Here is a 104,455-nt window from a genome sequence, read left to right as displayed (position 1 = left end):
ATTATATACTTTCGTCAATAAAATTACTTTTTCTTAAATATACTGCTTTGGATTCTTTAAAAGTGGCTAGCAATTTCTTCTTTCAATTTAGGATTTTTCTAAAAGGGTTACTAGTTAAAGAGGATACAAAAATGTTAAATTAGAGTAAAGGAGAGATAAAGTGTTGGTGGAGAAATACATGTATTCAATTCTATTGAGAAAAATTCTATAACTTATGATTTTTATTAAGTTCTAAAAACAACAAATTATGAAATACAAGAGTCATTTCCTTGTAAGATGCAAGCTTTGTTAAAGCAACAGATAATGAACAATGTTATTGAATATTGGCCATGGCGCTGTCATTGCGAAAATCGGTACCGGTTTTTGAGCCTGCTGCCACAACAAGGTAGAGACAAATCAGATTTTTTATGGTGACCGCTTTGTACATGGCGGGTTGCGATGGCAAAACGGTGGAGGCGAAAATATTGGACTGAAAAAAAAAAGGATGAGTGAAAGAGAAGAGAATAAAGGACTTGCAGTAACGAAGAGAAGAAACGACTTGCAGTAACGAAGAGAAGAAACGACTTGCAGTAGCGGCAATATGATTGTGAGGAAGAAAAGAAACATGTGGAAACCCTAAATGCGTGAGTGGGGAAAAAGTTTGACTATTTTAAACAATTGGACTTGACCCACACCCACTCAAATATTATTTAATCAAATCTACCTTACATTTTTCTTCAATCTTATTTTTTTACCCTAACTTCCTTCAGCCCTTCAACCACCAACAGCAAATCCTCTGCAATCTCCACAGTCAATTTTCATTAAATCTTTTATTCAAAATCAATCTAGTCAATTCTTTCTTTCCACGCTACATTATTTTCCGCTGCAGCATCACTGTAGCAACACCCAGCAGCCACCACCGCCTCTGGTCGCCATCGCCATCAGTCGTCGTTAAGTCTATTTTTATTTTTAATTTTTTTTCTACTCCTCTACTTTCACTATAATTATTTTGCAAAAAATATTTCACTATAATTATACATAATATCATTACTCTTTCATTAAAATTATATGTGGTGGTATTATATTTTTTTACCGCAATATTTCTGTCATAACTTGTTATGATTTCCGTTATAACTTTATAAAGGTTTTTGAGATCGCTAGTATTTTCCGTTATCCGATATTAATAACACTGATAATGAAAGATACAAGTGTTTCATCTAATAAATGATATAATGTTGTGTACTCTTGCTTCTCCATTTAATAAGCATTTACATGCTCATACAATATGCACATAGTTCTCAAGTAAACATCGTACTTCATGAATATCTATATGTCTATTCTATTCTATAGGAAATGTTTGTTCCTTATGTCCGACTAAAAAGATTCACGTTAAAGTTAAAGTTTTTATCACATCAACAATTTTTTAGAACTTGTACTAAAGTTGTCCTGCTTCACCAATTCTCTGTCATTTCTTTTGTCAACTCTAGGAAGAACTGTATGATTTGCATTTTTTTACATAAATTCAAGACTCATTGATTAAGGAATAATAAGTCTAACCAATTATTAGAAGTAAAATGCATTTAATGCATGTATGAGGCACATTTAATGTATCTTTTACGTCAAAGGTCATCAAATACAAAGAAAGCACTCAAATGAGTTTGAAGTTGACTCAATAGCTAGAAGATTTGCAATGACTATTTTTCTTCTATGCCTATATGAAGTCATCTTTCAAGAAGAAGAACTAGAATTGAAAAAAAAAGTGTTGAAATGTTGCGAACATTTATGGGGCCAAAATAAGCTTTTCAAATAAAAATGTTTGTGTTCATTTTAACAAACTAGTAGAAAGTATTTAGTCTTGTACACGCGAAAGATGCAACTGCTCTATAGTGAACAAAACTTGTAAGTTGTTAATCACAAAGACATGTGTTATGTCTTAATCCAAAAGTGGCTTGTTGTTTAAAGAATACTCAAGTTAAGTCAGAAATGTCTTGTTGTTCAATCAATACTTGGTGAGACCAGATCAGAAGGATTGCGATTTAAAATAATATTCATACGACACAAGTCAAAAGTGTCTAAGATTCAAAAGAACACTTGTTGTGTACTTTGCAGTAATAGTATGTCTAATGAAACTCAATTAGTTGGTCAATAACTAGATGCAGATTGTACTATAAGATGAATCTTAGATAAAATGTTGTAAATTTTAGAAAAACTAAGAGTCATTGCATTATACATTCCTTCAAATCACCTCATTAAGGGATATAGAATCTCACCCCTCTCTCCCCCAATCAAACTTTCGCTCAGAAAATAAAGAATAGGACCTTCGTTATTGTTTCATAGAGCATTTTATATTTCAACTTAGTTTTCGATCTTAGTGGCTGTTAAATCTCTTTCAATTTCGTTGAACTTCATCAATCTTGACTTTTTTTTTTTCATTTAGAAACTTCTCCTAAATATTTTGTTATCAGCATTGACGTTTTTTTTTTCTTCAAAATATACACTATACTCTAAAAACTATCTCGATCTTCACCCTTCAAACTTTTACAATACCATTATTCTTCTGAGTCAGTGATCACCAATAATGTGATGTTTTATTCTTGAGACACATGCATATCGATATTTGGGTTATCTCCGTTTTTATCGTATATCTTTATCATTAGGTTTTTGTCGCTGTGCTAGGCTAAGATTTTTATGGAATTACACTATATATATAGAATGAACTAAATAACTACAGAAATTTCATTTATCTCTACACTCCTGCTTTTGCAGTAGAACTGAACAGAAGAATAACAAAATACCCAAATGCTCATTGTTTTTCTGAGAATAACTTTCCAAGATCTCATCATTCTTTCATTCCATCGCTGTATTATTTGAAGAATGGCACTCCAAAAGCTACCAATCACACAGTGATCGTGCATTAACCAACCACAACCAAAGTTTCAAATTGTGGCCACCAATCATTGATGCAGCAAAGTGTTCAAAAACTTGACACTGCAAATAAATGCCACAGATATGGCTCCAATTTTGATATGTTTGAAAATTTCATATAGATTAGATAAAATTAATTTTTAATATAGAGTTAAATATGTTTTTTGTCCATTAACTTTCAGTGAATTTTGAAATTAGTCAATTTTGAAACTTTGAATCAATTTATTCATCTTTCGAAATACGTGAATTTAGTCCTTTTAATCAAATTTTATTAAGTTTATTTGATATTTCAAACGTGTTTCATAATAGTATTTGATTTAACAGTAAAGCAAAAATGTGTTAAACAATATAAACCGCTCAAATTCAATCCTGAAATGCGTACGAAACATCAAATAAACTCAAAAAAAAATTGATTAAAAATACTAAATTCACATATTTTGACAAATGAATGACTAAATTAGTTCAAAATTTTGAAATTAACTAATTTCAAAATTTATTAAGGGACAAAAATATATAAGTAGATATCAACTGATTTTGTGAGAACGAATTAATTTTAAATTCACTTTTGAATTTTTTAATACGGTATCAATTTCATACTTTGACGAATTGACATATGTTTTGTATTGATGTTGCTATCTCATCTTTTGAACCATGAATATGATACATTACCACATGATTAGACATTTCCTATACTCAGCATTAACCATGGAACTATTGGTAGTGCTATTTACGTTTGGATTTAGAGACAAGCATATGTTCATGTTATAGACATAACAAACTCATCCAAGCAATTTTTAATATTCCTTAGTTTGGAGGACCTACCAAAATATTTTGGAAGGCCCTACATGAAATTTTGTGACCCTGCATTGCATTCCATCTCTGAAATTGGAATCTTTTAATGAAATGAATAATTATCTGATCCGGTGATTGAAGTGGGACCCAAGACAGCACATGTCCCAGAGAAGGGACAAGTTGTGGTGGTGCCTTGAAGTCCTTATATGGGGTAGCCGTCTTATGAAAATATACACAAAAACTGTCCTTAATCAAACAACAACCTGATGTGCTTCTTCAATTATAACATTACTCATAATCACATCTACCCCACCAGGCTCCTCACTACTTCTCTCCTTTTATTTTTCTTTCTTAAACAAATCAACTGGTTATCCACCAAACTAGTAGCAGGATGCAGACACCTACACTAAATAGACCCCCACACTTAAAAATTCAAAATTGGAAACAAAATGAACTTTTGTAATTGCGTGTGTGGAAAGTATCGACTTCGATTTTTGATAAAGTCAATTTATAATATATAAGTAAAAATTTATAATATATAAGTGAATTTCTGATAAATTCAATTTATAATATATAAGTGAAAATTTATAATATATAAGTGGATGTAAATATCGTACGTATGAAATTGAATCGGACTTAAAATTATTTTTTAACAGATCATCAACAACTCCCATTGGTGGGTAAGGGGATTTTAGCGTAGTAATTGGGGCCATTATGTAGACTTTATGAGCAGCAATTGGCTTTTATTTAGAAGATGATGAGTAGATTATGTACAACTTCGGTTTTGGTGAAAGAAATCTTAGGAGTTTGGTTTTGACCTCTCTTCACACTGTTTTCTCAAGTTGCAAGGAAAAATAGTAGAAAATTGAAAGCCAGAAAACAAGGAAAAGAGTTCCACACTTTCACTGCTGAGACCCAGCCAGCCACATAAAAGATCTTCGCTCTTTTCTTTTCAATTTTTTCATCGGAAATTTAATTTTGGAAGAGTTTTTAATATTTGTTTTAGCTTGCAATTACGAAAAAAATGATGCAAAAGCTCCATTTTCTTCCATAATAACGGTGGTGGGAACTGGGGTAGTCTACAAGTTTCAACTCATGCTGCACAAACTACAATTAGGCATAAACTGATGAAAATGTAGCACACATTTGAATTAGACAAAGTAAAGAAAAGCAGTCAACAAGAGGTAAAGTTAATGGCTAATGTATAAATAAAGGAAAAAGGAGAAAAGATGGGGTCTGGTGTCAGTAATCGGATATAAATTTCCTTTAGCATATATACACAGTTTTCTATGACTTTGATGATTGGGGTTCTATAAAATTTATTGGGATCATTTCACAGACCCAATAGTAGAAAAATAAGATGTGGCTACACACAATGTTTATTTCTTCTTTTGCGTGTAAATTAAAAATTGGAAGAGTGCTGCATCCACTTCAATTATAGGGAATTAATTGAATCGAGAAGCGATTAGGACATAACGGCGGAGAGGAAATTCAGCATTTGGAATTGAAGAAAATGGCATGATGAATTTAGCAAAAGCTATTCAACCAACTTAAAGTGCCAAGACAATGATGATTTGCATTAACCTCCGTCTCTCATCATTGATTAAAGGATTGGAAAGGAAAAATTACACATATACACCTTTCATGACCCCCACCCCACACCACCATGCTGTAAAGTATTGGTTACCCACTATTCCCCACCTTCCTCACTTAGCCTACTCGCCTATTCTAAAAAAAGGTAAACCCACTTCTTATACCACAGAAAAAAAAAAAAAAAAAAACAGAAGAGAAGAGAAAAATCTGAAGAGGACTAGATCACCATTTTCATGATTGAAGAGCTAAGCAAGTAGTATACCAATAACCCAAAACTAAGTATAATAAACAGATCTAGCAAGGTTGCTAGACTCTAAGCAAGTAGACACTGAGCTCAGGAGCTCCATTGCTATCAGGATTCATCATGTAGAAGGCTTCAGAGTCTCTGGACCCAACAATTCTCTCAAACTTGGCTCTCATGTACATGATTTCACTCTCTGACCCTGCTTCAGCTCCATTGTTATTATTTCCTGGCAGAACACCTGCACCCATTGAAATTGGTTCCACTGCTTTGAGGATGTCCCAGTCCTTTGGCCCACACTCTCTTCTGGTAGCAAAACCACACTTCTTGCCGTTGCAGTAAGTTCTCCACACAGGCTCTTCCAGCAACTTCAAGGACTTCTTCTCTGCTCTTTTCTCCTTGTCACATTCCAGGGCAATTCTGACCAACCCAGATGCCATTTCACGAACTAAACCGCTGATTGGTGTTGCAAGCTCGATGAGGAAGGCTGGCTGGGAAGTGGGGTCCTTCTGAAATGCAAAATGTACATGGCCACGTCTATAGCCAAAGAGTGTGCCTACAACGCGAGAACCAAGGCCAAAGGATGAGTTCAAACGGTTCTTGTTGAAAACAGTGAGGACAGAGCGAATCCTGGAGACTGCCACTGCCTGCAGCTTCTTCCTTGTTACATGTGCTGTGGCTGCTGCAGGTGGTTGAGTCTCAGGAGCAACAAAAACCTTGTCATCCTCTTTTTTCTCCTCCTGGACTAGGGTTGAGAATGATTCTGAAGTGGGAGCTTCACCATCTTCTGTCCCTACCTTGTTTGTCCAGTGAAAGTGCCTCTTGGAGGACATTTCTTGAGAGCTTCTGGCCATGACTGTATTCATCTGAGAAAGAAAAACCAAAAGGGAGTGGCTGCTGCTGCTTAAAGAATAGATGGGAAAGACAGAGAGACAGAGAGAGAATCTAGCTGCTGCTTTTTTATTCCTGGCGATGGAAGTGTGAGGCTTTAAATTTAATTAATTGCTGTTTGTGATTCCAGGCCTCTCCTTTGGTATATAGTGGTGCAAGAGAATCCTGACAAAAGAAACATGGCAGTCCCCACCAGTTGATGTAGGAAATCGAACAGAGATGGGATAATGTGCATTACAAGTGGAAAAAGAAAGGAATCTAAGGAGACATAGTGTTCGTAATTTCACTTTCTTGTAGGGCAGGGAGAGGGGATTGTGCTTGACTAACTCTTTTGACTTGAGGACCCGAAACGGTAGAAAAGGATAAAAAATAAAGCCAAAACAAACAAACCCCAAAGCTATCACTGTTGAATCTAAACGTGCCACTCCCTTCTGAATCCATGTCTTCTAGTGCAACGGTTCACGGTGGTGCTGACATCATCACTCATCAGTTGAGAGTTACTGAATTCTCGTGCTTCATGTTGCCTCCCGACACTACATTACACCTACCTACGAACTGACACCTCCCCATTTGGCCCCACAAAAAGTCCTCCCTAGTCCATCCATCTTATTACTCCTAATTTGTTCAAAACAACTTTCTAATTCCACCCAAAATCATCATCCCAGTTCCTTATTATAGAAAGAGGCATCATGAATAAAAAGGATATAAACCTTCAACTCACATTGTTGAATTCGAGTCGGCCTTTAAATTTGAAACCGGTATCAGCATACCATCTTCTGTGAGAGTTCATGTCAGGGCTAGGCAAGGATATGCCTCCGATAATTATTTCAATATTCATCATATTGAGAACATTCTGTCTTCAATTCTCAATCCCACCATGTGTGAAAACTAATTCACCAACTGAAATCGCAGTATTTTGGCTTAGTTGACCGAATAAAACCAATCATAGAAGAAATATATTTCAGAAGTTGTTTTACTGACTTCCCGTACTGAAGTTGGTTTTAGCATTTAGATATTTGTCAATACATACATGACGTTCAGTTATTTGTGTTATTTGTGTATACATAAACTCGTTTAAATGAATCTAAGATTAGACTTGAATTAAATGGGCATATGAAAGTTAAGTGAACCTTAATTTCTATGGAAACTTTCATGGCCTTTCATATATTAACTAACTATAACAGATTATAATAGATTGTTACAATCTAATATAGCTACTATTGTCAAAATTAAGCCAGGAGCTTCTAGTTTAAGAGATACAACAGGTAAATGGAAATAATTTACATGTAATTCTAAATAAACGAAGGTTTAGACGAACTCCAATAATTACATTAACTTACAAATATTACTAAAAAGAACACAAATGTCGAGCACATTCACGTAGGCCATCAAACTAGTGAATGGGTATTTGTGCAAAATCGAGCTAATCAAGGCATAGGACAGAGTCGGGAGATGCTTGCCTATGCTTTAAGAAAATAAAGGTCCTAAGTTAGCTCTCTAAACTTTGGTCAGCGTCAGGCTGCTTGGGAGTAATGGCTCCTCCATTCATTCTAGCACGGGCCTCTGCAAACATCCTTTGCTGCTCAGCCAATGCTTCTTCCTCTGTCATCTCAGCCCTGTTGCTCCACTTGGCACCTTTCAAAGAGTCTTGCTGGAATGTTTAAAAAATCAATCAGAAAATACTTCTTTGCTCAAGCCAATCTATAAACAATAGTTTATTTCATGATGCAAAATCCACTTTTCTAATCAAATTGATCAATAGTGACCACTATGAGCTTGATACAAAAAATTCCAGGCCATTCATCAACTCAATAGCCAACATGGATCAGTCGTGCATCATGAATCTCAACAACAGAATACTTTCCCACAAGCATTGAATGAACCATATATATATACATAATTCAAGATTCATAAATCATAGGTAATTTAATTTCGCAAGCCAAAAAAGTTTAGTGGGTTCCTCTACAAGTCGCACAGGAGCCCAGATTAGGGCAAAACCACATAACAGATGATGCTCCCGAAGACCACACTATAAAGAGAATATAGGAGCAGGGGAGTAAACCCAAGGTATCAGGCCCATTATGATCTCTCAAACATTTAGATGGGTCACACTACCAGGCAATCAGCATGAGATAACAAGAGAACCATGATCAACTAGGTCTTCTTTAGAGGATCAAAAAGGGAGGCCAGCAGAGACCTGCGGATTCTCCCCTATGACAGACGACATTCAGACAGACTGGCAACTCCACTAGTGTTGTACGAGGATCATCAAATAAAAGCTAAGAAATGGTTTATAATATTGTTCACCCATAAACAATTGTGGAAAGATAGAAGACAAACAATTCTAATGTCAAATGCTAATATATCATGCACATGAGCCATTAAACATTAAACAATCACCATTGTCTCCAGCTTGTGTTGTTCATATGCTGCATAAACTTCCTCGATGTAGTCACCAAATCCAAGAACCTGTCAAAAACATGTGGAAATCAATAACCAACCCAGTCACTTAAAAGCGTACAAATTACTTGTATTGATAATATCTTTTTCAAGAATATTTAATGTAGTAACGACAGTGGAAATGATATAATACGTACTATGTTTGGAACACTTGGCCATTGAAAAGAAATCATTCGAAACAAAAATTTTATTTACAAGATTCTAAACGCAATCTTATACGACAAAGATAAAAGACTAAATATATATTTATAACAACGATACATATTGTTCCAATCAATTATCAGCAATGTTTACATAAAAACAATGCAATCAACAATTTTTACTACTAAATAAGAGTATCCATGAGTTGACACATTTCAATATCTGGAAAGCACGAAGCACATGACAACATTTAGGATGGACAAGAAAAATAACAAGCAACAAAAGAGAGGCTAAAGAGAAAGCACTGGGAGATATTCATTCTGTGATTTGAAAAGCAGTTGTCCAGTCTCACTGCGGATGGGATTGGAGGTGAATTCCTAGGGGTTTCATTTTAACTATCATATAAAAATACAAGAATAAAAAAGATGGCATTGTTATTACTAACTTTTTTTATCAAAAACATTCCAAAATACCAAGAATATTTATCCAATGCCATTACCAACCAATCGTATCACCACCCAAGAGAAAATTTTTGTTGTGCTACATTGTAAACTTACGTAGCAAATAAAAGAAATTGCATAATCCTGTTCGGCCTGTCTGCCTATAACTATCCACAATTCCATATACAATGAAAATCAATTATACTGCCCATATTCTGATTATCGTCAGACAGTACGACCAAGGAATCAACTCATCAGACTAATGTTACCTGCTACATTTGAGTATCATATCAAACTACAATACATCCCACACAGAAACGCACATGTTCAATTGTTCATGGAAAAAACAAATGAACGATGATAAAATACAGAATGCAGCACAGCAACAAGATATCAAATACACAACCAAATACAAATTGGAAAGCATTCGCATGAAAACTTTAGTAAGACAACAGTTCAATCAGTAGAAAAATACCCCTAATGCCTTCAACACGTGCTCCGGTGCAATCGTCCTTCTTTCCTCTTTGTTACAGACTTCATTGGACTCAGATGAGACAAGGTTTATAAACTCTATAATGATACAGATCAACATACAAAATCACATTCAGTAAGGAGCAAAATTTGGGCAAAAGATTAGAAACCCCAAACAGAATTAAATCCAACACAACACGTATTGCTGCCCATACATATCCCTAGTGATACACAAGCAAACACCGTAAAAAGCACAAGTCTAGACATAAAAACAAAAAAACTTAAGAAATGCATTTACCATCAAACATAAAATCCATCTTTCCATTTCACATTATTTACATGGCAAACAACACGGTCGAGTAAAGTCTTCCCTCCTTTTGCCACTTTTTAGCCAAGACCAGTGTGTCATTAAGAAATCGTTTTTTTTTTTAAAAAAAGACACCATTTAACCCTAATCTACCAAAAATAAATCAAAGTTGACAAAAACAACATAACAGTGTACCAAACAGACACCATTCAGCACAGAAAATAAAAATACACAAGAGACCACTAAACCTAAAAAAAAAGGCGAAACACAAAAAATGTTCAAAAACAAACACTGGAACTATCAAAATTTCACTCAACAACAAATTAAACGAAACTCGAAAAGTGTTTTCGTTTTCCAAGCCTCACCGACACAACATTCGATCAACAAATCCTGTGCATCTCTGGCAACACGCACGTCCGGGGGCAACATCTCCTTGATAATTTTCGTCATTGTTGCTGCGAGAAAGATGATCTTTCAAACACTATATAAAAAAACTTCTCTAAATTAAGAAAAAAAAATATTCCTTTACAATTAAGCATTCAAAATCACAAATCTGAGAAGAAAAAAAAAAGACCTAGCGAGATACCTTTAGGAAGCGAAGCGTCTTCCTTGGCTTTTCCAACTATGTCCATAGGCTCCATCCTGAGATCGAAAACGAGTGAACAAAAGGACAAAAAGAGAGAGAGAAAAAGCAGATCTGAAGAAAATAGAAGCGAAGAAAGAAGAACGCACCGAATGAACAGAGGTCGATGAGTCAGCTGATAGAAGAAGGGAAGAAGGTGGACATGGCTGAGGCTGAGGCTGAGAGTCCCATATTTATGAAAACAAGGTGTGGTGTGGTGTGGTGATGGTGCTGCTTTTCAATGCGATGGATAAGAACAAGAGAGAGAGAGAAACAGCAAGTTCTTCCGTCATGCCCTCCCTTGCGTTAGGGCAACCCAAAAGCACGTTGACGTCAACCTCCCCCACGCGCTCCCCCAGCGCGTCCCCCACTGCTTGCGGGACCCCACAACAAACTTTCTGTTGTCACGTAACCAATATCTTACTTCCTCCCCACGTCATTCTTTTGTTTCCATCTCCTCAATAATTCATTTTTTCTCTCTTCCTTAATTATAAAATTCTAAAATCTTTTTCTTTCTCCCTACTCCTTTCAAATTATTTTAGAATTACATCCTCATTTAATTTTTATTTTAAAACTAATTTATTTTTTCTAATTTATATCTTTTAATCTTTATCTATTATATTTTTTTTTTTTACTCTCTATAGCTTAAACTCATAACAACTAAAAAATGTAGCATATATATATATATATATATATATATAATAACTAAATGAATAATTTAACCAATATTTTAATTTTGGTTTTTAAAGTGATCTTAATCTTCGGTTTTATAATGACAGTATTGAAGATCGAACATAAAATTTATATATTGTCAAAACTTTTTCATTATATTCATATAGTTATGAAATATACTTCAAAGATTATAAATAAAATATTTTTAAATTAAATAAGTAAAAATAGGTTCAGTTTTGTTTGAAAAAATCTAACGGAATTTGATTTTTTTTATAAAAAATAACTATTTAAAAAAAATATATCATTGCTGAATTTCGTTGTCGGAGTTAGGTCATGTTCATTATTACTACGTTAGTTCTTCCTGAATACTTCTTTGAAATTTTTTTTGATATATAAAGCACCGATATTAGTTTTTTTACATAAATTATATGTTTTATACGGCCATCATGTAACACCCAATTTAATTAAGCACGTGAAAATTAAAGGAATGTTACGGGAAAGATAATATAAAAGCGGGATATGGGAGTTTTAAACTCAACTCCATACATCCCATGGCACACCACGATGCCCAAAAGAAATTAGAGGAAAAGTTTACCAAAGTACATAAATCTAAGGACGAACAGATACATGGGTCGCAACCCTAAATAAACTCATATGGAAATATAAACTGGTCCACGTGGTCTAGGCAGCGGAATCTCCACCCCCCTTTATCTACGGGTGTTCCTCGCATCTGCTCACACCAACAAGTTGATGATCATTGCAAAAGAGAGTACCACACAGAAGATCACGCAACAAAGAAAGTAGGGTAAGCTAGAGCCCAAAATCATTACATCAATGGAGTCAGTTATATAATCACAGTCCATCATACATACATCACACCAGCATATTACGACCTTCCAAACAATACACTACGACTCGACTCGACTCATTCGGATAGGTATAACTTGGTCGGATTTAGCGGACACTTGCACTTGTGGTGGATACCTCTGCTCATCCCCGAGCTATGTGTTACAAGTGTTATAATGGATCAATATTCCCTCACCACAAGGTTAGCCCTTACTGAATTTTGGGCCTCCTACTACTCTCACCACAGGAGTCAGTCCGTTCTAAGTGAGACTAACTGACCCCTTAGAGTGTCAAGATGCGACCTTACCTTGAATCCTTACCTAGTCATACAGATGGGGCACCACCATGGACACACACTACCAGGGGCCATGGGATTACGTCCCGACCACTGAAGCGCAACCCCGGAGGTTTCACCTAGAGGCCCCAAGGAATTACACGCTGACACAGACCAACATTCATAGATCAGCGAACAGATTCATCATGCATACACACAATTATATACATACACTTTCTCATGATTCATCACTTTCGTATCCTCAACCAAGCCATACAACTCTTTATTCTTGAATCCAGAAAATGGAACTCCATCTCATATCATTACTGTGCCACATTAATAACAACCCTTTCATGTCTCATGTTGAATTCATACCAACCCATCATTTTAATTTCATGAACCATCTCATACAATTCTCATGTTAAAATTGTACCAACCCATTACTCGCAAATCATGATTTACCTCACACATGCATACTCATTTATCTCATACTCTCATCATAATACTTAAAGTCAAGCCATACATTCACCAACAAAGTCAAGAAAATAATCACACAGCGCCCTGCCTCGCCCAGCACCTCGCTCAGGCTGCAGGATCTCGCTTAAGCGAGACATGCTCGCTCAGGCGAGTCCCCTTCGCCTAGGCGAGGGCTTGAAAAGGAATCAGGAAAACCACGCGGGATCTCGCTTAGGCGAGACCCCTCTCGCCTGGGCGAGATACTCGCTCGCTCAAAATTCATGAGCGGGCCGTCTGGGCGACGACTCGCGTAATAGGGTTTGGGCGAGTCCCTGTTCATCTCGCCTAGGCGAGATTGACCCGCTTGGGTGAGATTCACAGGTCTCGCCACTGTTTCCTGCAACAGATCCACACTCCAGTCCAAACAACATACTCATACAATAGTTTCAAGCGTTCAGAACCAAAATAGCAACACACCAACCACACAAACTCGAAATAACAGTTAAACAACAAAGGAAACGGAACATGGGAGTAAGGTCTTAGCTTCCCTACTTGGAAACAGGGTTAACCGAAGCCTTGACGGCACGACAACGAGTACTGCAGCTCTAAGAGTGAACTAACGAGCTGAAAAACAGGAGGTAAAGGAACAAGGGCGCATTATTACTAAACTTTAACTGTGGAAAAAGCGGAGGGAGATCGATGGAAGCCATTAAATCTGGAAAAGAACACTTACGTGGAGTAGGAACGGCTTGAGCGAACTTGGAACGGTGAGGAGGCAAAACCCTAGTAGAGGTGCGGCTACGGCTCTTAGGATCAATAACAGTTTCTGAAAATAGTGAGAAATGTTAGGTTTAGGGCAGACCTAGTGACCTTGTCTGTTGGGCCGGCCTTAGGCCCACTTACAAGGGCAGCCCACTAACTTTAGGGCAGAAAAAGGGTAAAAGATTTTTAATGGGCCTTACATTCCCTCCAACAACAAAAATTTTCGTCATCGAAAATAAAGACTCACCAGGTAAACAGATGTGGATGTGATTTTCTCATGTCCTCCTCTAACTCCCAAGTCGAGTCACCCGTCCTCCGATCCAAGATGACTTTAACAAGGCTGACAGCTTTTCCTCGGCGCTCCTCAACTTTGCTCTCCTCTAGAGCGATGGGTGGTACTTCCACTGTGAGATCCTCTCTGATCTGTATGTCCTCAGCTTCCAACACGTGGGCCGGATCGAATACATACTTCCTCAGTTGTGACACATGAAACACCGGATGGAGGTTCGCCAACTGCGGTGGTAAAGCTATCTCATAAGTCATTGGTCCAATCCTTCTCGTGATCTGATATGGGCCAAGGAATTTAGGAGAAAGTTTCTTTGAGGAGAGAGCCCTTCTCACACCAGTGGTTCGGGTCACCCTCAAGAACACATGATCGCCGGCTGCGAACTCCAAGGGCCTCCTCCTACGGTCTGTATAGGCCTTCTGCCTACTCTGAGAAGCCTGCATCCTATCTCTTACCATCCTCACCTTCTCGGTGGTCTGCTCTAACAATTCTGGTCCAACCAACACCACTTCTCCATCCTGATACTAGCAAAGAGGAGTCCTACACCTCCTGCCATAAAGGGCCTCGTATGGCGCCATGCCAATGCTCGTATGAAAACTGTTGTTGTAAGTGAACTCTATCAAAGGTAATACCTCATCTCAAGCACCCAGATGATCCAATATGCAAGTCCTCAACAAATCCTCTAATGACTGAGTCGTTCTCTCAGACTGTCCATCGGTCTGAGGGTGATAAGCTGAGCTCATAGTCAACTTGGTCCCCAAAGCCCCCTGCAAGGTTTGCCAGAATCGGGATGTAAACCGTGGGTCTCTGTCGGAAACTATGCTTGAAGGTACCCCGTGTAATCTCACGATCTCCTTAACGTACAGTTGGGACAACTTGACCATGGACATCCTCAAGTTCATCGCCAAGAAGTGGGCACTCTTGGTCAACCGTTCCACTATCACCCAGATGGTGTCATGTCCTTTAAAAGTCAGCGGCAGATGGGTCACAAAGTCCATAGAGATGTTGTCCCATTTCCACATTAGTATCTCCAAAGGCTGTAGAATTCCCCCGGGCCTCTGGTGCTCCACCTTCGCCTTCTGACAAGTTAGACAGGCTAATACAAATTGTGCCACATCCTTCTTCATTCCCTGCCACCAGAAGTTTTCCTTGAGATCCTGGTACATCTTAGTCATGCCAGGGTGCAGACTAAGACGACTCTTATGTCCTTCCTCAAGAATTAACTGTTTTACCTCCGCATCATCGGGTATACATACTCTGCCCTGAAACCTCAGTATGCCATCATCACTCAAAGTAAATTCTTTGGCTTCCTCTGATCCAAGCTGTTCTCTGACTCTGTTCAGACTCGCATCTAACAGCTGCCTCTCTTTGATCGAGTCCAAGAAGTCACTAGATATAGTAAGGATACTACACCTAATGGACTCGGACCCCAACTCCACCTGTATCCTCATGTCTCTGAACTTCTCTAGTAGTTCTACCTCTTTTATCATGAGGTGTGCCGTATGTACCGTCTTCCTACTCAAAGAATCTGCCACCACATTTGCCTTTCCCGGGTGATATAGGAGCTCGAAGTCATAATCTTTCAGAAATTCCATCCACCTCTTCTGCCTCATGTTCAACTCCTTCTGGTCAAACAAGTACCTGAGGCTCTTATGATCGTTGAACACTCGAAACTGAGCACCATAAAGATAGTGCCTCCAGATTTTCAAGGCAAAAACTATAGCCGCTAACTCCAGGTCATGAGTGGGATAGTTACGCTCATGCACCTTAAGCTGTCTCGAGGCATACACCACCGCCTTCTTTTCTTGCATCAAAACACAACCAAGCCCGAGATGAGACGCGTCGCAGTAGACTTCAAATAGTTTCCCCACGTCTGGAATTACCAATATAGGAGCACTCGTCAACCTTCTCTTTAGTTCTTGAAAGCTCTCCTCACACTTGTCCGTCCAAGTGAAAGGTTGGTCCTTCCGGGTAAGCAAAGTCAGAGGTGCCACTATCTTGGAGAATCCCTCTATGAACCTCCTATAGTAGCCCACTAACCCCACAAAGCTCCTGATCTCTGTGGCCGACTTAGGACTTTCCCACTTTACCACTGCATCAACCTTTGTTGGGTCCACAGTAATCCCCTGGGCAGATATCACATGCCCCAAAAACTGAACCTCATCCATCCAGAACTCACATTTAGACAACTTGGCATACAACTGCTTCTCTCTCAAAACACCAAGCACCAACCTCAAGTGTTCTGCATGTTCCTTCTGAGTTCGGGAATAGATAAGAATGTCGTCTATGAAGACTACGACAAACTTATCTAGGAAAGACCAGAAGATCCTGTTCATGTAGTCCATGAACACCGTCGGAGCGTTAGTCACACCAAGAGGCATAACTACATACTCGTAATGGTCGTATCTGGACCTGAAGGCCATCTTTTGTACATCATCCGCTTTTACCAGAATCTGATGGTATCCCGACCGTAGATCTATCTTCGAGAAAACCGATGATCCATGCAACTGATCCATCAAGTCGTCGATTCTCGGAAGTGGATACTTATTTTTTATCGTCATCTTGTTCAGTTGCCTGTAGTCCACACACAGGCGCGAACTCCCATCCTTCTTCTTCACCAATAACACTGGTGCTCCCCAAGGCGAAGTGCTGGGTCGGATGAACTGTTTCTCCATCAGCTCTTCTATCTGTTTCTTGAGTTCTACCAACTCTGTCAGAGCCATACGATACGGGGCCATCGAGACCGGGCCCGTTCCTGGGACTAGATCGATAAAGAACTCCACCTCTCTACTGGGAGGCAACCCTGGTACCTCATTCGGGAACACGTCTTCAAACTCATGTACCACAGGTATGACTGATGGTCTCTCTCTCCCACCTTCATACGGGCAAAGATTATGAAGCACTACGCGCCGCTCTGAATCTTCCTCACCACCCCTGAGGGGACACCAACTCGAGCTCCTCTGAATCGGGAAACAACAACCTCTTCTCCCGGCAATCTATAAGGATGCGGTTGGCAGAGAGCCAGTCCATCCCTAAGATCACTTCTAAGTCTTGCAGAGGCAGGCAGATTAGATTTACCTTGTACATGCGTCCCTCTACCTCCACTGAATACCTAGCACACAAAGACGACGTCGTGACCAATCTCGACGCCGGAGTAGACACCGCAAGCTCGCATTGTAGCTCGCATACTGGCAAACCCAGATGTTTCACACAACTATCTGACACAAAGGAATGTGTCGCTCCAGAATCATACAATACACAGCAAGACACATAGAGATGGCAAATAAACCCGTCCCCGTGGGTATTGCCCGAACCCGTCCCCGTTTTGACGGGGAATCCCCGCATTGACTGGGTATGGGTATGGGGAATCCCCGACTTTTTCAGTTGGGTATGGGGGTGTACATATACCCGCCATAATACATGTCCCCGCCATATCTCCATTCTCGTTTAAATTATTAAAATATTCATAATTAATCAAGTAACCCCTATATATATATATTTTTTTTTCTATTTTTTTTTTAATTATTTCATTTGTCATGAAACTCATTTTCATCTCCAATATATTTTTTATTTTATCATAACCTTTATGTAATTATGTTAAAATGATGTATGTTAATAAAAAAAAAATTATGCCTCACATTTGAATATTTATATTATTTTTTAATATTTTTATTTATTATAAATTTTCCTTTCACATGAGAATGTTTATACTCTCAATTTAAGGTAATATAAAAAAAATTCTTTACTTATTGTTATTATTATTATTATTAATTTTTGTTTAATTTGAAGAACTCTTTTGTTTCATTAAAATAATTTTCGTTATTTTTCAACCATTAAGTATATATGTTGATATTTGAAAAGTTTTCTTAGTTCTCTAAGATATTTTTCGTCTTATCATACCTTAGTTATACATTTGATTTCCTTTGTGTGATTTTTTTTGATAGTATCTCAAATTATTTCTAAAACACACATTTGTTAGTTTTTTAATATTTTTATTTATTGTTTTTATTTTCATCATGTAGAATAATATTTCGATATATTCTATCTAATTATTTTTTATTTTATAACTCATTATTAATCATAATGTAATTTTTTCACTTTAAATTCTGTTTGAAGTGGTTAAAATTATATATATATATATATATATATATATATATATATATATATATATATAATGATATTTAGGAATAGTATATGATAATTCACTACAAGAAAAACATGAAATGGTGACTGATTTAGTCAGTAACCCATATCACTCACTATTTTTCGTCATTGGTGGTAATAGTTTATTTATTGTCTGAATCAATGACTAAATTAGTGACTGATTCAATGATCGAATCGGTACTTGATTCAGTGACCAATTTAATTACTAATTTATTTGTAATTTAATGACAAATTTTTTGGTCACTAATGATATTTCTATTTATTTTTAACCACTTCAAACATAATTTAATAATTAGTTCTCTAAGGTTTTTTTCATTTTATCATACCTTAATTATACATTTGATTTCCTTTGTGCAATTTCTTTCGATAGTCTCTCAAATTATTTCTAAAACACACATTTGTTAGTTTTTTAATATTTTTATTTATTGTTTATTTTCATCATGTAGAATAATATTTCGATATATTCTATATAATTATTTGTTATTTTATAACTCACTATTAATCATACTGTAATTTTTTTCACTTTAATTGTATAAATAACTTTTATTTACTACAATATAAAAATTTAATGTAATTTCTATGAATATTTTTTTGTCACTATCCAACATATATTGAAGTTCAAAAGATACAAAATCTATGTCAAAATTTTATTATTATGTTTATTATTTGTTCTTTGTGTCATTTTGATCAAGTGATGTATTATAACTTTTATTAGTGTATAAAAAAGAGATTCATTATAATTTAAAAAATTGAAGTAAACAAACATTTAAAATATATTTTAATTTGAATATTTGTTTTCCTTTTATTATTTGTTTTTTGTGTCATTTTGATCAAGTGATATATTATAACTTTTATTAGTGTATAAAAAAGAGATTCATTAGAATTTAAAAAATTGAAGTAAACAAATATTTAAAATATATTTTAATTTGAATATTTGTTTTCCTTTTATATTTTTTTTGAAATATTTTTTAATTTTATCAACTAAGTTCATCAATGTTGTAGTTTGCAAATTTAATAAATGTTTTGGTTCACATGAAATTTTATTTGGTATTCTAATATAAAATGTAAACAATTATAATTTATTTTAAGATATTTGGCATCGAAGAAAATCCTCCTAATATTAAATATTTCATAATATTATGTTTTCTTTACCGTAATTTTTTTTCTTTTATAAGAATTAATATTGAAGTAGTTAGAACACGGGTACGGGTATGGGTACGAGATTATACCCGTTACCCGGTGGGGATGGGGATGGGAAAAAAGTTTGATACCCGTTGGGTTTGGGTATGGGGATGAATTTTTTATGCGGGGATGGGTATGGGATAGCGAAACCCGTCCCCGCACCGCCCCGTTGCCATCCCTAAAGACACACCAGCTATCAAGCAGCAACCCATAACCAAGTTACCTGAACCAGTCGCCTCTGCTCCTGTCATAGCATATACCCTGCCTGTCGCCTGAGGCCTGTTGCCTCTGTCCCTCCTCTGATGCTGATGGGGAGTCTGAACTGGAGGGCGTGCTGCTGCCCTGGCAAGGTTGGGACAGTCCTTCCCAAAGTGACCTTCCTTGCCACAGTTGTTGCACCGGCGATAACCCTCCATACGCGGGCAGACACTCCTCAGATGAGGGCCCCCACATATGTAGCACTGCACTCGACCCTGCTGGGGAGGAAGACCCCTAGACCCCTGAGGCTGATGAGGAGGTCTGTCATACGATCTCCTCCGCTCGTCATGTCTGGGCTTGGACCCAGATGGTCCACCACTCCTCTGAGGCTGCTGAGATCTCTGGCCCTCTACCTCATTCTTCATCTTCTCCATTACTCTGGCCTTTTCTACCAGAGCAGCAAAATCCTTGATGGACAAGGGTGCCACCATCAAGCGAATATCTCCCCTGAGGTCGTTCTCAAATTTCTGGCATCTCCACTCCTCATCAAGCGGCAGTGTATAGAAGCGACTGAGGTGTTTGAACCTCTCAGCATATTCCGTCACAGACTTCCCCCCTGAGTGAGTTGGAGGAACTCCACCTCCTTAGCATATCTGACACTATCTGGAAAGTACTCAGAGAGAAATCTCTCCCTGAAGGTCTCCCAAGTCACTGGTTCGCCTCGCTCCTCCATGATGGACTTCATGCTCATCCACTAGTGTTCAGCTTCCCCGGACAGCATGTAGACGGCAAAGGCCAACCTGTTATTTGCTGGGCACATCTTCGCATCGAAGATTCTCTCTAGATCCTTCAGCCACTGATCGGTTGCATCTGGACTGGTCTTCCCGTTGAACTTCACGGGATGGTGTTTCAGAAAGTCTTCCAGACTCCACTCCCTAACTGGTGGTCGTGGCTCAGAACCAAACACAGGGGCAGCCGCCCTGTTCTCCTCCAGCTGGCGGAGGGCCTCCATATGCTGCCGATGAGCATCCTCGACAGCCACCCTTGCAGCTTCATCTTTTGCATCACCAACTGTTGCTACTCGAGCCACGCTGCTTGTCGCTGCATAGATGCCTCGTGCTACTGCATCATGGCTGTGCTCTGCTACGTCATAGCAGCTACCATAATCTCTATCGCTCTGGCAATATCCGGTGCGTCCCCCTAGGATGATTGGGAAGTCCTACGAGGAGGTGCCATAGTTCACTGGCACACAGAAAATCACTTGGTTAGGCTTGACAAAGGCAAGAATTTTAACTAAGCACTCAGAGACACACAGAGAAAGCTAAGCGGACAACCAAGTCCACAGACCTAAGGAATGACCGCTCTGATACCATAAATGTAACACCCCATTTAATTAAGCACGTGAAAATTAAAGGAATGTTACGGGAAAGATAACATAAAAGCGCGGTCTAGGAGTTTTAAACTCAACTCCATACATCCCATGGCACACCACGATGCCCAAAAGAAACTAGAGGAAAAGTTTACCAAAGTACATAAATCTAAGGACGAACAGATACATGGGTCGCAACCCTAAATAAACTCATACAGAAATATAAACTGGTCCACGCGGACTAGGCAGTGGAATCTCCACCCCCTGTTGTCTACGGGTGTTCCTCGCATCTGCTCACACCAACAAGTTGATGATCATTACAAAAGAGAGTACCACACAACAGATCACACAACAAAGAAAGTAGGGTAAGCTAAAGCCCAAAATCATTACATCAATGGAGTCAGTTACATAATCACAATCCATCATACATACATCACACCAGCATGTTACGACTTTCTAAACAATACACCACGACTCGACTCGACTCATCCGGATACGTATAACTTGGTCGGATTTAGCGGACACTTGCACTTGTGGTGGATACCTTTGCTCACCCCCGAGCTATGTGTTACAAGTGTTATAATGGATCAATATTCCCTCACCACAAGGTTAGCCCTTACTGAATTTTGGGCCTCCTGCTACTCTCACCACAGGAGTCAGTCCGCTTTAAGTGAGACTAACTGACCCCTTAGAGTGTCAAGATGCGACCTTACCTTGAATCCTTACCTAGTCATACAGATGGGGCACCACCATGGACACACACTACCAAGGGCCATGGGATTACATCCCGACCACTGAAGCGCAACCCCGGAGGTCTCACCTAAAGGCCCCAAGGAATTACACGCTGACACAGACCAACATTCATAGATCAGCGAACAGATTCATCATGCATACACACAATTATATACATACACTTTCTCATGATTCATCACTTTCGTATCCTCAACCAAGCCAAACCAATCTTTATTCTCGAATCCAGAAAATGGAACTCCATCTCATATCATTACCGTGCCACATTAATAATAACCCTTTCATGTCTCATGTTGAATTCATACCAACCCATCATTTCAATTTCATGAACCATCTCATTCAATTCTCATGTTAAAATTGTACCAACCCATTACTCGTAAATCATGATTTACGTCACACATGCATACTCATTTATCTCATACTCTCATCATAATACTTAAAGTCAAGCCATACATTCACCAACCAAGTCAAGAAAATAATCACAGCGCCCTGCCTCACCCAGCACCTCGCTCAGGCTGAAGGATCTCGCTCAGGCGAGTCCCCTTCGCCTAGGCGAGGGCTCGAAAAGGCATCAGGAAAACCACGCGGGATCTCGCTTAGGCGAGACCCGTCTCGCCTGGGCGAGATACTCGCTCGCTCAAAATTCATGAGCGGGCCGCCTGGGCGACGACTCGCGTAATAGGGTTTGGGCGAGTTCTTGTTCATCTCGCCTAGGCGAGATTGACCCGCTTGGGCGAGATTCACAGGTCTCGCCACTATTTCCTGCAACAGATCCACACTTCAGTCCAAACAACATACTCATACAACAGTTTCAAGCGTTCAGAACCAAAATAGCAACACACCAACCACACAAACTCGAAATAACAGTTAAACAACGAAGGAAACGAAACATAGGAGTAAGGTCTTAGCTTCCCTACCTGGAAATAGGGTTAACCGAAGCCTTGACGGCACGACAACGAGTACTGCATCTTTAAGAGTGAACTAACGAGCTGAAAAACGGGAGGTAAAGGAACAAGGGCGCATTATTACTAAACTTTAACTGTGGAAAAAGCGGGGGGAGATCGATGGAAGCCATTAAATCTGGAAAAGAACACTTACGTGGAGTAGGAACGGCTTGAGCGAACTTGGAACGGTGAGGAGACAAAACCCTAGCAGAAGTGCGGCTGCGGCTCTTAGGATCAGTAACAGTTTCTGAAAATGGTGAGAAATGTTAGGTTTAGGGCAAGCCTAGTGACCTTGTCTGTTGGACCAGCCTTAGGCTCACTTATAAGGACAGCCCACTAACTTTAGGGCAGAAAAAGGATAAATGATTTTTAACGGACCATACAATTCATATTTATTAATTTTAAACCTCTCACATTTTCTAGCCAAACATTTTATGTTTGATTATATTACTTTAAGTCGAAAGATAAAAATTGTTAATTGCTTACTTAACCAATATGATAAATTATATATATATATTTATATCTATAACAAATATATCATAACAATATTAGTCTTACAAATTATTTTATTCTTTGTTGTAGTTTAAAATTAATAATATACTTACCTGAAAAAGTTAATATAGACAATAGAAATTATACATTTCGTATTTTTACTTTATCCTTACTTATATTTTCAAATTTATCAGTCGATTTAACTCTACAGACTTCAATTACTACACAGTTAGAATTTTTTATTATGCAAATTTATTTATTTTAAATTACTTTTATTCAACTTATAGATACTTATAAGAAATACAAAAGTAACGAAGTATCACATATTAAAAAAATGACATAATACAGGCGTTTCTCCTGGTATTAATAAGGATAACAATTTATTATTTAATCAATGTTATTGTTATAAGACTTAAATATTTGTAATTATTGTAATATTTTTCTGTAGTTTTTATACTTCTAAATCTTTGATACTTTGTTAGTATTATTTTTTTATACATAAAAATTATTTAAATAATTTTACTTATATTGTTTTTAAACTGTGTAACTACAAAAAGAAATTAATGATTATTAATTATCTTATGTTCAATTTTAATATATTATATTATAACTGATATTTATAAGAATATAAAATATTTATAGTTTTTATCTCTATAGATAAACTTTCATGATGATATATTAGAAAATAAATTATTTTAAAATATTTCAAAATTATAGTATCAAAATTGATATATAAAAGATAAAGTATAAATGTCCAAGTAAATTATATTAATTTTAATAAAAATACAATGCTTGATGTAAGGCCAACTTATTTTTTGCCTCAATGTTTAAGGGTCTACCCTAATCTGTTGGGCTTAAGGTTGGTCCATAGATTATCCAAAATCCCTAAGCCAGTCCTAACTAGGGATGTCAAAAATATTCGTACACGCGGATATCCGCGGATAAAATCCGCAATGGGTAGGAAATGAATATTAAAAGTGGATACCCGCGACCCGCTGGTACGAATACTTTTGATACCCGCATGTTAACGGGGCGGGTACGGGTATCATAGTATTCGTACCCGTGGATACCCGTACCCGTTAAACTTTATATATATATATATATATATATATATATATATATATATATATATATATATATACATTGTGTCCTAATTTTTTCTTAGGAATCGATCGAAGAATTTTAATTGTGTTGAATGTCATTTTATATTTATTTTTATGATTATTTGAACTTATATGGACTTGAATTTGTTTGAACTTTATTTAAAATTTATGACAATGATGCATTTTATTTTATTTTATTTGAATTTATGATTAAATATTTATTTTTAAATAATTTTGTAAATATCCGTGGGTACCCGTGGATACCTGCGGATATGAAAAAAATATATGGGTATTCGCATAACGGATACCCGACGGATATGGGTATGGGTACGGGGCAGATATTTATCCAGTGGGTAAGGTACAAGGGAGCTACTACCCGTACTCTACCCGCTCCGTTGACATCCCTAGCCCTAACCCTCCCATTCTGCTCACTTTTCAAAAGTTGTTCCTATTCCCTCTTAGAATAGCAGCAACGAGCTCTGCGCTAGGGTTTGGCTCCATTCCTTGTCAAGCTAGTTCAACTCCATTTGATCTCACGTAAGTTGGTTCCCAAACCATACCTTCTCTTTTCTAAGCTTTGTTTTCGTGATTCCAATTAGGGTTCACCTTAGTAACCTCGTATTCAATCTGTGCCAGTGTTTCCAGCTTACGAATCTGCTCCTAGAGCTATAATGCTTTTACTATATTTTGCCTATTCCAGCTTTATTTTGTGTTCATATGACTTGTGTGTTGTTGGGCTTGCCTCGAAAGCCTTAAAAGGTTGTTTGATATTTGATGTCTGGTGACTGTATGTTGGAACAGTGGTGAATACTGATATTTTAATTTATATATTCTGAAAATAAATATTAATCTTATTTATTTTCATCATTATTCTATATATTATATTTTATGTGATGTTTCATTTAATTAAGCTTATTTATTATAGGACGTTACACTTGAAATGCATAAAACTAACTTATTGATTAAAAAAGATAATAATACATAAAATTATTTTATTTATATTATAAAAAATATCACTTAATTAAATTATTAAGTTATGGATGTAAAAATAGTCCATTGTTTAATTTAAATTATTCTTTATTATATTAATTATTATTTATTTCGTTTTAGTGTTAACTTAAGGTAATTGCAAAAATTATTAAAATACACTTAGAAGAGGTAAAAATTTTAAAACTGAAAATATTAAGAAAATCTAAAATCAGATGGAATCATATCATATATAAATTTTCAGTAAATTATTATTTGTAAAAAATTAAATATTTCATAAAGGTATGTGTTTATGGTTTTTGAGTAAAATGGATAAAAACTGAAAACCCAACTAAGATGGACAAATATTCGTTAAGCTTAGATCACAGTTTCTACATACACTTCGGTTAACTTCTCCTGCACTCATTAAAAAAATTCATTTTTACTCTTTTTTTTTTAATCGTATAATTTAAAAGTTAAAAATACATAATATGAAAGGTAAAAATGATTTCCAATTTTATAAGTTATACTTGTTTAGAAAATGTAACGTCCCATTTAATTAATATGCGTAATTAAAGAAACGTCACACAATTATAATATAACAATGCAGTCTTAGAGTTTAAATATAACACCATATAGACCAAGGCATACCTCGATGCCACCAAAAATAGAGGAAACATATTAAACAGTTTACTGGGATCCTAGAAAAATATAAAGACAGACAAGTACATGGGCCGTAGCCCCAAAGATAGCCCAAGAAGAACAGAAAGTCCAGCCTAATGAGGCTAAGCAGCGAATTCTTCTCTCCCCTGTTGACCACGGTTACCTCTCAATAAAATTGATGATCATCGCAAAGATAGAAGAACAACATACAAAGCAACCAAAAAAAAGGGTAAGCTAGAGCCAACACATTTACCATGCAATCAAATGTACTTTCATAATTTAGTATACACACATACAATATACATCTATCACCCAAGCATGTTATGACCCTTCAATCAATACACTATAAGACTCGACTCATCCAGATACATATAGCCTGGTCGGATTCAGCAGATGCTTGCACTTGTGGTGGATACCTATGCTCACCCCCGAGCTAAGTGTTACAAGTGTTATAATGAATCAATTTCCCTCACACACAAGGTTAGCCCTTAATGAATTTCAGGCCTCCTGCTACTCTCACCACAGGAGTCAATCCGCTCTAAGTGAGACTAACTGACCCCTTAGAGTGTCAGGATGCAACCTTACATTGAATCCTTACCAAACCATATTGACAGGGCACCACCATGGACACCCACTAACAGGGGTCATGGAATTACGTCTCGACCACTGAAGCACGACCCTGAAAGTCTCATCTAGAGACCCCAAGGAATTATGCACTAACATGGATCAACATAATAAACAGCCAAGAATTTTCACATACATTACACATGATATTTCATCCAACATCTGTAACCAATCCTCATTTCTCACATGTCGAATCAATACCAACTCGTTATTCCCAACCATGAGTAAAGTGTTTCTCCTCATACCAAAACCATGCCACTGGTTTACCAACCATCAAGATCCATTGTCGCTCATGCCATATTTGTGACCACACGCACATATATATGTATCCAACTTCTCATGTACAACTCATATAGAAATCATGCCAAGCTCACAATCACCCACATATAATCCCTTCCCAATCATGCATACTCATTCCCATTAAGCCATCATACAATAACCCATATAAGCACAATTTAAACATCCAATCACAGAGAACACAACATCTCGGGACGCATCCTCGCCCAGCTCCTCACTCAGGCTGGAGGTTCTCGCTCAAGCGAGAATGACTCTCGCTCAGGCGAGTTCTCCTCCACCTAGGCGAGAGCTCGACAAAGAGTACAGTGGCCCCTGCGCAATCTCGCATAGGCGAGATCCCCTCCGCCTAAGCGAGACATCTGCTCGCTCAAAACACGTTATAGTCGCCTGGGCGACCCCTCGCGCAGAAAGCCCTGGGCGAGCCTCTGCACATCTCGCCTAGGCGAGGCAAGCTCGCTTGGGCGAGACTATCAGTGTCCGCCACTGTTCGCACCTGCACAACGCATACACACACACCCAACAGATATTCCAGCCAGTCCAGACACTCATAGCAGTACACAAACTCAAAGAATCAACAAACTACAACGATACAAGCCAAATCACACCATATGAAGAGGTTCTAGCTTCCCTTACCTGGAACGAGCTAGTTTTAAGTGCCTCGACACCGAACAGCGGAGTACCACAGCTCTAGGAGAAGATCGCAGAGCTGGAAAAATGAACAGGGGTGTTTACTATTGAAGCTCTAACTCTACACACAGAAAATAGGACCAGAGATTTTAGAAGCATGGATTGGAAACACTTACGTGGGTTAAGAACGGAGTCAAGTGGAATGTGAACTGAAGGTGTGCTCTGGAACCCTAGCAGAGGCGGCAGCAGCTCTAAAGGAAGGGAAATCTGTTTTTACGAAAATGAGCTCAAATTAGGGTTTGGGCACTTTAGGTCAGAAAATGAATTGGACCAGCTCCCCTTAGGCCCAAAGATTGGACAGTCTATAAAATAAAAAGGGGTGGAATTAATTGGCCCTTACAGAAAAACACGTTTAGATTCTATAATCTGAAATTTAAAAATAACTTTTGAATTGTATAATTAAACACCAAATAACTTATAATTGTAAAATTCAAAAAATATTATTTTTATTAAATTTTCTTTAAATTTTGAAAATCACTTTGAATTTTGAACTATACAAAAAAAAAGAAAAAAAAAAGAAAATTATTTTTATATAACAGGGAGATTTATGGAGGTGCAGAAAGAAGCTACAACTTAGAGATTTGAATAAGGGCCCAAATGAGAATTGAGTCCAACAGTAATTAAATGGGTTTTGAATTCAAAAAGAATAGAAACAAAATTGTATAAGAAACCATTACACTGTACCAAAATTGCCCTAACAAAATATGTTCAAAAGTGAGTAGGAGAAGTTGGTTTTTGAATGAGAATCAGTAAAACTGACAAAGAAAATCTTGTGTACGGTACTAAAATGTCATTCGACCAATCTATTTCTACCCATAATATTCAAGTACTTAAAAGTAAAATAAGTTCATTTCTTATACACCATATAAATAATTATTTATTGAATATTTATAATAATATATAAAGATGATTTTTTTTATAGTTTTTTTAATTATTATTTTAAAACTAATTATTTATAAATAATTTACTTTTAATTTTTATTTTAAAAAAAATTATTTTTAACCATTATTTTATTATTAATCTTAACTCAAATTTTTATAAAAAATAAAAGTGCAAACATATAGACGTTGTTGTGACTCTGTTATCGCTAATATTATTAATATTCATAAACTAAATGTAAAATTCTTGAAATAAACATAGTTTTTTTTCTCTTAAACAAATCTTAATATTTCAAAAAAAATTAGTCTTTTAACTCTTGTATCACAGTCCATGAAATTTTCTATATCATATAAATAAGATTTATTATGTCAGTTTCTTCAACTAACATAGATCAAATGTTGAAAATGTGCTATGCTATGTCAAAAGTGAAAGAACTACTACTAACCCATTTGGTTCTTCTCACAACCAACTCAAAAGGAACCATTTGAGATGAACTCACTTGTTTCCACAACTTTTTATACACCCTTAACTACTCTCAAACTTACCATTTACAGCAAAGTTGTGAAGACAATTTTTTTTTTTGAAATTAATATAAATTTTATTGTTATAAGTAATATCAATTATTATTTATTATTAATTATTATGTTGCAAAAGTCAAATAGGTCAAATCAATCCAATTGTGGTATTTAAAGTATAAACACACACAAGTGACATCATACTCCACACTTTGTATAGAGACAAAAAGCATTATTTTAGTTGAAATCAGTTGTTAAAGATTTAGAATGTTTCACACGTAAAAAAATAAAAATAAAATAGAAGGTTCATTCATCAAGAAACATTGGTACAAAACTATTTTTCTTTTGGTATTACCGTTTTCTTCTATCCCATTTCATTTTGGAGTTACCAATACGCTAATTTGAGTAACATAGTTTTGTTTACATATTTTCACAATATCTTTTTAAATTCATTTTCTCCACTTTTTCATCACATGGTATCATTTTCCCTTAGCGTTAACTTCTTGGGCATTCAAACTTTGTAAAAGGCAATGAAGTGTCGATGTAATTGGCATGGCACCGAACTAAGTGGGGAATGAAAGTGGGAGGAGAGTCTTGCTTCAAGTGTTCCTTTTTAAAAGCTATATGCGTAACCAAATGGTTTGTTTTTTCATCACTCTTTTGTATTCTCTGGTTCATGTCGTGAAAGTGATAAAAGTAATGATGATTCTATTCAAATACATTTATATGAATTAGATGGTATAATATGTTGAAGATGATGATTTATTATAAGGTTAAATATGTTTTTAGTCTATAAATTTGGATACAAAATTAAAATTCGTATTTTTTTTTAAATTTTGATACATTTTGATTCCTAAACTTTAAAAATAAACGAATATATTATTTTTAATTCAACGAAATTAATTTTTTGACTTGTTAAAAGACATTCCAAACTTACATTTGACCTAAAACGCGTCAAATAATATAAATAATGTAATGCAATTGCGTTAAAAAAATTATATTAATTTATTTTTAAAATTTAGAGACTAAAATGTGTCAAAGTTTGATAAATTAATAAATTTTAATTTCACTTCCAAATTTATGGACTAAAAACTTAATGTTTTACCTTAATAATTATATTTTACTATACTTGATATTACAATATTGATATAGTTTGATACTTAATAATCTTACATTATTTAGAGACATAAAATAATTTAAATACATATTTTTCTTTTAATTTTCTGAAATGTCTTTTAAAAAGTGTTCAACTCCAAACTAGATAATACATAAGATATAATAATTGACTTTAACAATATTATCACACAAAAATAATACTATTTGAAGAAAAAAAAAATTCAAAACCTTAAATACCAAAAAGTTTGTTGCAATGGTTAAAACTAGAAGCTTCATCCATTGATCCAAAAAGAGAAATTTTAATGACAAAGCCATTTAACGGCAAAGTGGATAATCTTATACGTGACAATTGGCTTTAAAAATATAATCTTCTTTAATTCTGGTTTTCAAAAATTGATTAGGTTTAATTCTACTTTTAAAATGTTATGGGCACGTTAAACCTATGTGTCATCCATTATTTTAACACTTTCTTATCATATAAGGCATCGAATGCAAGGCGAAAGTGTAAAATAGTGACATTTTTTTTTTCTTTAGACGATGTAAAGTTTTATGCAAAGACGTCCCATTTTGCCACAACTATACCAACCATGCAAAGTTTCACTATGATCATTAAAGTCTACCGTCACCACTTCAATGCACTTTAATACTTTTATCAATGTTTTTTTACTACCAACCAAATAGCAACGATTGTTATTAAGCATCTTATTAATCGTTGAGTTAAGTATATTTTTAGTTCATCAATTTTAATCCAACTGTGAAATTTGTCTTTGGAAACTTTGATTCATTATGATTCTTAAACTTTAAAAATAAATCAATATAGTCTTTTTAACTTAATTATATTAATTTTTCTTGACGTATCAAATTCATTTTTCAGCAGATATTGAATTAGGAATGTGTCAAACAGTGTAAACAATTCCAATACTAACATGAAATGTTTTCAACACGTAAAAAAAAAAATTAACGTATTGGGTTAAAAGGACTATATTCAGTCATTTTTAAAGTTTAGGGACAAAAATGTATCAAAGTTTTAGATAGGGAAGAATTTCAATTTTGGATCAAAGTTCATGAACTAAAAACATACTTAATCCTTAATTTTTTAAGAAATAAAGTGTTTTTTTATATTATACTTTCTTTGTTACGCTATATTATTTTTTTTAGTTTTTAATAAATATTATTAACATACTTACTAAGGAAATAGTGCTACTATTGTTTTTATGACATAATTTTAAAAGTAAGTAACAGGGTCAATATATACAAATTAATATAAGTTAAAAAATTTGTTACAAATTCCCAACTTTTTCGTAGGGGCAGATATGCAACCCCACGAGTTATAATTTCTAGACGAACCTCTGTTGACAATCGTATGATGTTATTGATGTTTAGTGAAATAATAAATAATCACATTAACTTTATATGAGTGAATATATAAGTGAACTTGATACATATATATGTGTATTAAGATATGATTAAAGTTATTTTCATGAGTAAAAAACAATTTTATATTTTCTTTACGCTTTCAATATTCTTGAGTCAAACAATGTAATTGTTTTTTTTTAATTATTTGTTTAGAACTAAAAATCATTTGATACATTCTTGAATATCGAATATTGTTGGAAATCCCACCTCGACTCAAGATAAGGTAATTTCATAATATATAAGTGTGATGCAAACCTCACCTTACAAGTCGGTTTTGTGGAGTTGAGTTAGGCTTAAAGCCCACTTCGAACATGGTATTAGAGCTATTGTTTAAAAAAAAAGTTATCCTAGCGAGATTTTTTGGACATTTTGTTCCATCCGCTATCGGACCACTAACGGACCACCCATTGATTTCTAGTTTCATGCACGATATATATAGACGTGAAGAAGTGTGTTGGAAGTTAGGCTTAAAGCCACTTCTAACAAATATAGAAAGAGTAATACTCGAGAATAATCAAAAGTATAGGTTTGGAGTGAAGTGGAGAACTCACAAATATAAGGAAAAAATTTAAGTTTTTGGTTTAAGTAAATGAATGTCAGAATGAAGAATGATTCGAAAATATCAGTTACTCAAAAGTTAAAGAAACTCCCATGGAAAAAAAATGTTTCATTTTGGATCATCACATGAAAGTTCTTAAGATTATCACATGTATATGTTATCATCTAATTGTTTGAGATGAATAAGAAAAATAAATTGAATGTGTGAAGGCATGGATCGAGAAAAACACTAGCCAAAAAAAGTATGGAGGAAATACAATTGGTGAAGAGAGTGAGCATACAAGAGTTCATTCTCTTATAATTGTAATGAGTAGTTCTTTTTCTTTCGATCTAATTGTAGACCTAATGTTTTTTTCACTGAATTATGTAGTTGTCTCAATGTTAAGAAAATATTTTTTGAATTAAATTCTTTTCAGAAGGTACCTAGTTTTCTATATTAGATTTTGAGTTTGTTATTTTTGTTTGAGGACAAACAACATTTTAAGTTTGGTGTGTTTTGATAAGTGCACTAGTACATTTTGATCTTAAATTCATAATGTATTTTCAATTTTCAATGAAGAACAACGAGAAGCATAAGGATGTTTTTAAAAGACCTTAAGTAAAAGATTAGGAAACAAAGAAAATTGTAAACTTTTAGAAAACTCTAAAATACTCTATACAGTGGCGAATTTTAGTGTGTGTTTAGGGGGCCATGGCCCCCAAAAATTTTAAAATTTTTAAAATGTATATTCTAAATTTTTTTATATTTTTTAAAATTATATTATTTTAAAATTTTAAAAAATATATATAATATATATTATATTGATGTGAAAATTAATAAATAATAAACATAAAATTAAATATAATAAAGAAGAAAAAAAATTATTGAGATATTTTGTATGTTCTTTCTCATTATTTTTTAAATCTCTCACATATTTTAGTCATTTTTCACTTTGTATGTTTTCTTTTGTTTTTTGGTTTTAGAAAAGAAGTCGGCCCTGATCTAAATACGACCGAGTTAGTTGGCCCTAACTGAAATTTGGTCAAATTTGGCTAAGTCGCCACTACTCAAATTCGATCGTATTCGACTGAGTCAGCCTTGCCAGAAATATGACCATATTCGGTCAAGTCTGCTATAGTCAAAATTTTGTTGAATTCGTCCGAGTCGACCTTGCCCAAAATTCGGTCGAGTCGATCCTGCGAAAATTATGCTAATTTCAGTTGAGTTGGTCCCTGCCAAAATTTGGCTAAGTCAGTCTCGACCAAAATCCAATCGTATTCGACTAAATCTACCCCGACTAAAATTGTCAGAATTTGGTCGAGTCGCTGCACGCCAAAATTCGACAAAATTCAGTCAAGTCCCCTCAACTAAAATTGGGCAAGTTGGTCCCTACAAAATTCGATCGAGTTAGCCTTGGTCAAAATTCGACTATATTCGGCTGAGTAAGCCCGTAACCAAAATTCGCCAAATTCGATCGAGTTTGCCCCAATGATATAACTTTTAGAAAATTCAATTTAAATTTCTTTTATAGAAAACGAATTTTGGATTTTGAGCTCGATGCAAATATTTAGATCTGGATTTATATTGTGATCCAAATATTTGGATCTAGATTGAAAAAAAAAATCTAAATCAGTTCTGCAGTAAAAATGGATTTAGATCCAAAATCTAATCCAATTATTTGGATATAAACTTTATCTAGATGGATCTTTAAAAATTCAATCCATGATCACCCCTAATTTGTTATCTATGAAATTTTATAATAATAAAAAAGGGTTAACTATTTTTGTTTTATCCCTAAAGTATAACACAATTTTAGAATTCGTTCATATTTAAAAGTTTGATCTTATTTAGTCTTCATACTTAAGAAATGCATGAACGTTGTTCTCCTCACCTAAGAATGTTATGTTTTCTTTTCTACTTGGCAAATGATATGGCCATGTTTGTCCTGTGTGTAGGTCCATGTGTACTAATAAGTGTCTAGAATATGTAAAATTTTCATATAAACTTGACACTTATCGTACTTCAATTGATCATATTTTGTAAGTAAACAACCCATTTTAGCTTACAATTACAAAATGAGGTACTAAAAAGAAGAAAAATAAGAAATGGATGATTTTTTGATGATTTTGCAGCAATTTCTCAAAGAATTACAAATGGTGCAAGTGAGCCCCAAAATTCACGGCTGAGCTCCAATAAGGCGGTCAAGGAAGGATCTAGAATATGACTTTTGGAGCTGAGCCACAACAAAATGGTGCTCAACACTTAAGGCGGTACATGACTGAACCACGAGAGAATGTGCTCAACATTTAAGGTGGTGCATAGCCGAGCCAAAAAAGAATGTGCTTAGCACTTAAGGCGGTGCATGACTGAGCCTCAAGAGAATGTGTTTAGCACTTAAGGCGGTGCATGACTGAGCCACAAGAGAATTTGTTTAGCACATTAAAGCAAGGATTCATTCTACCGGGAGTTAAGGAATCACATTGGGTTTGAAGTCTTTAGGTTCTAGTGATTCAAGGATGAACCTAGATCTACATAGAAAAAGTATTCACAAGACATTGAATGGTTTGCATGCTAAGTAAATAAGATGGTAATGGTGCAGAAGAAGATGAGATGAAATCAATTCATAACCCTTACTCCACTCTTTTACATGCACTCTTTATCACAAACCAAAAAAACCCAAAAACTAACTATCAATATACTTGCTAAATCCTTATGGATACGACACTTATTGATATTAGTGCACATCAATGCACTTGTTGCTTTCACCCTGTGTGTCCTACTCACCCTCCCCCATCCTCCTAGTCCCAACACCTTCCTTCTAATTCTTAACCTCCATCATGTCATTATCCCCAGCATCAAGCACAACCAATTTAGGTTTTCCAATTTCCCTAATTTAAAAATGCATCAGCTGGTCTTGATCTTTTCTCCTCTTTAACTCTAGCTCCACAAAAAATTGATGCCACTAATCATGAATTATTTGATCGTTCACAATAGAAATATGTATCAATGACCCCATTAGAGCTACTTGACTCAGAGAAACATTTGTGCCTCTGACTAGGATTGTGAATCCGACTAGGATTGTGAATCCCTTTTCAACAAACAAATAGTCTCAGTATAAGTTTGGTAGCATATTTTCACACCATAACATTGGTGTGTGAATTACTCTGCAGTGTTATTTTTTTAGTGCGCTCATGATCACACACTTGGATACATTTGAGAAGATCGTTTGTTTATTATGTGAAAAGAAAATTCAACATCAATATGTGACAAGAACATCATTTATGTATTTTTTAAGTATGAGGACAAAACATAATTAAACTTTAAAATAAGAACGAATTAAAAAATATATAACCCTTAAAAATATATTAATTTTAAAATTGTATTATACTTTCGAAAGAAAATTATAGTTGACCCTTAAAAAATCATTTTCATTCAAAAATAATAAATTTTTATACATTTAGTTTAATATTTATTCACTGTATTTATTACCTCTTTTAACAATTTTTTTTATTCTTTTCGGTCTTAATTGGTACATTTTTGTAACGATTATAAAATATTATTTTGTTTCATTTATTTTCTTATTTGATAATTAATGAAAAACAGTAACAATAACAAAATTTGCCTAAATTAACTAAAAATGACAATAGAATAAACACAACGCGTTATGAATTTTGAAATTTTTGGCATCTCTTTAAATTTCTTCCACTTGTTTAACTTTGGATTTCCTCCTAAAATAGATTGCTCGGAGGAATTTGGAAAGCAAAGCAAAAGATTACTTCTTGCAGTTGATTTCAAATTCAACTCAGTATTTTGGCATTCTTGTGAGATTTCGTTACAATATAATAATACTAAATATTTCATAATGATAAAGTATTTGTTTAATAAATTGTTTTTATTATTAATTAATTTAAAATCCTTTAATATAATTTTTGAAATAGTTATAATAAAAATTAATAAATTTGTATTGGTTCATAAAGTATTTTTTATAAAGTAATTTGCAGTTTTTGTAAAGTATAAAGAGGAAGGAGATGGGCCTTTGGCCATCCTCCACATAAAAGAACTCCTAATCGGTTTAATAGTTGTTTTCCCTCTTTTCTAATATCTTTTTATTATTTTAAATATTTTTTATTTTAAATCAATTTTTAATTATTTAATATACTTTTTTTCGAGTCAATTCTATAATAATCGTATTAAAGTGTGAAATTATTTATTTATATTAGTATTCTTCCGTTAATAAATTTGTCTATTTGATTATGTATTATTATAATATAATTTATCTATAATTATTATAATACCATTATTATTGATTTAATGATTTTTTAAAGTGAAATTAAATTGATAATCTTCAGTAGTAAAATAAAATTAAAAAAGTTATTACAGAAATAACATAAAAAGGTATTAAACCTGAATATATAATTTTAAAGGAAACCACTGTGTATACGTTATCTATGTAATGAATAACTTAGGGGTTAAATATGTTTTTGTCCCTCAAGTTTAAGTGAAATTTGGAATTAGTCTCTCTTTAGAAATTTATATCAATTTAGTCTTTCATATTTAAAAATGCATGAATTTAGTCCTGTTAACCAAATTTTGTGAAGTTTATTTGACGTTTCAAGTGTATTTCATGATATAGTATTTGAATTGTTGATATCATTTGACACATTTTCGCCTCAATATTAACTCAAATATTATCATAAAATGCGTTTAAAATGTCAAATAAACTTAACAAAAATTGGTAAGAGGGACTAAATCCACACATTTCTAAAGATGAAGGACTAAATTAGTATAAAATTTCGAAGAAGGACTAATTCCAAAATTCACTTAAATTTGAGGGACCAAAAACATATTTAACCCAATAAATTATTATTTAATTCGTTGAATTAGTACGGTGAGCATAACTAACATAGTAGAACAAATATTTTTCATATATCTTTCTCAAAAAATTATAATAATAAAATTTCTAAACAATTCAAAATAATCAATTTAAAGTATAATTTGTTCAAATATTATTTTACAATCATTTCAATTCAATCTGGTCCTTCAAACTCAAAGTATGTATATTTATATTTACATCAAACTTGTAGACTAACATAAGTAAAGTTATATATAGAGACAAACTCTATTTAACTAAGTCATATTCAAAACTTAGTTTGAGAGAACTCTGTATCTTAATGTGCATAATCTAGTTATTATATTAACTTCTCGACAAGAATATCCAAGTTAGAAGATTTTGAAGCAACCATTTATTAAACAAAGTTCAATAACACTAAAGTGCAAACATTTAAGTAGTTTTCAACCAAAATACAATCGCTCCATAGAAACCAAAGTCTAGTGACCAAGTCATATATCTTGTATATCAACATCATAAACAACTTGTTGAGTATTTCGAATCATCGGAGAGATACAACATCAATGAGACAGGAGTCTAATCCACACATAAGAGATTCACACCACCTCTAACTTAAAACCTTAAGATAATGAGTTTATGGGTCTTTCTCCTTATATGGTGCTCAACTTCCTCATTTTTTACTCAATGTGGAACTTAGACTCAGATTTGGGTTCTCAACAATCTTCCCCTTAAGTATGAGTCCTTTCACATTAGTACTTCCCCTTTAAGCAAAAGCATTTAAAGTCACGAGCTGTGATGCTCCAACACAGTGGTTGGACTGCGCTTCCCGCTCCCGAAGCGGACACGGACGCGGAGGCGTGACAGATACCTGCACGACACGGTGTCAGAAGCTTCTCCATGGATCAGACGCGGCCAGCTCTGAGACACGCGCCGACAGACACCTCTGGCTGCTCGGATGTGCGACTGATACGGGATTCTGATAATTTTTTCGCGTATGTGAGTGAAAATGGTTCACGTTTTGTTCTGTTCACTTTTTGCCCTTTTCTCTTAATGTCATTAGAATATTTTATTTGATTGCCCTTTTCTTTTAATGTTACTCAAATATTTTATTTGATTGGTATGATATTTTTCTTCTCTGTTTTCTAGAGAATAAAGGGAAATCCAAAAAATTTAAAATAAAAAATAAAAAATACTCTTTCATACCTTCTATTAAAATAAATCCAAAAAATTTAAAATAAAAAGGGAAATAAAAAAATAAAAAATAATCTTCCATACATTCTATTAAAATAAACCCAAAAAAATAAAATAAAAATGGAAATAAAAGGATAAAAAATAATCTTCCATACATTCTATTAAAATAAACCCAAAAAAATAAAAATAAAAATGGAAATAAAAGGATAAAAAAATAATCTTTAATACCTTCTATTAAAATAAATCCAAAAAAATTTAAATAAAAATGGAAATAAAAAGATAAAAAATAATCTTCCATACCTTCTATTAAAATAAAATAAAATCAAGATGATAAACAAAAATAAATTATTCTAGATTGGGAGCTCTTGAGTTGAGATAAATTATTCTATAAATTAGAGTAAAATGAGATGTTATAATCACAAGTAACAAAAACAAAAGAAAGAATCGAGATTGGGAGTTCTTGAGTTGAGAGGAAATACAATTGGAAAACTTGTTAGCAATTGCAGAACAAAGAAAAATTGTTGCTTTGCAGTTGTAGAACGAAGGAAAGTTATTGCTTTACGTTTGCAGAACCAAGGGAAGAAGAAAGAAAGTCTAGAAAATGTAACTTTATAAACTTTCTTTTTTATAATTTAAATAAATATCCTTCATAGTTTTTTTTATGTAAAAATAATTTATCGTAGTTTTTCTTATACCGTGTATATTTGTATATGTGAACAATTTTCTTGTTAACGTTGTTAGTATTTATTAAATAATGTTTTATTGTATTTTATAATTTATTTATTATATTAAATTTAAAATTATGTAATTTAATTGTATAATTGCACCTTAAATGGAACAATATATCTATTGTTGAAATTTTATAAGATCAAATTAACTAGAATAGAAGAAAAATAACATTTTTTATGTTTTGAAGTTTTTTATTGCTATATTTTTATTATTTAAAACACCTTTATATAATGTTAAGATATAAATTCAAATGAAAAAGACAAGTTTAAAGTAAAATGAAACAAATTTACGTAGAGCAAATAATTTGTTTTATATTTAAATTTTTATTTTTTATTTGAATTATATCTTTTTTGTTTTAATATTTGTCCCATTTAAATTAAAATATTAGTTTTTTATTGTTATAATTAATATTTGTCGCATTTAAATTATATAATTTCTTTTTAGTTTGTGATATTATTATTTTTTATACCCAAATAAATTAATTTAATAGAAAATTTATTTTATTATAGGAAATTAAGATGAGTATACCTAGTCATGCCATCGAAAAAGAAGATGAAAGAAAACCTTTGTGGAGATATGTTACAAAGTTAAGAAAAACTCCTGGTGGTGGAAATAATATGATTAAATGCAGTTTGTGTGATTTATCATTGAATGGATCTTACACTCGAGTAAGATCTCATTTGCTAAAAATTACGGGAGCAGGAGTTAGAATTTGTCCAAACGTGACTACATCAAAACTTGCTAAGTTTAGAAGATTAGACAATGAAGCAGCATTGAAAATAGAAAATTCAAAGAAGAAAAAGGTCTCTCTACCATCTGTATCTAATGAAGGAAAGCAGACGAATAACGATGTTAATTCAAAACACAAAGGTCCTTTAGAAGCTTCTTTCAATATCCAAGCTAGAGATACTCTTGATTATGAAATTGCAAGGATGTTTTATTCTTCAGGACTACCATTTCATCTAGCAAAAAATCCTCACTACAGGAGCGCATTTTCTTATGCTGCCAATACTTCTAATCTCAGTGGATATGTACCACCAACATATAATAAATTGAGAGGTCATTTACTTGCAAAAGAAAGAAGTCACGTAGAAAATCTTCTACAACCCATAAGAGATTCATGGAATGATAAAGGTGTGACAATTATTTGTAATGGGTGGACTGATCCTCAAAGAAGACCACTTATAAATTTTATGGCTGCCAATGAGAGTGGTCCAATGTTTTTGAGGTCAATATATGGATATGGTGAGATAAAGGACAAATATTTTATTGCTAAACACATGAGAGATGTAATTATGGAGGTTGGACCAAAAAATGTGGTACAAATTATAACTGATAATGTAGTTGTATGTAAGGCAACAGATATGCTTATAGAAGTAGAATTTCCTTCAATCTACTGGACTCCTTGTGTAGTGCATACATTGAATATTGCATTGAAAAATATTTGTGCAGCAAAAAATTGTGAAAGAAATAGTGATACTTATAAAGAATGTTTTTGGATCACACAAATTGCTGATGATGCTACATTTATCAAAAACTTTATTGTGGGGCACTATATGAGATTGTCAATGTTCAATACCTTCAACTCATTCAAGTTGCTTTCTGTTGCTTCTATAAGATTTGCTTCAACCATTATCATGCTCAAAAGGTTTCAACGTTTGAAGAAAGGACTTCAAGAGATGGTTATTAGTGATGATTGGTCTTATAAAGAGGACAATGTGGACAGTGCACAATTTATGAAAGAAACTTTATTGAATGATAATTGGTTAATGAAGGTTGACTACATACTTGCTTTTACTGCTCCTATTTATGATGTCCTCAGAAAAACAAATACAGATATGGCTACTCTTCACTTGGTATATGAAATGTGGGACTCAATGATTGAAAATGTTAGAAAGATCATATACCAACATGAAAGGAAGACAGAAGTTGAACATTCATCCTTTTTTGAGGTGGTAAATTCAATATTGATTGATCGTTGGACTAAAAGTAGCACATCTCTTCATTGTCTTGCTCATTCTTTAAGTCCAAGGTAATTATGTAGTTCAATTACTTTATGACTATATTTTATTAAAATTTATAATATTATGTTAATATATCTTTATGTCTTTTTTAAAATTGTAGATACTACAGTCCTGAATGGTTAAGTGAAGACCCACAAAGACGTGCCTCACATAAAGATTTTGAACTTACTCAAGAAAGGAAAAAATGTTTTAAGAGATACTTTGATGACGCTGATGTGAGGAGAGAAGTGAATATAGAGTTCGCAAACTTTTCAGGTAAATTGGGAGATTTTGCAGATGAGGACTCTTTAAGAGATAAAGGCAAAATGGATGCAAAGTCATGTGGATTATTCATGGATCTCATGCACCAATACTTCAAAATATAGCTCTTAAGCTACTTGGACAACCATGTTCTTCTTCTTGCTGTGAAAGAAATTGGAGCACCAACTCTTTTATACATTCTTTAAAAAGAAATAAGATGACACCTAAAAGGGCGGAAGATTTAGTATTTGTCCACAGTAATCTTCGTCTTCTTTCAAGAAACTCCTCAAAATACAAGGAAAAGGAAACTAGCCTGTGGGATATTGCTGGAGATGATTTTTCAATGGATGATAATGGAATTCTTGATATTGCTAGCCTATCTCTCGATGAACCAGAATTAGAAGTTGTATTTTTTGATGAAGATTAACATATATAAGACTCAAACATTTTGATATTTTAAATGTTTTTTTTTTATTATGAAATAAAATTATTAGATTTTAATATGTATATTGTCGTGTCCGTGTCTTATACTTTTTCAATTTTGTCGTATCTCCGTATCCATGTCCGTGTCGTGTCCGTATCCGGGCATCATAGGTCACGAGTACCCCTTACTTGTACCACTGTTCACAAAACCTTCGATACCACTGTTGATTCTTTCAAGAGAGATCACAGGGGAGATACAACACCAATGAGACATAAGCTTAATCCACACATAAGGGATTGACATCACCTTTAATCCAAAACCTTGAGACAATGTGTTTATAGGTCTTCATCCTTATATGGTGCTCAACTTCCTCATTTTTACTCAATGTGGAACTTAGACTCATACTTGAATTCCCAACACAACTTGCATTGTTTATCTTCAAAGAAAAAATTTCTAAATCCAAGCAGGAAAGTTACTTAAAGCCTAGATACCTTGAACAAAGTATCCAAACATAACAACATATAGAAACCAAAGTTGACTAACTAAATCATCTTCATCTTGATCATTTATCCTACAGTTCCATCAAAATAAAAAATAACTTTTCTTACCGTTTAACTTCAAAACAAAATTCTCAATTTAAGGAGTAAAGCTACTTAAACCTTAAAGACCAATTTTAGTTATCAAAAACATGTTTAGAGACCAATTTTCTGATTTAAGACTAATCTAAAAATCAATTCTTTTGGTAGTCAAAACCTTGGTAATTGATGTTAGTGACCAATTTAGATATTAATTCATAGTAGAAACTATTGAAGTTATCAATTTAGATACCAATTATAATATTTTGAAACTATTTTAGATATTAATAATCTTTAATTTATAAATTGGTCACTATAATGATTAATTATTTGTTGAGTTACTAAAATTGATCATTATTCAAGAATTTTCTTGGAGTAATTACTTTTCTTAACTGACCTCACAAATATTGATGACAAACTCATAAAGAAAATAAAAGAAAAAAGACATTACAAGAAAAAAAATTAATGACCAATTTTAATGACAAAAAATAATTGATCACTACACTGACCAATTTAGGTATAAATTTATAAACTAAAAATTATTAGTAACTAAAATATTTTATAAATTGGTCACTATAGTGAATTGGTCTTTAAATTAATCATTAATATTAGCTACCAAAATTTTAGCTATCAAAACAATTAGTCTCTAAATTTGTATATAAGTTAGTCACTAATGGAGCAAATTTAGTAATTAATTTTTTTAGTAGCTAAAACTAAAAACTTGGTAGTTAATGTTAGTAATCAATTTAAAGATCAATCTAGTGTATGATTAATTTAGACATTAATTTAAAAACTATTTTACTTATTAATAATTTTTAATTTATAAATTAGTATAAATTGATTATTATAATAATTAATTATTTTTATCTAAGATAATCTATAAACTAAATAAAAACTTATTTCATTTAAACATTTGTTCAAATAAAAGTGTTTCTTGTTCTCTCAACTGCTATGAAATACAATATTCTGAAGGAGATAAAGATTAAAAAGGTGAAATTAAAGAGAAGAGAAAATAATTTCTTTTTTCGTTTCTATAGAGAAAGAGGGGGACGGAGAGCTTTATATTCATTCATGTTCATTTAATATAATTAAGGAGAATTAATAGAATACTTTCAAAAAAAATTTAATACCCTATTAATTAGAAGTTAAAATTTATTCAAAAACTAAAAAAATTAATAAATCCCATTAAATAAGAAATTAAACATATCGAAATATGTGTATTTTTATTAGGCGGTTTGTCCAAAAGAATGTATTACTAACAATTTCCAGAGAAATTAATATAAATTTGAAATATTTGTACTTAATTAAATTTGGTTTGTCAAACTAAATTAAATGAAAATTGTATTTCTCAATATTTTAGTTAATGTTCGTTTAATTTTACATTTTTAAGGGATTTAATGGGTTTTATTGGATATGATATAATCCTACTTTTATGTAGCACTTTCATGCATGTTTTTCCTTGTAGGCAAGGGCATTTCTAGAAGCAATTGTTACATTTGGAATCAAAGGAATGTTTGGAGTTCTAACAAACTTTCTGGTTAGCATTTAATTATGTTTAGAAACTTTTGATAAGGGTTTCAGTTGTTATATCGGTTCTGTAATGAATATGTCAGCAAATATATTTCATAATTTAGACCATTTTTTTAAGCTTTTGACAACTTAGAAAATAATTAAACATATTATTTTCCAAAGTACAATGGATTAAAAACAATAAATGTACATTTAAAAAATTGATTTTTCTTTTCATTTTTTTCTTAATTAAAGTTCAGGTATTTAATAAATTGACTATTTCCATTTGAAATTTTATTAAAGATATTTGTTCTATTAAACATTTATAATATTTTTTTTATCTAAATATTTTGTCATTGAATTTTCTCGAAAGATGACGTAATAGGGTAGTTGTTAGTAATATTCAAATTTATAGGAAGTTAAAAATTTAATTAAATTATTTTTTAAATTTAAAAAATTTATTTGGATTGGAAAAAAATAGTAAAATAAGTAAACATCACTTATTTAAAGTAAGTGCTACATATTTAAAGTTAATAAACATATATATTATGGTTTGATGATATGTTAGTTATAATATATTCATATTTATTAAAAGAAAATAATGAATTTGTATGATAAACTTTAAGTATGATGAGACTATGCAATTAGTTTATAAATATCAAAGAAAATTGAAATTGTGTAGTAACAATAATTATATAAAAAATAATTCATATATTTAACATTTTTTATCATGAAATATTTAAATTTTAAAAAATAGTTTAAGCATTTTTGTGGAAAAAGTGTTATAAGTTTTTTTTAATGAAAATTATTTAAATTTTTTCCTTAAAAATATTTTAACAATTTTATGATAAAAAATTACAAAAATAAATCTAAACTAAATAATAAAATATTAGTTTTCATATTTTGTTTGATAATTATTTGACAAAAAAAAAATCAAATTTCAAATATCCCTACTAAAAAAATAATTTACAAAAGTTTTTGTAGGAAAAATATGCACTTATTTTTAGAAGGAAAGGAAATATAAATATAGATAAAATGGGAAGAGTGATTTATGTCCGGATGAAGAAACCTTCTCTCTAAATTACTATAAAAGTGAGGGAAAGGTTCTTAATCATTTTATTGGTATTTTCAATATAAATAAATTGGTTATAATAATTAAATATCTTATGAAAAAAGTAAAAAAAATAGTGTAATTTTTTGAGTTCTATTGGATTTTAATGAATATAAAAAATTTATATAGAATTTATTTAATTTCCAACTCAGCCAAATGAAGAGAAATTTATTTAATTTCACTTTTCTTATTTTTATCATGAAATTAAGATATTTTTAGTTCTATTTTTCATTTATTTATATTTTCTTCTTTTATTATTTTTTTTATAATAATATTTTGACAATTTTTTATTTAAATTTTTAGTGACATCTGTTAATTGATTTTGATTTTGAAATATGAAAAAAATGAATAAATAAAAAAATGAGAATATATTTAAAAAATTCACTCAAATTATAAGAAATAGTTGTCATTAGTTATTAAATAATCATTGTTTTCCTATTTTGAAACAGAGATACAAAAGAAAATTACAGAAGAAAATTACAGGATAAAACAAATAACCATAGGAAAAAATACTAGCTGATAAAGAAAATAAAAAATAGGAAAAATACTAAGCAGTGCATTTATTGTAAATTATAAAAAAAATTGATCTCATTAAAATTGCTATAAATACTTCACATTTACCTTTCTGGAATAATTTAGTGAAATAAATATAATTCTTTCTTTGCAGTTTGCAAGGCTCTGTGTATATTTATTGAAGTTGGTGAGTGTTTGAACTCATTAGCAGGGAAGGCCAATAGCAGCATGTGCACGTTTTAAGTTTTTTCTTCCTTCTGAGCTGCAAGTCAAACTGGGGCTATCACTCTCATTTCAGCTACTAACCTAACAAAAACAACATTTTCCATGCTGCTTCACTTACAGTTTCAGACCAAAGTTCTTCTTTTCAATTTCTGAAAACCGAACACAGACATGTTCTTTTTCTGGCCTCATCATATCATTACATGGATTTGAACTTGTCCTTGTCTGCTCCAATCATTGTTGGACAGGTGTATTTTTAGCTCAACATCTCAACATCTTATATCTCTCACCACTTCTTTTTGTAATAAAAAGTGCCCCTTTTCCTTGGATTTTATTGATTCAATAATGCCATGTTTCTTCCTTTCTTTTCCTGGACTGTGTTTAGGTCCTCCCATGGGACAACTGAATAAAACTAGTTGATCTTTGCAAATCTGGTCTTTTTTGGAGGATTTTTCAAGGCTGAAACTTGTTTAGGAGGTGAATTGTGCAAGGTTGTAATGTACTGTAATTTGTAGTACAAGTTGTAAGCTTTTGGGGTGGCAAAGTTGCTGCAATTATGGGTGGTAATGGGAGAAAGAAGCGCCATTTCAGCAGAATCCATGCATTCTCTTGTGGAAAAGCTTCATTCAAAGGGGAGCATTCACTTATAGGGGGTCCTGGATTCTCAAGGATAGTGTACTGCAACGAGGCAGAACGTGGCGAGGGGAGTTTTGTGAGTTATGGTGACAATTATGTGAGTACTACCAAGTATACAGTGGCTACTTTCCTACCCAAGTCCTTGTTTGAGCAATTCAGGAGAGTGGCAAATTTTTACTTCCTTGTCTGTGCAATTCTGTCTTTTTTCCCGGTTTCTCCTTACTCCGCTGTCAGCAATGTTGTTCCTCTTGTTGTTGTGGTTGCTGCTACAATGGGGAAAGAGGCTGTTGAGGATTGGAGGAGGAACAAGCAGGTAATGTTCTGATGACTGTGTCTGCTTTTGGTTCAGAATTGTGGTTAAGATACTGTTCTGTAATTGCTCTGTTCTCTGTGCAAATTGAATATAGTTGATTTTGCCGACAGATATTATTTATTATTTTTAAGAATTGGTTTTCGGATCTGGTGAGGTTTACTGTAGTGAGGGAATTGTGAGGGGCAAAGTGCCTTATCTGCTGAGTACATGCCCATTCTGATGAGAATTATTTTAGGAATATCTACATGTGACTGGATGAATGCAAAAATTTGGTACTTTTGATTCTTCAAGGTACATATATTCGCGACTCAGACACATTTTTTGCATCTCAGCAGATGCTGAAATTCTGGTATAAATGCTTCCGAGGAGCTTCTTTTTTTGGCTGAAATTTATTTGTACTAAATTAAATGATTACTTGAGTCCTAGTATATTTCGGTCAATATGTGGGTTAATATAACTTGAAAGAGTATTTTTCATTTTGTGAAAGAGAGAAGAGATAATGGTAATATTGTGTTGGTTTTTGTCAACTTTTACTTTGTGGACAATTCTTTTGATTTCTTTCTTTTCACGCTCCTATTAAATATTGTTAGGCCTGTAATGTAGTCTTGTGATTTCATCAGGATATAGATATGAATAACAGAAAGGTTAAAATGCACCATGGAGATGGTGTTTTTGACTATTCTAAATGGAAGGATTTGAAAGTTGGAGACATAGTAAAGGTTGAAAAGGATGAATTTTTCCCTGCTGATTTAATCTTACTTTCATCAAGCTATGATGATGCAATTTGCTATGTTGAGACCATGAATCTTGATGGGGAAACAAATCTAAAAGTTAAACAAGCACTTGAAGAAACATCAAAGCTGCAAGAAGACTCAAGCTATCAAAATTTCAAGGCTATCATAAAATGCGAAGATCCAAATGCAAATTTGTACTCCTTTGTAGGCAATTTGGAGCTTGAAGATCAATTGTATCCACTAGCACCTCAGCAGCTTCTGCTCAGGGACTCAAAGCTAAGGAACACTGAGTTTATCTATGGTGCGGTAATCTTCACAGGCCATGATACAAAGGTTATGCAGAATTCAACAGAACCTCCTTCCAAGAGAAGCACAGTTGAGAAACGGATGGATAAAATCATTTACTTTCTCTTCTTTGTCTTATTTTTAATATCTTTTGTTGGTTCAATTTTCTTCGGGATTGCAACTAGGGAAGACTTTGAAAATGGAGTTATGAAGCGATGGTACCTCAGACCAGATGATACCACAATATACTTTGATCCAAAGAAAGCACCAGTTGCAGCAATGCTGCATTTCTTGACTGCACTCATGTTGTACAGTTACTTGATTCCAATTTCTTTGTACGTTTCCATTGAAATTGTGAAAGTTCTTCAAAGCATTTTCATCAACCAGGATTTGCATATGTATTATGAGGAAACTGACAGGCCGGCTCATGCTCGTACCTCAAATTTGAATGAAGAACTTGGCCAAGTTGACACTATACTTTCTGATAAAACAGGAACTTTGACTTGCAACTCCATGGAATTCGTCAAGTGTTCTATTGCGGGCACTGCCTATGGCCAAGGAGTTACAGAAGTTGAGAGGGCTCTAGCCAAGCGAAAAGGATTACCTATAGATGAAGAGTTGGTAGAAGATGGCTGTGTTCCAAACACTTCTGAAGTAAAGTCTTCCATTAAAGGTTTTAACTTTATGGATGAAAGGATCACAAATGGAAATTGGATCAATGAACCTCATGCCGATGTAATCCACAGATTTCTGCAGTTGTTGGCTATATGCCATACTGCAATACCTGAAGTTGATGAAGAAAATGGTAGAGTTTCATATGAAGCTGAGTCACCTGATGAGGCAGCTTTTGTGGTTGCAGCCAGAGAACTTGGGTTTGAGTTTTATGAAAGGACACAGACAACCATCTCACTGCGTGAGTTCAATCCCAAATCAGGCAAAACAACTGAAAGGTGAGGCTTTTGTCCTTAAATGTGTGTGCTCGATTTCCTATATCTAACCTTTATCTGCAACATTAATCTTGGAGATTAGGTTGTTGATAAAAGAACACAATTTCACTTTTGCAGGTCCTACAAACTTTTGAATATACTAGAGTTTAGCAGTACAAGAAAACGGATGTCTGTAATTGTAAGAGATGAGGAGGGGAAATTGCTACTATTTAGCAAAGGAGCAGACAGGTTTGTGATCTTGTTCATTATTTTTAATTCCTTTTGTGATCTTGAGTTGGATAAGCTATTTGATGAGGCTATCCCATCTAATGGACTAGTCATTTCATTTTAGGTTACCCACTTTTTCAAACAAAGCATAACCTACTTTCTTTTGAAGTATGAATACAAATAGGGGATGGCTATCTTAAACTAGTTGAGTATCATTTGCATTGTCTTTCAGGACTTCAAAATCTTAAATTTATTTTGTTTGTGGCTTTTACATGCAGTGTCATGTTTGATCTGCTCGGAAGGAATGGAAGGGAGTTTGAAGAGAAGACTAAGCAGCACATTGGTGAATATGCTGATGCTGGTTTGAGGACCTTGATACTTGCATATCGGGAACTTGATGAAGAAGAGTACAATATATTCAATAAAGAATTTATGGAGGCCAACAACTTAGTAAGTGCAGATAGGGAGCAAATTGTGGAGGAAGTATCAGAAATGATCGAGAAGGATTTAATTCTTCTTGGTGCTACTGCGGTTGAAGACAAACTTCAAAATGGGGTATGTTAAGGAATGTTTCTCTTTCAGACATTAGACCGCAGCTATTGCCAAATTTCTTTTCTTTTAATTTGACACTGAAACTGCTTGAGTATTCAGCAGAGTTAGTGGCTTTCAATTTTTCTACTTAATATGCGTGCTTTAAAACTTGTAGTTACTTTTTGTGCTATGTCCTTATGAATCTGTTTGTGCCACAGGTTCCTGAATGCATTGACAAGCTAGCTCAGGCAGGAATTAAGCTATGGGTTCTGACTGGTGATAAAATGGAGACAGCAATCAATGTTGGGTAAGTTCAAATTATATCAATAGATTCTTACTTCCTTTGTGATAATGGGACCTCACTGATTGAATAACTTTATGTGGCTGCAGTTTTGCATGTAGTTTGCTCAGACAAGGGATGAAGCAAATTATAATCAGTTCAGACACTCCAGAAATCAAATCATTGGAGAAATTGGAGGACAAGTCTGCTGCAGCAGCGGTAAACCACAACTCTAATTTCTTCATGTTATATGATTGAAAGAAAGCAGAACGTATAACAGTTTTATCCCATGCACAAGACATTTATTTAATTCAAGGCACATGCATTAGAAAGTTCTTTATGTTCTGCTCCAAGTTTGTGGCCTATATTGTAAGCCATAACACTATACAGCAAACATTGAACATCAGGGTATTAGATGCATGATTTTGATGGAAGCTTTATGATTCTTTAGGCAATCAAGGCAATTGTTATTCTTCAACTAAAGAAAGGAAAGGAATTACTTGCTGAATATGATGAAAACTCTGAGGCATTAGCTCTTATCATTGATGGGAAGTCTCTTACTTATGCACTAGAAGATGATGTGAAGGACTTGTTTCTTGCACTTGCTGTTGGCTGTGCATCTGTCATATGCTGTCGTTCATCTCCCAAGCAGAAAGCACTTGTAAGTTTTTCATGCACTTCATAGTCTTTGCAGTTGCTCTTCCTGTTAAGGTCTTACTATTATGATACTACAGGTTACTAGACTGGTAAAGATTAAAACTTGTAGCACTACTCTAGCAATTGGTGATGGAGCAAATGATGTTGGAATGCTTCAGGAAGCTGACATTGGGATTGGTTTAAACGGTGTCGAAGGAATGCAGGTAAATCTGCAATATCCTACTTACAACAACAAATAAATTTCTTTCGATTTACCTTCCTATAAACACGACCCTTAATTTTTTTCTTCTTCCTCTTTTCTATAAATTTTTCAGGCAGTTATGTCAAGTGATGTTTCCATTGCCCAATTTCGGTTTCTTGAGCGTTTACTACTTGTGCATGGACATTGGTGTTACAGAAGAATCTCATCAATGGTATCAAACTTGTCTTTGACAAAGTATATATTCACGTAGACTCTGTTCAAATTCCAACACTTACAAGAAATCTAGTGTTCACATCAGTACTTAAAACATATATTCCTTGGTTGGAATGAATATTTTGTGAAGCATGTGTTGCATGGTAACATAAGTTCATAAACAACCCTGTCTGTTGTGTGTACTAGTCAAATGTTTTGCCATTTTTATTCTGTTACCCTCACCACACATTCCTTCGATTAACAAAACTGTCTTAACTTAACCCCTTTTTTTATTTGGCAGATCTGCTACTTCTTTTACAAGAACATTGCCTTTGGCTTCACCCTCTTCTTCTATGAGATCTTCGCCTCGTTCTCGGGGCAAGCTGCATACAACGATTGGTACCTCTCACTATATAACGTATTCTTCACTTCCCTTCCGGTAATTGCCTTAGGAGTATTTGACCAGGATGTCTCTGCCAGATTATGTCTCAAGGTACCAATTTACATGCAATTTGTTTCCTTTGATACATAAACCACACCGTTACATTCACCCCACAACATCTTTCTTAATGAATTCTACTTTCAGTTTCCATTACTATATCAAGAAGGTGTGCAAAATGTGCTCTTCAGCTGGAAACGGATCCTGGGTTGGGCATTTAACGGAGTATTGAGTGCCACCATAATATTCTTCTTCTGCATCAACGCAATGGAGAATCAAGCATTCCGCAAAGCAGGGGAAGTTGCTGATCTGGAAGTTCTTGGTGCAACCATGTACACCTGTGTGGTGTGGGTGGTGAATTCCCAAATGGCACTATCCATCAGCTACTTCACTTACATTCAGCATTTGTTCATATGGGGTGGCATTGTTTTCTGGTACGTGTTCCTCATAGTGTATGGAACAATGGACCCAACTCTATCAACCACTGCCTACAAGGTGTTGATTGAAGCTTGTGCACCAGCACCATCATACTGGCTCCTAACTTTACTTGTGCTTGTTGCTTCACTCCTTCCATACTTCGCCTACGCTTCCATCCAAATGAGGTTCTTCCCCATGTTCCATCAGATGATACAGTGGATTCGAAATGATGGCCAAACCACTGACCCAGAATACGTTCATGTCGTGAGACAGAGATCAATAAAACACACAACTGTTGGCTTCACGGCTCGTTTTGAAGCATCGCACAGTTCGGGGGCATCAAAGAGTATTCAAGTTTGAACACAGTTAGCAAGCAAAACAGTGTTCTGTTTCTTTGTTGCATGAAAATGTTCCTGAACGTAGATAGGCCTAGGTTTGGTATAGGTAATCGATCAATTACATACTCCGATTGTACATATTTAAGGTAGAGTTAATAAGAAATGTCAAGTGATGATGATGCTCCTTAATAAGGGAAACCTGTTGTGGCTGAAAAAACAAAATGCTCCAATAAAAGTAGTCACTCAAATTTTTAGATACATGTATTAATACATTAGATAAAAATAACTTTTAAATATATATTCTGATAATTTAACTTTTAAATCTGACTCAATTTAATGTTTGATTATGAATAGTTAGTACTTTAGTCTTTGCATTGGTTATAAAATACACTTCGTAATGCTGAAGGATCAAAATTCCTTTTTGTTTGGATAAAAGTTTAACGAGAATAATGTATATTTTAAGGGATTAGTATTTTTTTTTTTCAATTGAATGAATATTTATTTTATACAACTAAAATTTATATAAGTAAATGTTTCTAAATATACAATTATTTTTCATCTTTTATTTTTCTCTCTCCCTCCTTTATAAACTTTTTCTTCACTCCCTTCTTACAACTCCACTCTCATTCCTTCAAAGTTCATCTTTTTAACAATCTGATCATACTTTTTCCTTGTTAAAGGGTTAATGAACATTTAACATTTTCAATCTAGCTGTTTTTCAATCAAAGTAAGTTCCTCTATGGTATTGAGATTTTTTTATTTTTTCTTTTTCTTTTTTGGATTTATCATTAACATTGATGTGGCTAGTTGAGAAAAAGTGACATTCTCAACTCGTTTAAGTTTATGTTAATTTTCTTTTTATATTAAAATATTTTGCTTTAGGTTTCTAAATTTTGAGTAACTTTTTTCTTGAACTTAAACTTTTTTTAAAGCAAGAAATCATAGGTAAGGAGAGATTTTTATGTTTTCCATAAAAGCTTATGATTTAAATTTAAAGGAAACTTGGTCATAAGATCTTATTTATATGCAATTATGTTTTGGTTTGAAAATAATTGAATGTTTGAAATTGAGTAAGAATGTTATTTGAATGTTTGGTTAATGGAGGATTGTTTTAGAATGTTTTTAATTTGATATTCTTGTTGAGAGTTGATATAATGACTGTACTATGCATGTTAAATATAGAGTTTCTTAAACTACATTTTGAATGTGATTTAGACGAGTAAAATTAGTATTCTATATTTAGTTTATGCGTTTAATGTGAACGGAAATATATATTAAATTTGAATGAGCGAATTCTGGTTGTATTTATAATTTAGTTTTTTTGAAAGTTGTGTTAACGTTGTTTTGAATAAAACTTTTGAACATAAATTATTTAGTGATATTTTGCTCAAGAAAGATAAAGTTGAAAATCAACCCTTTTCAATTTTATTTTGTTTTTCTTTTTTCTTTTTTGTCTCTTTGATGATTGAATGTGAATGTTTAATATAAGTGTAAATATAATATTAACTTGTATATTTAATTTATTTGTGATCTTTTTACATGAGTCATGTAGTAGTAAAGTGTTTGTGATGAATGATAAAAATTATATGAATTTGAGGTCATAAATTTAGGACCCTTTCTATATCTAACAATTTATTTAAAAAATATTTTAAATTTTATATTTTAAAATACAACTTTAATATTTTAAATATTTTTGTTAAATTTATTTTACTCACAATTATATTTTAAATATTTTTAAATTAGTACTTATTATTATTACTCATAGTTATATTTTATATATTTTTAATAGCATTCATATATTAAGATTTAGGGGTGGCAAAACGGGTCAGCCTGTCCCGTTTTGGCTCGACCCGTATGTGGCCTGTCAAAAACGGGTTGGGCCGGGCTGGTCCGTCACAACCCGTCCCGTACAGGACGGGCTAACGGACCGGGTCGGGTTGGTCCGTCCAGTTTTTTTTCTTTTTTTTTAAATTTTTCAAAAGTTTTTTAATTTGTTTTCAAAATTTTCAATTTTTTTTTATTTTTTAAATTTGTTTATATATACGTATAAATTATTATTAAAGTCATATTTAATCAAATAAAATATTTTTTAAACTTTTAATTGATTAGTTAATATTTTTAATTATATAAGTTAAAATAATTATTAAATTTACATATTAAATTACTCAATTATAACTAATAATTCAAACCTAATTTGTATGTGTTAATGATTTAAATTATAATACTATTATATATTTATACATTTAAAATATATAAAATAAAAAATTAATCTTTTTAATTACTTTTATTTTATTTTATTTTTTTAAAACAGGCCAACAGGTCAGGACAGATTGCTCCGTACTTTGGCCCGTCAAATTTATGGACTGGACGGGACGGGCCAGAACGGGCTGACAGGTTGAAATTTTCAACTCAACCCGTTCCTTTTAACAAGGGCTGAGGGACTGGTCCGTTGGGCCAAACCCGTTTTGCCACCTCTATTAAGATTACATATTAATAATGATTGATCATAACCATTTAATTCTTATTACAAATACTATTTAATAATTATTAACTTTCAAAATAATTTTCTCAAATTAAATTAAATTTAAAAATTATTAATCAAATTTATCTAACATTTAAAAAAATAAAAATAATAAATTGGAATTAGAGTTCGACCTGCCAAATTGGAGAACCGTGACCAGAAATTGGATCTGAGGCCAATCTAAACGGGTATAATAAAGAAGTCTAATTGATTGGTATTTTGCTAATGTTCTATTATGGATTTCTTTCCTATTTAGGTTTATCGGAGACAAAAAAAAATTGATGGTTGAAATGAGATCCGAAGACGAAATCACCACCATGAAATTCGGAACAAGCCACCAAAAGCGCCTTCGCCACCGGCATTTGTTCTGAACCTCCAGTGCTATCTAAAATATAAATAAAATAATATTTAACTATAAAATAATTTGGATATACATTAATATTTAATTTTGTAAAATTAAATTATGATAATTATAAATATATTAAAATAACATAGGGGAAAAAATCTAGTTTGTAAAATCAATGCATGGTATTTAACTAATATGATTAGTTTTTAAGCATCATGTCTCCTTTGAAAGCATGTGTTTCTTTAGACTTAGGTACTCCTTCAAATAAAAAACCGAGAGAAATAAGTTACACTTAAAAACAAGTTTTGTTTTTCTTGTTGTTACATTTGGCATAAAGAATAAGTTAAACTTAAGCATGACAAAAATAGCATCAATACCCATAAATGACCACAATTAGTTTTATTGGAATACAACATGGAAATGAAACTTGCTAAGTAATACAATATAGGTAGGTTTATTGTGACGTAAAGCCAACTACGTGTTTTATATTCCTAGACTGTCTCCTCAAGAAATTAAAATGAAATGAATGTTACTCCTTAACAAATTAAACCAATGACAATTCATATCATACTAAAATAAGAACCTTCACCGTTTCTTCCTTCTTAACCTCTCCCCATTTTGTGAGGGTGGAACTCATGTGTTTATTGCATGGTTCCCCGTCTTGATATTGAATTCATGTTTTCTGATCAACGTCCAAAAGTATTGGATTGTTAACGTCAATCTAAACATTTTGTTTGGTTTTTTCAGCACTTTTGTTTGCAGAATATACATTCCACCCATGTATTGCACATCCCTCTTTCAATGTTGTTTTGTTGATTACATTGAGAACAACATGTCAAAACTTAAGGTTAATCAACTTCGCCAATTAAGGAACATTTTTGAAAAATTTGACACAGATTCCGATGGTAGCCTAACAAATCTAGAGCTAGCCGCGCTCCTTCGGTCATTAGGGCTAAAGCCTTCGAGTGACCAAATCCATGTGTTATTGACGAACCTGGATTCAAATGGAAATGGATTTGTGGAGTTTGATGAGTTGGTGGATGCAATATTGCGTAACATAAGTGCAGAGATATTATTGAACCAAGAAATGCTTCTTGGGGTATTTAAATATTTTGATCGTGACGGAAATGGTTTCATAACAGCCGCAGAGCTAGCAGGGGCAATGGCGAAATTAGGTCAACCCCTTACCTATAGAGAGCTCAGAGAGATGATCACAGAAGCAGATACAGATGGGGATGGTGTCATTAGCTTCAATGAATTTGTCACTGTCATGGGTAGATCAGCTTCTGACTTCTTAGACTTTGCACTGTTGTAACCAAAGGTTCCTCATTGTAAACACGATTTTGCGAATTGGAACATGTTTCTTATCCTTGATGTTGTGCTAAAATGAGGCTTCGTACAAAAAGGAAAGGAAAAGCTTCCTCATGTAAATGTTTTTCTTCAATTTTTCATATTTTGAGATTATGTAGCATTTTTTTAGTGACTTTCAGAACATATCATGTCAATCACAATTTGAGGAGAGTAATGTTGTGTTTAGTAAGGAATGATCCATTGTAATCAAATATTCATATTTGAATTTTTTTCCTTTCAATGTGACCATAAATTATGTTGGAAGATATTTTATTATTTTAACTAATTTTGAAAACAAGTAGAGCCATATATTGACATATGAGAATTAGGTATTCCCAGATGAAAATCGTACACATGTAGACATTTTTAAATAATAATTTAAGATTTGTTGTAATTAACATTTTAACAAAGTTTTTCTCTCATCCTCCTATTTTCTCCTCTCTTTGGCCTTCTCCTTTATTTGTTCCCATCTTGTCGTTGTCAATAGTGTTTATTGCTGAAGTTTGATGTTGTCGTCATTCACACTCTTTTTTATTTGGAATTTTTCAGAACACTAATTTCCTCAAAAATAGGTAAATTTTGTATTGTGGTTTTGTCATTATGGAAAGATATGTACAGAATTTATTTTTCTACAAAATTTGATGGTTGAAAAAAATGTTATGATATAGTATACCAAGTAGGTACCATGCGAATGAAATGTTTGAAATAAGCCATAGTTAACCATTATTAAAATTTGCATGTTGGTTAGGATATTTTATTGGTTAACAATGTTTGTTGTTCATTGGTAGTGAACATGTGTTGGTTAGGAGTTGTTGCAGGGCAGTAGAGTTAGATAGAAAGAAATGAATGAGATTGAGGCACTTGAGATAATGGCTAACATTGGTAAGCAATGTGCTAACATGTGACAAAAATGCTAGTAATAAATGGGATAGTTGGTAACTCGAAGAAGGCATGAGTTTTTATTGAAGACAATTGTACTAGGATTTCCTAAGATTCATTATTCTTTAACTAAATGTGTTCCTTTAATTCATTTATGAAATTGTTTTATTTGTATAATTTGTTGAAATTTCTTAAAATTATTCTTTTGAATATGAACATGTGAAATTGAGTTTATAACTAATAAATTATGAAAGAATTTTTGTGTTTATTCACATGGCAAGAAGGTTCATATATACACGGTACATGGTTCTATTTTGGTATCAGGTTTCCTAAACTTATGCCTGCAAATCCCTAAAAGATTGTGCCTATCATATTTTTCTGGACAACATGAATAAAATCCCCAAACATAAGCCTAATAATAATTATGCATTTAATACAAAAAATTGCTGCAACAGATATTTTATTGCTGCAACGGATATTTTATTTCCTATTATCCCCCCTCAAGGTGGTGCGTGTGGAGTCCAAATGCCCAGCTTGCCAAGTAAATCATGAAACTGAGTGCGTCCCAAAGCTTTTGTAAAAGTATCTGCGAGTTGGGTGCGAGTGGGAACATAAGATGGTTGCAAATTTTGACAGACAATCTCATCACGAATAAAATGACAATCGACGTCAATATGTTTGGTACGCTCATGAAAAACAGGATTCTTTGCAATGTGTGATGCAGCTTGATTGTCACAATAAAGTTGTATGGGCATGGAATGAGTGACCCCAAGATTGGAAAGAACACTTTTGATCCACTTCAGTTCACATGTGGTACTAGCCATGGAACGATACTCAGCCTCAGCAGACGAACGAGCCACTGTATTCTATTTTTTAGTTTTCCAAGAAATAGGAGAATGTCCAAGAAAAACAATCCACCCAGTGAGAGACTTACGAGTGAGTGGACAAGCGGCCCAATCAGAATCACACCAACCAGAAAGTTGGAGATCACAACGACTATCTAATAACACTCCTTGGCCAGGGTTACTTTTGAGATAGCGAACCACTCGTAAGGCAGCTTCCCAGTGCTCTGTTCGCGGTTGTTGCATGAACTGGGAAAGAACATGGACACAATACGATAATTCTGGTCTGGTGAAACATAAGTAAATGAGGCGTCCCACTAACCGGCGATAGCGATCAAGATTAGCAAGAAGTTCGCCATTGGCAAGACCAAGGTGATGATTTTGTTCGAGTGGGGTACTGGCTGGTTTCGCACCAAGTAGGCCAACCTCACTGATAATATCTAGAGCATATTTTCGTTGACAAAGAAAAATACCTGTATAGGATCGAGCAACTTCCACTCCTAAGAAGTATTTTAACTTGCCCAAATCTTTCATACGGAAACGTTGACTTAAGTAGTCTTTGAAACATTGTATGGAGTCATGATTATTTCCACATATAATCAAATCATCGACATACACTAGAACCACCAATTGTATATTTTTATCATGAAGTGTGAACAAAGAGTAATCTGAGTAAGACCGTTGAAAACCATACTCTTTAAGGGCCCGAGATAGTTTAGCAAACCAACAGCGTGGGGCTTGCTTTAACCCATACAATGATTTGTGAAGTTTACAAACCATATCTGAATGAGATGAGCGAAAGCCCGGTGGAAATTTCATGTAGATCTCTTCTTGCAAATCACCATGTAGGAACGCATTGTGTACATCCATTTGGTGAAGTTCCCAATGCTTTGCAGCAGCCACCGCAAAAACAATTCGTACAGTGACCATTTTTGCTACTGGAGCGAAAGTTTCGTTGTAATCTATGCCTTCAATTTGATGATTTCCAAGGATAACCAAACGAGCTTTAAACCTTTCTATGGTTCCATTAACATGATACTTGATTTTATAAACCCACTTGCATCCTAGTGCCCTTTTTTGTGGTGGAAGGGGGCACACGGTCCATGTATTATTATCTTCAAGTGCTTGTATTTCTTGTTGCATTGCCGAATGCCATCTCTTATCTTTTATTGCTTCTGAAAATGTCATGGGCTCTTTCTCCATTGTCATAGATGCAAGAAACCTACAATGCTTCACTGAAAATTTTTCACAATTAGCATAATGAGCAATAGGATAAAGCACCTTTGATTGTCGTTGCGGAATGGGTGAACAATTAGATAGGCTCCCAAAAGTTCGCACTGTATTGGTCACATAATCTCGAAGCTTTACAGAGGGAACTCGGACACGCTTGCCTCGCCCAAACTGCTCTTCAGTTTCTGGTTGTGAATCAATTGCAACATCAATTACAGTATCGTGTGCATCCTCAAGATTTGTACCTCCCCTGATGTCGACATGTGTGTCACAGCCTGCTAACTTAGTGGTCGTGAGCAGCTCATGATTCTCACTTTCAATGTTAAAATTGGCTTCTCCATTCTGCATTTCAAGTATTGGCTGATTGTTGGACCTGTCATTGTTCTCAAAAGGAAACTCTGCCTCAAAAAAATCAACATCTCTTGATACAAAATAAGTGTTGGTGTCCAAGTTAAACAATTTCCATCCTTTCTTTCCATGTGGGTAGCCCACAAAAACACACTTCTTACTTCTAGTGGCAAATTTATCTCCCTTCCATCCTTGGTTATGAGCGTAACATAGAGACCCAAAAACTCGAAGATGATCATAGGAAGGTGGTTTCCCATTTAGCACCTCATAAGGGGTTTTCCCATTCAACAAAGGTGTCGGTGTCCTATTTATCAAATATCCTGCAGTCATAATACATTCACCCCAAAAAGACAAAGGAAGATTACCTTGAAATCTCAATGCTCGAGCCACATTAAGTATGTGTCTATGTTTCCTTTCAACTCGTCCATTTTGTTGAGGTGTTCCGGTGCATGATGTTTGAAACATAATTTCACGTTCAAGAAACTTTGTTCTCAAACATGTAAATTCTGTTCCATTATCACTTCGAATCATCTTAACTTGCTTTTCATATTGTCTCTCTATTATGGCAATAAAATTCATCAAGGCACGAGAAGCTTCCTTTTTATCTAGTAACAAAAAAATCCAAATTGCTCGAGAATAATCATCCACTATAGTTAAAAAATAATAAGCACCACACGAAGAAGGAGTTTTGTAAGGTCCCCACAAGTCACAATGAACCAGATCAAATGCACTGGCAGCTTTATGATTACTTAAAGGGAAACTATCTCTAGTTTGCTTAGCCCTTTGGCACACATCACATGCCTTATTTCCATAGTTATTATTCTTGCTACTAGTATTTGAAACTAACTCAGTAATTTTCAAAGAGGGATGCCCCATTCGCTTATGCCAAAGATCAAGTGACATCATAACATCAACTTTGAAGGCTTTCTCATGGCGAATTCCTCTGAAATAGTAGAGCCCATCTATTCGTTCACCCAACCCAATCAACGTCCTCGAAGTGCGGTCCTGCATCACACACAAAGAATTAGTGAACTGCACTATACAGTTCGTCTCATCTATCAACTGAGTAACAGATATCAAGCTGCAGTTTAATTTAGGCACATATAACACATTATTTATTTTCAGCCCTCCTTCAAGAGTTGTTGTCCCCTCCTTAGTTGCAACAACTTTTTGTCCATCTGGAAGTCCAACGGGACATCCTTGTACATTCTTCAATTCTTGAAGTAATTTCAAGTTTCCTATCATGTGGTTTGAAGCTCCTGTATCAATGATCCAAGTTTCTTTACCTGTCATTCTTTCATTGGCATTTGCCTTCTGATTATTCAAGATCTCTACCAAAGTTTGCCATTGTTCCGTACTCAATCCCATGAGACCTCCCTTGTCTACCTCTGTTGCTGTCTCAGGTGCTCTTTGAACAGCAACTTGAGCAGCATTTGCTCGCACACCTCTGCCACGTCCAGAGTTGGTACCTCGTCCTTGTTGTTGCCCTTTCACGCGAGCAACTCCTTTCCCTTCATGACGTGGTCTATCACCCCACCAATCTGGATATCCAACAAGTTGGAAACAACTCATGGTGTCATGGCCTGTCCGATTGCAATTTGAACATACTATTCCTTTGTCTTTTGTATTTTCTCTTCCTCTCATCCCTCCACCGGTTTGTACAGCCAAACCAACAATCTCTGTTCTTTCTTCCTTGGTTCTAACAATGGCCTTCACGCGTTCTTCTTGTATCAAGATGGAATACACTCTATTCAATGATGGTAATGGATCGGTTGCAAGAAGATTTGAGCGAACCGTTCCATACAACACGTCATCTAATCCCATCAAGAATTGGTGTACCTTCTCTTCCTTCCTTCGTCTCTCTAACTGTGCCTTGATGTTGCATTTGCACCCTTCACATGTGCATGTTGGTATTTGTTGGTAGTTTCCCAACTCATCCCACAACGTCTTGAGCTTTCCATAGTAGTTTACCATGGCCATCCCTTTTTGTTTGCATTCAGCCAGTTCTGATTTCAATTGTTGGACCCTTGGCCCATTCACAACTGAAAAACGTTCTTTAATGTCGTCCCACAGTTCCTTTGCGTTCTCCCTATAAGAAATGGTAGAACGCAAAGAGGTTTCAATGGTGTTTAGAATCCAAGACACCACCATAGATTGCACGGTCCACCAATCCTCAATTTCTGGTGAGTCTTCATTTGGTTGTTGTACTGTGCTGTCAAGAAACCCCCATTTACGTCGTGCACGTAACGAGGTTCTCACAGCTTTTGCCCATTCTTCATAATTTTCACCCCGAAGTTGAACTTGGGTGATTATGCTCCCTGGATTGTCGTTCGAATTCAGATCATACGGTGATGGCTTCTTCCTTACCATCCCATGTATTTCTACAGATTTCTCTTTCTCAGAACCTGGTTGCTCTGATGCCATAATAAATTATGAAAGAATTTCTGTGTTTATTCACATGGCAAGAAGGTTCATATATACACGGTACATGGTTCTATTTTGGTATCAGGTTTCCAAAACTTATGCCTGCAAATCCCTAAAAGATTGTGCCTATCATATTTCCCTAGACAACATGAATAAAATCCCCAAACATAAGCCTAATAATAATTATGCATTTAATACAAAAAATTGTTGCAACAGATATTTTATTGCTGCAACAGATATTTTATTTCCTATTAATAACATAAGAAAAATGTCTCATATAAGATATTAATAAGACAAAAGAAAAGCGTAAGGATTAATGGTCAATTTTGGTCAATTTTGATTGTCAACAAAATTTTTCCATCCTTTATTTGGTTTTTATTTTTCATAAATGCATGACATGATAGTGCCCTATCGTAATCAAATAACCATTACAATTGCAATGACAAATTAAAACTTGGATGTACATATTTGTTAATACTTACAAATCGAATAATTCGAACTTGATTACATGATTTTGATATAATGTATGATCATGAGTATTGTGCAATAATAATGATGTATGTCTTAATGCAGAGTTATTGGACTAGTTGTATGAGGTCACCTTATGTGTTTCTTCTTAAAACACTTAAATACATTGAGTAGTGAAATTTTTGAATAAATAATTTTTTTTGAATGATTTTGTCATCATGTTTTGCTTAATTTAAATTCTTGTCATTAAGCCATGCACTCATAGTGATCTACTTCTTAGCTTCCTATTAAACTTGATTGTGCTCGAGAATGAAATGGTGAAGAAGGGAACTAGAGGCATCATTAATTGTTTTAAGATGTAAATTCTTTACCTACAAAACATTTAAACATTTATGTGACTTAGGGAAGAACACGAAAACACATGTGAGAAACCTTCATGACAGAACATCCTTGTCATCATTTGTAGCTCAAAGACATCTTTGTAATCCTTCTAGTATTCAAACTCATCACTTGTTGAAAGGTTCATCGGATGAATATCATAAAAGCATGGGGTAGAAAGAGATTTCTTTTTTCTTTATACTTGGAGCAAAGAGGTTTAGTGAGTGGTTCAACGCTACAATCTCATTAAGGTTGAGGGGTGTAGTAAAAGGAAGATCTTAGGAAGAGAGTCTCTTGAAACTGCCACATTTCAACCCCTTCTAGAAACACCTCTTGCTATAAAGGCGAAGGTAGCATGATGAGATTTGATTATGGTGCAGATGCAACTTTTCTTGGTGGATACATTAGAAATTTTGGATTTCTATCAACATAAACATCAAAGGTGTGATCAAAGAATAAGGTTCATCTTCATAGAGAATAATAATCACTTTAAATCCTTGGTGAGATATACAAGAGAGAAAGAACCAAGGTGTTAAAGAATAAAATCTAACAACCCATATTTTGATCAAGTGTTGTTAAAATTTAAGCTAACATTACATTTCATTAAAATTCTTTATGCTTATTTTATGTTGTAGAGAATGTTTTCTTCCATTATTTGCCAAAAAGATTCATAAAAACTTATGTTATATCAATTATCTCTTAGTAAATGAGTTAAAGTTGTTGTGCTTCAAACAACTCCCTAGCACACACCTTGTTAACTCTGGAAAACACTATCTACCTTGTACGATTTAGTGCTTTACACAATTTCAAGTAAAGGCAATCTAACCAAGGTCTTATGAGTTCTATTGACCATCAATATTATGCTTTAAGAGGAAAATCATATTTAATGATGCATGAAGCACATTATAATGCATCATTTACATTCAAGATGCTTAAAATCGCAAGGAAGATTGTCTTATGAACTAAAGTTGTTCAATGACCAAAAATTGATTTGTAACATCTCTTTTCTTCAACACTTATATCAAACCATCCTTAAAGAAGAATAGCAATGAGTTCAATTTACAAAAGGTGGTTAAATGCTGCTAAAATATTTATGTTCAAAAACAATACTCGGGCTTATAACCAAAAGTGACTAAGTGTTTAAAGAATACTTGACAAGTTAGTTAGGAGTGACTACGTTCAGAAACAATACTCAGCCATATGAGCCAAGAGTAAGTACAAGATGAAAACAATATTTGTGTTATAACTTGCAATATTAGTCTACATAATAAAACTCAATTTATTGAATGAGATTTAGAAACGTAATATGTGCTATTAGATGAATCACTATAAAAATCTTAATAATTTCTTCCTTTCCTATTGGTAGGAGATACCTAACCCTACAAAAAAAAAAAAAACAAGAATCGAACTATGAACAACAATTGTGGAAGCTTACCTCCTCTTAAATATATTGTACTTATAGTTTACTTGGACAATCATTATCAATTTTTGTAAATATTTTTAACTTCCAATCTTTTGTCGTAAAATAACAAAAATTAAGGTAAGAGAATTAAACATCGAGTGAATTTTCCCTTATTCCTAATATAGGTTGTATGGAAATTTACCAAAATCCTAATTTATATATATTAGAAAAATCATAACCATAATTAAAATTATAAAATAATAATTTTAATAACACTAAAATAACTAAAATAATAAATTACATAAAAATAACAACTAGGTCAATCTCTAAAGAAAAAAAAATGCTTAACCACTCATATTTTACACTTACATAAAAACTAAAATAATTTAATAATAAAGATTATATATAGTTAATAAATTAAAAGGAAACTTTACTCTATAAAAGAGGAGAACTAAGATTAGTAAAAGTACAACACCTTTCAATTTTTCTTATTTCTTACAAAACAAATCCATAATAAATAGTTTTCCAAAACACAAACGTTTTAAAATAAAGAGTAAATTAGTTCCTTTTTTTTAAGCTTAAAAAAAGAAGTCGAAGTGCAAAATTTTTAATATTGCAAAAGCGTTAATTAAAATGATATTTTAATTTAAAACGTAAACCCATAATTCCTGTTCCCTACAAAACCAAAAACAATGTACCCTTTTTGCCAAGCGTCTCTTCTCAATGCAGTCTTTGCCAGCACCATAGATAGAGAGATAAAACGACATCCGCCACATTGAAACGACGACTTCTCGTATTCCGAGTTCACTCACTCTCATCACACTATATTACAATATATTTTACCAATCCTCTTCACTTTCTCTAACGCTTCTTCTTTCATATTACCACAATGTTTTCTTCTTCACCATGATCTACCCTTTGCCCCTTTGGTTTACTCTCTGATTCATCTATATACACGTTTTCACGTTACACCGTTCAGATGTGTATGCACCGTAGATTAGTGAAATCACTGGAGGCAGCGGTTCATCGATCTCTTCCTGAACTTTGTTGTTTAACGTCACAACCATGAATCGATCGATAAACCTCTGCATCCGGTGTTCCCTGTCACATTTTCTTTATTTTTTGTCCACTGTTCTTAAATAATAATAAATCATTGGCTATTTCTCCCGTCCTAGAAACCATTTTTTTTTTCGAAACTCTTATTTTTCATTTTCAATCTCTGTTGCTGTTGTGTATTTATTCAGTGGGTTTAATATTTGGATTAATTGATGTAACTATACATGCTTATGCATGTACCAGGTGTTGTGGTGCTGATACATATTCCAATTCTGTGTGGGCTATTATACAGAAGTGGTTTTCTATTGCTGCAATCTTGTGAAGTTTGTTTCTGATATATTTCTGTGCTTGTCTTTCCTTTCTCGATTGATTCATACTTCCTTAGGTTTTATGGAAAACTGTTTGAAGATTGAGATCCACCCTGACTTCTTTACTTTTCTCTTCAGGTCATGTGTGCATTATTGCTTGGCCTAACTAATTTCAGAACTGTAAACTGGTATGAATTATTGCATATATTTATTATAGTAATTATAGTAATTATACTATAGTAATATAAATTCCCTGTATACGAATTGTCGTTACAGTGATCTCCTCTGTGTTTACATGAGTTATGAAGGTTGTTGATATTTGTCAGATTGCTTCCAGGTAAAATTGAGAGTTTTATGTTTATGGCAGTAATTAGGGTGATGCGGTGGGATTGAAGTTAGGAAAATATATTTTGACTATTAAATTTTAATAATTTTTTTTATAATTTTCGATGTTGTTTTTTCTAATGATTTTTAACTTTTTAATTTTTAATATTTTAAAATTATTTAAAAAATGTCACGTTAAATATAATTGCTATTAAATTATTATGGCACGGAAGAGTTTACTCTGCGTAGTTTTGAGTGAATTTCTGTATGTGGATGGGATACTTGACATAGTTCAAGGCTTCATGCAGCCTTCTTTCTATCTTTGAAAAGATGCCTGTTTGAGATGTTATGTTGAGAAGCATGTGAAATGATTCCATTCATATTTCATATTATATTGGAGTGAAGCTTCTTAAAGAAGTTCAAGCTTCAATTCAAGCCAATGAAAATTGCCTTAAATGTGTTATTTATTTTTTCTGTGAAGGTAAGGGTTTGTACCCAATTGCCACAGTACTGTGCACTGTTTTTATGTCCCAGCTGCTTAATGTTGTGGAAAAAATATACCCAATTAAAAGGAACATTCCAATTATAAAAATATTTAAACTTAAGATTCAAATCCACTAAGATAATTAAAATATGATGGATGTGGCACAATCGAAATTAAATTAAATTTCATTGATACAACTTTTACTATACTATCTCAAATTTTAAGAATATCAATCTCAAAAATATTTCATAACAGCGATATAAAATAACTTTTGAGTAAAATATTATTTTTAGGTATTTAATCCAGAAAGTAATTTAATCTATGACGAAAGACGAAATCATTTTCTACAGATATTTCACGTTTAAAGTTGTGATCACAATTTAAGAATTTTATAATTTGGTGAAATTTGTCTTTTTTTTTTTTACTTTTCTTGTTAACCATTTCTCCAAAAGTTATAAATATTAGTATTAGAATATTCAGTAATAAAAAACTCATTTTTTCTTTCTATAACATTCTATTTATATTCTCTTATTTGTATAGAGGAACACTCGTATACCACATATTTGTTGAGAAAATTAGGATTCTGTTGAGCGAAACCTCAAGTGATTTTTTTTTTTTTGCACTGGAAGGAAATTTGAAGTTTAAAATTAAAAGGGCGTTAAAGAGAAGAAATTTTCCTACTGGTTGAAAATAGGAGTCACACATTTCATGTTTGTTCATGCTTCTCATGCGTACTTGGTCGAGCTTAACTGCTCCTTGTAGACTCAAAATAGTTCAGAATTTCCCCATGTCACGTGGGCTTCAATTTTGGTTGTTTTCTCTTGCCTCCTTCATTTGGTCGAATTCAGTCTAGTCGAGCTTGACGTAAATTTGGTGGAGTCGCTTTTGGCCCAAATTTTGCAATATTCAGCCAAGTTGACCTTAGAAGAAATTTGACCGGTTCGGCGGAGCCAATTGTAGTCGAAATTTGGCAGTATTTAGCTGAGTCGGCCCCGACTGAAATTTAGTTGAATTCAGTCAAGTCGACCCAATTGAAATTTGATCGAAAAGGCCCTTGACAAAATTTAGGCATATTTAGCCGAGTTGGCCATGACCAAAATTTGGACGTATTTAGCAGCATTAGTCCGGGTTGAAATTCAGTCAAGTTGGCCCTTATCGAAATTTGATCAAGTTGGCCATAACCTAAATTTAGTGGTATTCGGCCAAGTCAGCCTCGAATGAAATTTGGTTGTGTTCAGCCGAGTCGATCGTGACCAAAATTTGGCCATATTCAGTTGAGTCGGCCCTGATCGACGAATTCAGTCGAGTCAACCCTGACCGAAATTTGGCCGAGTATGCCTTGATCCAAATTTGGCTATATTGGGCCGAGTTAGCTTTGGTCAAAATTTGGCAATATTAGGCTTAGTCAACCTTAATCGAAATTTGGCCAAATTCAGTCAGGTCGATCCTGATTGAAATTTTGCTAAGTCGATCCTAGCCCAAATTTGGTTGTATTCGGCCACATCGACCCTGACTAAAATTTGGTCATATGCGGCCAAATTTTACCGAGTTGGGCTTGACCAAAATTTGGACATATTTGACCGAATCGGCACCGACCAAAGTTCGTTCGTATTTGGCCGAGTCGACCCTAGCTAAAATTCGACCGAGTTGACCCCGACCAAAATTTAGTTGAGTCGACCATGACCGAAAGTCAATCGAGTTGGTCCCACGTTGAAATTTGACTGAGTTGGTCCTGACCAAATTTTGCCTAATTTGATTATGTTGGTCATAATAAGGACACAAATTTTAGAAAATTCAATCTAAATTTCTATTGTAAAATATGGATTTTGGATTTTGAACTTGATTCTAATATTTGGATCTAAATTTAAATCTTGATCCAAATTTTTGGATATCGATTTTAAAAAAAATCTAAACTAGTTCTGCTGAAAAATTGGATTTGGATAAGAAATCTTATCCAATCATTTGAATCTAAAATGGAGGTGAATTTTGAATAATTAAAAATTCAATCCATGATCTAGAAAATTTATAGAAGAAGTACCCATTGAGTTGCAAAAGAACAAGAGAATGATTAAAAACTATTCAAATCTCATTCAATTTAAATAGTGATTTATATATGAGAGCTTTAAATAGTGATTTATATATGAGAGCATGGGCTCTATGTACATATGACCTAATTTTCTTACAAGCATGACTAAATCTACGTGGGACTAAAAGCTACAAAGTGTGACATCCAAGAGTGTGAAACGATCGCCCCCAAAATAGCTTAAAATGACTATTTTATGTGATGTGGAACTTCTTACTACATACCTTTCTTTCATGCTTTCTAGAATTTTTCATTGATTTTCCGAAGCTTGATTTAAGGTTCAAAGCTAACTCAATCATACTTTTATAAACTCTTATTATTACATGGAAAAGAGTAAGCTTGTACAATTTATACCAGACTATTAAGAAAGAAGAAAATTCTACTGCTCTCATTTCCAAAATAGTAGAATTTTTTGGTTTAATTACTCAAATATTATCGACTTTGGTATATGTGTTAATCTGATAGCCGCTTTTAGAAAGGTATCAATTGTATTCAAACTTTTGAAGAAACGCTTTAATTAGGTCCATTTTAGAGATAAATTATTAACGTCGTGAATGACGTGTCACATGTTAGTATGTTGTGTTTATTAATTTTTTTAAATTTTTTAAATTTTTAAATTTTAATTTTTTTTTGCAGAAAAAAATTGTCACGTGTCAATGTCACTATCAAATATTATTGTGTTGATATCAATTCAGCTATCATATGTGTCTTCTTGATTCAATTTAATCTCTACTTATGTGTCTCTTATTCAATTTTGTCCTAATTTTTTTAATAATTAAAATAATTTTTAATTCATTTTTAAAAGATTAAAAACAATTAAGTATAAATATTTTTACAAAATTAAGTATTGATATTTATATTGTTTCTCTCCAATTTTAGACCAAATTTATTATTTGTATAAATGTTATACTAATATTTTTTTATTAAAAATGACTTTTAAAATATTACCTTATTGTATATTATTAATTTTAAACCGATTCTTTTATTTTCATGAATGTTATACTAATATTTATTAAAAATGACTTTTACTACTAAATTAGTACTGAATTATTGTAAAAATATTTATGCTTAATTAGTTTTAATCTAAAAAAAATGGATTAAAAAATGTTTTAATTATTAAAAAAATTTGGGTCAAAATTGAATCAGAGACACATGAGTAGGGACTAAATTCAATCAATGGTGGAGACTAAATTGAAATCAAGACAATGACGTTTGATGGTGACACTAACATGTGGGATTGTCAAGCATTGCCCTGTGGCACTGACAATGCCACGTGTCACATCAGGGACGTGAAACGTGGCAATTTTTATTTTTGCAAAGAAAAATTAAATTAAAAAAAATAGGTTGACATGTGGCACGTCATTAACGACATTAGTAATTTATGTGTGAAAGGAACCTAGTTGAAGCATTTTTTCAAAAGTTAAGATGCAATTGACACTTTTTTAAAAGGGAATACCAGATTGACACATCTCTACTAAAGTGGGTACCATATGAGAAATTAAACCAATTTTTTTTTCTTTAAGGCTTCATCTATCATCTTAGTCATGGACCTTGTTATGGGTCCAATATGTTGCTTCATAGATGGTCCAGGCAAAGTCTCATTTATACTTAGAATATATAAAGGTATAATTACTGATTTGATCCCCTGATTTTTTGGTTTAGTTCAATATGGTCCCCTTATTATTGGTTGGTTCAATTTAGTATCTCAATTATTTAAAAGGGTTCAATTTGATCATTTCCGTTAGATTGGAGTCAACATCGTGTCCGTATAGAACACATGTCAAGCCGTAGAATTTTTAATTTTTAATTTTTTTTTTAAATTCTTTTTCTAAAAATTTATAATCTTCCACGTGTTAGGTTACCGTCATGTCACATGACAGTTTACTGTCATGACATGTGCTAGTGATAATAATTGTTTACAATTTAGTTCTCTATTTAGATTTTTGGTTCAATTTAGTACTCCTATTTTTTAAAATCATTCAATTTTTTCCTCTCCAATTTAAGACCAAATTAGTAAATATACTTAATTACAACTTATATATGGATGTTACAATAATTTCTTTTAATATATACATCAAATCACTTCACCTAAATACTCAAATTATTTTATTTTTTACATTTTTACCTTTATAATTTTTTACACTTGAACTTTTTTACAATTATAAAAAATAAAATAATTGGGAACTAAAATAAAATGATTTTTTACACGACACGATAGTAACTTGACATGTGGAAGTTTATAAATTTTTAGAGAAAAAATTAAAAAAAAATAAAAATTCTATGGCTTGACATTGTCATGTAGGGACATAGTGTTAACTCTAATTTAACGGAGATGACCAAATTAAACCCTTTTAAATAATTGGGGACTAAATTAAACCGACAAATAATAAAAGGACCAAATTGAAATAAACCAAAAAATTAGGGGACCAAATCAATAATTATACCAATGTATAAATGATATCTCATTTAAGGGTAATCTTATGTTATGTTATTTAATAGAACAATGATATTATGACTCCCATTTTTTTGACTATCATCCTTTGCTTCCTGATGTGACTTCGTGGGAGTCATTGATTAATGTACCACTCTCTTTTTTCTTTGAAAGAATCAATGATCCATCCAATAAAACGCGTCAGGGAATAAATGATGAGAGTGAAAAAAAAAGGTGTCAAAGTATAATTTTCCAATTTAATATTATTCTTGTAATGTTGTATGTTGTATCAATATTTATGACGAAAAAGTTTGTTTATATTGGTGAAAATAAGATATTGGATCAAGTATAATAAAAATACGCATTCAGAGCAAGCAAGCAAGGAGAAAAACAAACTTTCTCTACAATAAAGATAACCAATTTTCTCTCTAGACAACACGTGAATTTATCATGCAAAGTGAAAGATAGTATATTAACTACAACAAGGTAAGAAGATTGCACTATTTTATTAAGGAAGACAATTGATGAAATGTGTCTTATGTTCTCGTTGACACTAAAAGATATCCCTTAAGGTAATATCCAACTTCTTGCCATAATTAATTTTAAATATTTCATATATATTTACAACAAGACTACCAAGATACGTTATTATTATCATTATCTATTTTTTAAATAAAGTATTATCTCACATATAAAAAACTTTAAAACTTCTATTTGAGTACTTTTAAAAGTTTGAAACATAACTTTCTTATTATATTGTTTAAAAGGTTAATATGGAAGACTCATTATTTTATCCAGTAAGTATTAAAGCCTAAAGTAATGGTTCGTTAAAAAATACTTGGAAAAATTAGATAAAAAACCATTGGATAGAAATTAAAAAACAATACTTAAGTTTGAAGCTAGAAGTTACTAGTAAAGATAATTATATTTGGTTGGAGATGCAAGGGACCTCATATTTATTCAAGTACTTAATATATTAATTTTTTTTGAAAATTTAAGTTTGAGTTTAAATTTTACATTGGATAGAAATGAGAAAGTTGAGTACTTAATAAGAATGAAAATTTATAAATTCATCACCTTATAGTTTTGATTGGAAATGATGTCAATTTCTTGTGTTGGTTGGCCTGAGGTCTTATTGTTGTTTGTCTCCCAAGTGAACTCTCACTCTAAACACCAAATAATGGTATCTAACAGTGGTAGACGTTTGTGGTAGAAGGGAGGGGCCATGGCCCCCCCAAAAATTTGATTTTTTTTTATTTAAATTTTAGGTATTTTAAATTTTTTTATATTATAGATCTTAGATAATATATTATAAATTAATGATGATTAAATTAAATATTTTATTTCTTTTATAAATATAATAATTAATGTTAATAAATAATAAAATATAAAATCAAACATAATAAAGAATAAAGAATACAAAGATTTATCAAGATGTTTTTATTATTATTTTTTATTATGGTTTGAGCTTATTATACATCGTTTTCATTTCTTATTCTTAAATTTTTTTCTTTTGTTTTTGAAGAGAAAAATATTTATTTTTTGCTCTTGTTTCTCTTTGTTCTCTTTCATTCACGAGGAGGAAAAGAATTAGGTAATTCTTTTATCTTACTTGATAGTGAAATATTGGTTTAATAAATTATTTAATAAGTCTCTTTTATATTAATTTTTATTTTATGAACATAGAAGTAAAAGTATCTTATTGTGTGTTTTTTTATAACCGGATACTGTGGTTCATTATATGACTTGAGTTTCTCACAGATCTTTCTCATCTCCCATTCTCACCTATTTTCTTTTGTTTCTTAAAGAGAAAAAGATCTATTATTTTTGCTCTCATATATAAGTTGTTGTCTTCCATTCTCGAAAAAATAAAGAAGAAAGTAATTCTCTCGTATCACATGATAGTGAAATATTAGTTTAATAATTGTATATTAATTTATTTAATGAGCTTGTATATTAATTTTTTATTTTATGAACATAAAAGAAAAAATATTGTACTGTGTGTTTTTTATAACTGGATCTTAAGTGTGATTTGATTATTATCGAATTTTCTTTTGATATTTACGTCTCTCAGTTTTTTATTAGATTATGAAAATTTATTTTTTAGTCTTTTTTTTAAATAGGTATACAAATTCAAGTCTTCCATATATTTATTTGTAATTTTTTTTTTAGTTATCATTATACTAAATTATGTATTCATTTTTATTATATTAGTGACAATAATTAAATATATAAATTTTGAATGTATTATTTTGGCTCCCCCAACAATGTTGGTCAAGATCCGCCACTGGGATTCAAGTTGATGGTTAGTCTTGGCGACCAACTCATATAAGTACAATATGATCCCTGTATCGAAAGTCGTCTTCTTAACAAAAATTCAGGTAAGAGTGTCCCATTAAGATAAACTATTGTTTGAAAGGGATACTCGTGGTAGGAAATACTTCCGCTATAGGGGAAGTGTACCAATGTGGAAGGGACTCACCCTTTAGGGAGAAATTGTTGGGAATCCAAGTGTGAATCTAAGTCTTACATTAAGTAAAAATGAAAAAGTTTTCTATAAATCCATTATCTTAAGATTTTACGTTAGAAGTAGTGTCAATCTCTTATGTGGATTGAGCTTTGATTTCATTTGTGTTATATCTCTTTGGTGAATTCTCCCCTCCATAGACCTACTAGTATTATCAAAGTCGATGGTTGGTGTTAGTGACCAACTCACTAGAGCACAATCGGGTAGAAATGAGAAAATTGAATAACATATAACGAGTACAAATGAAAAAGTTGAGTATCATATATGGAAGAAGACCTATAAATCTATTGTCTTAAAGTTAATGTTTTGTGTTAGAAGTTATCTCAATTCCTAATATGGATTTGACTCATGTTTCATTAGTGTTATATCTCCTCGATTTATTATCCTGAAAAAAGTAAAAAATGCAACTCAACCTCTCATCTATTTTTTTTTTCTTCGATAAATTTCATTACAATAGATAAATATATAAGTTTTTAAGTATTGATAAAAATATAAGTTTTTTTTATATTGTTTATAGAATATTATTGTTAAGATAACCTATTTTTCTATCTTTATATCTCATCTCGAGATATTAATTTTATAGTATTTGGACTATAAAAATATGTTGCTTTCATAAAACGACTTTGCTACAAAATTTTAGTATATAAAAACATAATTTTCTTTTATATTATTACTTTTACAATATTTACTTAAAAATTATATTTAAATAATTTAAATTAAAAAATTACGCTCGTGATACATGCACTATTTTATTTTGCAACTTTCATATGTTATTTTATTTCAATGCTTGATGACCGGTATAAATAAATAGCATCTATGAATAAAATAATACTTCCAAAAAGGGTAATTGATCTGCATATAGTGAAGTTCTAAAATAAATTGTAGATTTTTAATTTATATTTTAAGTTTTAATTTTTAACTAGTATATAAATTAATTTAATTTATAGAAAATTTCATTTTCTTATTTCTTTTGATATAAGTTTTTAGGAAAAAAAATATTTGAACATTTTATCATTTTTATATATTAAAACAACATTTTAATTAACAAAAAACAATAAGTTATTTTATTGTTTTAATATTGGTTTTTTTATAAATCACGAAACTTCACAATTTTAATACGTTCAAAAAATTAACTTACAAAAATTCAATTGAGAAATATAAATTTTTGAATATCCAATAAATAATAATAAATTAATAAATATTTAATTAAAATATTCAAATTCATAATAAATTTAAAATTTAATTAAGCTCTTGTATTCTTTTCTTTTCCTTTTATATTTTTTCTTCTAAAACAATTTTATTTTATAGAGTCTGAAACTAAGGAAAAACAATAACAAAAAAGTATAATTGTAATGAATGAAAACTAGAATTGCTAAATTTGTCAGATCATAAATTAAAATGTTCATATCTATAGGTACATAAAAATATATTGATGTTAACTGTAAAAATTAGGTGAATAAATATTGTACAGAAATAAAAGGAATATCTTTTTTCACAAAACTAAAAGCAAAAAGCTTTTATATTTTCAAAATTCAATTTGTTAATGAAGCATTTATTGAAGTAACATTAATTGAGATTTTTTGTTTCTAAAAGTAGGTAGGTTACCCATATAAAGAAAGCATAGAAGATGCTCTAAAAGTGTATACTAGAAGAGATTAGGAATGTGATTAAGAAATAATTTGGCTTAGTAAAACTAATTTGAGACAAAGTATTTTCCTTTGACTAGAATATAAGATATATGAGTTTGACCTTAACTTTAGTGCGACCGACCAAGAGTGATGAGACACGTTATATAGAAACAAGTAGAGAACAACCCAATTAAATTTGTCTTCAACTATTTCGTTCATGTGGTGAAAAGAGAGAAACGTCATTTCTTTTATTTTTTTTATAAACAATTATATTATTAAAATTTTTTATAAACATATAATAACATTATAATACTATTCTTGCATTACATTTAATTCTTTATAGCATATATAAGAATAAATAAACAACATTATTTTTTACTTCATTTTATTTCTTTTTGGCATATTTTATCAAATTACATATACACCAATTATTTAAAAACTATTAAGACATAACAAAATTAATTTCGGGAAGAAAATGAAAATATCTACAAATAAAAGATAATAAAAGTAATGATATTTGACTCACTTTTTTATTTACTCTTAATCTACCACTCTAATCATATTTAGATTATCATATTATACCATTTAGAAAAATTTAAAATATATAATCTATGATTAGAATAATGAATTATAAAAATAAATTAAGAAAAGTGGGTTAAAATTGTAAATTTGAAACTGGAAAATTTTGGAAACAAACACGGTTAGATTTGTTTGTTCTTTTTCTTGTGTAGCAAGTCAGAAAACACTTGTTTTTTTTTTCTTGTGTCTCTTCCTTCATTTTTCTACTTCTCATTAGGAAAATAAAAGTTTAGTTTCACAAATTTTGACAAACATCCATTTTTAATAATAAAAAAAAACTCTAAGATTTTATTTCTTTATTTTTATAATTTTCATAAAAGAAATAAAAATTTACTCTATTTAATAATTTTGTCAGACACAAAAATGTTTGCCAGAAAATCATTTTCTCGTTATCGTGAAGAAAAAGTCACCATTTTCATTTATTTGATATGAACGAAGAACAAGCACAATGGCCTTCCTTAGCTAAACTACGACCATGATGTCATTTTTTTTTTTCACATGACAAGTAAAATATACAATGGTCTCTATGAAAAATGAAACCCAAGACAAGAAAAACCCTTCAATTTCTTTGCTGCAAAGATTTTGGTGACCCTTGAAAAAGGTCCAAAATATAACTCTGTAGATCCTCAACAGTGTACTTGATATACTTATCTGCAATGTTTGATGAGTTTCTTCCAGTGTATGATCCGTATGCAAGAACCACTTTCTGAGACACAGAAATTTGTAGATCCTCACGAAGTTCACAGTCTTGGACGCACCACCCTGTCTGGGTCCTGTACACTTCACGAAAGGCATTGCAAAACTTTTTGCAGCTTTTCTCCAAAGTTCTGTGTGAAACACAATTTGGCAAATTCTCATCCTTAAGCATACAAAGTATTGGACCCCAAGTCACCCTCTCATAGCACCTTGCATCGCGCTGATACTCAGCAGTGTGCTGCCGAAGCCAGAAATCTCCAAAAAAGTGGCTTAGATCAGAGCACTTCACCTTTTGCACCATGTAACGGATGTTGTTCATCATGAAAATATGTTGCAAAGCCAAATCTTTGTATAGTTTGGACTTGTTGCTCAAGTTGGATTCTAGAGCTGTGGCGATTGATCGAAAGTAGAATGCCATTGGACTCAGTGAGAGACCTGAGGCTTCTGGTTTATATCCTGCAGGATCAGTTGAACACTCTTCAACGAGAAGGTGATTGAGGGTGTCACCATATTCAACCAGTGTCATGATGTAATTCATGACATATTTGGTAACATGGTGAACACCCCCTTGAGGAAAAGGAATCTTTGAATGGTTAGTTGCAATAGCATTTCTGAATGCCAGAAATGTAGACTTGATAGTGTCACCAATGCTTGTTTGAAGCTTGTGAAACTCTCCTCTCACAAAAGCACCAACTTCTTCAAAGAACAATATATCTACATCCACCGAAACATGCTCCAAAACCTCATGCATGTCAAGCAAACGAAACATTCTTTCTGGGGTGTGTGTTCCCATTGCCACGGCCTCTCCGAAATTCAAAAGAAGCAGCATAAAACTCTGAGAAATTTCGGAAAAGCAACACTGATAAAAGGATCCAAAGTCCCCAAGGATGTGTTTGCACAATCTTTTCTCACTCACAAGATACACCTGAACAATGATCTTCATGGCTCGTATCCATTTCTTTATCTCATGGTTCAGGCACTGCCACTCCAGTTTCAGCACATCCTCAATGCTTAATTTTTCCATCTTAAGAATCACAAAATAATCAGCCAAGGCATCTCTTCTGGATGAAATGAAAACCTGAGAGAACTCTTGATGGTATTTTGAGTGAAACATGACATTTGCAATGCTCTTGAGATACTCAAGTACTGCTGGATTCATCAGATCAACAATGTTGGTCTCGGATTGGCCAGAACCGGTACTCCTGCGAACCTCGTTAACTTGTTCATCCTCCACTGCACGAAATGATTCATCATATGCCATATCCATTTTAGAATTGAAAGACATGCATTCAGGCTCAAAAAACTGCTTATGTTCAACAAGAATGTGGTCTAATTCTCTCTCAAGCCTGGACATAGCATCCTGCAAAACTGCATAAGCTCTCTCAAGAAGTTCCTTCTGCCTCCAGTTATCATTCACCACAGAAAAGCTTTCCAAACTCTGAATCAGTGTTTGGATTTCACCAACAAGTTTCAAATAATCAGAACACTCATTTGGACTAGAGTCCCATGTCATGGAAGGGTTTGCTACCCACATCGTTACCTTGTCTTCAACACACTTGAGTCGGTTCTCTAATTGCTTGATACCCCTTCCTTTCCTCTCATTGACTATGGAAATTGCGGACAATTGGGACAATTGGGTCTCAACATCCAAGAGGGTTTTTCTCAAGTCACTGGACACATTCTTACTTGCTGCTAGTGCCTTTAAAATGTGTTGAGCAGCAGCAACCACGTGTTGATCTTGTTCACAAGTGGAGATAACAGGTTTATGTTCCTCCATAGCAGAAAAACATGCAAGAGCACAGAGAAATCCAAACAAGAATGCAGTGGTTTTAATTTGTCACTGTGATGCAGACAAACGCAGCCGCAATTTGCAATCACAACACAGTCACAAACTCTAAAAACCTTGAGATTAAGGCATAAATTGCGATTGCAGACTTTAAAACCTTATTGCAGTCTCTACAACTGAACATGACTACTTCGTCTCCAAACTAAAATCTTTGTATAGTTTACACAAAAGGTATGGGTTAAAACAAAGAACCTTGCAAAAGCTCAACTTATAGACAAGAAAAAAAATAAAAGCAAGCTTTATAGTCCTCAAAGGAACAAGAATTTAAACCTTAAAAGCTTGAAACCCTGCATCTGGAAATTATGAAGAAGAAGAAGGCATGAATGAATAATTTTCTCCTCTTAACTTCTCATTCCCCTCTCCATTATCAAGAAAGGCAGAGCAACAACAGCAAGCCCCAACAATTGGGAGTAAGAGAGCTGATAATCATATATAACCCACCAAAACAAAGCACAACCTCCAAATTCAAACTTGTATAAATAGAATTGCCACAGGAAATGGTGAACTCAACCAATTGACCCTCACACAAACACCTACCGTGCCAATTAATCACTGGTAACTGAACCCCCAAAAGAATTTCTTTGAAAAAAGAGAAAGACAATGAAAATCACACACAGTTCACAGATTTCAAAACATGATTCAGGTAAGAGAAACTATAAACCAGGACAAAGGATCAAGTTGGGACAAAGATGCAAAAAAGAAGAAAGCTTAGAAATTGAGAAAGTGGGGACGAATTTTGTGTAGCAAGGGGAAAATTGGATGTTAATTAATTGATATTTGTGAAGAGAAATTGTTTTTGTGTGGAGAAAAAGAAAATTGTGGAGGAGCTTTGCTTTGCTATGAGAGTTTTTCTAACTACAAAATTTCCTCAATCTATGGCTTTTGACTTTTGACGGACATGTCACAAGGATTTAACGAAATTAGAAATTGAAGAAATTCACCAGAAAGCGTGTTGAGTCACTGTGATCTTGTTAACACGTAGGTAAAGTACACACTCTATTACTTCCTTTTCTTGTTTTTTTATATACACTTACTATATCCTCTTACTAGTCTTTAACTTGTAACATATATTTAATTACACAATCACATATATTTTCATTTTTAATAAAATTTACAAATAATAAATTGATTCAACTATTCATACTTAATTTTAATAAAAATATTTTTCAATTCATTTTATAATATCCAAATTTTAAAAAAGGTTAAATATGTTTTTTTCTTTAACTTTCAGTGAATTTTGGAATTAATTTATTTCAAAATTTTAGAACAATTTAGTCATTTATCTTTCAAAATATGTGAATTTAGTTTTTCGAATCAAATTTTATTAGGTTTATTTGATGTTTTGTATGTCATTTCAGAATTGTATTTAAGTTGTTTAAACTATTTAACATATTTTTGCTTTAACGTTAAATTAATATTATTATGAAACGCGTTTGAAATGTCAAATAAACTTAACAAAATTTGAATTTGATTAAAAAGATTAAACCTGTGTATTTCGAAACATGAAGAAATAATTAGTTCAAAATTTTGAAATAGACTGATTCTAAAATTCAATAAAAGTTAAAAGACCAAAAACATAATTAACCTTGTTAAAATTTTAAAAAGTTTGGGAATAACAAGTGATTTATGGAGAAACAGCTATTGCAATCGGTGTTCAAAGATCTTGTTACTTATTGCAAAGATTTTTTTTACTTATTGCAAGACTTGGTTGTTTCCTCAGTTGAGCAAGCTTAAGCGTCAACCTATGTGTGTTGACAGAAATGGAAGTGACAAAAGGGTTCGGAGTTTAGCGATTTGGGGTTTCAAATGATTGTATTTCCAATTACTTTTCTGATTGGATACTGAGTGGTTCTGTTTCCTGTTTGAATGATGCATAATTTTCAGAAGTTTTGGATCTTATAATTTCATTAGTGAAATTAAACATGTGTTTGGATGAGTTTTCATAGCATGGATATTTATTTAAAAATTTTGGAATGTTATATCATTTAGAATGAGCAACTTGAAAAAATTGAAATTTTAGAAATTTATTAGATTATTTCAAAAAGTTTAAATTTTACAAATAAAAATGAAGAATTTGGAAGTTTTATATATTTTTTATTTTAAATATATGTTTATATTTATATTTTTTTTTTTGTCTATTCTTGAGTTGGGCTATAATTTACCCAACTTTGATAGGAAATTTGTCGGTTTGACTGAGCTTAAATTGTCATCAGTTCCTCCTCGTTTTTTTTTTTCTATTTTTTTTCATAGTCTTTTACAATTTTTTTGAATTTTCTTTCTCTTACTACAAATTCTTTTTTATCTTGTTATGAATTGTCCTGTCTTTTTTATAAGTTTTTTCATTTCTTATTTAAACTTTTTATTTCTCTCAAGAAAGTCAGATAAACATTTTTCTGATCCAAGCTTTGAAGTCGAGCCATTTTAATATTCTTGATTTTCTACCAATTTCAACGCCATATTATCTTTGTTTGCACCAACTTTTAACATATTCCGCAAACCTAGAATGATACAATTTATCGATATGAAATACAATTTTTCAATTCTTCTTTCATACACAAGATATGATTTAGGATCAATTTTATTTCCAAAAGTAAGAATTTGAGTTTTTTCACTCCACATGTCATCCATAGCGTAAAAGCACCGATTTCGATTTCGAAAAGCATAAACTTGAATCGAATTCCCGAAAACACTGATCGTCACATGCTCGTGCTTCACTAAATTGAACCAATGAATCGTTTTGACATCTGAATTCAATTGGACAAAATTTGAACGTTGAATCACCAAACTGCCTGATAATGAATGAAGGCAATGTTGAAAATCAATAGCATAAAATTGCTTGCAAACCATTTGGCAAATGTATTTGTAATTCAAGTGTTCAAGTGACGACAAGCATCATTTCCGATCATCGCCAGTGTACTGAAACTGTACTGAAGCCGCAAATGATTTCTCTACTGCGGCGCTTGCACTCTGTTTTGAATGAGTGAATCAAAGTTGCTCGAAAGAATTCCCGATCCGTGCTAGCTACCAGTGAATATCGAGTCCCGTGTCCGATACATGTCGGACACCGAAACTGGTAGGATACTTGTAGGACATATTATATCCAATTTGAAAAATATTTTTTTATCTTTGACATGATTTTAATGATTAAAATAAGGAACAAATATTATTTTATCACTACTTTTCGCATAATGGATATTAGATAGATAAATTGGATTCATTTTTGTGTTAGTTGACAATGTGTTAGTTGTCAGTTTCAAACTTAACATGTATATATACGATGTGTCCCGTGTCCTATGTTTTTTCAATTTAGGTGTATCTTCGCATCTATGTCATATCTGTACCCGTGTCCGTATTTGGGCAACATAGCTGGTAGCTGTAAAACTTTAATTATTGTTTCAATTTTGTTTGTGGCATCCATCAGAGTTTATTAATTATGGTGTAAGTAGTAGTTGCATTTAATGAATGTAGTTGAAGGGTCATGTCTAAAGGTCTATAAAAGGATCATATAATGTTCATTGTAAAATACAACAAGTCTCAATATATAGAGTGTTTATCTAGAAAGACTTGTTCATCAACAAATTGACATTAAAGGTTGAGAGCTTGAGGGTATGAGTGCTTTAGAGAGAGTGATTGAGAGTTTGATTGAGATGACCAACTTAACTAACAACATGTCCCTTCCTAAGTTATCAAAAGGCGTCAACTATGACAACTGGAGTATGTAGATGAAGTCCCTCCTTGGTTCTCAAGAAGTATGAGATGTGGTCGAAAATGGACACCAAAAACCAAAGGATATTGAATAATAGACGAATGCCAAGCTTGCTACATTGAGAATAATGCGAGTAAAGGACAAAACAACTTTGTACGTGTTATACCGAGCTATTGATGAGTTTGACTTTAAGAAGATAACAAATGTTGAATCTTCAAAAGAAGCATGAGATACTTGAGAAGGCATACAAAAGGATAATCGTATGAAGCAAGTAAGGCTTCAAACTCTTAAATGTGAGCTTGAAAGCATGGGATGAAAGAGGCAAAAGAGGTTGTTGAGTATGTCTCTCGTGTTGAGACCGTGGTGAATCGACTCAAAAGGAATGGAGAGGCGTTACCCACTTGCCAAGTGGTAGAGAAAATCTTAAGGTCGTTAATTAACAATATTATTTGTGCAATTGAGGAGTCGAAGGACTTGTTAATGCTCTCGATGGAACAACTTGTCGGGTCGCTTGAGGCGCATTAGCAACAAAGAAGAAAAAGGAAACATGAATCTCTCGATCAAGCAAAGGCAACCATAAAAGGAGAAGCTTAGAACACTCAAGACAAAGGACGATACAAGGGAGGTAGAGGAAGCAGTCGTGGTGGTAGAGGTAAATGAAATAGTTCACTCAAGAAAATTGGTGCGAGGTCAATGGAGAGAAGGACGGTCAAGCAACTTAGGCGTTGAGTGCTTCAAGTGTGGCAAGTATGACCATTATGCAAAGGAGTGCAAATCGATTAAATGCTATAGTTGTGGTAAGGTCGAACATTTCGCAAAAAGATTGTCGATCTGGAAATGAAAAAGAAGAGACAACCAATATCGTCAAAGAAGTTAAAGAAGAAGCGGTGTTGTTGATTATTGGATATAGCTCGGGAGCCAGGCACAAGAAAGTGGAGAATTCAACAAGAAGGTTGAGTCTCATAAGTCAACCAAGTAGCATGGAGAGGTCGTCAAGACGTGCAGATAGCTTGGAAAGCTTGGTAGAGAATGTGGAGAGCTCGATGGAGCATAAGGTCAGCCTAAAAAGCTCGGTGGAAAAGGTGAACCAGTTGGAAAACTCGATGGAGCAGGTAAGCAATTTAGATAACTCAGTATGGAGTGTGGAGTGTGGATAACTTGGATTTTGAAGAAGACGAATCTATTATTCAAAGGTTAGTGCTTGCAAAAGGCATTTTGCAACATAAAATTGAAAAGGAAGTTAGAGGTAATGCAGAGTTACATGCAAGCTTAGAGAGAATAAAATATTTTTTGCATAAGTTGCGCTTGGAACTTGAACAAGAAGTGTTAAGTTTGCAAGAGTTGTCGCAAGCCGAGAAGAATCTTAGAGTTGCACTAGAGGTGCAAAATGAGAAAAGGACTTGAAATGAATGATGAGTTTGGTATGTAGAAGATGTGCGAATTTTCTGATCTCTTAAAGAGAGCTCGACCTATTGAGAGAAACCCGGTTAATGACAAGTTGGTCATAAAGACAATAAAGAACCCAACAAAGAACAAGTCGGGCAAGATTATAAGTCAGCCAAAGCAAAGAACAAATCAGTCACCGAGAATGAAGAGATCAAGTCAGTCTCAATGAAAGAAAATCGACCATGAAGAAAGTAAAGAAGCCGACTATGAATGAAAGCAATAAGCATGATGTGGGCTGCACGTGGCTAAGTAGAGATGAAGGGAAGAAGGATGAAAGATAGAAGAAGTATTTAAGTTTATAGGGGGATTTTGTTGGATAAACTTAAATGTGGATTGTTGCATTTAATAGTGTTGGTAGAATAAAGTGTCTTAGGAAATTATAAAGGTCAGGAGTGCATTTAGTAATGATTGTGGCATGCATTAGAGTTTATTAATTATGGTGTAGGTAGTAGTTGCATTTAATGAATGTAGTTGAAGGACCATATCTAAGGACCTATAAAAGGACCATGTACTACTCATTGTAAAATACAATAAGTCTATATATAAAGAGTGTTTATCTAGAAAGACTTGTTTGTCAACACTGAATTCACCGCTTGCACATTCGATACAACATCAATTTTTCTACGCTGAATGAACCAGCTACCACAATTGGCACGTGAATTGAATCCCGACTCTACCACTGAAATCCAATTCAATTCTTCACCTCAAAGTAGTGCAATTGCAAAAGATGAAAGTGCTAACAATTCAAAAATCTATTGTGTTGCTTTTATTGATTTTGCATTGAACTAGAATGTTCATTGAACTCAAATCTTTTTTCCTCACACGAATTGAAACGGACCATAAAGCTACACGAAATAACCAGATGTGTCCAACACTTCATGTAAATTGTACCAAATGAATAATCTGAATTGAATAAAAGTTGCATTATATAATTCCAAATAATTTATATAAATGAAAATTTTGAAATGAAATCTACTTTTCAATTTGTTACATGAGTTTAAGATTTTTCATGAATTTTTTTGGACATTTTTAGCATATATATATATATATATATATATATATATATATATATATATATATATATATATATATATATATATATATATATATATATATATATATATATATATATATATATATATATATATATGAGAGAAAAACAAATTTTAGCGATAATTCAATGTTTTTTTAACATATATTATTCTAAATGAATTCAACTATAGCAATCACAACTAATGGATTACATAGATAAAAAATTGTTCTATATCACAAGAAGGTGAAGTCAACAAGTGAAAAGATAGATGCTAACATGCATAAAAGCAGAAATCATGAAGTTGTATCTTCACTTACTATCCTTGATATTTATAATGTTGTGTCAAAAGCTTTTAAGATTGAAGTAATGAATTATAGGGATTTATTATGAATCAAACTATCTACCAAAATAATAAAACCTTAACTAAATATTATGGAAAGTTGGTTGAGATTTTTAGAAAATTGGATCATCGTGACAAAGTAGTCATGAAGGACCTTGATTATGTGATATCATATATAAAATCAATTGAAACATTGAGAATACATATACTTATGGATATATTGATAATGATTTTGATCAAATTTGTGAAAAATACTAAGAAAGAAGTGACACCTAATTTAGAAGAGTACTATGTTTTGATCTTGAGAGAGATAACGTGAAAAAATCTTGAGAAAGAATTGACACCTTATTTATATTCATTTATTAATATTTATTTTAGGAACTTGCAGAGTTAAGAAATAAAAAATTGTATATGGTTGGAAACGGGTATTACTACCTCAATATAGGTTCCTAAAACAAACCACCCTCTACACAACTCCTTCTCTTTGATTTGCTCTTTCTACACACGTAATAGGGCCCAAACAAATATCAGAACATGATTCTTAGATTGCAAACAAATATAATACCATTTAGAAGGTAGAAAAACATAATGTAATCAAAAGAAGGCTACATGCAAGGTGGAAAATAGACTAATTTAAAGAAAAAAATCTTAGAAATAGAACTTACTCAAAAGAGGATACTGATCAATTCAAAATGTTCATGGGAACTTCAATTTCTACATGGTGCTATTTGATTTTCAAAATAGATGAAAATGGAAAATGTTTTTGGAGTAGAATGTAGAGGATGGAGGGGTTTAAGAAAGTGAAAGTTGGAGAAAGAAAATATGAGTACGATGCAATTTTGTTTTCTTTTCCTATCTCTCTTTAATTACTAAATACATTAAGCTATTAATATTTATTTTAGGAACTTGCTAAACTTAAAAAATTAAAAAGTTTATAGGGTTGGAAACAGGGGTTACAACTTTGAAAAAAAAAATATGATTTATACTTTCACAACTATGATGACAAAGAAGCAAGTAAAGAAATTAAAATGTTCTTAAAGTGGTAACTACAAGTGTACTCAGTATAATAATGAGGAACAACAATATTATGAAATCATAAATACCACGAGTGGTGTTATCACAATCGGACATCAAAGAAGACATATGTTTGCTACAACTACAGTGATAATGATTTCAACAATATAAGGTCTTAAGCACATCCATATTTTGAGTAATGCATGGATAATTGACATTGTTTGTTTTGATAATGTGACTTTTGATGCTAGACAAATTAAGATCTTAAACGTTCTTGAAAAATGTATTTTCATTGGAGAAGGAATTGTCTGTATTTCAAATAATTTGAATCTTGATATTATCATTATTGTTTCTTCTCTAAAATATAACACATTGTTAGTCTCTTAAATAACTAAAGCTCTCTTAAGTATTGTAATGTTTGGGTTAGACTTTTATGTTTCTAAAGATATTCAAACACGGAAATTTGAAGTGTACTCAAATGTCTTGGTTATGCTTCAATGTGGTTTATAATGTTTAATGAAGTTGAAAAGCGAATTTGGAGGAATATTTCATAAGTTTTGCAAAATGATTGAGACTTATACAAAGCACATTTTCATGTATTTCATAGTGACAATCGAATATGAAATCTGAACATTCACATTTTTTTAGTGTCCAAAGGAATTATTAATCACAAATCTTGTCCAAATACTCCCTAATAGAATAGGACGATGGAAAGAATTATCATCTATTAGAGGTGGACTGAGCTACACTGATTGAAACTCATTGCTACCCATATATTAGATAGAAACTCTCACATATGTAGTATACTTTATCAGTTGAATATTGTTTTGGTCTTTTGAGTAGAAAACACCTTTTCAACCATTTAAAAATGCAATAATATTGCTAAATTAACACACAAAGTTTTTTGTTGTGTGACTTTTGTTCACTTACACAATCATCAAATTGTCTCTTAGAGCTTGAAGGTGTGTGTGTTCATTGGCTATATTGATCACTAAAAAGTATATTGGTGCTATAACCCACAAACCAAACAAACATTTACTATCATAGATGTAGTTTTTCAAGAGACCTTAATATATTTTCCCTTGAGTCTGAAATTCTGGAGGATAATTATGATAATTTTTTCCACAAGAAGTTGATAATAAGTTGATATTAGATAACCAACAAAGTTATCAAGAAATAATAAGAGTTTGCAACAATCTGATGACCAAAACCACATAATGAGGAAGAATTTGAGCATTTCGAGATTGGAAGTTTGCATGTTGATTCTAACCATATAGCACACCAGTCGTCTATGCAACAACCTAATACAACAAAAAGAATTATGTCAATTTGTGTTACTAAAGGTATCCTTAAGCCTACTTATGATCCTAACCTCACCAGTAAGACCAAATAACTTATAAATAATTACATTTGTAATAAATGTCTACCTCAAATGTTGCATTTATAAGTCAATTTTCTAGAAAGATGAAACCTAATGCAAGTTCGTCCAATTTAGAAATAAACTTGATGCAAGTAGTGATTTGAAGGTGTTATGGTACTTTCCAATAATATTTCAGTTTAAAAAATTTGTACTATTAAAGAGGGTGCAAAAGACCTGACACAACATGCAAATGGTAGAAAATGTGACAAAATTCTTCACATCCAATTGATTCTCCACAATTTCCACAATGGAAGGGATTGATTAAACATTTTCAAATTTTGGTGCAAAGTGAAGAAGCTGGAGAATTACACTAGCTACAAAGAATCCCCATGTTAATTTAAGTAGTAAACATAGTTCATGACAAATTCAATCATTTATAACTCACCTCCTTGGTTGTGCATAAAGAAAAAATATATTATGTTGTCTATGATTATTTTAGGACCCAAGCAACTAGGAAATGAAATAGATGTGCATCTCCAATTATTGAGTAATAATTTAAAGATGTTGTAGGAAATAGTAGTGAGTGTCTTTAATGCATATTGCAAATATAATTTTAGATTGTGTGCAATGCTACTTTGCATAATAAATTATTTTCTAACATATGGTAAACAAATATTGTAGCTAATTTGAAACTACTTAACTATGGTTTGAGAAAGATATATCGTTATGTTGTTGTTCAGTCAAAAAAATTCAATTTTTTTGCTACAAAATATTTTTTTTACTAACCCATAATTAATGAATAATAAATTATTTAAATAAACAATATTATTATTTTTTGTTTGAGTGCTATCAAAAATTATAAAAGCAATTTCATTAATTTTATATTTAAATTTAAGGTTTAATTATTAATTTTATTTCATAATTTGTTGGTTTAGTTCATTTTGATCTTATTATTATTATTTTTTATTTAATTTGGTCCTATAATTTTTTAAAAGGTTCAATTTGGTCATTGCCGTTAAATTGATGTTAACACCGAATTTATACATGTCACATGTCATTTTGTGAATTTTTTTTTATTTTTTAATTTAAAAAAAAAATAAATTGTCATGTGACATTTCATAATTATACCATGTGTCAATTTGAGAATTTTCTTTTTAATTAAAAAAAAAACTATCATGTGGATTGTGTCACGGGTTTTATCATTTATATTTTTAAGCATTTACTTTTAAACATTTTTTATGACAACCACTTTTATATTTTTTTTAATAGACTTTTGTCATCTTATGACTCTAGTTGTGACAATCAAATTGACAAGTTTTATATAACGGTATTTATATTTTAAAAAAAATTATTAAAAATAATTTTATTCAATATATATCTATAACAATATATAAAGGAGATTCCCTTTTTGTGTCCATTTTTTAAAATACCGATTTTACCCTTTAAATATAACAATTTTTTAAATTTTTTAAAATTGACCATTACTTTTACAAAAATTTTATAAAATCAGATGTCTCTGCTTCTTCTTTATTTATTAATGGTTATTCTTTTATCTGTTCTGATATATTTCACTTTATTTTTAATAAATATAATTCTAATATATATATTAACTTAATAACATTATAATATCATGTATATTTAAAAAATACATACACACAGGCTGTGTTACGCTAGTATATATATATATATATATATATATATATATATATATATATATATATATATATATATATATATGATAATTTACATAGAGATTATTATATCTAAACCTAAAATTAATTTAATGAACGCTTTAAATTTTAAAAGTAATTTTTTATTTAAAAATATTATTTACTTGTTTAAAAGGGGTCATAATAATACGTTGGTATAATATATAACTATACTGAATAAAAATAATTATAACCTGAGAAGATAAATTAACCCAAATTTATTACATATTTGCCACGGTGAAATTTAAATAAGCTATTAAACTAATCAATGAATCTAATTCATATAATCATATAATAATTACTATAGACATTTCATGTTTGTAAGGCACAGTGGGTTAATTTATCTTCTCAGGTTATAATTATTTTTATTCAGTATAGTTATATATTATACCAACGTATTATTATGACCCCTTTTAAACAAGTAAATAATATTTTTAAATAAAAAATTACTTTTAAAATTTAAAGCGTTCATTAAATGAATCTAATTTCATGTTTTATTTTCTTTTTCATACATTTAAAATATCTATTCTCTTAATCAAGTTCAAAATATTCTAATTATGTTTTTCAAGTACCTATTACAATATAATACTTTTACACCGTTGTATAATACTTTTCTAGATACGGGTGATATAAAATTATTATTTAATCACTAAATTTGAGTTAAACTCTCATTATAAAAAGCGAAAATTTTTAACATAAATAATAATTTACATGACATTTAACTTATTTTTTATCCATTTTATTAATTAAAAAAGACTTAATTATTTGGAGGATTTCTACTCAATAAACATAAGGATAACAAAATAGTTCGGCCCGATTTGACTCATCTCACTCTTGATCCCTCAAAAACAGGTCAGATGAGTTGGTCTGTCACTACAAAACGGGTTGGATACTATAACCCGTCTTGTCTGAGAGTGGACTGGTAGGTTGGTTTGCCACTTTTTTTTTCTTAACTCGTCTTAAATTTTTGTTTATAAAATTTGTTTATATATATATATATATATATATATATATATATATATATATATATATAGTATAGAAATTTTACTTTTTTAATTATATTTTCATTTTTAAACATAAAAAATAAAATAAAAAAGGTCGGTGGGCCAAGGCAGGCTGACCTACCTTTGACCCACTAGTTGGCGAGCTAGGCAGGCTAGGCCACAACAGGTTGGCGGGTTGAAAACTCCAACCCGGCCTGCCCTTTTCTTGACGGGCTGGCAGGCCAGTTTGGCCCTCTTTGACATGACATGTGTCAATTTGGTTCTACCTTTTAAAAAAGTTTCAATTGCGTCCAAATTTTTAAAGAAATTACTCAATTAGGTCACGTGGCAACATAATGTTATGTGCCAATGCCCATGTCAAGTGTCATTTTCTTTATCTCAATTTAGTTCCTATATATGTCTTTTTGATTCAATTTAATTCATATTTATCTATTTATGTCCCTTTGATTCAATTTTGTCCAAAAAATTTTCAACTTAGAGCAATATTGTTATTTGTATAAATGTTATACTAATATCTTTTATTAAAAATGACTTTTTAACATATTATATTATTGTATATTATAAACTCATGTTTTGTTAATCATTACTTCTTCTTTTTTTTTCAAAATATAGAACAATATTGACTTTTCCAATTTGAGACCGAATTTATTATTTGCATGAATGTTATACTAATATTTTTATTAAAAATAACTTGTTAACAATTACATTATTATATATTATTAACCTATATTTTGTTAATAATTTCTTTTATCACTAAATTTTAATATTAATATCCGTACTTAATTTTGTAAAAATGTTTATACTTAATAAGTTTTAATCTTATAATAAACATTGATTATAAAACATATTTCAATTGTTAAAAAAATTGAAAAAACATTGAATTAAAAAAACATAAATAACAACTAAATTGAATAATATATATATATATATATATATATATATATATAACTAAATTAAAATCAAAATAATGATACTTGACATGACATTCATACATGACTTTGTCATGTGATACAAATATTATTACATGTCACATCATGAATTTGACTCGCACAATAACAAAATTTACTATAAAAAGATAAATTAAAAATAAAATAAAAAAATTAAAACAAACTACATATATTAATACATGGCAAATCATTAACAAGATTAATAATTTTTTTTATCCTTAAAAGAACCGAATGAGACAAATTTTAAAAATTAGATCGTAATTAAAACTTTTTAAAAAGAAAATTAAATTAACACACTCCTATTAAAATAGAACCAAGCGAGTAATTATAAGTATTATAATGATGATTCTACTGGTAGTTTTTTCTATAATTGTCTGTCAAATCTACAAAGATAAACCGTAAGAGCTCTTAAATCATTATTTAAAAGAAAAAATGATATATACAGTCATGATGATAGCGACCCAAGGTTTATGCTTGCACATCAAGTCAGGTTTTTAGTTTGACTTCAAAAATATTGAAATTTAGACCATCAAAATGCTTACTTTGAATTATGACTATATTTTCAATATTTCTTGCATGTGGAGAAATGTGCATGACGCATATTATGGTCTAAATATTAATTATATTCTTCATTTAGTATATTTATCAGAAAAAGAAAACATTAACTATTCTTCTTTATACTTCTTTAAGATGCTAAATAATTTTCTTTTCTTAAATATTTTCTTTCTCAAGAATATGTTCTAAAGACATATTAAATAGTAAAAGAGTCAGAGTTGTATTTTTGACATATTATTAGTAGGCGATAAGATTTTTACACACCACGAAATAATTATACATATGTTTTAATTTTTATAGTATTTTTTATAGTAATTTATATCTATATACATAATTAATTTATCAATTTTATCTTCTATTAATATGTCTCATTTTATTATTTTATCTTATAAATTTTGTAAATATTCTTTTAAACTCAATCAATTACTTTCAATAAAAAAAAATATAAATTTTATTATAAAGTCCAAATAAGTCATTTAAAATAGTTTAAAAAGAAATTAAGATTTTTTAAAATCAATCAATAAGAAATAACCCATTCAAAATTAATATCATAATACTTTAATCATGTTTTTTTTAATTTAAATTAGAGTATATCAAGTATGAGTATCTATGGGTACAAATATTATGATAGTTATATATGTCTCCTTAACATACGGGTATAAAAGATAAAGTACCGTTACCTGTGAGTATCCATTTATAATATCAATTTCTTATCTGTCGTGAATTTTATTCACGGATACTTGCGGGTAGGGATATTTTTGACATCAATATATAAAGATTTAAAAATTGTGAGACTCAATTATTTTAATATTAAAAAAATTATAGTATAAATAGTTTTGTTAAAAATGAGTTTTATTATTTTAAAACACATAATCTCTCTAGAAACTACTCTTAAAGAGTTATCTGACTTTTCTTTAGGAGTTCTCATCCTTTGTTTGTCTGCTTGAAGATCCAAGACTGTACGAGTGGTCATCGTGGCGAGCTCTTCAAACTTTTTCTATTCGTGTAAGTTGAGTTTCAACCATTTTTCTTCATCTATTTATGTTTTTAGTTGCAAGCATCTATATTTCTCTTACTACTTTATAGGAAATCTCATCATTTGTTCGTCTTACTACTCTCTAGTTGTGAGCTCTTTAATTTGGACTGATCAATTTCTCTGTTCAGTAAGTTGAGTTTCATCCTTTTTTCTTGATCTATTTTTGTTTTTTGTTGCATGTGATCTTACTTCCTCTTGGACACGCCTTTTTAATCATCAATAGGAATCTTTATTGATCAATGGTTCTAATGATGTGCCCTGATCGTGATTATGTTGTCCCTGTTGGAAAACTGACGAACATAAAACAAAAAAGCACTTCTTGAGGCGTGTAGATTCACTGTCCCCAAGTGTGAATACATAGCCACTAGTGGATTTTGTCTCATCTGAATCAGAAATTCAGTTAACATCATTGTACCCTTCTAGTACAACGGAAAATCCACTATATTCAATGGCATAATCCATTGAACCTCTTAAGTATCTCATAGGTCTTGAGAGTGCATCTCAAGATTCATAATTAAAATATTAAGTGTATCTTCTCAGTCTACCTATTGCACAAGCAATACATGGTATAGGAAGCCTCATCAAAAGCAGTGAGCTCCCAATTATCTGGGAATACTAAGGTTGAGAAAAATGAATTCTTCTCTATTTTTCCTTAATTTAGAATTAGTATCATAAGGGATATCAAATCACAATTTATACTATCTCCCTTCCTTATGATTCTAGCTTCTAAAATCACATTGGCTTCACCTAGAATCAACTCATATTTCAAAATTAGATTCTAAAAACTAGTTGTAGAGACTATCTCAGTGTATATATCAATCATTAGCATATCATATACACATATATAATGGCACCTTCTTTATAAATATTAAATATCATTAGGTGAAAAGTCATCACAAATAATTATTTTCTTTTCCTTTGAAAATAAAGATTAAATTCACTTTTTTTTCCAAATAATTGAGTAAAATTACCTGCACCTCCACATTCATAAATATTTAAGATTGGAAAATGAGCAAACACATGATTGTGCTCGTCCTTAATTGTAGGTAGGGAGTACACAAACTCATGTATACCTGAAAAAAAAAATTTCTTCTCTCCAAAGTCCATATCGTCAGCCTTTAAGTCCTTAAGATTGTTGGAAAACTGACAAACCAAAAACAAAAAAGCACTTTCTGAGGCGTGTAGATTCACTGTCCTTAAATACTTATCCATAGTGTGTTGTGCAAGTCTCCCAAGATACAACAAGAACTTCTCAGATTGTCCCGAGGATCTCATAACTAGCAAGAAAATACTCGTCGTTATAAAGAAAGTAATCCAGGACAACAAAAGAAAATAAAGAAGAGAGAAAAGAGCCAAGAGAATTGAGAAGGTGTGTTTTAGGAGAGCATTAGACCACCTATTTATAGGTGTGAATGAGGGATGGTAATGGGTTAAAATCCCATGGCTCGTGATGAATATCCTGTAATAGCTCAACAACAATCATATTGTTGTAAATACCAAATCGAAACTACTCTAGCTATAATGGCCAAAATGCAACTGCATATTTTACAATAAACAGATTTTACAACAGTCCCTAGGTATAGATACAACATCCAATAGTCTGAAGAGAATTTGGTGTTCTTAGAGCTATGTGGGTTTGTTGAGCCGCTTTGTTAACTAAGGGAAGCTAGTCGTCACCTGTGTGCGTGAGTTTGATAAAATTGATGTTTTGCATGTTTGTGATTGATTTATTTTGATTCTAAAATTGAGTTGTTACAATGAATCTGTTTGGTGTGTATGAGTGATGTATTTTGGATGTTTGATCTCATGTTGAGTGTTGTTGTTTGATTTTTTGTTAATTAGGAGAATTTAGAATCTAAGCCATTGATCAAATTTTATACAAACTCCAATGTTTTAAAACTGCTTTGAACCAATACCCTACAAGAGAGAAGTATCAATTTGAGTAGTGGAACAGGTTCAAATTCCCCCAGATCATAAAATTTCATATGTTGTCAACTGGTGTAGCACTAAGCGGGTAGCATGGAGCCGTTGAACATTAGTTGTGTGTTGTAAGTCTAGGAGCATTTTAGCGCCAGACCGCTGAGTACTAGCAAGTGACATTGAGCCTCAATTTTTGCACAAGGTTTGGCATTGAGTGCCAAAAACTGTTGAGTGCTAGATGTCATATTTTGCATGGTTCTCTTGTTTGACTGTTTTTGGACATCCTTTGATTGATGCTAACCATATTTTATGTCTTTTATTATTGTAAATTTGAGGAAGATGTTTTGAGCATGTATGATGATGGTGTTGAAGGAATTTCAAGAAGAAATTATGTTTGGTAGTAATTATGGAATTCAATAACATATTATCATGAACTCTAATAACATATCTTTTCAGAGTAAAAGAATTTTATATTATTTTTAAGATAAAATAATTTAACAAATGATTTTTTTTTCATTAGATCGCCTCTAATTGTGTTTATTATTCTTTCTATTTTAAAATTATGAAATAATAAAGAGACTATACATCAAGAAAGAATGAGTGAATAAGTTAAAATCTCTCTTAATATTATTAAGTAATTATTTTTTAACAAATAATTTTTAAATTACATAACAATAAACTTTGGAAAAAATATTGATAGTTAAGCGAAAAGAACACACTGTATTTTCCTATAAGGAAAGTAAATAATAATATATTTAATCTACGTATTTGAAGTCAACATCTGTTCCAAGAAAGTTTGTTAGAATAAACTCTAACTTAGCTATAATACCATGTTAGAAGTGGGTTTAAAGTCTAACTCAACCTCACAAAATCAGCTTGTAAGATGAGAATTGCACTCACTTATATATTATGAATTGACCTTATCTCTAGTCGATGTGAAACTTCCAACAACGTCTTAATCCATTTAATTTTACATTATGAAGTGGTTCTTTTTATTTATATAAAGAAAAACAATTAGAAAGTACTCTTATATTTAATTATATATTGACGTATAATAAATTTGTTTATTTTGAAATGTGAAAATCCTTGCGTACTTAATTTAATAAAATTTGAAAAACTAATCTAATAAAAGTTAGTGTGATAAAAATGATTAAATATTTGTATTATAACTTGGATTTTTTACCCTCATTTTTTTAAAATCACCATTGCAGCAGAAGTTTGTGAGTTGATGAAAATACCAGAGATTGAAACGGCTAAACTTGTGCAACGCCTTCTCCTTTATTTAACCCTTTCTTGTTGCATCTTCTCTCTCTTCCTCCCTATACTCACTTTCTTCTAACTTTTACACCTTCTTTCTGGATTTCCTGCACATTTGTTTCAGATAATGGGACTGCTTATTACCATGCCATCTGCGGCCTAGTAATAAACAGCAGGATCACGCACTTTCACCATTTCACCACATCGTAAATGTCCCGTTTCTGGGTACTTTTCTATTCAATCTTTTCAATACCATTTTCTCTTTCAAAATCCTTTCTTTTAATTCCTATTACAACCTGTGTTCAATTGGGTTATTTCATTGCCATTTTTTTCATCCTTTAGTACATTTTCTATTTCTACATGATATGTAATGAGTTGCTTTTCATAGATATTGGGTATGTTGAAATTGCTTGAACAATCATCTTCAATAAAATAAATCCTTGTAAAAATTAAAAAAAGTGAAGATTTGCGATTTTGTGCATGCAATGCAAGGCATCTAACACCTCTGTTATCTTACATATTATGGGGTGCTAGCAACATTCAATTAAGCCACATTGCATGTGTGAATCTGGTTCTTCAACATTCAAGGATGAGGTTACTTGTGTGTGCTTTGTAGTTGAGTTGAAACAAAACCTTGTATTTGAGATTCTGGTTTTACAGAACATACAGACTCTTAAAGACTTTGATATTGTTCTGTGATGGAATCTGTAAAACCTTGAATGAAGTGCTGATTAGAGAACTGGTTCTTCTACAAATTCAGGTGCAAGAAAACAATTTAACAAAGAAAAGAAACAAGTATCATCCACTTCACCCTTTTCATCAGAGTTGTTGTTATCACAAGATCACTTTGACTTTATGCCAAATGCAACAACCACTGCGACGAGCCGCATAATCCACTAGCTGCAACATCTCCTAAAGGTGACCAAATTGCACAACACACATTCAATGGCAGAACAGGGAAATAGAAGTCCAATTAACCCCCACTTGGAGCCTAACCCTTTCGTTGAAGCTCATCCATATCCAATGTCAAGTAACACATCCTCATCTTCACCATCACAAAACCCCTTCTTATTCGCGAGTGATGCCACCAACACTAACAATGTTGGTCCATATGCATATCAAGAAAGAGGTAGTGTTAATGGACTTCCGGGTGAATCATCACCAGGGAATCCCTTCCATGTGCCAACAAGTTCAAGTGAAGGTCTTCACACACTTCCATCACCAGAGCGAGGTCATTGGAGCATGCCTAGTAGCGAAGCAAGGCCTTTTAACACACATGGTGAAACACTTGATCCCTTTCCAGGCCAAGTATTAGACCCCTTCTTCTCATTAGAATCAGCACAAAACCAACAACGAGCTAGTGCTTCTACCATCTCAATGAGTGAACAGCATGACCCCTTTTCAGTTACAAATGAAAGACATTCCTATTCTGCAAACTCTGCCACGAAATCACCTCAAAATAAGTTCGCTATCGAAACATGTGATGCTGATATCCCAATCAGTTCTTTTCCCAACCATGGACAACGACCTAGTGACGGTTTGTCTGGCTTCAGCAATGGCTCAGAAAAACAAAGTCCTCAGATACAGGTAATGGAGCGTCCAGAGAGTCCTTTAAATTCTTCGGATTATAGTTTTCCATCTCATGTGTTTGATAGACACAAGTCAAACACCCAATGGAGCAGTGCCTCTAATGAATCATTGTTCAGCATTCAAATGGGGAACACGAGTTTCTCAAGTGACATAGGTTGGATTACTAAATCTGGCGAAATGGACACATCTGCTTCACCGTTTCATGGCAACCAGGCCCCACTCCCACTCCCACCAGCAACAAAATTCACTGATATCAGCCATAGCACTGCCAAACAACATGAAGGTTCAAAAGTGACCGAACAAAAAGCTGCCGAGACAATGAGAGAGGTTATAATGGAAAGCAGCATAAAAAGAAGTAGCCTAGGTAACCCGGAATCGCATTATCCTGATATGCATTGTGATTCTGGCACTCATTGTCGTCATTCAGATGGCAGCACCATATCCTTTGCGTTCAATGTGTAAGCTCTCACCGTTTCTTCTTTTGTACGTAAATATCTATAGTTATTAGTAAGTATCGGACTTTAAACTTAACTCAACCGTACAAAACCGGCTTATTTCACTTACTTGTTGTGTGTAGTGTGTTGTTTTAACTCAATGCTATGCTTTTAAAGAAAAAAATACCGAACTTTTCCTTTGTGATGTGAAGATTTACTGATGGAGACAAAGGTCATTCACCAAAGCATGAAGAGGAGAAGAAAAAGCAGCAGAGCACTACCGAAGCAACAACAGATGCAGTTCAGGCCCCCAAGCAAGCGCCAAATGCTCCTCAGAACAAATCGTGGCTATCTTGCTTCCCATGCTGTTGATTAGAACGCGTTAGGTCCCCATCTCCATCATAGTGTCTCTTGGCTTCTGCCAAAATTATTTTGTTGTCTCTGTCACCTTTACAGTTTAGTATCACTCACATGCACTACAGGGTAGCTCTAACTGGTTAGTTCTTATTCTACTTTTTTCCATTGCTAAACCTGTACCTCAAGTTCGGAGACCAGTCACAAAATTTCTGGTTAACAATGTACCATAATAGGTTAGTTTGATAGCACTGTTGGTAGATAAATGAATCATCAGGAAAAGTGAAGGGGCCCGGGATTCCTCAGCAAATTCTTTTGAGATGGCACACTAAAACACATGCACACAAAGTTTCTGTGACATGTTAACATTAACATCAGTTTGGTTTTGCTAATATTCCATTGTCATTTGGCACTTTTAAGGATGTTGTCACGTATCTAAAGGTCTCTCACAGCGGTAATTGAAAAAGGAGGACCAGTTCATAAGTGTTAATGCAATATAAGTTTTGAGGAAATCCATTGAGATATAATTATTTGGATTGTTGTTTTGATTATTTGTGGCTTTGTTTGATGCTTGGGGGTTAAAACACAGAAATGAGTTTTATGTGAAAATTTCATTTTTGACAAGATTTGTTTTGGAAGATTTAGTTGGCATTCTTCAGGTCCCAGTATCTTAGAAGTTTCAGAGTTTAGAGGGATTAATCACCATCACCCGGCTTCAAAATCCAAGTTCTGTATTTTTCCATGTATATGCAGACAGGAACCAAAGTTCTCTAGTTTCCTACATTGAAAGAAAAAACTATATCATATTAGCTATTTTCGAATTTTCTTTGCTATTTGAAAAGCTTGTGTAATAATATCATTAGTTTTTAGTAAACGAGTTGGTTTTAGCATGTTGTGGTTGTTTAAACGCTAGTATAAGTAATTTTTTGAAGCACCAGTTACTAAGATTTTATTTTTATTTTATTCTTAAAGTATGAGGAAAGTTGTACTTATCTTTCCTAAATTAATGTTAAGTTCATACTCTTCCTTTTAGTTTTCTAAGTGATTTTAATTAAAACACATTTATATCTCTGTTCATCTTTAAATTAACATTCCTCTGTCTCGTGTTTTTAATAAATGATATTCACTTCTTTTATATTTCTAATAGAGTGAAACTCATTTTCATTATTTTATTTAAATTATCATATTAATTAAAATTTAATAAAAACTATGATAATTAAAAAAAATAATGTTTTAAAATATAAAACTTAAAGATAATAATAAGTCCTCCTAAGTTTCAGCGTACAAGTTTTAGTATATTCAATGAGTCTCTAAAGTCAACTTATGTGTTTCAAGTCTAAGTAGACATAGTCTATCATTTGCGAGATGTTTTGTGAAGAACTTAAAAAAACATTCAAGAAACATACAAAGTGTTGCCAAACCGAAGTCAATATCTCTCTTAGTAATTAAAAGTATTTCTAATTGAATATAGTTTTCCTGAATTTATTAAAGAGTAGAGAAAGTCATGCTTGATGTAAAGTTTATGCTTTTAATCGATTAAAACAAACTTAATTGGTTAAAACAATATTAAAAATAACTATCCATGGTTTGAATCTATTACAGCGAAATTTTAATCTTACAATCACTAAATCTTGAACTTTTGGCGATTGTAATGGATTAAATTACCGTTTTAATTTATTAAAACAAAAAGATTTCATATTGAAGTGACAACAAAATAATTATAAAGCTTTGAGTTTTAAGTGATTTGAATCAATTAAATCATTTTATTAATCGATTAAAATGTTCTTCCTTATTATTCTAGCAAATCTAAGAACATTTTAACATATTAAATTTGAAGCTTCATTCTTTTTTTCTATCCTCTTAGAAGTTTCATTCTCCTTTGTCACTTGGATACTTTGCATAGGTTCAAACACATTGAAATTTTTGATCTTATACTCTCACCTTTAATTTTTCATTGTTAACATAATTTATTATCCTCGTTGTCTTCAAAAAGGTCCATTAAAAATATAAGGAATTTATGTCTTCCTAATGTCTATGACTACAAAATCAATTGGAAATCAGAATTCACATCCTTTTGCCATACCTTGTGTTTGGATGAAACATTTCAACAATGCTGAGAAATTGAAATGTATTGTATTTGAATTGCTTGTAATTAAATTCTCTTCATTTTCTAAATAACTTGTTTGGATAAAGAAATTAAAATATCTTACATTTCAATTTCTTGTTTGGATAAAATAATTGAATTTCTTATGAGATAAAATTTCATTTTATCAATATTTATTTTAGGCTTAATTATGTTTTAAGTTCATGATAAATTTGGAAATAGGTCGGTCGGGTCGTTGGGTATGCCCGACACGTCTAGGTCGTTAGGCCCGCCCGACACCTCTAGGTCATCTGGCCCACCAAACCCGTGTGAGTTGTCGGGCTCGCCCGTCGTGCTTGGGCCATCGAACTCACTAACTTGTCTTGGTTGTCAGGTCAGTTCAACCTGTCTTTAGCTTCGAGCCCACCCAGCTCGTTTGGGTCGTCAATCCTATTTGGACCGTCAGATCCGCCTGACCTGTTTATGTCGTAGGGCCAGTCTGGCCCATTAGGGTTATTGGGTCAGCCTAACACATCTTGATCATCGGGCCTACTTGGGTAGTGCGTGTTTTCGGGCTTGACCAACCTGTTTGAGTTATCAAGCCCGCTAGACCCATATGTGTCATCGAGTCACCCCGTCTGTCCAGATCATCGGGCTCGCCTGATCCGTCTGGGTCGTCGAGCCCGCCTAATCCGTCTGGGTCTTCGGGGTCGGTCGACCCGTCTGTAGTGCAAAACATGTTTAAGTTGAAGTAATACTAATAAAATTTTAAACTGAAGTTATCTAGTATAGCACAACTTTAATTTACATAGAAAACGACTTTAGTATAAAGTATTTTAAAAGTTGAAATCGTATTAAAATGACATAATTTTAGTTCAAAACATTTTAAATTGAAATCATATTAATTTGACATGATTTACCCACTTTTGTAATTATACCCCTTTCAATAATTTTTCTAAACAGTTGTACTTGATGATGCTTTTGCCCCTTTATGGAGTTTCTAATCTTTTCGTAATGTTCAAGTGACTAATCTTTCCCTTATATTTTACTAGTGGTTCTGTTTAACTTATCCATATAGGACCTAAGGGACTCGTAGTCTCCTAGGAGTGCTCTTTAGTTTATGGAAGATACAAAAATCTCGAGAAGAAAATGTTTATTATCCTTTCTTTGACTGCAACAAGAAACTAAACTCTTTGTAAGTGATCCATTCCTTTCTTTTTTTCATTCCTTTGCCATCAATATTTTTTTCCTTTTCTTTCTTTGAAGAACATATATTTATATACAATCATTTCCATTTCCTTTTCTTTTATTGATGAAATATTTCTTAAAAAAGAAAATATACCCTAGAGTTACAATAAACCAATATAAAAGTTAAAATGTTTCTCGTTATAGTCTATTATACTTATATTAATTTTGACTATCTTTCACAAAGTATCTGTAAAAATCATTTTAAAACCCTTCTTCATCTAGCAGATAATCACTGAATATCTTTGAAAACATTGTTAAGCTTTATCCCGAATCTCCAATTCCTAATGTAATTATTTCCTTTTAACCCTTTTTCTTATCATCCCATTCCTATGTTTCTTTCCTCTCCAGGAATCAGAGAATAAAGTGATAAGCAGTGGAGAAAATTTTGGCCTAAATCATAGAATTCCCTTGTCTTTACCTCGTATGACAGAGGTTAACAAAAGTACACACAACCTTTGATGAAATTTCCTTTGAACCAGGAGGCCACATTTGTTCAATAATCAAATCATGGAAACTAAACTACTCAAAAGACAGTTTCTTTGCTCCACTTCCCTCTGCATTCAAACTCTAAAATGAGTTAGAAAAAACAGTGATATGCTTCATGGGATTGGCCACTTCCTTGCCCCCAGCATGCTTCACAAACTCAGCTGGAGTGAGGAAACTACCATGGCAGACACAAACAATGCACACTTGACCAGTTCTGTACTTGTAGAGAAACCCTTCTATTCTCTTCCCATCAGGGCCATCTCCAGTTGCACTCACACTTGGCATCTGTCTCAGGATCTCCATTACATCACCCTTCAGGCTGCAGTAGTTCCCAACTTTATGCCTTTTCGCCTCATTCTCCACCTTAGTCTCACCATGCCTAGCTGAAATTTTCTTGGTCATGGTCTTCTTGGAAACCATGGAATTCTTGTCTTTCACAGTTGAAGTTTGGATTTTTAAAGCAACTCCTTTGTCTGAATGTCTCAGACCTATATATGGAATGTTGTATCAGAAAACTGTTAGTGTGTCTTTTGGGATGGAAAAATCATACAAGAAAGGTTCAGTTTTTCAGATTAGCAAGATCAGATGAAAATATACTGAAGTGTTTTGCATTATATATTCAAAAAGATAGCTACACCATACTTGCAAATGAATCAGACAGAGGTATATCTCAGCATTATGGTTGGAATCATGATATCAGTTAATGCACTAAAGAAAAACCTTAACAACTCACATGTCTTTTTTCCTCTAAAATGGTTTTCTATGGAAAGAATATGGTAGTTTGGGACCTTTTGTTGCATTAAGAGGAAAACTTTCTACAAAACACCCATCATGTAACATGAGAACAGTACAGAAATAATGAACAGAAGAAAGAACCCATCCCAAATTATGATTTTTTTTTTTTTTACTGTGCTTTGATGCATCTATCTATCTTTGAAAACTGTAATGTCATAAATGTTAAGTCCAGTGTCAATCATTACAGATAAAACAAATGAAAGAGAAGTAAGTATGAACTAGTATAAGACTGGCTACACACATGCAGCATCTATTAGTATATAGAAAGAAAGTAAATGAACCACTTTTTCCGAAGACAGAAATAATAGTCTTTAGTACTTCAAAATTGATTCAGAACTAAAATGAAACAGCTTGAACAAAAGTTATAGTCCAGAGGAATGCACACAGCAAAACCAATTTCTATATGTAAATGGACTTCTGGATCTGGAGTATGGTGTGGCATTATGTGTGGCAAATCAACTATGCATTCACTAGTCCGACAATGAATAACAATGTAATTTATACAAGATTAATTTATCAGTGATACTGAAAATTCATTTTTTACAGAGTAAAACATAAAACTCTTCAAGAACAAATACATTGCCTTCAGAAACCTAGGTGGATTATTTGGCATAGGGAACTAAGAATCAATGGAGAAAAGCAAATTGGCACACACAAAAAGGGAAGAAGGGGAGGGGGTATAGTCCTCAAAACCAAAGGGTTTCTTGTTCTTATAATGATTTAACTGCACAACAAACAAAACATCATTGTATTCTAAGATGCCAATGCAATCACCAGAAACACTAGTTAGTAAATTAAAAAGGACATAAGAATACACAGTTAGAAACCACTATAACATGCAGGTATTGAGTGAAAGAAACCATAATGGTGAAAAATAGAGGTCATCCATGAGTGAAAGAAAGTGATTACCATGAAGCTGCGAAGGCTGAGAAGGAATTGGGAGTGGCTTGAGTTGGGGAAGTGATGAGGGTGAATTGGCATTGACAGCAGAAGCAGCCACCAAGGCAAACACTTGAGGTGAGAGTAAGGTCACGCTCCTCTGCTTCTCTTCTGGCAATGAACAAGATCTGCCAAGATATGGGCCCCACTGGACCCCACTTGCCTCACCCTCCACTGATGATGACCTTGCCAACCTTCTTTCTTCTGCATTCTCACCGCAAGGAGAAAGCTTCAGAGTGAGGTCTATTTTCTTGGACGTGTATGATTTCTCATTGTAACACCTCTGCACCCAAAAAGAACAAAAATTTGAACGAATCTCACAGTCTAACAGGCTCCTGGTTGCATGGTGTCAAATAAAAATTAAGAAAAACCTCATCTTGATCAACATTTTCTTTGTTTTTTACCTCCATTGAAACAGAGAAGAAAGAGAAAACCCCTCAACGGAACAGGTTTCTTTCTGAAAGAAAACATATGCATGAACACGTTAGACACAACAGTACAATCGGGTGGTCCACTAGGAAAGAAAAAACGCAAATTTACAAAATGCAAAGAGCTGTACTAAAATTTGATGAGGAAAGAACTGAGAGAAGAAAACAAATGGGGGCAGGGTGGCATACAGTGTCTGTTATGTTATGCAGGTGATTTTAAAGAAGGAAGAGAATGGAAGAAAGAGAAGAAAAAGTGTGAGAGGAAGAATCTGAGGGAGAGAGTATGAGAAAGAAAAGAGGTTGAGTTGAGAGAGAGAAGAAAGAGAAGAGAAGAGAAGGAGAGAAAGTTATTTTGATGTTGTTGTTGATGTTTAATGTTAATGTGGTTGAATGTTCATGGATGTATTCATGGGTGTAGTTCGTGAACTATGAGGAAATGAGGAAGCATTTGAAAAGTTCCACGTGGTAATCAGTGGAGAGAGAGGTTGGTTCATGTCTACGGTTACAGTACACTTGCGCCTCGTCTCTCTGCGATTTGCAGACACCACCCTCCTTCGACAGCTTTCTTTCCCGTGCCACGTAATTTTCACACTAAATTTAGGTTAAATCAATGATATTTTTACATTCAAATTTATTTTACATCCATTTACATTATATTTACCGGTAAAACCGTTGTTAAAGGTGATGTTGCATATTTGTTTCTGTATTTTTTAAGTTTTAAAAATTACATTAATATTATTTTAAAAATTATACCAGTTTAAAAAAATATTAATATAATGATTATTATTAAAAAGTTAATTAATAATATTATAAAGATAAATTTATAGTTATGAAATTTATATACAAATAAGAATATTTCTTATATATACACACTACGTTTGTATAGGTGTTGTCGCACATGTGTGTACACATTTTTCAAATATGAATGATAATATGTTAATAGGTGATAATAGTGTAATGTTATTAAATTAATATATAAAATAAATTTATATTTA

General features: G+C 32.6%; 7 protein-coding genes, 1 long non-coding RNA gene and 2 pseudogenes across 10 annotated transcripts; 4 read left to right on the top strand and 6 right to left on the bottom strand.

The window, feature by feature from the left end:
- Window positions 1–5,200: 5,200 nt before the first annotated feature.
- On the bottom strand, window positions 5,201–7,329 carry LOC114162671 (protein MIZU-KUSSEI 1-like). The gene is made up of 2 exons (XM_085666575.1): window positions 7,143–7,329; window positions 5,201–6,396 (listed from the first exon to the last, which is right to left on the bottom strand). Exons 1-2 carry the CDS (start codon window positions 7,260–7,262, stop codon window positions 5,596–5,598), a joined length of 921 nt encoding a protein of 306 aa, XP_085522701.1. The 5' UTR covers window positions 7,263–7,329; the 3' UTR covers window positions 5,201–5,595.
- A 358-nt stretch (window positions 7,330–7,687) lies between these two features.
- LOC114162673 (protein Dr1 homolog) lies at window positions 7,688–11,173 on the bottom strand. Of its 2 annotated transcripts, none has more exons than XM_028046626.2 (6): window positions 10,973–11,173; window positions 10,827–10,882; window positions 10,606–10,695; window positions 9,938–10,032; window positions 8,822–8,890; window positions 7,688–8,072 (listed from the first exon to the last, which is right to left on the bottom strand). In XM_028046626.2, the coding sequence occupies exons 2-6, from the start codon at window positions 10,879–10,881 to the stop codon at window positions 7,911–7,913; spliced, it is 471 nt and encodes a 156-aa protein (XP_027902427.1). In that variant the 5' UTR covers window position 10,882; window positions 10,973–11,173; the 3' UTR covers window positions 7,688–7,910. The 2 variants fall into 2 exon arrangements, with proteins under 2 accessions (XP_027902427.1, XP_027902428.1); XM_028046627.2 differs by having other exon boundaries at window positions 10,606–10,721; window positions 10,973–11,143.
- A 5,910-nt stretch (window positions 11,174–17,083) lies between these two features.
- LOC146883479 (uncharacterized) lies at window positions 17,084–20,435 on the bottom strand. Its single transcript, XM_085666367.1, has 3 exons — window positions 20,338–20,435; window positions 19,728–20,272; window positions 17,084–17,376 (listed from the first exon to the last, which is right to left on the bottom strand). Exons 1-3 carry the CDS (start codon window positions 20,433–20,435, stop codon window positions 17,084–17,086), a joined length of 936 nt encoding a protein of 311 aa, XP_085522493.1.
- Window positions 20,436–25,898: 5,463 nt separating this feature from the next.
- On the bottom strand, window positions 25,899–27,813 carry LOC146883478 (uncharacterized). The gene is made up of 2 exons (XR_014984353.1): window positions 27,714–27,813; window positions 25,899–27,616 (listed from the first exon to the last, which is right to left on the bottom strand). It is a non-coding gene; the product is annotated as an uncharacterized LOC146883478 (long non-coding RNA).
- Window positions 27,814–39,348: 11,535 nt separating this feature from the next.
- On the top strand, window positions 39,349–41,630 carry LOC114162861 (uncharacterized; annotated as a pseudogene).
- A 3,800-nt stretch (window positions 41,631–45,430) lies between these two features.
- Window positions 45,431–51,884, top strand: LOC114163823 (putative phospholipid-transporting ATPase 9). The gene is made up of 12 exons (XM_028048176.2): window positions 45,431–45,696; window positions 45,834–46,397; window positions 47,018–48,366; window positions 48,481–48,591; window positions 48,849–49,125; window positions 49,320–49,408; window positions 49,492–49,600; window positions 49,833–50,042; window positions 50,116–50,241; window positions 50,353–50,451; window positions 50,734–50,925; window positions 51,019–51,884. The coding sequence occupies exons 2-12, from the start codon at window positions 46,005–46,007 to the stop codon at window positions 51,646–51,648; spliced, it is 3,585 nt and encodes a 1,194-aa protein (XP_027903977.1). The 5' UTR covers window positions 45,431–45,696; window positions 45,834–46,004; the 3' UTR covers window positions 51,649–51,884.
- A 3,130-nt stretch (window positions 51,885–55,014) lies between these two features.
- On the top strand, window positions 55,015–56,111 carry LOC114164839 (putative calcium-binding protein CML16 pseudogene; annotated as a pseudogene).
- A 19,518-nt stretch (window positions 56,112–75,629) lies between these two features.
- On the bottom strand, window positions 75,630–78,670 carry LOC114163339 (exocyst complex component EXO70E2). Its single transcript, XM_028047591.2, has one exon. The coding sequence runs from the start codon at window positions 77,705–77,707 to the stop codon at window positions 75,794–75,796; it is 1,914 nt and encodes a 637-aa protein (XP_027903392.1). The 5' UTR covers window positions 77,708–78,670; the 3' UTR covers window positions 75,630–75,793.
- A 16,483-nt stretch (window positions 78,671–95,153) lies between these two features.
- On the top strand, window positions 95,154–97,791 carry LOC114164682 (uncharacterized). Its single transcript, XM_028049428.2, has 3 exons — window positions 95,154–95,328; window positions 95,864–97,151; window positions 97,340–97,791. The coding sequence occupies exons 2-3, from the start codon at window positions 96,049–96,051 to the stop codon at window positions 97,497–97,499; spliced, it is 1,263 nt and encodes a 420-aa protein (XP_027905229.1). The 5' UTR covers window positions 95,154–95,328; window positions 95,864–96,048; the 3' UTR covers window positions 97,500–97,791.
- A 3,395-nt stretch (window positions 97,792–101,186) lies between these two features.
- Window positions 101,187–103,919, bottom strand: LOC114162863 (uncharacterized). 2 transcript variants are annotated; one of them, XM_028046848.2, is made up of 4 exons: window positions 103,592–103,919; window positions 103,437–103,489; window positions 103,003–103,315; window positions 101,187–101,786 (listed from the first exon to the last, which is right to left on the bottom strand). In XM_028046848.2, the coding sequence occupies exons 2-4, from the start codon at window positions 103,440–103,442 to the stop codon at window positions 101,380–101,382; spliced, it is 726 nt and encodes a 241-aa protein (XP_027902649.1). In that variant the 5' UTR covers window positions 103,443–103,489; window positions 103,592–103,919; the 3' UTR covers window positions 101,187–101,379. The 2 variants fall into 2 exon arrangements, with proteins under 2 accessions (XP_027902649.1, XP_027902648.1); XM_028046847.2 differs by having other exon boundaries at window positions 103,650–103,918.
- Between the last annotated feature and the right edge of the window lie 536 nt (window positions 103,920–104,455).

Source organism: Vigna unguiculata, chromosome 9, assembly GCF_037176805.1.
Source record: "Vigna unguiculata cultivar grain cowpea cultivar isolate G323 ecotype 2 chromosome 9, ASM3717680v1, whole genome shotgun sequence".
NCBI lineage: Eukaryota > Viridiplantae > Streptophyta > Magnoliopsida > Fabales > Fabaceae > Vigna > Vigna unguiculata.
The sequence above is the reverse complement of the archived record's forward strand: the minus strand, read 5'-3'. Positions and strand labels throughout refer to the sequence as shown.

What these genes read in the sequence shown, in the direction of transcription:
- LOC114162671 (XM_085666575.1), bottom strand. Translation starts at nt 7,262, where the DNA reads ATGATGAATATTGAAATAATTATCGGAGGCATATCCTTGCCTAGCCCT. An exon ending in GCCGACTCGAATTCAACAAT is followed by an intron (nt 6,397 to 7,142) that starts GTGAGTTGAAGG and finishes TTTCTTTCTCAG; the next exon opens with ATGAATACAGTCATGGCCAG.
- LOC114162673 (XM_028046626.2), bottom strand. Translation starts at nt 10,881, where the DNA reads ATGGAGCCTATGGACATAGTTGGAAAAGCCAAGGAAGACGCTTCGCTT. An exon ending in AGACGCTTCGCTTCCTAAAG is followed by an intron (nt 10,696 to 10,826) that starts GTATCTCGCTAG and finishes TCTTTCTCGCAG; the next exon opens with CAACAATGACGAAAATTATC. An exon ending in AACACAAGCTGGAGACAATG is followed by an intron (nt 8,073 to 8,821) that starts GTGATTGTTTAA and finishes TAAACATTCCAG; the next exon opens with CAAGACTCTTTGAAAGGTGC.
- LOC146883479 (XM_085666367.1), bottom strand. Translation starts at nt 20,435, where the DNA reads ATGGAGGAGCGAGGCGAACCAGTGACTTGGGAGACCTTCAGGGAGAGA. An exon ending in AGATATGCTAAGGAGGTGGA is followed by an intron (nt 20,273 to 20,337) that starts GTTCCTCCAACT and finishes CAAACACCTCAG; the next exon opens with TCGCTTCTATACACTGCCGC. An exon ending in AGCAGAGGCGACTGGTTCAG is followed by an intron (nt 17,377 to 19,727) that starts GTAACTTGGTTA and finishes CCTTTGTGTCAG; the next exon opens with ATAGTTGTGTGAAACATCTG.
- LOC114163823 (XM_028048176.2), top strand. Translation starts at nt 46,005, where the DNA reads ATGGGTGGTAATGGGAGAAAGAAGCGCCATTTCAGCAGAATCCATGCA. An exon ending in TTTAGCAAAGGAGCAGACAG is followed by an intron (nt 48,592 to 48,848) that starts GTTTGTGATCTT and finishes TTTTACATGCAG; the next exon opens with TGTCATGTTTGATCTGCTCG. An exon ending in ACAAGTCTGCTGCAGCAGCG is followed by an intron (nt 49,601 to 49,832) that starts GTAAACCACAAC and finishes ATGATTCTTTAG; the next exon opens with GCAATCAAGGCAATTGTTAT.
- LOC114163339 (XM_028047591.2), bottom strand. Translation starts at nt 77,707, where the DNA reads ATGGAGGAACATAAACCTGTTATCTCCACTTGTGAACAAGATCAACAC.
- LOC114164682 (XM_028049428.2), top strand. Translation starts at nt 96,049, where the DNA reads ATGGCAGAACAGGGAAATAGAAGTCCAATTAACCCCCACTTGGAGCCT. An exon ending in ATATCCTTTGCGTTCAATGT is followed by an intron (nt 97,152 to 97,339) that starts GTAAGCTCTCAC and finishes TGTGATGTGAAG; the next exon opens with ATTTACTGATGGAGACAAAG.
- LOC114162863 (XM_028046848.2), bottom strand. An exon ending in TCAGCCTTCGCAGCTTCATG is followed by an intron (nt 101,787 to 103,002) that starts GTAATCACTTTC and finishes TTCCATATATAG; the next exon opens with GTCTGAGACATTCAGACAAA.